At 41.8% G+C, this 122,063-nt stretch overlaps 3 protein-coding genes across 15 annotated transcripts in view; all 3 read left to right on the top strand.

Annotated features, from left to right (window-relative positions):
• Positions 1-1,590: 1,590 nt before the first annotated feature.
• LOC128687637 (leucine-rich repeat-containing protein 14) lies at positions 1,591-41,050 on the top strand. 9 transcript variants are annotated; one of them, XM_070084159.1, is made up of 11 exons: positions 1,613-2,158; positions 9,499-9,577; positions 10,110-10,191; positions 16,784-16,976; positions 19,567-19,780; positions 23,789-23,934; positions 24,871-25,037; positions 32,348-32,531; positions 32,652-32,854; positions 36,643-36,862; positions 40,096-41,050. In XM_070084159.1, exons 3-11 carry the CDS (start codon positions 10,120-10,122, stop codon positions 40,236-40,238), a joined length of 1,542 nt encoding a protein of 513 aa, XP_069940260.1. In that variant the 5' UTR covers positions 1,613-2,158; positions 9,499-9,577; positions 10,110-10,119; the 3' UTR covers positions 40,239-41,050. The 9 variants fall into 9 exon arrangements, with proteins under 9 accessions (XP_069940267.1, XP_069940266.1, XP_069940260.1 ...); XM_070084165.1 differs by lacking the exon at positions 16,784-16,976 and having other exon boundaries at positions 1,592-2,158; XM_070084158.1 differs by lacking the exon at positions 9,499-9,577.
• Positions 41,051-49,291: 8,241 nt separating this feature from the next.
• Positions 49,292-84,181, top strand: LOC138852573 (uncharacterized). Its single transcript, XM_070084157.1, has 5 exons — positions 49,292-51,312; positions 51,674-52,093; positions 52,314-52,501; positions 54,115-54,265; positions 79,777-84,181. The coding sequence occupies exons 1-5, from the start codon at positions 51,096-51,098 to the stop codon at positions 80,604-80,606; spliced, it is 1,806 nt and encodes a 601-aa protein (XP_069940258.1). The 5' UTR covers positions 49,292-51,095; the 3' UTR covers positions 80,607-84,181.
• Positions 84,182-100,507: 16,326 nt separating this feature from the next.
• The window catches only part of LOC128687635 (uncharacterized), a 110,405-nt gene continuing 88,849 nt past the window's right edge, over positions 100,508-122,063 (top strand). For 2 of the 5 annotated variants that reach the window (XM_070084155.1, XM_053775184.1), the window contains exons 1-3: positions 100,511-100,705; positions 118,487-118,551; positions 122,053-122,063. The exon at positions 122,053-122,063 is cut by the window's right edge and continues 192 nt beyond it. In XM_070084155.1, the coding sequence (XP_069940256.1) occupies positions 118,528-118,551; positions 122,053-122,063 (35 nt within the window). In that variant the 5' untranslated portion in view covers positions 100,511-100,705; positions 118,487-118,527. Of the gene's footprint in view, positions 100,845-118,324; positions 118,374-118,486; positions 118,552-122,052 lie in introns of those variants that run through there. The other 3 variants (XM_053775186.1, XM_070084156.1, XM_053775187.2) reach the window with 3 other exon arrangements.

The following is a 122,063-nucleotide window of genomic DNA, read 5'->3' as shown; positions in this document are numbered from 1 at the left end:
AACAGGCGATAAATGACATGCCCATGCACTCTGCCCCAGGGCCAGACTCATGGAACTCTGTGTTCATCAAGAACTGCAAGAAGCCCCTATCACGAGCCTTTTCCATCCTATGGAGAGGGAGCATGGACACGGGGGTCGTCCCTCAGTTACTAAAAACAACAGACATAGCCCCACTCCACAAAGGGGGCAGTAAAGCAACAGCAAAGAACTACAGACCAATAGCACTAACATCCCATATCATAAAAATCTTTGAAAGGGTCCTAAGAAGCAAGATCACCACCCATCTAGAAACCCATCAGTTACACAACCCAGGGCAACATGGGTTTAGAACAGGTCGCTCCTGTCTGTCTCAACTACTGGATCACTACGACAAGGTCCTAAATGCACTAGAAGACAAAAAGAATGCAGATGTAATATATACAGACTTTGCAAAAGCCTTCGACAAGTGTGACCATGGCGTAATAGCGCACAAAATGCGCGCTAAAGGAATAACAGGAAAAGTCGGTCGATGGATCTATAATTTCCTCACTAACAGAACACAGAGAGTAGTCGTCAACAGAGTAAAGTCCGAGGCAGCTACGGTGAAAAGCTCTGTCCCACAAGGCACAGTACTAGCTCCCATCTTGTTCCTCATCCTCATAACCGACATAGACAAGGATGTCAGCCACAGCACCGTGTCTTCCTTTGCAGATGACACCCGAATCTGCATGACAGTGTCTTCCATTGCAGACACTGCAAGGCTCCAGGCGGACATCAACCAAATCTTTCAGTGGGCTGCAGAAAACAATATGAAGTTCAACGATGAGAAATTTCAATTACTCAGATATGGTAAACATGAGGAAATTAAATCTTCATCAGAGTACAAAACAAATTCTGGCCACAAAATAGAGCGAAACACCAACGTCAAAGACCTAGGAGTGATTATGTCGGAGGATCTCACCTTCAAGGACCATAACATTGTATCAATCGCATCTGCTAGAAAAATGACAGGATGGATAATGAGAACCTTCAAAACTAGGGAGGCCAAGCCCATGATGACACTCTTCAGGTCACTTGTTCTATCTAGGCTGGAATATTGCTGCACTCTAACAGCACCTTTCAAGGCAGGTGAAATTGCCGACCTAGAAAATGTACAGAGAACTTTCACGGCGCGCATAACGGAGATAAAACACCTCAATTACTGGGAGCGCTTGAGGTTTCTAAACCTGTATTCCCTGGAACGCAGGAGGGAGAGATACATGATTATATACACCTGGAAAATCCTAGAGGGACTAGTACCAAACTTGCACACGAAAATCACTCACTACGAAAGCAAAAGACTTGGCAGACGATGCACCATCCCCCCAATGAAAAGCAGGGGTGTCACTAGCACGTTAAGAGACCATACAATAAGTGTCAGGGGCCCGAGACTGTTCAACTGCCTCCCAGCACACATAAGGGGGATTACCAACAGACCCCTGGCAGTCTTCAAGCTGGCACTGGACAAGCACCTAAAGACAGTTCCTGATCAGCCGGGCTGTGGCTCGTACGTTGGTTTGCGTGCAGCCAGCAGCAACAGCCTGGTTGATCAGGCGCTGATCCACCAGGAGGCCTGGTCACAGACCGGGCCGCGGGGGCGTTGACCCCCGAAACTCTCTCCAGGTAAACTCCAGGTAAACATAATAAATCTATCAATCACCACTAATACAGTACCGGAGGGGTTCAAGGAGGCCAGAGTCACTCCTATCTTCAAGAAAAATAGTAGGTCTGATGTAAGCAACTATAGGCCTGTTAGTATACTCAGTATAATATCTAAAATTCTAGAGAGGGCGGTGTATTCTCAAGTAGTTAAGGGTGGAGATCGACCGTTCGTCATTGTAGGAGCTGCCAGATATCACCGGCTCTTCAACACGCAAGTTATACTTTTGTAGCAGTCAAATCACATATTACTCGGGTAGATAATTTCCAGTAGATCCTTCATGTGTTAGCTCAAATCACCGATCAGTATGTTTTAAATAAGTGACCCACTGATCAGAGCAGATCGACTGGTCCGAACCCTTGATTGGTCCGAACCCGGGACTGGTTTCAAACAGTTTCGTTGGACAATAAAGCAGACTGTAAACGGATGGGGTTGTAGGCGCCCTTATAAACACAAACATTAAAAATCAGGAACGTGACGGTAAGCTGTCCAATATACAAAAAGAGTTAGAAACAGAAATACAAATAGCTAGAGCTTCATCTAAGGTTATTAATATAATATTCAAGAGGTTGCTAGTAGAATTGCAGTAAATCAACCATTCAAATCATTATGAAGCTGTGTGTAGTCTGTGGTCAGTCAAACAAACGGGCTTCCACATGGATAAATTGTCATTTTTGTGGAAATTGGTGTCACGCCCCTTGTGCAGATATCCCAGAACTAGCTACAAGCAGTATTAAAACAGAGAAGTGTTTTTGGGTATGCCCAAATGAGGAAAATCTGTGGACTAAAATCACAAGGGTATTAAAAGAGGACAACATCAAAGCTGCTTTCATAGAAAACCTGGAAGCTTTCTACAACAGATGGGAACATAAAAAGTCTGGGCTGAATGGTACTGCCCTTGATACTGGCCATGTAGTCAGAAACTGTAAGGCTGGAGGTGATGTCCTGGGAGACAGTAATAGTAAAGCTGGAGGTGCTGTCCTGGGAGACAGTAATGGTGAAGCTGGAGGTGCTGTCCTGGGAGACAGTAATGGTGAAGCTGGAGATGCTGTCCTGGGAGACAGTAATGGGGAAGCTGGAGATGCTGTCCTGGGAGACAGTAATGGTGAAGCTGGAGATTTTGTCCAGGTAGTCGGGAATTATACGCAGGAAGGAATACATATAAATGACCTCATAGGGGACAGGAGCCATAGTAGGGAAACAAGTGTAGTCAAAGATAAGATAAAACCAATATTGCAAACTAGAAATACCGCAGGAAATAGCAAACAAGAGGACTTCAATAGCAATAGTGAGGATAAATTACCAAAAACAACTGGTGGGAGCTCCATTGTTGGTGCTAGGGAGGATAGAAGTAAGACAGGGAAACATGCACCAACAGGGAATACAGTCACAGAAACCCAAGGCAAGCGGAAACCAAGCCTGTGCACATACTATGCACTTGGTATCTGCTGGCATGGGAAATCTGGAAAAACAGATGGGACGTGCAACTATGACCACCCTAGAAAATGCCATGCCCATATGACAACAGGAAAATGCAAACTCCCTTCCTGTAAGCTTTTTCACCCTGAAATGTGTACCTCTTCAGTACAGGAAAGACTGTGCTATAACTTAAATTGCCAGGCATACCATCTAAAGGGGACAAAAAGATACAAAACATCCAGGCCATGGGAAAACCTGGGTAGCCACAGCCACGCAAGAGGGAGAGGTTTTTTAGTGCCAGGAAGGAAAAAAAACTGGCAGGAAATGGCAGAAATCGTACACCAAATCCAGTCATTCCTGGAGTGGAACCACAGTCGATGGCCTCCACTCCAAACCAACAGATACAGATACTAATGCCGGAAAAAAAATCCCCCCCCAGTACCAACAATACCACCAGTCCGATAACATTCTTCTTTGCAAATATACAGGGTCTAAAGCCAGCAACAAACAACAAAATACCTTTCATCCGTGGACTGCTTGCAGAGGCAAAGGCAATGTTCGCGGCTTTCACTGAGACCCACATAAAGGATCACTTGGACAACGAAATATGGATCCCAGGTTACAACCTATACAGATGTGACAGAGTGAACAGGCAAAAGGGGGGGGTTGGCCTATACATTGCAGAGTCACTTGTTTGCACAGAACTGCTTAATGCCTCAAATGATGTAGTGGAAGTTTTAGCAGTAAAGGTCGAGAACCAAAACCTAGTCATTGTGGTAGTCTACAAGCCTCCGGATGCAACATCCCAGCAATTCCAGGAACAGCTGTTAAAAATTGACCACTGTCTGGAAAATCTTCCAGCTCCTGCACCCAACATCTTGCTCCTGGGGGACTTCAACTTAAGGCACCTAAAATGGAGGAATATAGCAAATAATATTGTTGCAGTAATAACACCAGGAGGCAGCTCTGATGAAAACTCACACTCACACGAGCTTTTAAATCTCTGCACAAAATTCAATTTAAACCAGCAAATAATAGAGCCTACTAGACTGGAGAATACACTAGACCTCATCTTCACTAACAATGATGATCTGATAAGAAATGTCACCATATCAAAAACAATATACTCAGATCACAACATAATTGAGGTTCAGACATGTATGCGTGGAGCCCCAGACCGACAAAATGAGACTAGTCACGAGGGAGCATTCACCAAATTCAACTTCAATAACAAAAACATAAAGTGGGACCAAGTAAACCAAGTCCTAACCGATATAAGCTGGGAAGATATACTAAGCAACACAGACCCAAACTTATGCCTAGAACAGATTAACTCGGTGGCACTCGATGTATGCACAAGGCTTATTCCTCTAAGAAAAAGGAGGAGTAGATGTAAAATAGAAAGAGACAGGCGCTCCCTTTACAGGCGACGGAAAAGAATAACAGAGCGGCTAAAAGAGGTCAATATATCTGAAATGCGCAGGGAGACACTGGTCAGAGAAATAGCAAGCATCGAACTTAAGCTAAAAGAATCCTATAGGAGTCAGGAATCGCGGGAAGAACTAAAAGCCATAAATGAAATCGAAAGAAACCCAAAGTATTTCTTCTCCTTGATGCCAAATCAAAATCACAGAACAACGTCCAGTATTTGGGCCCCTACTTAAACAAGATGGGTCCTACACAGATGACAGCAAGGAAATGAGTGAGCTACTCAAGTCCCAATATGACTCAGTTTTTAGCAAGCCGCTAACCAGACTGAGAGTCGAAGATCAAAATGAATTTTTTATGAGAGAGCCACAAAATTTGATTAACACAAGCCTATCCGATGTTATCCTGACGCCAAATGACTTCGAACAGGCGATAAATGACATGCCCATGCACTCTGCCCCAGGGCCAGACTCATGGAACTCTGTGTTCATCAAGAACTGCAAGAAGCCCCTATCACGAGCCTTTTCCATCCTATGGAGAGGGAGCATGGACACGGGGGTCGTCCCTCAGTTACTAAAAACAACAGACATAGCCCCACTCCACAAAGGGGGCAGTAAAGCAACAGCAAAGAACTACAGACCAATAGCACTAACATCCCATATCATAAAAATCTTTGAAAGGGTCCTAAGAAGCAAGATCACCACCCATCTAGAAACCCATCAGTTACACAACCCAGGGCAACATGGGTTTAGAACAGGTCGCTCCTGCCTGTCTCAACTACTGGATCACTACGACAAGGTCCTAAATGCACTAGAAGACAAAAAGAATGCAGATGTAATATATACAGACTTTGCAAAAGCCTTCGACAAGTGTGACCATGGCGTAATAGCGCACAAAATGCGCGCTAAAGGAATAACAGGAAAAGTCGGTCGATGGATCTATAATTTCCTCACTAACAGAACACAGAGAGTAGTCGTCAACAGAGTAAAGTCCGAGGCAGCTACGGTGAAAAGCTCTGTTCCACAAGGCACAGTACTAGCTCCCATCTTGTTCCTCATCCTCATATCCGACATAGACAAGGATGTCAGCCACAGCACCGTGTCTTCCTTTGCAGATGACACCCGAATCTGCATGACAGTGTCTTCCATAGCAGACACTGCAAGGCTCCAGGCGGACATCAACCAAATCTTTCAGTGGGCTGCAGAAAACAATATGAAGTTCAACGATGAGAAATTTCAATTACTCAGATATGGTAAACATGAGGAAATTAAATCTTCATCAGAGTACAAAACAAATTCTGGCCACAAAATAGAGCGAAACACCAACGTCAAAGACCTGGGAGTGATTATGTCGGAGGATCTCACCTTCAAGGACCATAACATTGTATCAATCGCATCTGCTAGAAAAATGACAGGATGGATAATGAGAACCTTCAAAACTAGGGAGGCCAAGCCCATGATGACACTCTTCAGGTCACTTGTTCTATCTAGGCTGGAATATTGCTGCACTCTGACAGCACCTTTCAAGGCAGGTGAAATTGCCGACCTAGAAAATGTACAGAGAACTTTCACGGCGCGCATAACGGAGATAAAACACCTCAATTACTGGGAGCGCTTGAGGTTTCTAAACCTGTATTCCCTGGAATGCAGGAGGGAGAGATACATGATTATATACACCTGGAAAATCCTAGAGGGACTAGTACCGAACTTGCACACGAAAATCACTCACTACGAAAGCAAAAGACTTGGCAGACGATGCACCATCCCCCCAATGAAAAGCAGGGGTGTCACTAGCACGTTAAGAGACCATACAATAAGTGTCAGGGGCCCGAGACTGTTCAACTGCCTCCCAGCACACATAAGGGGGATTACCAACAGACCCCTGGCAGTCTTCAAGCTGGCACAGGACAAGCACCTAAAGTCAGTTCCTGATCAGCCGGGCTGTGGCTCGTACGTTGGTTTGCGTGCAGCCAGCAGCAACAGCCTGGTTGATCAGGCGCTGATCCACCAGGAGGCCTGGTCACAGACCGGGCCGCGGGGGCGTTGACCCCCGAAACTCTCTCCAGGTAACTCTCTCCAGGTAAACCTTAATGACAACAACATTCTCCATAGCTATCAATCGGGCTTTAGAAGATCCTACTCAACCGACACCTCCCTTATTAATCTGATGGATTACCTGAGAACTGAAATGTCATAGGGGAACCTCATAGGCATGGTAACCTTAGACCTGCAAAAGGCCTTCGATACTGTCAACCACAATATATTATGTAATAAACTTCAAGCTATTGGTATAGGTTCTGTAGACTGGTTTAAGTCCTACCTTAGCAACAGGAGACAAATAGTCAAAATCAACAAAACAGAATCAGAACCCCTGCCGATAACATGTGGAGTTCCCCAAGGTAGTATTCTGGGTCCCTTATTATTCTTATGTTATGTCAATGATATGCCTATCAGTGTCAAGTGCAAACTCCTACTGTATGCAGATGACAGTGCTCTGTTAGTGTCAGGTAAAGACCCACAAGATATTGCTAATGTTTTAACACTGGAACTGGAGTCCTGCAGCAAATGGTTAGTAGACAACAAACTATCATTACACCTAGGGAAAACTGAAGCCATTCTCTTTGGCACGAAACATAAACTGAGAAGGGTAAATAATTTTAATGTTCAATGTAATGGGGAGCCCATCACTTTGGTTTCATCAGTAAAATATTTGGGAATCCCCTTTGACCCATGCATGTCAGGAGAATTGATAGGGAACAGTGTAGTAAAGAAAGCGAATGCCAAACTGAAGTTCCTGTATAGACAAGCACAGTGTCTACCTACTGAGGCTCGCAGGACCCTATGTCTAGCCCTTATACAATGCCATATGGATTACGCTTGCTCTTCTTGGTACTCTGCCTTGACAAAAAAACTGAAAGATAGACTGCAAATCACCCAGAACAAAATCGTAAGATTCATCCTGGGGCTGGGACCAAGAGAACATGTAGGCCAGGAAGAATTACAGCAGTTGGATATGCTGAATGTTGAAGACAGAGTAAAACAACTGAAGCTAAATCATGTTTATAAAATTGCTCACAAACAATGTCCAGAATATCTTGCTGTCAATTTTGTCAAGGTTGGGAACCAAAGCAATCATAGTACTAGGGGGAGAGAGCACAACTTTGTAGTACCCACAGTCAGTGGCCAGGCTTCAAACACCTTTTATTGTACAGCAATAAAGGAATGGAACAGACTACCCGCACATGTCAAAGCCAGTCATAGCATGAACCAGTTCAAGAAGAGTGCCAAAAGGTGTCTGATGAATGTAGCTACAGAAAGGGAGGGGAATGATTTTCTATTTTTTAGCTAACATACGTGTAAATTTTACCTTATTCCTTGTAATGACCCTCGTATTGTAGATAGTCTTAATGACCTTGGTGTAGCAGATAGTCTTTTTAGTATGATAATAAGATGTTATCTTCATTGTAGAATAATAAGAAAATATTATAACCTTTATACTATAATAATAAGGTAAAAGGACCCCAATGGAAATAAGTCACTCTGTCTGACTTTTTTGGGTTATCCTAGGTTCTCTACACATATGCTGCTATGTATGATAATTCTATGTAACTGTATTTGTGTATACCTGAATAAACTTACTTACTTACTTACTTACTTACTTGCTATAATAATAAAATTTAGATTAATGCAGTGGTACCTCGTGTTACGAACTTAATTCATTCCATAAGGCTATTCAAGTGCTGATACTTGGACCTGGAGAGAGTTCCGAGGGTCAACGCCCCCGCAGCCCTGTCTATGACCAGGCCTCGTGGTGGATCAGGGCCTGATCAACCAGGCTGTTACTGCTGGCCGCACGCAATCCAACGTACGAACCACAGCCCGGCTGGTCAGGTACTGACTTTAGGTGCTTATCCAGTGCCTGCTTGAAGACAGCCAGGGGTCTATTGGTAATCCCCCTTATGTATGCTGGGAGGCAGTTGAACAGTCTTGGGCCCCTGACACTTGCTGTGTTGTCTCTTAACGTGCTAGTGACACCCCTGCTTTTCATTGGGGAATGTTGCATCGTCTGCCGATTATGTTGTGATCTGAGTACATTGTTTTTGATATGATGACATTTCGTATCAGATCATCATTGTTAGTAAATAACATAAATTAGATTAGTCCATTTCAAACCCCCAAAAATACACTTACAAAAGCACTTGCAAAAATACACTTACATAATTGTTCGAGTTGGGAGCTGTTCGAAACTTGAGGTACCACTGTATCTGCACTTGTATTTGACCACCACTAACAACCTTCACAAAGGTTAAAGCCTATTGTGTAGCTGAAACTTATAATAAACTGTTCTCGCAAAAATTTCACTAATAGTTATGTGTTATGAGTAGATACAATACAATTTTTATTCCTTTATGTAGTACGAATATGTAATATAGTTTACACATTATAAAACATTGGTAGGCACAAAATACAGCCACTAGTATGCAATTCATTTTGGGTAAACTAATCCTCATGCTTAAAGGTTAATTAAGATTTAGATAGACTATTAAGTAGGATTTCTTATGCAATTAACTACAATCATATGTACAATAAGAAAAGTAACTAATTAACAAAAGGTACAGTTTCAAAAAGACTGGTTATAAATGACCATAATTTTTAAAGGGGTGGACCGGTAAGCCAGCGGAAGGCCTCGGTCAGATGACCAAAAGCTCCAAAGGCGGGTCATCATCTGACTAAGACCCGCGTCAGGAAACATTTGTCCTGTTTCCTGACGAACCTTACCTAACCTAACCTACAGTTTCAAAAGCATGACTTACTATTTCAAGCTGATGCAAGTTACTGTAAGGTTGCCCGAAATGCTCTGCATAACCAGGGGTTTTCTGTAAAGTACGTATGTCAATAATATCACACTTTCTGTACAAACTGTAAGCCATTCTTTATAGAAATACTGTAAAGCTTACTTTACTTTACTTACAGCTTGAGCCTGTTAGAACTTCCTAATACACAAATAACCCGCACGTAGGAGACAGGAGCTTATGACGACATTTCGGTTCAGGTTATTTGTGTATTGTTCCAGTCATGGTATTGTGCCTTTTTGTTATTTAGAACTTCCTAAATCTCCAGGAGCTGGGAGATAGGGCTCAATAAGGCATAAGTCTTGTGGTCCTTAATAACACCACCACAAACAACAACACTAAATATACTTGCCAATATGTCAACGTAAATTATAATATCTAAGTATTCGTGTTTGTATGATGGTCATTATAGATATGTATAGGGTAATTATAGAGATCCAGTCTTTTTGTGAGTTTGGCCACGGCTTATAATACAAGTGTTTGTTTAAAATTTTTGTTTAAAATTAATTCATACACATAATTTACAATAATCTGAATGCCCATAGAATGTACATTATTGTTTGTTTAAAATTAATTCATACACATAACTTACAATAATCTGAAGGTCCATAGAATGTACATTATTCTTAAAAATGTTTTGCCATATATCTACACAGTATGTAGCAGCTTTTGCCACTCAAGTACATTATATAAAAATTTCATGTGTTACTCAGTTTTCTCTTGTGTTTCTAGAGGTTGAAATATGTTGAGTGGATGTCTTTATCATCGACTGGAATCGGTCCTTCCTCCCTTGATACCCAAAGGCAACAGTCAGGTAAGTGTGTGTTGTAGGAATTTATTTTATGGTATGTGATGTTTTATCAACTTGAATCAAAATTTGAAAATGGTAGTCTAATGAATTAATGCAGCTGGAAAACATTAGGACATGTTTCCGTAAAACACCTGCCGTCCCTGTTCACTCATTAGTAAAATTGGTACCTGGGTGTTAGTCAACTGGTGTGGGTCGCATCCTGGGACAAAACTGACCTAATTTGCCTGAAATGCTCTGCATAACAAGTTTTTTTTTTTTTTTTTTTTTTTTTAAACAAGTCGGCCGTCTCCCACTGAAGCAGGGTGACCCAAAGAGAAAGAAAATCCCCAAAAAGAAAATACTTTCATCATCATTCAACATTTTTACCTCACTCACACATAATCACTGTTTTTGCAGAGGTGCCCAGAATACAACAGCTTAGAAGTACAGTGGACCCCCAGTTTACGATATTATTTCATTCCAGAAGTATGTTCAGGTGCCAGTACTGATCGAATTTGTTCCCATAAGGAATATTGTGAATTAGATTAGTCCATTTCAGACCCCCAAACATACACTTACAAACGCACTTACATAAATACACTTACATAATTGGTCGCATTGGGAGCTGATCATAAACCGGGGGTCCACTGTATATACGTATAAAAATACACAATATATCTCTCCAAACTGCCAATATCCCAAACCTCTCCTTTAGAGTGCAGGCATTGTACTTCCCATTGTACTTCCCATTTCCAGGACTCAAGTCCGGTTATATAAAATATAGTATGTTATTGATGTCAGCTAGGCCTGCATACCTTGTACATGTGTACTTGGAGAAACAAAGATATTATTAATAGAAATAGTTAAAAATGTGAATTGTCTAATTTTTGAGCTGTGCTTTCAGAAATGTGACAAGCTTTGGTGGAGGCAAAGGCAAAATGCCAACTGGTGAAGACAAATGCAGTGAAGTTCATTATTTGTACAATGTTTCACCCTACATTGGGCTTCCTCAAGTAACAGTACTTTATAAAGCCCAATGTTGGGTGAAACATTGCACAAGAGACAATGCTTTTGTGTCTTCACTGGCTCTAGCTTAATTCAACAGCTTATGGATATATGATATCAAGCCAAATGAGGTACATACATCTATGAATATTTGCTAAGCAAAATCTTGAACAGATAATTATAATATCAGTCTGTTTATCAATCACTGCTGCAACCATAGCCAAAAAATAAATTCACAAAATGTTAGCATAAGAAGTCCATACGTATTTCCTTTGGGGATTAAGGATAATAAAGTTTATACAGTCATGAGTTGGTTCAGATTCATATTTTTATTTCTTTGTAAAGTTTACAATATGTGATTTACATATTATAAAATATTGTTAGGCACAAAGAAAGCCACTAACATGCCTAAGCATTTTGGGCAGACTAATCCTAATGTTTACACACTACTTAAAACTAGACATAGGTTATGGAGTGGTATATTTTAATTATTCATTATTTTACATTATTACAATAGAGAGACAGCAAAAATTTTATTATTAACCCTTTCGGGGTTTCGGCCGTACTAGTACGTCTTACCCGAAGGGGTTTTTGACGTACTACAACGCATAAATTCTAGCGCCATCAAATCTAGTGAAAGAAAGCTGGTAGGCCTACATATGAAAGAATGGGTCTATGTGGTCAGTGTGCGCAGTATAAAAAAAATCCTTCAGCACACAGTGCGTAATGAGAAAAAAAAAACTTGTGTTTTTGGATTAAAACAACTACTTTGCACTGTATTTTCATATGGTATTTATTGTTGTATTCTAGTTTTCCTGGTCTCATTTTATAGAATGGAAGACATATTACAGAAATTGAGATGATTTTGACTGATTTTACAATGAAAAGTACCTTGAAATTGAGCTCAAAGTAGCAGAAATGTTCGATTTTTACCAAAGATCAAAAGTAAGTAAATAAATGCCAAGCATCCAATACACGTCAACTGGTGAGTCTAATATTCTTTCACAAGTGCGCTGATATTATTTATACCATTTCTACACTAATGCAGTAGTCTGCATAACAGTAAATCTATTTTTTTGTGAGAAAAATTCAAAGTGGAAAGCAAAAGAATGTAAGAGGGGCATGGGGACATGACTAATGAACAGAGGAAATGTTATTTTAGTGCCAGGAATGTCTTTCTTGTTTATTCTGGAATATTCGGAAATTGGCATCTTTTGAAATTTGTGTGAAATTGGCAAAATTGCAAAATGGGTGGTTTCTTGTACTCATTCAATAGAAAAAATGGAGTTCTAGTGAAATAGTTATGATTTTTGTCGACTAGTACACTGGAATTGGCCGAAAATAGGGCTCAAAGTGAGCAAAACCGCCGATGCGTAAACATCGAGACAGCTAACTTCGCGAGAGCATATTTCCATAAGTTTTCCATCAAATTTCATACTTTCAGTGTCATTATAATCGGGAAAACATTCTCTATCTTTTCATAAGAAAAAATAATATTTTTTTTTTTGAAATTTGGCCGACCCTGAGAACAAGTCTCTAAGAAGGCCTGCCGACCCCCAAAGGGTTAAGATTTATAGTAGAGAGGTAGCAAATAATAGTACAGGTTGGCCATCAATAATCTGGCAATCAGTAATCTGGTTCCATCAGTAACCCGACACTAATTTCAGGTATCTTAATTTCAAATTTCCAGGGTCACCACATCAACCTGCCACTACTGTTTGGTGGCGCTACCTCTGGCATAAGTCATTCAATTTTTTTTTTCCATTTATTGTTATAACCTGCTCACTTTTAGCCCTAGCCATGGTTCCAACGAATAAAAGAAATGCTTCTCACTGTGTAAAGCACATACACCATATATTGTCCATAAAAGATAAAGTGGCTCTGAAGCCACTGTCAGTCACCATGAGCTCACCTCACTCAGATAAGCTGTGACCAGTAAATTTGGGCCTACATATAAGGGAATAGGTCTGCGTGGTTAGTGTGCAATATATAAAAAAAATCCTGCAGCATGCAGTGCATGAGGAAAAAAGCGACTGTGCTTTTTGTGTAAAACAGTGACTTTGTGGTGTATTTTTGTTTGCTTTGCATGGTTGTATTCTCTCTCTCTCTCTTTTTTTTGGTCTCACTTGATAGAATGGAAGATACAATACAAAAATAGATACAATTTTGATTGGTTTCACACCAGAAAGTACTTCAAAACTAAGCTCAAAGTAGGGGAAATGTTTGATTTTTTACGATGCTCAAGAGTAAACAAATACGTGTCCAACTGGCCAGTCTAATATGCAGTCACGAATGGGTTGACATTATTTATACAATTATTACAATAATGCAGTAGTCTGCATAACAGTAAATCTTCTATTTTTTGCATGAATAAAAATTCAAAATGGAAAGCAAGCATAATATAAGAGGGGCCTGGAGACGTGACTGATGAACAAAGAAAATGTTATATTAGTGATAGGAATGTCTCGATTGTTTATTTTGGACCCTATTTTGAAATTGGCCTCTTTTGAAATTTGTGTGAAATTGGCCAAATTACTGATTTCTGACCACTTTATTGGGGCGTTGAAATAGGTAAATGGGAGATTTCTTGTACTTAACCCTTTGACTGTTTTCGACGTATAAATACATCTTACGAGCCAATGTTTCTGACGTATATATACTCAATAATTCTAGCGGCTTCAAATCAAGCAGGAGAAAGCTGGTAGGCCCACATGTGAGAGAATGGGTCTGTGTGGTCAGTGGGCACCACATAAAAAAAATCCTGCAGCACACATTGCGTATTGAGAAAAAAAACTGATCGTTTTTTTGGAATAAAACACCAACTTTGAGGTGTATTTTCGTATAGTATTTATCATTGTATTTGCGTTTTCATGGTCTTAGGTGATAAAATGGAAAACATATTACAGAAATAGAGATGATTTTCATTACTTTGACGATGAAAACGACCTTGAAACTGAGCTCAAAGTAGCGGAAATGTTCGATTTTTACCAATGTTCAGGAGTAAATAAATCACACCACACGTCCAATACACATCAACTGGGGAGTCTAATATTCTTTCACTAGTGCACTGATATTATTTATACCATTTTTGCAATAATGCAGTAGTCTGCATAACAGTAAATTTTGTATTTTTTTGTATGAATAAAAAATCAAAATAGAAAGCAATAATAATATAAGAGGGGCCTAGAGATGTGACTAATGAGCAGAGCATATGTTATTTTAGTGCCACGAATGTCTACCTTGTTTATTCTGGACCCTATTTTGAAATTGGCATCTTTTTTAGTTTGCGTGAAATTGGCCAAATTGCCAATTTCTGACCACCATATTGGGTAGTCCAAATTAGTAAATGGGAGGTTTCTTGTACTCAGCTGATAGATAAAATGGAGTTCTAAAGAAATAGCTATGAGTTTGGTCAACTGGCACAATGGAATTGGCTGAAAATAGGGCTCAAAATCGGCCAAATCGCCGATACGCATATGTTGCCGAGACCGCTAACTTCCCGGGAGCATAATTCCATGAGTTTTCGACCAAATTTCGAACTTTTGGTGTCATTACCATCGGGAAAAGATTCTCTATCATTTCATAAGAAAATTTTTTTTTTTTTTTTTTCAAAGATTGAGCGACATAGAATGACAGTTTCAGAAAGGGGCCTGAAACAGTCAAAGGGTTAATCAACAGAATAGAAGGAATACTAGCAAAATAGCTATGAGTTTATTTTACTTGAACAATGGAATGGGCCAAAAATAGGGCATAAAGTGAGTGAAATCACTGATGCATAAATATCAACGTTGGGTTAAGTGTATCCTAATCTAACCACTCTATAATCTGGCAAAATCACTAATCCAGCAACCTACAGGTCCCGATGATTCCGGATTAGTGATGGTCAATCTGTACAGTATTACAATTAGTACAGTTTGCAATGTTACAACAGTACAGTTTTAAGCATGTATTAATATTTTAGATTGATCTAGCAGTCCTAAGTTGTTTTGGGATTTCCTGAGTACGTTGTTTCATACTGGTTGAATGATTTGGTATAGTGTAGATATAGTTAAGTTTGGGAGGTGAGGTGATTTTTAATTATAGCCCTAAATTGATTGGCAGACAGGGGGCCTTTTGCTGGTTTGGGCATTGAATTCCAGATCTTAGGCCCTTTATGTGCATTGCATTTTTGCATAGGGTGAGATGAACATGAGAGATGTCGAAGAGAGTTTTGTGCCTTGTGTTGTACCTGTGTGTTCTGTTGTAGCTATCAAGGAGAAGTTTGACTGGAGGGTTTATGTTGGAATTTAATGTTCTGTATATATAGTAGGCACAATAATATGAGTGCATATTAAGTAAGTTCAAACTCTTGAAGAGCGGTGGGGTATATCATCTGGCGCAGCAAATAGTGCTCATCCGCATGTCAGCTTTTTGTTGGGTTATTAATGGTTTAAGGTGATTGGTCATGGTAGATCCCCAGTGAGCATTTGTTCAGGAAATGTGTCGCTGCTAATTATGTTGGACATCTCTGCTGCATTTGATACTAATGATAATGGATTATTGATAAGTGACCTTCCTGGCTGTGGCTTTAAGGATACTGCATTGGTGCTTCTTGAATCATATCTTTTTCGTCAGTAATATTAAGTAGTAGTGAATGAGTCTATAACTGGAGAGAGTTCCGGGGGTCAATGCCCCCGTGGCCCGGTCTGTGACCAGGCCTCATGGTGGGCCAGGGCCCGATCAACCAGGCTGTTACTGCTAGCTGCACGCAGTCCAACATACGACCTACAGCCAGATACTGACTTTAGGTGCCTGTCCAGTGCCTGCTTGAAGACAGCCAGGGGTCTATTGGTAATGCCCCCTTATGTATACTGGGAGGCAGTTGAACAGTCTTGGACCCCTCACAATTATTGTGTTGTCTCTTATCGTGCTAGTGGCACCCCTGCTTTTCATTGGGGGAACGTTACATTGTCTGCCGAGTCTTTTGCTTTCATAGGGAGTGATTTTCGTGTGCAGGTTTGGTACTAATCCCTCTAGGATTTTCCAGGTGTATGTAATCATGTATCTCTCCCACCTTCGTTCTAGGGAGTACAGGTTTAGAAACTTCAAGCATTCCCAGTAATTGAAGTCCTCTATCACAGTTATGTGTGCCATGAAGGTTCTCTGTACATTTTCTAGGTCAGCAATTTCACCTGCCTTGAAAGGTGCTGTTAGTGTGCAGTACACTAACTATGCATACCTCCCCACCATAGCCTAGTTGTGTGAAAGTCAACCCAGACTAATACTATTGGTAAGTGCTGGTCCTGGCTTTTGTGTCTTATTTTACAAATAGCCTCCAGCTTGAGTGGCTCAGTGAGGGTTGGTATCTTAAACAACCCTGCAAGGTGTCTCTCTACGCTATGATGTATTAACCCTTAAAATTTCAGAAATCTGAACTTCCTTCCCATTCCAAGATTCATAACAAAATTATCCCCACTCCTCCCTCTTCTTTCAATTTAAATAGCTGTTCTTCAGAATTCACTATGGTTTATAGCTTGTGACTAGGTTTAAACTATGATAAATGGGCTTCTCTTCTTGCCATTAACAGTGATACTGCTGCCAATACTCTTATTTTGTTTCTGGAATTTCACAGATGGTTTGTATGACCAAGGAGGATATGCTGTACAGTTCTGAAATAGGGGATCAAGATTTTTCAAGATTAGAGTTTTTAAGTGCATGTGTGATCATGAAAGATGAGTATACAGCCCATCATCTCCTACCCAGGGTTCCTCACAGCTTTTATCCTGCACTGTTTCAGGCTGTCATGCAAAAATGTTACTACTCCAGTAAGTACTTATTCTCAACATACCTGTTGCTATGCACTTTATACAGGATGGATATAGGGTGCATGATAAAGATATTAGACTAACTACAGTTCATACTAACTGCATTCAAATTGTAATAAGGTCAAAGTACATTACAGTATTGTAGTTTTGATAATTCAGGTAGTCTTCAGTATGGCCACTGTAATTGACCAGAAAATACAAATCACTTGTATATGTGTGAAATTTTTTTCCTGTTTGTAGTAACAGGAGCAGAGCTATGCTCATCTGTGCCATCATGTATTGTTTCTAACTAGTTATGTAAACCTTCCAGAGGTAGAATATACTACTTCCTCTCCTCACTTAGCAACGTGCAGTGGACCCCCGGTTAACGATATTTTTTCACTCCAGAAGTATGTTCAGGTGCCAATACTGACCGAATTTGTTCCCATAAGGAATATTGTGAATTAGATTAGTCCATTTCAGACCCCCAAATATACACGTACAAACTCACTTACATAAATACACTTACATAATTGGTCGCATTCGGAGGTGATCGTTATGCGGGGGTCCACTGTACTCCTTTACCAATGACTCGGACTTACAATGGGCTCTCTGACTAGTATGCATATCTAAATTAGAGCTGATTTCCTCTTTTCTGTTTATTTCAATATATTTACAGTAAACTACTGTATAAACATTTAAAAATATACCACTAAAATAATATCAAAGATGGTTGACACCGACCCACTACCATTACAGTATGCTCCTCACTTAGCAACGAATTCGTTTACCATCATGGTCTTAGAAACGGAACTCCATCGTTCAGCGAGGAGAGGCTGTACTGTACTTCCTCTTGGGTCATCATTTTTTAAGTTTATAACTGAAGAAAAAAAATTCGTTTTAGCAGTGTTTTTTCTCGTTAACAAATGATGCCACTTGTTCTTCCTGTTGTTGGTGCTAAAAGATACTGTATTTATAATCTACATTCTCATTTTCTTTTATGTACATATTATCATGTCTTTTCTTTCCTTCTGTCAACCAGAGAGGCCATTTTTGGAATCTCCAATCTTTCTTTGTAACTTGTGTTTCTTGGTTCTGCAAGCCATTTTTAATGTATCTTTAAATTTTTTATACTTTATTTGCAGATTATTGTATTTGTAAACATCAAACTGCCACTCCATTTTCCACTTTTGATCTTACTTATGTTGTAATTAATATACTCTGTCTGAAGTTTTTTTTTATAGTTTGCATGTGTTGCATACATTCTCACTATTAAATCAACTGCATTTATGTGATCTTCCAATGATAATCTTTTGTCAGTAATTACTCCTAGTTTCCTCTGTCTGTCACTATCAGCATATTATCAGTCTATATTCTCTGTGTGATTCGTTACTTTTTCCAATTTGTTACATGACATTTATCTATATTAAATTCTATCGTCAATCTATCATTCTACTTGTTGAATCTGTCCAGGTCTTTCTGCAAGGATAGACAATTATTACAGGTACCGATCTTGTATAATACCTTTGTTTTATTTGCAAATATCTTCATAGTTTTTTATTTCTTCTGGTGTATGGAAGATTTTATTCATATTAGTAACCTGGAGGTTTAGTAACCCAGAATAACAGAAGAATTTTTTTTTTTTTAACAAACCGGCCGTATCCCACCAAGGCAGGGTGGCCCAAAAAGAAAAACAAAAATTTTTCTTCTTAAATTTAGTAATTTGTACAGGAGAAGGGGTTACTAGCCCCTTGCTCCCGGCATTTTAGTCGCCTCTTACAACATGCATGGCTTACGGAGGAAGAATTCTGTTCCACTTCCCCATGGAGATAAGAGGAAATAAACAAGAACAAGAACTAGAAAGAAAATAGAAGAAAACCCAGAGGGGTGCATATATATATGCTTGTACATGTATGTGTAGTGTGACCTAAGTGTAATAAGAAGTAGCAAGACATACCTGAAATCTTGCATGTTTATGAGAGAAAAAAAGACACCAGCAATCCTACCATCATGTAAAACAAATACAGGCTTTCATTTTACACTGACTTGGCAGGACGGTAGTACCTCCCTGGGTGGTTGCTGTCTACCAACCTACTACGTACAAAAGAAAATTATGATGTCTGTTTTATATCAATTGAAGTTCTTTGATCCTCTTCCCCGGGATGCATCCCATAACAGTCAACTAACACCCAAGTACCAGCTTGCTGCTAGGTGAACCAGAGCAACAGATGTTAGAAAGCATGCTTAACTTTCCCACTTGTGCTGGGATCAAACCCAGGTTCTTCAGATTTGAGCCAGAAGTGCTACCTGTAATATAATGAAATGCAACATTTCTGTTTTGAAAATATTTTTTGACACATGCAGTCATTTCATTTTTTTGGTTTGTTGAGGTAGCTGGAAGTCTTCTTTATGTACAGTGTTTGGTAATGAAACAAAGGTATACACCTTAAGCAAATCTTTCCAGTGTTGCCAGTAAAATTGTCAGACTTTTAACTATGTATGTATAGAAATGGTTGATAACCTTGTATTTGAACTTGCACTAAACACTATTTTGCATTGTAGATATTTATGCTGGTAGATAAATTTATATTTATAAATTATTCTCTGATAGGAATGGATGATTTAGAAAAGAAAAGAGCTGCAATGCCACTTTTACGTGCCTTGACTATCAACTGGCCATTTGAGAGCATGACCCTCAGGGACCTTGTTCCACCTTTACCATCACCTACAACAAAGCCTCAGAGGATTATACTCAGAAGTTCAGAAGAAAAGCTGATGAAGTTTTTGGAAGCTCTGCAAACTATACCTGAAACATTCATCCAAAGGTATATACGTAATTTGAAAAGTAAAGTCTTTGTTAGCATGGGTTATATTACCCCAGACTCCATAATTATGGACAAATCCATGGATGCATAAGCATTGTGTGGTACAGTATTGGCATGGAGTGTTAGGTATTCCATGTGTCAGCCATTACCAATAACAGTTATACTCACTGCCTTTGGCAGTGAAGCACTGAAATGATGCTTCTGCGCTCTGTGAAAGGACAAATTTTTCATGTGTGACCCCTCTGCAAAAGATCAGAATTAATTAGTAAGTATAGAAGAATACACAGGCTTCACTCTGTTGTAATTGCATTTTGCTGGTATCCGTATGCCTTATTTTTAAGTAGCTTAGTCAATTTTTTTTTAGAAACAAAGTATGAGACGGCTATATTTCTTCTTTTTTATTTAATAATTTATACAGGAGAAGGGGTTACCAGTCCCCTTATCCCAGCATTTTAGTTGCCTTTTATGACACATGGCTTACTGAGCAAGGCTAGTTTTCCACTGTCCCATGAAGATGAAAGAGAAATAAATAAGAACAAGAACTATTAAGAAATATAGAAGAAAACTCAAATGGGTATGTATATTTATGTGTACGTGTATGTGTACTGTGACCTAGGTGTAAGCAGAAGTATGTACTAAGATGTATGTACACTGTACCTGTTATCTTGCATGTTGCTTTCTTTCAACAAACCGGCCGTATCCCACAGAGGCAGGGTGGCCCAAAAAGAAAAACAAAAGTTTCTCTTTTTCAATTTAGTAATTTATACAGGAGAAGGGGTTACTAGGCCCTTGCTCCTGGCATTTTAGTCGCCTCTTACAACACGCATGGCTTACGGAGGAAGAATTCTATTCCACTTCCTCATGGAGATAAGAGGAAATAAACAAGAACTAGAAAGAAAATAGAAGAAAACCCAGAGGGATGTGTATATATATGCTTGTACATGTATGTGTAGTGTGACCTAAGTGTAAGTAGAAGTAGCAAGACGTACCTGAACTCTTACATGTTTATGAGACAGAAAGAAAAGACACCAGTAATCCTACCAGTGTGTAAAACAATTACAGGTTCCCATTTCATGTTCGTTTGACAGGACAGTAGTACCTCCCTGGGTGATTGCTGTCTTCAATATATGTATTTTTTCAACATAATATCAATAAAGTATCTAAGGATTGGCAGAGAGCCTGCATAGTTCCTCTGTATAAGATAATAAGAGATAAGAGAACATGGATGAATTATAGGGCAATAAGCCTGTTGAGTATACCAGGTAAAGGTGTCCTGTAGCTCAGTTGCTAGCATACTCAGCTCATACTTTGAGATCTGTGGTTTGAGCCCCAGCACGGGTGGAAACATTAGGACGTGTTTCTTTAAGACACCTTCCGTCCCTGTTCACCTAGCAGTAAATAGGTACCTGGATGTTAGCCAACTGGTGTGGGTTGCATCCTGGGGACAGAATTTACCTAATTTGCCAGAAATGCTCTGCATAACAGTGTCATTGATGTCAGCTAGGTCTATACACCATGTGCTTGTAGAAATAAAGATTATTATTATTATTACTGAAAGAACTAAGAGTAAATCAGAATGTAATATTGCAGAAGAACAAAGATTTATGAAAGGTAGGGATGTAGACCAAGTGTTTACATTGAAGTACAGTATGTAAGTGAGCAATACCTAGAAAGGGGTAAACGGTTGTAATATGGCAGACATTGTAAATGCATGTAATAGATAGTAGGTTACCTAAAGCAGTAAAGAGTGGTTTTTCTGGATATAACCGGCTGTTGTGTGCAAGGTAGCATTTATTAAGGAATTCAAGAAGCCAGCTAGGTGGGAAGTACAGTGCCTTTGCATTTTAAAGGGATGGAGATGTTACAGTTCAGAGTGTTATGTGAATTGTGATATCTGCACACTTCTGGCAAGATGGCTGTTGAATGAATGATGGCGAATGTTTTTCTTTTTAGGGTTGCCCTACTTTGGTGGGAGGGCTGATGTGGTAAATAGAAAATTATGCAGTACATGTATATAAATATACACTACCGCTCGACACTATCTCTTACTGACTTGCACATAAGTCCATAGATTTTCACTACTTTTCAGTCTTAATGAGTTGCACAGATATCAAACTGACACACTATCATATCTTTGTTCCTTGTGTATGACTTCGATTATGCCTTATTAGTTGTGTATTATTGTCTTCTGTTGAACTAGTTGCTGGTAGACTCATTACAATTCCTGTGTAGTTTTCTTCCTTTTTCACCTCTAAACTCCATTTCCAAATTATCTCCAATTAACCTTTCATCATGAAGAAAGATTTTTTTCAACATAATATCAGTAAAGTAGTTGGATAAGCTAAACAGTGCAGTAGAAGCTACAGTGAACATGGTTTCTGGTTTAATTATAATAGAAAAAATTCATGTCAGTTAATCTTAGCATTAACAAGCAGGTTGAAGAGGTAAACCTCCCCACCATTAGCTCAGATAAATATTTATAACTGGGTAAAAGTAATTACATTTCTCAGTAAAAGTAGGCATTAGACAAAGATGTGTGATGTCACCATGGTTGTTCAATATATTTATAGATGGGGTTGTAAGAGAAGTGAATGCTTAGGTGATGGCAAGAGGTGTGGGGTTAAAAGATAATCTAACACAAACTGGGAGTTGTCACAGTTGCTCTTTGCTGATGACACTGTGCTTTTGGGAGATTCTGAAGAGAAGTTGCAGAGGTTGGTGGATGAATTTGGTAGGGTATGTAAAAGAAGAAAATTAAAAGTGAATACGTATAGGAAAGAGTATGGTGATGAGGATAACAAAAAATTAGGTAATGAAAGATTGGTTGTCAGATTGGAAGGAGAGAGTATGGAGGAGGTGAAAGTACTCAGATATTTAGGAGTGGACATGTCAGCAGATGGGTCTATGAAAGATGGTGACTCATAGAATTGAAGTGGGGAAAAAGGTGAGTGGTGCACTTAGGAGTCTGTGGAGACAAAGAACTTTGTCCATGGAAGCAAAGAGGGAAATGTATGAGAGTATAGTTATACCAGTGCTCTTATATGGGTGTGAAACATAGGTGGTGAATGTTGCAACAAGAAAAAGGCTGGAGGCAGTGGAGATATCATGTCTAAGAGCAATGTGTGGTGTGAATATAATGCAGAGAATTCTTATTTTGGAAATTAGGAGGAGGTGCAGGATTACCAAAACTATTATCCAGAGGGTTGAGGGTTTGGACATGTAGAGAGGATGGAAGAAAATAGAATGACTTCAAGAGTGTATAAATCTGTAGTGGAGGGAAGGCGGGGTAGGGGTTGGCCTAGGAGAGATTGGAGGGAGGAGGTAAAGGAGGTTTTGTGTGCGATGGGCTTAGACTTCCAGCAAGCATATGTGAGCGTGTTAGATAGGAGCGAATGGAGAGAAATGGTTTTTAGGACTTGATGTGCTGTTGGAGTGTGAGCAAGGTAACATTTATGAAGGGATTCAGGGAAACTGGCAGGCCGGACTTGAGTCCTGGAGATGGGAAGTATGGTGTCTGCATTCTGAAGGCGGGGTGTCAGTGTTGCAGTTTTATAACAATAGTGTAAGCTCACCTCTGGCAAGACAGTAATGGAGTGAATGATGATGAGAGTTTTTCATTTTCAGACCACCCTGCCTTGGTGGGAGACGGCCAGTGTGTTAATAAAAAATAAAAATAATTACATTTCATGTAGGGAATTCATACTATGATGTGCAAGCTGTGTTCATTTATGTCAACCACTTCAGCTATTCAGCAACATCTTAAGGTGGTGTGTTGGAATTAATTTTGCTCCTTTCTCATACATTAAGTTTTGGGGAAGGAGCAAGGAATCAACAGTATAGATATCAGTCTTCTCCCATATTCTGTCTTATATTTCAGATTTATTTGTTTTAATGCCTCTTCTTTTGTATACTGTAATTGCTTCTGATTCACTTTCTTTAAATATTATATACATAATGTAAGCAGTGAGAATACAAAGCATATTTTAATTTAATTTTTTAACACCCTAGCAAGTCAGCAATGGCAGTTGAGTTTAAAGGACCTTTGTGCAAGTTGGACATTACTGGTTTCTCTCTTCCGATATCGAATGTCCACCTGCTGGAGAGATTTGTCAGAATGGCATACAACCCCAATAGTCCACCTCATTATATCAGAAGTTAGTATGTAATGTACTTTGTTGCTTAATGAGTGAATCAGAAAAGTATACAGCTTGTAAAATAAAAAATTATATTTGAAGAGATGGAAAGTAGACAGGTTTCTTATTTAATAATATTTATATTGGGGTCTGTTTAATAGCTTGATGATGCATCCCATGCCCAGCCTGTGGACGGTAGTTGAAAGATGACATAGGCACATAGTGGATCCAGGGACTGGTCCCAAATGTCAGAATAATTAAGCAAGTTACACTGATACTGAACTAAATTCATTTCCAAAAATATTGCAATGTACAGGAGACCCCCAAACTTACAAATTCCTGAAGTTATACATATCTGTACTAACAAACATGATATCTGGGAATCAATCAGTATTTTGCAACTGCTGAGTTGCAGTACGAGAGTGCAAAGAGAGCCATCCTGTGTGCCATTTGTTTTTACACACACACAAAAAAAAAACTCATTTGCAAGTTTTCATTTTGAAAGCTTCACCATAATGTCCATTACATTGTTTGTTTTTGGTCAACAGTTAAGTTTTAGAAACTTACACCTGTACAACACTTAAGAATGACAACATCTTTAGCAGATATGTTTACGGGATTTATTTGGTGATTCTTGGTAGCGGGGAGTAATGATAAAGGCTTTGGAGGCTTCTTACTTTATTAGCAATGTCATGGGGTACACAGGCAGTGTGTTAAGTGATCATGGCCCAGGAGGGCCATGCCCAGCGAGGGAGAGAGGAGTAGGACCTGTTATCTGAGTCTAGGCCGCTGAGTGAGTGAGGGAGAGGCAGGGGTGGGCAGGTTGGCATGCCACCGAGAGGCCTGGCCTCTGGTGGAAACTATGGGAATTAGGCACGTAGGCTCCCTGGCTACAGATAAGCTGATGCTAAAATGAGCTCTGATACTGATGTGTGAAATCTTGCTCCTTTTTTTCAGATGAAATAAGGATGGATATCAGAATAGAGGGTGAGGCAGAGAGTCAGTTCCAGGCTCTTCATGTTGTCTGCACGATTAGTCGTCATCATGGTGCTGGCTTAGTCGTCAAATTTAGGAAAGTAAACATAACATCTATACCTGGGATCTGCCTTGTTTCTTTGCCTAAGGTACTTGGTAATCATCCGAGTTGCTTTATTATAATTATGAAAACAGCAGATTAATGAGTATACAGCCTCTCCTCACTTAGCGACATATTCGTTTATCGACACCTCGGACTTACAATGGGCTCTCTGAATGCATGCCTAAATAATGTATATTAGAGCTGATTTCCTCTATTCTATTTATTACAATATACAGTACACTATACTGTATAAACATTTAAAATATTATTTTATTTTTATTAGCACACTGGCCGATTCCCACCAAGGCAGGGTGGCCCGAAAAAGAAAAACTTTCACCATCATTCACTCCATCGCTGTCTTGCCAGAAGGGTGCTTTACACTACAGTTTTTAAACTGCCACATTAACATCCCTCCTTCAGAGTGCAGGCACTGTACTTCCCATCTCCAGGACTCAAGTCCGGCCTGCCGGTTTCCCTGAATCCCTTCATAAATGTTACTTTGCTCACACTCCAACATTTTTAGTACAGTGGACCCCCGCATAACGATGGCATCACATAGCGATTATTTCGCATACCGCTTACTTTAATTGCAAAAATTTTGCCTCACATACCGCTTAAAAACCCGCTTACCGATTTTCGTCCGAGACGCGTCCAATGTGCGGCCTGAGCCACGCTCACATGTTCCGCCGGTGGCATTGTTTACCAGCCAGCCTCCGCGGTAACATCCAAGCATACAATCGGAATATTTCGTATTATTACAGTGTTTTCGGTGCTTTTTCTGGAAAATAAGTGACCATGGGCCCCAAGAAAGCTTCTAGTGCCAACCCTACAGCAATAAGGGTGAGAATTACAATAGAGATGAAGAAAAAGATCATTGATAAGTATGAAAGTGGAGTGCATGTCTCCGAGCTGGCCAGGTTGTATAATAAACCCCAATCAACCATCGCTACTATTGGTGGTACAGCTGCTGCTGCTGCTGCACTGTCAGCTGCTGCTGCTGCTGTAGCACCGTTGTTGGTGTGGCTTATTGAGAATACCAAGAAACAATTAACCCCAGAGGATTTGCCACCCAGGATAACCCAAAAAAGTCAGTGTCATCGAAGACTGTCTAACTTATTTCCATTGGGGTCCTTAATCTTGTCTCCCAGGATGCAACCCACACAAGTCGACTAACACCCAGGTGAACAGGGAAAAATGCCTGGAACTAGTGCTCATATTGGTGAATTTAAAGCCAGCAAAGGTTGGTTTGAGAGATTTAAGAATCGTAGTGGCATACACAGTGTGATAAGGCCTGTTCTAGAAGAAAATGCCAAACAGGACCTACAGTACTCAGGAGGAAAAGGCACTCCCAGGACACAGTGTCTCATCAGTCATTGCTGCATCTTCAATAAAGGTAAGTGTCATTTATTCTTCATTTAGTAGAGTAGTACATGCACAATATATACTGTGCATGTACTACTCTACTATTGTGCATGTATCCTTTTCTTTGTGTGTGGGAAAATGTATATTTCATGTGGTAAAATTTTTTTTTTCATACTTTTGAGTGTCTTGCACGGATTAATTTTATTTCCATTATTTCTTATGGGGAAAATTCATTCGCATAACGATTATTTCGCATAACAATTACCCCTCTTGCACGGATTAAAATCGTTAACCGGGGGTCCACTGTATATTTAAAAATATACTAGAAATATTATAAATGGTGCAGAGGTGATGTTAAAACAATATCAAAGATAGTTGACACAAACCCACTACCATTATAGTATGCTCCTCTCTTAGCGACGAATTCGTTTACTGATGTGGTTTTAGGAATGGAACTCCGTTGTTAAGCGAGGAGAGGCTGCATATACACACTTACTGGCGTCAATTAACATTTTCACTATTATATATTTTTTTTCATCAAACCAGCCATATCCCACCAAGGGAGTTTTGTATTTTTAAATTTGGTGATGTATACAGGAGAAGGTGTTACTAGCCCCTTGCTCCCAGCATGTTAGTCGCCTCTTACGACACGCATGACTTATGGAGGAAGAATTCTGTTCCACTTTCCCGTGGAGATAAGAGAGAATAAACAAGAACTAGTAAGAAAATAGAAGAAAACCCAGAGGGGTATGTGTGTATATGCTTGTACATGTATGTGTAGTGTGACCTAAGTGTAAATAGAAGCAACAAGATGTACCTGAAACCTTGCATGTTTCTTCTTCTTTCAACAAACTGGCTGTATCCCACCGAGGCAGGGTGGCCCAAAAAGAAAAACTAAAGTTTCTCTTTTTAAATTTAGTAATTTATACAGGAGGAGTTACTAGCCCCTTGCTTCCGGCATTTTAGTTTCCTCTTACAACACGCATGTCTTACGGAGGAAGAATTCTGTTCCACTTCCCCATGGAGATAAGAGGAAATAAACAAGAACAAGAAATAGTAGGAAAATAGAAAAAAACCCAGAGGCATGTGTATATATATTACTTATTTTTTTTTTTTTTATTATCACACTGGCCGATTCCCACCCAGGCAGGGTGGCCTGAAAAAGAAAAACTTTCACCATCATTCACTCCATCACTGTCTTGCCAGAAGGGTGCTTTACACTACAGTTTTTAAACTGCAACATTAACACCCCTCCTTCAGAGTGCAGGCACTGTACTTCCCATCTCCAGGACTCAAGTCCGGCCTGCCGGTTTCCCTGAACCCCTTCATAAATGTTACTTTGCTCACACTCCAACAGCACGTCAAGTATTAAAAACCATTTGTCTCCATTCACTCCTATCAAACACGCTCACGCATGCCTGCTGGAAGTCCAAGCCCCTCGCACACAAAACCTCCTTTACCCCCTCTCTCCAACCTTTCCTAGGCCGACCCCTACCCCGCCTTCCTTCCACTACAGACTGATACACTCTTGAAGTCATTCTGTTTCGCTCCATTCTCTCTACATGTCCGAACCACCTCAACAACCCTTCCTCAGCCCTCTGGACAACAGTTTTGGTAATCCCGCACCTCCTCCTAACTTCCAAACTACGAATTCTCTGCATTATATTCACACCACACATTGCCCTCAGACATGACATCTCCACTGCCTCCAGCCTTCTCCTCGCTGCAACATTCATCACCCATGCTTCACACCCATATAAGAGCGTTGGTAAAACTATACTCTCATACATTCCCCTCTTTGCCTCCAAGGACAAAGTTCTTTGTCTCCACAGACTCCTAAGTGCACCACTCACTCTTTTCTCCTCATCAATTCTATGATTCACATCATCTTTCATAGACCCATCCGCTGACACGTCCACTCCCAAATATCTGAATACATTTACCTCCTCCATACTCTCTCCCTCCAATCTGATATTCAATCTTTCATCACCTAATCTTTTTGTTATCCTCATAACCTTACTCTTTCCTGTATTCACCTTTAATTTTCTTCTTTTGCACACCCTACCAAATTCATCCACCAATCTCTGCAACTTCTCTTCAGAATCTCCCAAGAGCACAGTGTCATCAGCAAAGAGCAGCTGTGACAACTCCCACTTTGTGTGTGATTCTTTATCTTTTAACTCCACGCCTCTTGCCAAGACCCTCGCATTTACTTCTCTTACAACCCCATCTATAAATATATTAAACAACCACGGTGACATCACACATCCTTGTCTAAGGCCTACTTTTACTGGGAAATAATTTCCCTCTTTCCTACATACTCTAACTTGAGCCTCACTATCCTCGTAAAAACTCTTCACTGCTTTCAGTAACCTACCTCCTACACCATACACTTGCAACATGTGCCACATTGCCCCCCTATCCACCCTGTCATACGCCTTTTCCAAATCCATAAATGCCACAAAGACCTCTTTAGCCTTATCTAAATACTGTTCACTTATATGTTTCACTGTAAACACCTGGTCCACACACCCCCTACCTTTCCTAAAGCCTCCTTGTTCATCTGCTATCCTATTCTCCGTCTTACTCTTAATTCTTTCAATAATAACTCTACCATACACTTTACCAGGTATACTCAGCAGACTTATCCCCCTATAATTTTTGCACTCTCTTTTATCCCCTTTGCCTTTATACAAAGGAACTATGCATGCTCTCTGCCAATCCCTAAGTACCTTACCCTCTTCCATACATTTATTAAATAATTGCACCAACCACTCCAAAACTATATCCCTACCTGCTTTTAACATTTCTATCTTTATCCCATCAATCCCGGCTGCCTTACCCCCTTTCATTTTACCTACTGCCTCACGAACTTCCCCCACACTCACAACTGGCTCTTCCTCACTCCTACAAGATGTTATTCCTCCTTGTCCTATACACGAAATCACAGCTTCCCTATCTTCATCAACATTTAACAATTCCTCGAAATATTCCCTCCATCTTCCCAATACCTCTAACTCTCCATTTAATAACTCTCCTCTCCTATTTTTAACTGGCAAATCCATTTGTTCTCTAGGCTTTCTTAACTTGTTAATCTCACTCCAAAACTTTTTCTTATTTTCAACAAAATTTGTTGATAACATCTCACCCACTCTCTCATTTGCTCTCTTTTTACATTGCTTCACCACTCTCTTAACCTCTCTCTTTTTCTCCATATACTCTTCCCTCCTTGCATCACTTCTACTTTGTAAAAACTTCTCATATGCTAACTTTTTCTCCCTTACTACTCTCTTTACATCATCATTCCACCAATCGCTCCTCTTCCCTCCCGCACCCACTTTCCTGTAACCACAAACTTCTGCTGAACACTCTAACACTACATTTTTAAACCTACCCCATACCTCTTTGACCCCATTGCCTATGCCCTCATTAGCCCATCTATCCTCCAATAGCTGTTTATATCTTACCCTAACTGCCTCCTCTTTTAGTTAATAAACCTTCACCTCTCTCTTCCCTGATGCTTCTATTCTCCTTGTATCCCATCTACCTTTTACTCTCAGTGTAGCTACAACTAGAAAGTGATCTGATATATCTGTGGCCCCTCTATAAACATGTACATCCTGAAGTCTACTCAACAGTCTTTTATCTACCAATACATAATCCAACAAACTACTGTCATTTCGCCCTACATCATATCTTGTATACTTATTTATCCTCTTTTTCTTAAAGTATGTATTACCTATAACTAAACCCCTTTCTATACAAAGTTCAATCAAAGGGCTCCCATTATCATTTACACCTGGCACCCCAAACTTACCTACCACACCCTCTCTAAAAGTTTCTCCTACTTTAGCATTCATGTCCCCTACCACAATTACTCTCTCACTTGGTTCAAAGGCTCCTATACATTCACTTAATATCTTCCAAAATCTCTCTCTCTCCTCTGCATTCCTCTCTTCTCCAGGTGCATACACGCTTATTATAACCCACTTCTCGCATCCAACCTTTACTTTAATCCACATAATTCTTGAATTTACACATTCATATTCTCTTTTCTCCTTCCATAACTGATCATTCAACATTACTGCTACCCCTTCCTTTGCTCTAACTCTCTCAGATACTCCAGATTTAATCCCATTAATTTCCCCCCACTGAAACTCCCCTACCCCCTTCAGCTTTGTTTCGCTTAGGGCCAGGACATCCAACTTCTTTTCATTCATAACATCAGCAATCATCTGTTTCTTGTCATCCGCACTACATCCATGCACATTTAAGCATCCCAGTTTTATAAAGTTTTTCTTCTTCTCTTTTTTAGTAAATGTCTACAGGAGAAGGGGTTACTAGCCCATTGCTCCCGGCATTTTAGTCGCCTCATACGACACGCATGGCTTACGGAGGAAAGATTCTTTTCCACTTCCCCATGGACAATAGAAGAAATAAAGAAGAACAAGAGCTATTTAGAAAAAGGAGAAAAACCTAGATGTATGTATATATATATGCATGTGCGTGTCTGTGAAGTGTGACCAAAGTGTAAGTAGGAGTAGCAAGATATCCCTGTTATCTAGCGTGTTTATGAGACAGAAAAAGAAACCAGCAATCCTACCATCATGCAAAACAGTTACAGGTTTCTGTTTCACAGTCATCTGGCAGGACGGTAGTACTTCCCTGGGTGGTTGCTGTCTACCAACCTACTACTGTATATATATGCTTGCACATATATGTGTAGTGTGTCCTAAGTGTAAGTAGAAGTAGCAAGACGTACCTGAAATCTTGCATGTTTCGAGACAGAAAAAAAGACACCAGCAATCCTACCATTATGTAAAACAATTACAGGTTTCCGTTTCACACTCACTTGGTAGGATGGTACAGTAGTACCTCCCTGGGCAATTGCTGTCTACCAACCTACTACCTAGGTATTCTTATATATTTTCATAAATTTTGCTTTTAGAGTTTATTAATTAAAACAACTATACTAAAAATCTAAAAACACTTTCCAAGGATAATGATTTTATTCAACAGACTTCTGTCCTAGCTGATATAAAATGGTTATGCAGCTCATACTTCTGAAATGACACAAAATCAACATTCTCATAGAAAAATTTAAGATTCAAATTCAGTTCAAATTCAGAATTTTATTTCTTTTCATGCAGTACAAAGATAATGTAGTTTACATGTAATAAAACATTGCTAGGCATGACTGAAAGCCACTAGTATGCAGTGCATATTGGGCAAACTAAGAGTTAGTTAAGATGGTAGTCATTCCTGCATAGAACAGTGTAGGAGTGCTATCATTAATCAGCAAAAAGTGGCATTTAAAAATTTCACTGCCTGATCACTTCCACAGTCATACTATAGACTTAGCCTCCTATTAAGATTAAGATGTTTATTCTGACATGATGCATGGTTGTACAGAGGAATAGTTGGGTATGCATACCAAAAGCCCCTTTGTATGCAGAGCACTTCAGGCAAATTTAAAGATTAACTTAAGATTTGGAGTACATCAGGTCTCATTTCAGGGTTCATTATATTTTCTGTTGTGAATATCAAGCATCAGACAGTAAACATAGGACACATTATTTTAATTATTTCAAGGTATTTACACATAAAATAACCTAATATTTTAAGCTCATATATTTCCAGAAGTTTTCTATTTTCCTTAGTGGGGAAAAAATCTATACAGTTATCAGCAGTGATCAAGTACACTCTGGGGGTAGTGTGTGCCAAATTTTCAAAAACATCAGATGATCATATTATCTTTCATGGTCCTTTGTTGTAGCACTTTTTTTTCCTTTGCATTACCTCTTCAATGGCCAGATTGAACAAGACACCAGATAATGTTGGATGCCAGATAATTAGTGTTTTGCTGTACAGTGCTGCACTTTTATGCAGAACCCTGGAAGACTTATTTTATCTTTCTCTTATGCTTTTTTTTTATTTCCGTGGTTTGCTAAAAAAAATTAATTGTACCTTTATGATGTAGGATTGACTTTACAGGAAACAGAATGCCTGGAATTAGAGCTTTGTGGCTTGTGCAATAATTCGTTGCTTCCACTCTTATGCATACCAAAGTCACTCACCAGCCTAAGTTTGGCACATAACCGGAACATCACTTCACTTCAGTTCCTGTCTCAGTTACCTTGTTTGTGTGAGCTTAACATTTCCGGAATAAATGTTAGAGGTAAGTTTATATATACAGCCTACAATAGTATAGCTGGAAAAAATGTACTGTATTTATTTTTAAGTTAAAAGATACATTAAATTTAGCATTAGGCTCATATATTGCTAAAATGCATTACAGACAAATGTGAACCCATTGGCAGTTTACCCCAGGGTTTACAATACCTCAAACTTGTGGGGTGCAGAGTCAGGTCAGCAGATCTGCAAGTATTGATAACAAGCAAGCACGTGCTAACTTTGCGTCACCTTGACCTGAGTGAAAATCCTTTAGGAGGTCCTGAAGATTTCTATTCACTTTGCAAACTCTGTCAGAAACTTCAGAAGGTTTGTACACTAAAAATTTACCTATGGATAATTACTGCATTTGATGACAGTTAGTTTAACCCTTTGACTGTCGCGGCCGTATATATACGTCTTACGAGGTACCGCGTTTGACGTATATATACTCATAAATTCTAGCGGCTTCAAATCAAGCAGGAGAAAGCTGGTAGGCCCACATGTGAGAGAATGGGTCTGTGTGGTCAGTGTGCACCATATAAAAAAATCCTGGAGCACGCAGTGCATAATGAGAAAAAAAAACTCCGACCGTTTTTTTTTAATTAAAATGCCGACTTTGTGGTCTATTTTCGTATAGTATTTATGGTTGTATTCTCGTTTTCTTGGTCTCATTTGATAGAATGGAAAACATATTATAGAAATAGAGATGATTTTGATTGATTTTACTATAAAAAGAACCTAGAAATGGAGCTCAAAGTAGGGGAAATGTTTGATTTTTGCCAATGTTCAAAAGTAAACAAATGATGCCATTGTCCAATAAATGTCCAACTAGCCATTCTGATATGCAGTCATGAATGGGTTGATGTTATTTATACAATTATTACAGTATTGCAGTAGTCTGCATAATAGTAAGTCTTCAATTTTTTGTTTGAATAAAAATTCAAAATAGAAAGCAAGAGTAATATCAGAGGGGCCTGGAGACATGACTGATGAGCAAAGAAAATGTTATTTTAGAGCCAGGAATGTCTGCATTGTTCATTCTGGACCTTATTTTGAAATTGTCATATTTTTTAGTTTTCGTGAAATTGGCCAAATTGCAAATTTCTGACCACATTATTAGGTAGTTGAAATCGGTAAATGGGCAGTTTCTTGTACTCATTCGATAGAAAAAAATGGAGTTCTAAAGAAATAGCTATGAGTTTGGGCGACTGGAACAATGGAATTAGCCGAAAATATGGCTCAAAGTGGGCGAAATCGCCGATTTGTAAACAGCACCGAGGTCGCTAACTTCGCGAGAGCATAATTCCGTCAGTTTTCCATCAAATTTCGTTTTTTTGGTGTCATTACAATCGGGAAAAGATTCTCTATCATTTCATAAGAAAAAATAATTTTTTTTTTTTAAATTTTGCGACACCAGGAGATACCTCAGGATTGGGGGTTGCGACAGTCAAAGGGTTAACAGCACTTGCTGAAGGTTCCTCCCAACACTAGGTCATCCGAATGTACAGTTGTAGTGGGGTTTGTGCCTAGGGGTAGGGGGCCTCTTCTTTGGGAGGGGTGCTACTCTTCCCACAGGGTGCTTGCCTAGGAACCCAGCATCTCTTGTAGAATAAATGGTAGCAGTATTATCCTTGTTAAAGTCTGTTGACACAACTGACGACATGTAACAAATTATGGCTCTGGATTGTGGATGTTAGACACAGAATTCCTGTACGTATCTTTAAAGTGCCATATAACTAAATGGTTCTTGGGCTGTTTATATACAATAAAACAAATAAAGCTTAATGAAAGTTTGTATACTGTATGATTGTTAAATCACCACTACCTTTATCATAAATGACAACAATTATGATATTAATAAATAAACTGTTTATTTTCCAAGATATTCCACCATTTCTGGTAAGACTTAGGGTAAAAAAAATTGCTGCCAAATTGTACACTTATGTAGGTTAAACAAAAGACAATTCATTTAATTAAATAGATTTTTTATAGAATTAAAGTGCAAACTACTTTATATCCACTTAGCATGGTAGCTATTTTTTTATTTTAAATTAACACCTACCATTTCCCACCAAGGCAGGGTGACATTAATGAAAAATCACAGTGCAGTTTAAAAGCATGCAGTAAGAAGTATATTTATATTGCACAGATGAATTAGTGTTAGCCTCCAAACATTATTAAGCTAAACATTCGAAAATCCTACAATTTTTAAGTGAAGTTGTGTACACCTTAGCTTCCTTCTGGCAAGCAAATTAAGTAAGGTTATGTGGCCAAGTCAGTGACTGGGCAATAAGTACATGGGAGATCACTGATGACTGAACACTTGGTGGAAGATCATTAACCCTTTCAGGGTCGGCAGGCCCTCTCCTAAACTTGTTCTCAGGGTCGGAAATTTTTTGAAAAAAAAAAAAAAAAAAATTTCCAATGAAATGATAGAGAATCTTTTCCCAATCATAATGACACCAAAGGTATGAAATTTGATGGAAAACTTACGGAATTATGCTCTCGCGAAGTTAGCGGTCTCGACGGTGTTTACGCATCGGTGATTTCACCCACTTTGAGCCCTATTTTCAGCCAATTCCAATGTACCAGTGAGGAAAATCATAACTATTTCACTAGAACTCCATTTTCTCTATCGAATAAGTACAAGAAACCACTCATTTATCGATTTCAACTATCCAATAAAGTGGTCAGAAATTGGCAATTTTGCCAATTTAACATAAATTTCAAAAGATGCCAGTTTCCAAATAGGGTCCAGAATAAACAAGACAGACATTTCTGGCACTAAAATAACATTTTTTCTGTTCAATAGTCATGTCCCCAGGCCCCTCTTACATCTCTCTTGCTTTCCACTCTGAATTTTTATTCTCACAAAAAATAAAAGATTTACTGTTATGCAGACTACTGCATTAGTATAGAAATGGTGTAGAAATGGTATAAATAATATCAGTGCACTTGTGAAAGAATATTAGACTCACCAGTTGACGTGTATTGGACACTTGACATGATTTGTTTACTTTTGAAATTTGGTAAAAATCGAACATTTCTGCTACTTTGAGCTCAATTTCAAGGTACTTTTCATTATGAACTAATCAAAATCATATCAATTTCTGTAATATGTCTTCCATTCTATAAATTGAGACCAGGAAAACTAGAATACAACCATAAATACCATACGAAAATACACTGCAAAGTCGCTGTTTTAAACCAAAAACACGGTCGGAGTTTTTTTTTTCTCATTATGCACTGTGTGCTGCAGGATTTTTTTTATACTGTGCACACTGACCACATAGACCCATTCTTTCATATGTAGGCCTACTAGCTTTCTCTCACTAGATTTGAAGGCGCTAGAATACAGGCATTCTAGTACGTCAATAACCCTAGTGCGTAAGCCATACTAGTACGTCGGAAACCCTGAAAGGGTTAATGACTGAACACTTGGTGGGAGATCATTGATGACTGAACACCTGGTGGGAGATCATTGATGACTGAACACTTGGTGGGAGATCATTGATGACTGAACATCTGGTGGGAGATCATTGATGACTGAACACCTGGTGGGAGATCATTGATGACTGAACACTTGGTACTTGCAATCACCTTGCCCTTCAAGGCTGAAAGGGGATGGGGGGGGGTTGCCTTGATACTAATAAACAGCTCTTGATCCAAGGAAATGGATCTAATCATCCCATGTATCAAGTATGATTACCTCCCATTCCCTAGGCAATGTATGACCCCCATGGGTTTAACAGCTTCTCTGGAATCTTTATTTTGAAGGCTATCTTTGGTAAATTAATTTTTGTTGTTTCCAAATGTTCCTTAGACTTTTAAGAGCAGATCACTGACTTTTTCTCTTCTGTATTTAATTTCAAACATATAAAGGAAAAAACAAAAAGATAGATAGGAGGCTCAAATTGTGGTGCTATATCCAGCACTCTACCGCTGAGCTACTGGGCTTCTAATAGCAGCAAAGCACTAGACCTGCCACCATCAGAGCCAAGGTTTGAGCCTCTTGTCCATCTTTCTGTTTATTCATTTACAGTTGTTTATTACAAGTTAAACTGAGTTCACACGAAGGAAATTTTAAGAAAATTCATTTTTACTTTTTTTTTCAGGTGTCAGTGCTGGAAGTTGAAAATTGTAATTTAAATACCGTGATTCCTGAACTTCTAACACAACTGATCAACATTCTTACACAAATGCCCACCTTAGCATTCTTAAGACTTAATAGAAATGACTTCTCATCCTGGAGTATTACAAAGCATATTGTATGCCTGGGATACAGCAGAACCATGAGGTGTTTGTGTATGACTGTACCATCTGAAGTCTATATTAGTAAGTTTTTCACTTTTAAATATTTGTTTTGTTAACAGTAATAAGAAACATTTTTTTTTCAATATACTGGCCATCTCCCACTGAGGCAGTGTGACCTGAAAAAGAAGAGTACTATAAAGTTTATCTTCTTTTTACATATAGTAATTTATACAGAAGGGATTACTAGCCCCTTGCTCCTGGCATTTTAGTCACTTCTTACGATTCAAATTCAAACTTTATTCTCTATAAGCATTACAATGCTGAGTTTACAGAATTTGGTTATTGTGTGGTTTACATGTAGTAAAATAATAATTACAGAGTGTACCACTAGAACGCCTAGCATGGCTAGGCATTTCGGGCAGTCTTATATTAAATCTTAGGTTTAAAATGTTACAAAATTATGAGATAAGTTGGTATTATGGCTAAGTGACTAAATACTAGTTGTGAGTTTAGCAATGTGAATGCTTTTGTTTTGGCACTATACATAGTTTCAGTATTGGAGTATAACAGGCCAACTTATGACTAGTTAAGATTCATTATTTTGAGATTGAGATTGATATTTCTGTTTATGGTCAAATGGGTGAGTGAGTGTAAGTGTGAACAACCAGGTGGTATTCGTATTATTAGTTAACAGGGTGTATCAGGGAGATAAGATGTTTTCTGATATTAGTTTTGAAGGTGATGAATGTGTCTGCAGTTTTGGAACTTTCAGGTAGGGTGTTCCAGATTTTAGGGCCTTTGACATACATTGAATTTTTGTAAAGGTTTAGTCGGAAACGGGGAATGTCAGAGATGTTTGTGTCTGGTGTTGTGCCTGTGGGTTCTGTCACAACTATCAAGAAAGCATTTTAGGTCAAGGTTAATATTGGAATTTAAGGTCCTGTAGATGTAGATTGCACAGTAGTAAGTGTGGATGTACTGAACAGGGAGTAAGTTTAGATCTATGAAGAGTGGGGGGGGGGGGTGTTGCCAGGGATGGGATTTAGTGATTATTCTTACTGTGGCTTTTTGTTGGGTTATTATTGGCTTTAGGTGTGTTGCTGCAGTTGAACCCCAAGCACAGATAGCATAGGTGAGGTATGGATATATAAGTGAATGGTATAGTGTGAGAAGGGCAGTTTGCGGCACGTAGTATCGTATCTTGGAGAGGATCCCAACCGTTTTGGATACTTTTTTGGTTATGTGTTGGATATGGGTGCTGAAGTTCAGGTTGTTGTCGAGGTATAGGCCTAGGAATTTGCCCTCATTATGCCTGGTAATTAGAGTGTTGTCAATCTTAATGTTAATTTGTGCATCTCCTGCTCTGCTACCAAACATAATGTAGTAGGTTTTGTCAACGTTAAGCGTAAGTTTATTGGCTGTCATCCAAGTCGATATTTTGATCAGCTCCTCATTAACAATGGTGTTGAGGGTTGCAAGATTAGGGTGAGAGATGACGTAAGTCGTGTCGTCAGCAAAGAGAATGGGGTTCAGGTGTCGAGATACGTTTGGAAGATCATTGATGTATATGAGGAAGAGCAGGGGACCAAGGACACTTCCCTGCGGAACTCCAGTATCAAGTGGCTGTGTTGTTGATGCTGTGTCTTTAATGGTGACATACTGATACCTATTAGTAAGGTAAGATTTGAAATATGCAAGCGCATGGCCTCTTATACCATAATGGTCAAGTTTGTGGAGTAGGATGCCGTGGTCTACTGTGTCAAAAGCTTTTCTTAGGTCAATAAAAATTCCTAGTGGATATTCCTTATTTTCCAATGCTGTGTAAAGCAGAGCTAGTATTTTTATAATTGCATCGTTAGTGCTTTTATTTTTCCTGAATCCAAATTGGCAGGGGTTGAGTATGTTTTGTGACGTTATAAATGAATATAGTCTCCTGTGCACGAGTTTCTCAAAGATTTTGGATAGCAATGGTAAGTTTGATATTGGCCTATAGTTGTTTAAATCTGTAGGGTCACCACCTTTATGTATTGGTGTAGCCCTTGCCGTCTTGAGTAGTTTCGGGAAGGTGCTAGCTTCTAGTGACTTGTTAAAAAGCAATGAGATAGTATGCGAGAGGACATGGGCCGCTCTCTTGTACAATAATGGTGGGACATGAGACAGATTCCCTGAGTTATTTTTAAGTGACTTTATAATCTCGGTGACTTCCGTGGGCTCAGTTGGAGCAAGATAGAAGGAATTTGGGAAATTCCCATCTAGGTAGTCCCCGGCATGGACATTGGTACGTGGGATTTTATTGGCAATTTTATTACGATATGCATGGCTTATGGAGGAAAGATTCTTTTCCCACTTCTCCACGAAGAAAGCATTTTCTTATAAATAATTAAGTATTTTTCTAACATATTTATATTCATCCAGTTCCAGTTATATTTCTGCCTCAGTTTTTTCCTTCCATACATTGAACAGTGGCCTGGATGGCAAAGCTCTCGCTTCACACACGGAGGGCCTGGGTTCGATTCCCAGCGGGGTGGAAATAATTCAGTGCGTTTCCTCACACCTGTTCTGTTCACCTAGCAGCAAATAGGTACCTGGGTGTTAGTCGACCGGTGTGGGGTCGCATCCTGGGGGACAAGATTGAGGACCCCAATGGAAATAAGACAAACAGTCCTCGATGATGCACTGCCTTTCTTGGGTTATCCTGGGTGGCTAACCCTCCGGGGTTAAAAATCCAAACAAAATCCTATCTTATCTGATTTTAGCATATCTACCTATTTCTTTGTTAGCATTTCTGCAACCATGGGGTTTGAACCCATGGCAAGCGAGTCCTAGAACTCCAGGCCAGTGCATAAGCCACTCGACCAGCTGGTTCCAACTAGGAATATTTCTATACACCATAAGGAAGTTAGCATGGGTCCATACTAACTTCCCTACAAATATGTAATTACATAGTACACATCACATAGATAGGAGTGAATGGAGACAAATGGTTTTTAATACTTGACGTGCTGTTGGAGTGTGAGCAAAGTAACATTTATGAAGGGGTTCAGGGAAACCGGCAGGCCGGACTTGAGTCCTGGAGATGGGAAGTACAGTGCCTGCACTCTGAAGGAGGGGTGTTAATGTTGCAGTTTAAAAACTGTAGTGTAAAGCACCCTTCTGGCAAGACAGTGATGGAGTGAATGATGGTGAAAGTTTTTCTTTTTCGGGCCACCCTGCCTTGGTGGGAATCGGCCAGTGTGATAATAATAATAAATAAAACATCACATACAGTGCACATAATGTATTACTACTAATATTTATTTTAAATATTATTACAGGTGATGACTATACAGTTATTGACAAAAGGATTAAGAAGCTCTGCACAGATTTCCTTAGCAGTCTGCAAGCAATGAATGCCACACATGTGGCTGTTGAATGGATTGAAGAATCTCTGTACAGTCGTTGGTTCTACACCATTTGAAAATTTGTCAAAAGGTGATGGTGTAGTTCCTTCATAAAAATTAAATATTCGTCAAGATACAGTTAAAAATATATATAAAATACTGTGTATTACAGAGCTCAAAATTCTAATTTCTTAACAGTGAAATCAGCAAGAGTTATTTGAATGCCACATAAGCTTACTTATGGTACAATATTTCGTAAATAATTTTCAATAAAAACTCTGTATTGCCATACTGTACGATCAAATCCATTAACATACTGGTACACACATACATGGTAGAAATTATAATAAAATGCATGGCTGCAAATATATAAAAAAAAAAAGATACGTAGGCAAGTACATATTCATACACACAGTGAGATGTGTGGACTAAGTTTACTGTAATCCCTAAATTAGGGATTATCTTTTATTAGTGTTCTACAAGTGATATGCAGCCTTGATGACCACAATGTAGTCAATAAGTTCTAAACTTAATAAATCAACTGGTATCTTCTAGTTTCATTTACTCATCCAATGTAAATCATTTTTATACATTCCATTCTGTGGCCTGGTGGCTAAAGCTCTCGTTTCACTCAGCAAGGGTCTGGGTTCGATTCCCAGCAAGGGTAGAAACACTGGGCGTGCTTCTTCACATGGGTGTCTTCCCCGTCAGTAAAATGGGAACCTAGGAGTTAGTCGACTGGTGTAGGTTGCATCCTGGGACAAAACTGACCTAATTTGCCCGAAATACTCTGCATAATAAGTGGCTTTCTATATAGTAGTATGTCATTGATGTCAGCTATGCCTGTATACCTTGTACATGTACTTGTAAAAATAAAATTATTATTATATTATTATTATTATTTGTACATGACTTTACTATAAGTTGGTGTTGTCTGAATCCTCATTACCCTTATAAAATTTGATGGTGCATCACTGCTTATGAGACCACATAAAAAATTAAGCTTAAAAATCAGAGTGAGCAAGAGTACCCTGTTTTATTAAGCACTGTTATGTTTGATGTGGTAGAGGCCAAGACAGTTTAACGTACAGTTTCCACAAGAAAGTGCTAGATCTGAAAGTCATACTGTACTGAATGACAGGGAGGAGATGCAGTATAAAAAGGTGGCTTATGGCTCCAGTGATAATGCCATAGTACACCGTGGCACTGCCAGGACTCGATCCTGGTATGAGTGGAAATGTCAGGCATGGTTCCTTACATCTATTGTCTCTGTTCACCTTAGTATACCTTGGATATGGCTGGGTTTTGAAATGAGTTGAGGGAGGATAACTTATACTGTCAATTCTGGATAGCTTGTAAGACAATTTAGGAGTTTGAAACAACATATATGGACATAGTTGCAATGTGTATGAAAATGGTGAGTATTAAATATATGTCTCTGCTGTAAAAATGTTGGGGAACTCGGGTAAATGTCCTTGGATTACTCTATCTGGATCCCTTCAAAGAGGAACTCTTAAGTTGCCCAAGGGCTCTTGATCCAATGAAAGGTGCTTCTTCCCCTTCCTCAGATCAAACCTAAATGCCTGCCCCAACCCTCCCTCTGCTCTTGGCTGCATTATTTGGAATATTTCCCTTTATGAAGCCCAGCTACAACACAAGAAAAAACAAATCACTATTGGCCGTTCTAACAGCTTTTTTTTTTTTGGTAGGGCTGTGGTGGTTGGGTCACTACTGGATGGAAATTTCATCATCATAGTGCAAGTGAGTGGCTTAGCGCTTCTTTTTTATTATAATAATAATAGTGCAAGTGAGGTGATCCTCTGTGAGACATCAGATGGTCATCTGGCCACCTGATGTTTCATTGGAAGTTACATGTGGATCCAGAAGTGGCAAATGAAGATACATGGCTCCTGCCATTTTGCTTGCCACTAGTATTAGCTGAAAGACAGTTGCACAGTTAGTTCTCTTGTCTGATCAGGTGGTTTTCCTAAGAATTTTTCTGTTAATTCTGGAGGTGCCATTCTAGTGTTGTACATCAGTTAGGGTAAGAGATGGTTTCAAGGGAACAATAGCATTATGTTTCCTCAAGGGATGTTACTTTATGCCTCTGTGAGGCTCTTGATCTGAAGAACTGAAGTTGTCCTCCCCTCTCTTGGATTGAACGTGACTTGCCTCCCCTTCCTCCAGCTGCTGTATGACCCCTACAGGTTTAACAGTTCTCCCTAAATAAAATAATCCTATTCCAAAGGTCCTATATGTGTCTGTGGGTTTTGTGCTCCATATGAATATGAATATGAGGGACTTCTAAACTGTCGTATCAGAGTGCCTCTGCAAAGACAGTGATTATGTATGAGTGATGGTGAAAGTGTTGAATGATGATTTTTCTCCCTTTTTTTTTTTTTCTTTTTGGGTCACCCTGCCTCAGTGGGAAACGGCCGATGTGTTAAAAAAAAAATGAATGTGAGCAAGGAGGCTTTAGAGTGACTAGGGGATGTGTAGATCAAGTGTTTACATTGAAGCATATGTGTGAACAGTATTTAGATAAAGGTAGGGAAGTTTTCATTGCATTTATGGATTTAGAAAGGGCATGTGGTAGAGTGGATAGGGGAGCAATGTGGCAGATGTTGCAAGTGTATGGAATAGGTAGTAAGTTACTAAATGCTGTAAAGAGTTTTTATGAGGATAGGCTCAGGTTAGGGTGTGTAGGAGAGGAGATTACTTCCCAGTAAAAGTACGTCTTAGACAGGGATGTGTAAAGTCGCCATGATTGTTTAATATATTTATACATGGGGTTGTAAAAGAAGTAAATGCTAGGGTGTTAGGGAGAGGGGTGGGATTAAATTATGGGGAATCAAATACAAATTGGGAGTTTACACAGTTACTTTTTTGCTGATGATACCGTGCTTATGGGAGATTCTAAAGAAAAGTTGCGAAGGTTAGTGGATGAAACCATACCATGGGCGGGGATAGAACCCGCGATCAGAGAGTCTCAAAACTCCAGACCGTCGCGTTAGCCACTGGACCAGCTAGCTGGTCCGGTGGCTAACCCAAAGGTCTGGAGTTATGAGACTCTCTGGTTGCGGGTTCTATCTCCACCCGTGGTATGGTTTGTTTGCAATCGCGTCATTTCGATTTCGTGAGTTAGTGGACGAGTTTGGGAGGGTGTGTAAAGGTAGATAGTTGAAAGTGAATGCAGGTAAGAGTAAGGTGATGAGGGTATCAAATGATTTCGATGAAGAAAAACTGAATATCACATTGGAGAGTTTTAAGATACAGCAGGGCCCCGCTTTACGGCGTTTCGCTTTACGGCGTTCCGCTAATACGGACATTTCAAATTATGACCAAAACTCCCTATACGGCTCCCCCCACCTGTCTTTCTAATACGGTCACAGCTGCCCACCGAGTTTGTTTACATTCTCCCTGAGCACATCTTATTATGTCTGGAAACTTTCCAAAATTTCAAGTGTTTTAAAGTTATTGTATATTTTATATGTATTGTACTTGATAATTAAACTTGTGTATACCTGTACTTAAATAAACTTACACACTGTGCTGGCATGTAGGTACACATTAAAATCACTAAGTCTCTCTACTCTTGATGCAATAATAATAATAATAATAATAATAATAATAATCTCTTGGGCGCATTAATGTCGCATATTACGTTAATATAGACATTTCCCTTAATCTATCTATGATATTTTTTTCAAAATTATATAAGAAACACATTATGTAACACACAAACATGATACATGCACCCACAGTATAAAAATTTATACAAATATATATGAGATGTTTACCAAACGGTTTGTAGAAGTTTCGGAAGAATTACGTTTTCTCTAGCCCGTCACCTGTTACTAGGGATAACTGTAGAAAAATATTCCTTTCGTATGCCTTCACTTTATAGCTATAATTCTGTACTAACTTGTACACAGTGTAAGAGTATTTGTTTCGTGATTTAATTATAATAATAATAATAAAAATATTATAAGGTAAAAGTTTCACAAACTCTTACAAATGTACATGAATGAACTAAAACTGGACACGTATTAATACCGTCTATTTCGCCTGACCGAGTGATCGTCCACAACCTGTTCAGTTTGTTTGTTTACGCTGTCTGAGCTCGGTGTATCATTAAATGTTGTATATTACGTTAATATACACATTTTCATTAATCCATCCGTGATATTTTTTTCAAAATTATATAATAAACACGATACATAACATAAATACATAACATATGTGTAGAGAACCTAGGATAACCCAAAAATGTCAGAGTGACTTACTTCCATTGCCTTCACTCAGAGCATCATTTCTTCTTAAAATGATTTACATGAGAATGGGAGTGTTCTTCTTTATTTATTCTACCATATCAATGTAGAGACAACCTGTACACAATGTAACTTGTACACAAACCAGACGTGTACACTGTTTACAAAACTTACCTTCGCCTGGTTTGTTTACATAACTCTGCGCCTGTCCTCTCTCATGCACTCATTCTTTCTCTGGTATGGTAGCCTGCCTGACTACCATACATACCACACTTGATTTTTTACAATAAATACTACTCATCTCACCCTATATTTTAAGGTAAGTAATGAGTGAACTGTATATACATTTTATCGCTCTGGGATGCTTAAATATCATAGAATAGTATGTGTGGGTGGGGTGGCCTGGTATGGTAGCCTGGCTGACTGCCATACATACCACACTTGATTTCTTACAATAAATACTACTTGTCTCACCCTAGATTAAGACTATAAATATTTTAAGGTAAGTAATGAGTGCACTGTGTGTATTGTACTTTTTTATTGTTTTTTTGATGCCTGGTTCTATTGCTAACATAATATATGTTAGTGTAAACTTATCTAGTGTTTGTATGCATTTGTAAGTGGAAAAAAAAGGGTGTTCCACTTTACGGCGGTTTCCGCTTTACGGTGGTAGCCTGGAACCTAACCCGCCGTATAAGTGGGGCCCTCCTGTATTTGGGAGTTGACTTATCAGTGGATGGGGTTTATGAAGGATGAGGTTCGGGCTCAATACGCCGTATGCTGTCAGTGGCCCTGAAACCCAACAGAAGAAGAAGAAGAAGAAGGATGAGGTTAACCATAGAATTGATGAAGGAAAAAAGGTGAGTGGTACATTGATGTATCTGTTTACCTGGAGTTTACCTGGAGAGAGTTCCGGGGGTCAACGCCCCGGCGGCCTGGTCTGTGACCAGGCCTCCTGGTGGATCAGAGCCTGATCAACCAGGCTGTTGCTGCTGGCTGCACGCAAACCAACGTACGAGCCACAGCCCGGCTGATCCGGAACTGACTTTAGGTGCTTGTCCAGTGCCAGCTTGAAGACTGCCAGGGGTCTGTTGGTAATCCCCCTTATGTGTGCTGGGAGGCAGTTGAACAGTCTCGGGCCCCTGACACTTATTGTATGGTCTCTTAACGTGCTAGTGACACCCCTGCTTTTCATTGGGGGGATGGTGCATCGTCTGCCAAGTCTTTTGCTTTCGTAGTGAGTGATCTTCGTGTGCAAGTTCGGTACTAGTCCCTCTAGGATTTTCCAGGTGTATATAATCATGTATCTCTCCCTCCTGCGTTCCAGGGAATACAGGTTTAGGAACCTCAAGCGCTCCCAATAATTGAGGTGTTTTATCTCCGTTATGCGTGCCGTGAAAGTTCTCTGTACATTTTCTAGGTCGGCAATTTCACCTGCCTTGAAAGGTGCTGTTAGTGTGCAGCAATATTCCAGCCTAGATAGAACAAGTGACCTGAAGAGTGTCATCATGGGCTTGGCCTCCCTAGTTTTGAAGGTTCTCATTATCCATCCTGTCATTTTTCTAGCAGATGCGATTGATACAATGTTATGGTCCTTGAAGGTGAGATCCTCCGACATGATCACTCCCAGGTCTTTGACGTTGGTGTTTCTCTCTATTTTGTGGCCAGAATTTGTTTTGTACTCTGATGAAGATTTAATTTCCTCATGTTTACCATATCTGAGTAATTGAAATTTCTCATTGTTGAACTTCATATTGTTTTCTGAACATTAAAATGGTATAAAATACCGACAGGTTGTTAGGTAAGACACCTATGAAACAGTTAGGTATCTTTATTATGAAACGCTTCGCCTACACAGTAGGCTTCTTCAGTCAAGTACAGAAAAGTTGATAGAAGCAGAAGATACTTGAAGATGATGTAATCAGTCCATCACCCTTAAAGTTTTGAGGTGGTCAGTCTCTCAGTCTGGAGAAGAGCATTGTTCCATAGTATGAAACAATATGGAGAAGAAGTGACAGGATGGAGCTTTTTATAGCGCCAAGAGGTGAGACGTAGGCCACTGCAACACAAGGGTATCTTGGTACAGACCTGCAATCAACTTCGACAACTTCCACTAGTGAGAGGGGCTGGATTTGAGAGGGACCTGACCTCTCAACATCTGAGTTCTTACCTCTCCTAGTGGCCTACGTCTCACCTCTTGACGCTATAAAAAGCTCCATCCTGTCACTTCTTCTCCATATTGTTTCATACTATGGAACAATGCTCTTCTCCAGACTGAGGGACTGACCACCTCAAAACTTTAAGGGTGATGGACTGATTACATCGTCTTCAAGTATCTTCTGCTTCTATCAACTTTTCTGTACTTGACTGAAGAAGCCTACTGTGTAGGCGAAATGTTTCATAATAAAGATACCTAACTGTTGCATATGTGTCTTACCTAACATATTGTTTTCTGCAGCCCACTGAAAGATTTGATTGATGTCCGCCTGGAGCTTTGCAGTGTCTGCAATGGAAGACACTGTCATGCAGATTCGGGTGTCATCTGCAAAGGAAGACACGGTGCTGTGGCTGACATCCTTGTCTATGTCGGATATGAGGATGAGGAACAAGATGGGAGCGAGTACTGTGCCTTGTGGAACAGAGCTTTTCACCGTAGCTGCCTCGGACTTTACTCTGTTGACGACTACTCTCTGTGTTCTGTTAGTGAGGAAATTATAGATCCATCGACCGACTTTTCCTGTTATTCCTTTAGCACGCATTTTGTGTGCTATTACGCCATGGTCACACTTGTCGAAGGCTTTTGCAAAGTCTGTATATATTACATCTGCATTCTTTTTGTCTTCTAGTGCATTTAGGACCTTGTCGTAGTGATCCAATAGTTGAGACAGACAGGAGCGACCTGTTCTAAACCCATGTTGCCCTGGGTTGTGTAACTGATGGGTTTCTAGATGGGTGGTGATCTTGCTTCTTAGGACCCTTTCAAAGATTTTTATGATATGGGATATTAGTGCTATTGGTCTGTAGTTCTTTGCTGTTGCTTTACTGCCCCCTTTGTGGAGTGGGGCTATGTCTGTTGTTTTTAGTAACTGTGGGACGACCCCCGTGTCCATGCTCCCTCTCCATAGGATGGAAAAGGCTCGTGATAGGGGCTTCTTGCAGTTCTTGATGAACACAGAGTTCCATGAGTCTGGCCCTGGGGCAGAGTGCATGGGCATGTCATTTATCGCCTGTTCGAAGTCATTTGGCGTCAGGATAACATCGGATAGGCTTGTGTTAATCAAATTTTGTGGCTCTCTCATAAAAAATTAATTTTGATCTTCGACTCTCAGTCTGGTTAGCGGCTTGCTAAAAACTGAGTCATATTGGGACTTGAGTAGCTCACTCATTTCCTTGCTGTCATCTGTGTAGGACCCATCTTGTTTAAGTAGGGGCCCAATACTGGACGTTGTTCTCGATTTTGATTTGGCATAGGAGAAGAAATACTTTGAGTTTCTTTCGATTTCATTTATGGCTTTTAGTTCTTCCCGCGATTCCTGACTCCTAAAGGATTCTTTTAGCTTAAGTTCGATGCTTGCTATTTCTCTGACCAGTGTCTCCCTACGCATTTCAGATATATTGACCTCTTTTAGCCGCTCTGTTATTCTTTTCCGTCGCCTGTAAAGGGAGCGCCTGTCTCTTTCTGTTTTACATCTACTCCTCCTTTTTCTTAGAGGAATAAGCCTTGTGCATACATCGAGTGCCACCGAGTTAATCTGTTCTAGGCATAAGTTGGGGTCTGTGTTGCTTAGTATATCTTCCCAGCTTATATCGGTTAGGACTTGGTTTACTTGGTCCCACTTTATGTTTTTGTTATTGAAGTTGAATTTGGTGAATGCTCCCTCGTGACTAATCTCATTATGTCGGTCTGGGGCTCCGCGCATACATGACTGAACCTCAATTATGTTGTGATCTGAGTATATTGTTTTTGATATGGTGACATTTCTTATCAGATCATCATTGTTAGTGAAGATGAGGTCTAGTGTATTCTCCAGTCTAGTAGGCTCTATTATTTGCTGGTTTAAATTGAATTTTGTGCAGAGATTTAAAAGCTCACGTGAGTGTGTGTTTTCATCAGAGCTGCCTCCTGGTGTTATTACTGCAACAATATTATTTGCTATATTCCTCCATTTTAGGTGCCTTAAGTTGAAATCCCCCAGGAGCAAGATGTTGGGTGCAGGAGCTGGAAGGTTTTCCAGACAGTTGTCAATTTTTAACAGCTGTTCCTGGAATTGCTGGGATGTTGCATCCGGAGGCTTGTAGACTACCACAATGACTAGGTTTTGGTTCTCGACCTTTACTGCTAAAACTTCCACTACATCATTTGAGGCATTTAGCAGTTCTGTGCAAACAAGTGACTCTGCAATGTACAGGCCAACCCCCCCCTTTTGCCTGTTCACTCTGTCACATCTGTATAGGTTGTAACCTGGGATCCATATTTCGTTGTCCAAGTGATCCTTTATGTGGGTCTCAGTGAAAGCCGCGAACATTGCCTTTGCCTCTGCAAGCAGTCCACGGATGAAAGGTATTTTGTTGTTTGTTGCTGGCTTTAGACCCTGTATATTTGCAAAGAAGAATGTTATCGGACTGGTGGTATTGTTGGTACTGGGGGGGGATTTTTTTTCTGTGGAGACAAAAAATGTTATCCATGGAGGCAAAGAAGGGAATGTATGAAAGTACAGTGGTACCAATACTCTTTTATGGGTGTGAAGCTTGGGTTGCAAATGCTGCAGCAAGGAGGCAGCTGGAGGCAGTGGAGATGTCTTGTCTAAGGGCAATGTGTGGTGTAAATATTATGCAGAGAATTCGGAGTGGAAATTAGGAGGTGTGGCGTTAATAAAAGTATTAGTCAGAGGGCTGAAAAGGGGTTGTTGAGGTGGTTTGGTGATTTAGAGAGAATGGATCAAAGTACAATGACTTGGAGAGCATATAAATTTGTAGGGGAAGGAAGGCAGGGTAGGGGTTGTCCTCGAAAAGGTTGGAGGGAGAGGGTAAAGGAGGTCTTGTGAGCGAGGGGCTTGGACTTCCAGCAAGCATGTGTGAGCGTGTTAGATAGTTTTTGGGACCTGACGAGCTGTTGGAGTGTGAGAAGAGGAATATTTTGTGAAGAGATTCAGGAAAACCGGTTAGCCGGACTTGAGTCCTGGAAATGGGAAGTACAATGTGTGCACTTTAAAGGAGGGGTTTGGGAAATTGGCAGTTTGGAGGGATTTCTAAACTGTCGTATCTGAGCGCCTCTGCAAAGACAGTAATTATGTATAAGGTGAAAGTGTTGAATGATGATGAAAGTATTATCTTTTTGGGTCACCCTGCCTCGGTGGAAGACAATTTGTGGTCTTTATTGAGGTTTTTATATGGTCTTTGGTCTTTATATGTGGCATTATTTGTCTTCTATATATGTATGTGGCATTTACATGTGGTTTTAGATGTGATCTTAATATGAGGTCTTTATATATGGTCTTTATATATGGTCTTTATGTGAGGTCTTTATGTTAGGTCTTTATGTGAGGTCTTTATGTAAGGTCTATATGTGATGTGTTATATATGGTCTTTAGTGCTTTCTTGTCAATGTAATAAAAATAATTAATTTGTGGTCATGGTAACCCAACTCTTCATTGTCAAGGGGTGACTTTTGTCGTGCTACCCTCCACTGCCCTGGATCAGAGCTTATTATTTCCCAGCACTGTTCAGCCCCTATGGGTTTAGTGCTTCCCCACGAATACAATAACAACATTACAACATTTTATTTAAAGTTTGTAAAGGGGAGAAATAATCGCAAAGTTGATAAAGAATGACAGGAAAGAACTACATCCTCTAGCTGCAGATAAGTATGGCACAGTACTGCAAGCTCCATTACTGCTACAGTGCCAAGGATAGGCCATACTACCAGCTTCAATGCCTACAACTGATCATACTAATGGCTACAGTACCAAGAACAGGTCATACTATGAGCTGCAGTGCCAAGAACAGGTCATATTACTGATTGCAGTGCCAGGGACAGGTCATATTATTGGCTAGTGCCAAGAACGGGCCATACAACATCTGCAGTACCAAGAACAGGTGATACTGCTGTCTACAGTGCTAAGAACAGGTAATACTACTGTCTACAGTGCCAAGAACAGGTAATACTACTGTCTACAGTGCCAAGAACAGGTAATACTACTGTCTACAGTGTCAAGGACAGGTTATTCTACTGGCTACAGTGCCTAGGCCAAGTCACTATCGGCTACAGCGCTTAGAACAGGTTACTATTGGCTACAGTGCTGATCATGTCACTACTGGCTACAGTGCCATAAACAGGTCATTCTACTGGCTGCAGTGTCAAGAATAAGTCATATTCGAGCTACAGTGTTGAAAACAGATCATACTACCAGTCAGTGCCAAGGACAGGTCATGCAAACAGCTTCAGTGAAAAGGGCGGGTCATACTACTAGCTGAAGTGTCAAGGCCAGGTCATATTCCGAGCTACTGTGGTAAGGACAGGTCTTATTTCCAGCTACAGTGCCAAGAACAAGTCACACTACCAGCTACAGTGCCAAGAACAGGTCACACTACCAGCTGCAGTGCTAAGGACAGGTCATACAACTTAGGGCTGGTCATACTCCTGCCGATGTCAGAAGCCGCACAATGGCACTAACAAACTCTCAGCAGAATACTGGATGGCCTTTTAATGGCAATGGACCTGACAATGATGATAAACGTCCTATAAGTGGAGACAGGTCTTCCAAGCCTATTGCTGCTGCTGGCCAACCTATCGCTGGAAATGGATGGGACTGGTGGCTGTATATAGGTCTTGTGTTCTTTGCTACAGTGGCTGTTGGCGAGGAAATGACTGACGAAGCTGGTAAGTCTCTTCACTGGTCATTTTTTTTTTTGTTGTTGTTGGTTTAAAGCCTATCAACTACACTGAGGGTTATTAAAGTTACATATCACCTGTACAAAACTAGTCAGGATAATTTAATACCTGAAAAAGGGATTATGGAAATACGTCCTAATGTTTCCAGCTGTACAACGTTGCGATCTCACTCTCATTATCTCCATGTTGGTGAGGGGCTCTTGATTTAGGGAATTGGATCTGTGCTCCAGTTCCCCGAATTAAGCCTGAATGCCTTCCACATCCCCCCCTCCTAGGCGCTGTATAATCCTCCGGGTTTAGCGCTTCCCCTTGATTATAATAATAATAATAATCTCATTATCTCCAACAGGTTGTATAGTGAAGCACATAGAGCAGAACCAGACCTCAGCCAAGTACCGCTTCAAGGACGGAGAGTTGGTCCTTGGCTTCCTTCCTGAAAAATCTATCGACCAAGTTCTCTCTGGAATTAATTTCACTATTTATAAAAATTTGGAAGAAGCCATATTATCTGCAAACGTTCAAATTCTAAATTTTTCTTCTGTGGCTTGCTACAAAAACAACAAATTAACAGAGTCAAGCGAAATAAAAAAATTTGCCAGCGATAAATATTTTGAGTGGCAGCATATTCATTTGTCTGTCAGCAACAAGACTTTGATTATCAACGGGACTAATGTGGTGTGCTCAAAAACACTATTGGATGACAAATCTTCCTACATAACGGTGACACCAACCAGAGGTCCCATTTATCTGGTTCACAACTGTCATGAAGGTAGGTCTCTCTTCCCTGCTGTCCAGCAGGTAATAGATAATTATGCGTAGGTATATTGTAAGTCACATCATGTGAGACAACTTATAAAAAGATCCATAATATAAATACGCCACAGTGCTTTACAACCTGGTATTACCCAGAGTTTACAATCCTAGTGTTAATAATCATGTAAATATTAAAACCAATAAATTTTCACCATATATTATTATCTCGCCTGCAGCTTGTCCTGTCTTCCTGAACTCCATTACTGTTAAAAAAACGTCGTTTAATGTGTCTATGGTGAATACCACCTCAGAAAAAGAGATGAACATGACCACCCACTTTAACTGGTCCAACAACACCAAGAACAAGGATACTCACATTATTACCTCCTCCCTGGACTCCTTCTGGCACCAGCTGCATGTTGAAGTTAGTGGATTTTGTTTGGTGTTACTTGTTGCCAGTTACTACGAAAATAATGATTTTTTAAGTTGTGTGTAAATCACCTGAGGAACAATAAATTTATTCTTGAGAGTTTTTTTGCCCAGAGCATTTTGATCACCTTGTCCAGGCTTCGAATCTAGAGCTTTGATATAATTTTCTTTATTATAATATTGAAGAGGGAGCACTAAACTCATAGGGGTCATTAGCTCTTTGGGAATGGGAGGAATGGGGTAACGAGGAAAGAATAGTTCTATTTCCTTGAACCAAAAACCTTTCACCAATATTAAAACACTAACTACTCTCGAAGGGTAAAAAGTCACAGATTAGATTTAGATTTTGCCACCGAAGTGGCTAGTTTATTGTGCACCCCATATCCATCCTGTGGACGGTAGCGCGAGAGCATATGGATACACAAAAGGCCTAGGAACTAGGCCCCAAAGGGTTAACAGGAATACATATGGATTTATATCTACATATCTATAGTTCACTTATCTGTTACAAGCAAATTTAGGAAATTTGCTTAGTATATTTGGTATCTTATTTTCATTAATAAGATATCTTGACATGTCACATAGGTTATTATACTGTCTGTCTCTGTATTCCTCAGTAAGTGGACAATTAAGCACAAAGTGTTCAAGAGAGTGACCATGTGCCTGATCACATAATTTACATTTAGTTTGATCATCATCTGTGTGTCTCCCAAACTGCCAGAAGTACTTGTAACCAAGCCTAAGCCTGTCCACTACAACATCAGTCAGTCTGTTCACATTGCAAGTTGCTCCATAAACATACTTATCTACGTTCATGTTATCATAGTGGGTTATAGATCTACTCAGGCTTCTAACTGCATTCCTATAACAATCATTTTCATTATTTACTTCTCTCCTAATATTATTCCTAATGCTAGACACAGTTATACCAAAGTTATATTCTACATTCTCCTTCTCGATACTCTTCTTGGCTAACATATCAACTTTATCATGAAGGAGTAATCCAATGTGTGATGGGATCCATAGCAATTGTACATTAATTCCTTTGTCCCTAATTTTTGAGTATCTATACCTGGCTTCCCCAATGAGCATGTTGTTGGAGTCATTATATGAGCCAAGAGCCTTCAATGATGACATAGAATCAGTAATGATGATAGAGTCAAGCTCAGTGTCATAGGTTAGCTTTAGCGCCATTAGGATTGCAAACAATTCAGTTTGCAGTGTAGACGCCCAGTTGTTAATTCTTATGCCTAACTCAACAAATTTATTATCGTCACACAATGGGTTGAACAAGTCAGATTTAGATTTTGCCACCGAAATGGCTAGTTTATTGTGCACCCCATATCCACCCTGTGGACGGTAGCGCAAGAGCATATGGATACACAAAAGGCCTAGGAACTAGGCCCCAAAGGGTTAACAGGAATACATATGGATATTTATCTACATATCTATCTTATCTGTTACAAGCAAATTTAGGAAATTTGCTTAGTATATCATAGTTGTTGTGGGTGTGTATACAATCTTCACAACAAAACATCTACACACAAAACACAACCAGTATAAATTCATATAAACTCTAATTTTCTCCTGTTTTTTTTTCCTCTTTAGCTTAATCATACACATATAACACTGAAGGTCGGAGACTCCACGAAGAACTACAAGGTTGACAACACCAAGGTGATACTGACTGGAAACTCTGTAGCCTGGGTGGTGAACTGTGATCCTGGTACCCTCAAGGACACCTGGAAACAATATTATAGTATGTACTCACCTATGTGCACTTTTATTTATGATTGTTGGGGTCGATTATCAACTCCTGATACCGCCTCTTCGCTGCTGCTACTGGGTTCCCTCATTACTACCTAGACTGGATTAGATTAGATTTATTATTTTGACAAATTACATGGTTGTACAGAGGAATATAATAGTTGGGTGTACACGAGCCCTATTATGCCTAAATAACAAAAAAGGCACAATACCGTGACTGGAACGATACACAAATAACCCGTGACTTCGTCAATGGTCCAAGTCGGACCAAAACGTCGTCGTGAGCTTCTCTCTTTTATGTGCGGGTTATTTGTGTACCTATTATGCCTATTATTAAAGTTAGGTTTAGATCCTGCCTCCGCCACTTCGTTGTACGTATAAGTCTTTCTACTTCCTGATCATTTTAAGGCAAAAGAACTATTTCCAGATTTACCTGTGTTCGTGTACCCGAGACCCGCCTCTCAGACCTACTCTATCCACCATGTCAACCTCTTTTAGCATTTTCTACGCCATAATCGTGCCACCCCTGGCCCTTCTGGGTTTTTTTTCATATCATCAGGCTTATTTTCTTTAGCCTCCCCACATAGCTTATACCCTTTAAATTTGAAACTAGTCTCGTTGCAGACATTTACACTTTTTTTTTTTTTTTAGCTTCTTGACAAGCTTTTCCAGATGTCGGTTCCAGTTTCGCTTTTGCTGTGGCGGTTATACGGTCGATGTGCGCCTCAGGCGATATACTCGGAACTATTTTCACCTCGAGGTCTTCCTCTTTCACGGAGACTTGCATCCTTTGTCCCCGAACTTATACTCTGTTTACAACCGTCTTTGCCCTTCCTCGATGGTCATAATTTTGCATGTACTATGGTTAAATTCTAATAGCCACTTGTCAGACCAGTCCTGAAGCTTGTCCAAATCCGTAGGTCTTTCCTGGTCTGCTTCTGTTTGTAGTCCTCACTAGTTTCAGGTCATCTGCGAACTCTGTGTACTCCTCTATTTGTACTCACGTATTTGTGGTTGCAGGGGGTCGACTCTCAGATCGTAGCCCCGCCTCTTAAAGCGCTAATTGCTAGATGCACTCCCTCATAACCTTGTGGGCCATTAGTACCTAGCTTTAAAGCTTTAAGGCCCGGTGGCCTGGTGGCTAAAGCTCCCGCTTCACACACGGAGGGCCCGGGTTCGATTCCCGGCGGGTGGAAACATTTCGACACGTTTCCTTACACCTGTTGTCCTGTTCACCTAGCAGAAAATAGGTACCTGGGTGTTAGTCGACTGGTGTGGGTCGCATCCTGGGGGACAAGATTAAGGACCCCAATGGAAATAAGTTAGACAGTCCTCGATGACGCACTGACTTTCTTGGGTTATCCTGGGTGGCTAACCCTCCGGGGTTAAAAATCCGAACGAAATCTTATCTTATCTTAAAGCTAGGCATGGTGAAGCCTGCCACAGGATGGATATGGGGTGCACAATAAACTAGCCACTTCGGTGGCAAAATATAAAAAAAATCCAAATCCTCCACCACTTCCTCATCGAGATCATTCCATTTCTCGACCACTCTGAAACTGAAGAAATATTAAAGAACAAAAAGACACAATACCGTGACTGGAACAATACACAAATAACCCCGCACATAAGAGAGAGGAGGAGCTTACGACGACGTTTCAGTCCGACTTGCACCATTTACAAAGTCACACAAACAGAAAAGAAAGGTTAGGTAAGGTTGGTCAGGAAACAGGACAAGTGTTTCCTGACGCGGGTCTTAGATATATATGATGACCCGTCATTAAACCTTTTGGCCATCTGACCGAGGCCTTCCGCTGGCTTACCGGTCCACCCTCCCCCTGAAAAATTATGGTTATAGTTATAACAATTTTTTTTTAACAGAAAGGAAAGGAGGAACCAGTATATATAGGCAAGCTGGCAGGGATGGAGACCTGGAGAGAGTTCCGGGGGTCAACGCCCCCGCGGCCCGGTCTGTGACCAGGCCTCCTGGTGGATCAGAGCCTGATCAACCAGGCTGTTGCTGCTGGCTGCACGCAAACCAACGTACGAGCCACAGCCCGGCTGGTCAGGAACCGACTTTAGGTGCTTGTCCAGTGCCAGCTTGAAGACTGCCAGGGGTCTGTTGGTAATCCCCCTTATGTATGCTGGGAGTCAGTTGAACAGTCTCGGGCCCCTGACACTTATTGTATGGTCTCTTAACGTGCTAGTGACACCCCTGCTTTTCATTGGGGGGATGTTGCATCGTCTGCCAAGTCTTTTGCTTTCGTAGTGAGTGATTTTCGTGTGCAAGTTCGGTACTAGTCCCTCTAGGATTTTCCAGGTGTATATAATCATGTATCTCTCTCTCCTGCGTTCCAGGGAATACAGGTTCAGGAACCTCAAGGTGGAAGTAGTAGTAGAAGTAGGGCAGGTAGTGGAAGTAGTAGTGGTAGAGGTAAGGCTGGTAGTAGAAGTAGTGGTAGTGTGAAGTAGGGAGAGTGGTTGGCGGGACAAGAAATAGAAAGGGAGAGAGAAGGTAGGAGCCAAAGGTAGCAGGGAAGGAAGTAGCAGTAGTGGAGTCAGTCAAAGGCCATGAAAGAGGAGCACTGCAGGAGAGCTAAGAGCCCACAAGGGGTAAGACCAAAAACACAGGGGGGATGGGGGTGTAAAGGATAAAACACCCAAGGCAGAAGAAAGGAAACCCAAAACAAGAAACAGGAAAAAAAAGGGAAAGGAAAAGAGGTAGAAAGGGGAGAAAAATAATTAGGTTAAGTCAGGTGTGTTCTGAAGTTTGGAGCAGTTTGACAATATAATGGGAAAAGGAAGGCATCTACAGAGACAAAACTAGGACTAAGGTTCATACAAGGAAAGTTATGTACATAAATAGTTCAGAGAACCGACAAGTTGATAAATCAGATACATGTACAACACTTGAGTATCTTTATTGATGAAACGTTTTGTCACATAGTGGCTTCATCAGTCCATACAAAGAAGAATGAAGAACACAAGGAGTTTGAGGTAATCAGTCCCTCAGCCTTGAGTCAATGTAATCAGTCACAGCCATATTCTGCATTCTTTTCAATACTGATTGACATTGCATCGACTTAAAGCTGAGGGACTGATTGCCTCAAACTCCTTCTGTTCTTCACCATTCTTCTTTGTATGGACTGATGAAGTTACTGTGTGGCGAAACGTTTCCTCAATAAAGATACCCAAGTGTTGCACTTGTGTCTAATTTATCAAGGAAAGTTATGTTTTTGGTCTTACTCCTTGTGGGCTCTTAAATCTCCTGCAGTGCTCTTCTTTCAAGGCATTTGACTGGATGGAAATAAATGGTATAAAATATTGACACATTCGTCTCTCGACCTGCGGGGAGAGAGGACGCTTCTACAGTTTCTCTTGCACGCCACCTGGTGAGGAAAACATAGCATTAGCACCAAGATGGCGGACCGAATGAGCCGGCGCATAAATCCTGTCTGCATCGAGCTGATCAGGGGATCTTTAAGTAGCGCCACGATGAACGTTCTCCTGCCAAGCATTATCAAGGACGTTTATGGCATCCCCAATGAAGAGTTGTATGGTGTGGCGCTAAATGGTATGTCAAGGGTCTTCGTGAAGTTCATGAGGGCCGACTTCTACTTCAGCATCGTCGACGAATTTCAAGAAAGTGAGGAGGAGCGTCAATTTGGCAGTGGAAGTATGCTTGCATGATGTTTCTAAGTATTTTACTTGGGTGAAGGTACGGAATGTACCTTTTGAAGCGACAGCATACAGCCTACAGGATGTGTTCAGTGGTTATGGGACTGTACACTCGGCGAGCATGGGAATGTGGAGGGACGGCCCCTACGAGGGGCTGCCGGAAGGATCCTTCACACTGAGAATGACCCTGAGGAGGCCGATACCATCGTACGTCACATTGCATGGTTATAGAACTCAGGTTTTTGTACACTATGCAGGGCAGCGGAAGACGTGCCGTTTATGTGACTCTTATGAGCACATGGCGGCACAATGCCCCAGGAGACAGGGCCCTAGGGTTCCAGAAAAAGTTTCTGAAAACAAACAGTTAGAAGCCTTGGACGTTATGACAGGTGATTGGAAGGCCGGGGAAAGAGCCTATGGAGTGAGGAGGCTGAAAGAGCAGAGGTGGCCTTGGAGATGTGTGTTACACTACCAGAGGAAATGGGGGTGGGAATATCGCTGTCAGACAGACCGTTAGGTACTACAGATTCAGCTCAGGAAGGGATTTTGGAAGCTGTGCTGAAGGATTTTTTGGAAGAGTCGGACCATGGTGTGGAAGACGATGTGAGGTTAGGTGATGTCAAGGTGATGGACGATCAGAAACGGCGTAAGGAAGACTTGAGTGAGGTTAGGATGGAGAGCAATGTGGTGGTGGAGGTCCATCAAGAAGATGCGATTGAAGAAGATATGTGTAGAGGGTAGCTCCCGCAAGAGATCAGCGGGGGCATCAGACATGGATGAGGTCCTCACACCAGCTCAGCGGCCTGGGAAGAAGGTTTGGGCAGCTGTGGTGGAAACGGCGAGACAGGGAGGGGGGGGGAAGCAATGGAAAGATCGGCGGGAAGGGACAGGAAGGCAGGAACGAGGGATTGCTGGTGGACCGAGACCTATGAAAGGAGGATCAAGTAAGCCTCAGCGGCATAGGGGTAGGCTGCCATTCTTGTAATTTCAGGTGTGTAACTTTCAATGTAAACGGTCTTAAGACTGAGGCCAAGAGGGTATGGTTAGAGTGGTTTTTAAGGAGATTTAGTATTGATGTCTGTTTTTTGCAGGAACATAACCATAGGTTAGGATGTGAGTTGGTTTTGAAAGGTTATATTCAAATTCAAATTCAAATTCAAAGTTTATTCTCTATAAGGATTACAATGCTGGGTTTACAGAAATTTGGTTATTGTTTGGTTTAACATGTAGTAAAATTGAGATTACAGAGTGTACCACTAGAACGCTTAGCATGGCTAGGCATTTCGGGCATACTTAGTTTTATTCTTAAATGTAAAATATTACAGATTATGAGGTAAGTTGGTATTATGGCTAAGTGACTAAATACTATTTTGTGAGTTTAGCAGTGTGAATGCTTTTGTTTTGGCACAGTATATAGTTTCAGTATTGGAGTATCACAGGATTCATTATATTAAGACTGAGATTAATATTACTGTTTATGGTCAAATGAGTGTGCGAGTGTAAGTGTGAACCACCAGGTGGTATTCATGAAGTTAGTTGACGGGGTGTATCAGGGAGATAAGATGTTTTCTAATGGTAGTTTTGAAGGTGATGAATGTGTCTGCAGTTCTAGAGTTCTCAGGTAGGGTATTCCAGATTTTAGGGCCTTTGACATACATTGAATTTTTGTAAAGGTTTAGTCGGACACGGGGAATGTCGTAGAGATGTTTGTTTCTGGTGTTATGCCTGTGGGTTCTGTCACAACTATCAAGAAAGCGTTTAAGGTCAAGGTTGATATTAGAGTTTAAGGCCCTGTAGATATAGATTGCACAGTAGTAAGTGTGGATGTACTGAACTGGGAGTAAGTTTAGATCTTTGAAGAGTGGGGGGGTGTGCTGCCAGGGATGGGATTTAGTGATTATTCTTACTGCAGCTTTTTGTTGGGTTATTATTGGCTTTAGGTGTGTTGCTGCAGTTGATCCCCAAGCACAAATAGCATAGGTGAGGTATGGATAAATAAGTGAGTGGTATAGTGTGAGAAGGGCATTTTGCGGCACGTAGTATCGTATCTTGGAGAGGATCCCAACCGTTTTGGATACTTTTTTGGCTATATGCTGGATATGGGTGCTGAAATTCAGGTTATTGTCAAGGTATAAGCCTAAGAATTTTCCCCCATTATTTCTGGTAATTAGAGTGTTGTCAATCTTAATGTTAATTTGTGCATCTCCTGCTCTGCTACCAAACATAATATAGTAAGTTTTGTCAGTGTTAAGCGTAAGTTTGTTGGCTGTCATCCAAGTCGATATTTTAATCAGCTCCTCATTCACAATGGTGTTAAGGGTGGCAAGATTAGGGTGAGAGATGACATAAGTCGTGTCATCAGCAAAGAGAATGGGTTTTAGGTGTTGGGATACGTTTGGTAGGTCATTGATGTATATGAGGAAGAGCAGGGGACCAAGGACACTTCCCTGCGGAACTCCAGTATCAAGTGGCCGTGTTGCTGATGCTGTGTCTTTAATGGTGACGTACTGATACCTATTAGTAATGTAAGATTTGAAATAAGCAAGCGCATGGCCTCTTGTACCGTAGTGGTCAAGTTTGTGGAGTAGGATTTCGTGGTTTACTGTGTCAAAAGCTTTTCTTAGGTCAATAAAAATTCCTAGTAGATATTCCTTATTTTCCAGTGCTGTGTAAAGCAGATCTAGCATTTTTATGATTGCATCATTAGTGCTTTTATTTTTCCTGAATCCAAACTGGCAGGGGTTGAGTATGTTCTGAGCCGTTATAAATGAATACAGTCTCCTGTGCACAAGTTTCTCAAAGATTTTGGATAGCAATGGTAAGTTAGATATTGGCCTATAGTTGTTTAAGTCTGTAGGGTCACCACCTTTATGTATTTGTGTAACCCTTGCCATCTTGAGTAGTTTCGGGAAGGTGCTAGTCTCTATTGACTTGTTAAAAAGTAATGAAATAGCATGCGAAAGGACATGGGCCGCTCGCTTGTACAGTAATGGTGGGACATGAGACAGATTCCCCGAGTTATTTTTAAGTGACTTTATGATCTCAATGACTTCCGTGGGCTCAGTTGGTGCAAGATAGAAGGAATTAGGGAAATTTCCATATAGGTAGTCCCCGGCATGGGCATTGGTATGTGGGATTTTACTGGCGAGATTAGATCCTATGTTTGAGAAGAAGTCGTTTATCTTGTTAGCTGTGTCAGTGGGATGTAGTGGTGTTTCATTAGGTTTAGTTAGGACAATATTCTTGGTTTTTCTCAGTTTGTGGGTCTCTAGAATCTGAGAGAGTGTTTTCCAGGTCTTTTTTATATCCTCTAGTGTCTGTGAATCTACTGGAGTAGTATAGTTGTTTGGCTTTTTTTATTACTTTGGTGAGAGCTGATGAATAGTGTTTAAGAATATCTTTGTGTATTAAGCCCTGTCTATATTGCTTTTCATATTGGTGTTTCTTGTCAATGGATTTCAGAATGGTGCTGGTTAGCCATGGGCAACCAAGCCGTTTGTTTGTGATCTGTTTTGTTTTTATAGGACAATGTTTGTTGTATAGTCTAAGTAATTTGTTAAGAAAGATGTCTGTCCAGTCATCAATACCATTGGCCTTGGAGAATTCTGTAGGCCAATCAACAGTCTCTAGGTCAGCTGTGAACTTCCTTACTGAGGCCTCGTCATGGAGTCTAAATGAGACTTTGTTGTATTCAAGTGGTGGTTTACTAATGTTTGTCAGGAGGAAGGTAGGGTAAGATAAGATAAGATTTCGTTCGGATTTTTAACCCCGGAGGGTTAGCCACCCAGGATAACCCAAGAAAGTCAGTGCGTCATCGAGGACTGTCTAACTTATTTCCATTGGGGTCCTTAATCTTGTCCCCCAGGATGCGACCCACACCAGTCGACTAACACCCAGGTACCTATTTGCTGCTAGGTGAACAGGACAACAGGTGTAAGGAAACGTGTCGAAATGTTTCCACCCGTCGGGAATCGAACCCGGGCCCTCCGTGTGTGAAGCGGGAGCTTTAGCCACCAGGCCACCAGGCCTGTAGTGCTATCTGTGATTATCCCTGATTTAAGGGGGGCTAGTATATTGGTCCATATGTGGTCTATTATGGTTGCACTTGTCTCAGTGAGCCTGGTTGGTTTAGTTATTGTTGGTATGAGAAGTGTGTTGTTCATATTGTTGATGAAATCAGTTACAGGCTGATCATCTAGTAAGCCAAGGTTGATGTTGAAGTCTCCAGCTAAGAGAAGGTTGTTTACCAGTGATACTTTGAGGTTGAAAGGAGGTGTGGCTGTGGCGGTAAAGGAGACCAGTCCTTTGCGTATCCTGGGTTGGGAGGAGGGGGGGGTGGGAGGGTTGTCAGGGTGGATGGGTTTTGGGGGGCCAGGAGGGTTTGTTTTGTAGGTGTGTACATGCCAGCAACTAGTAATGCTAGGGGTGAAGGTGGATTTTGTACGCGATGTCTTGGTGTATCATTTGAGAGGTTTGCCGGCTATTACAGTGCTTGGCGGGGATTGGAATTGTGTAATTAGGAATGGGGATGTGGTTCTGAGGGGGGCAGGTTGTGTTTTGGGGGCTCTGAGAGACGTTTTGCCGGATGTTGGAGTGGTAGATGTGGTGGGGAGTAGGGGATATGGAGTGGAGCACACTTTTATCTGTAGGGGATATGAGGCACGGTTAGATAGAATTTATGTTAGGCAGGGAATAGGTGTGGAGAGGGTGAGGACTATAGATGTGGGTTTTTCTGATCATCGTGCTGTTATAGCAGATTTGAGGGTAGATGGTATAGTGTGAGTTCATACGGGATACTGGAAATTAAATGTGAGGCTCCTTAGGGACGAGGGTGACACTACAGGATTTGAGGATTGGTGGAAATCCTTTTGGGAGACTAGGAATAGGGAGATGGATTTGCTGGATTGGTGGGGAATGAGGGCTAAAGTTGGAATCGTGAATTTTTTTTGAAGTACGGGGTAAGGAGATGGCGAGGTGGAGCTATGGTCTACAAAATTATCTTGAAGGTCAGTTAAATGACTGTTATGCAGAGGACCGAGTGGGGCAGAGTGAGGACATGGAACGTTTGTGAAATAGGTTGGCGGAAATCCATAATGAAAAGTTTGAGGCAATTAGAGTTAGGGCGGGGTTGGAGGATGTTTTAAGGGGGGATAGGCCATCGGGATTTGTACTCAGGAAGTTTAAGGAAAGGCAGACGAAAACCACCTTGGTGTATATAGTGGCAGGAACAGCGGGGGGGGGGGATTTGAGGAGGGTCAAGGCCTATCCACCGCAGAACATATTAGTTTGTATGCCAATTTCTGGTTTAGGGAGAAATGGAGGAGGGTTGGTGGGGGAGTGGGTGAGGGACGTTTTGGGGATGAGGGGTTTAATAGGGTTATAAGTGAGCAGGACAGTGACAGACTCGAGAGTAGTATTAGTGTAGAGGAGGTGGAGGAGGCAGTTTTTGGGCTGTTCCAGGGTAAAACCCCTGGGATAGATGGTATACCCAACGATTTTTATAAGTGTCATTGGGGGAGTGTACGGCATTGTCTGGTGGGGGTTTTGAATTGTATGTTAGGTAGTGGGAGGATGGGACAATCGCAAAGAATGGGTGTCACGGTTTTATTGCCCAAAAAGAAGGAATGCAGAGTTTTGAATGATTGCTGTGCAATTACGTTAATGTGCTTGGATTACAAGATTTTTACTAAGATTTTAGGCAACAGAATGAGGAAAGTGTTGGGTTTAGTGTTACATAGGGGGCAGTTGGGGATTCTGGGAAGAAGGATGAGGGATGGACATGGTTTTATTAGGGATTTTCTAGAGAGTTGTATGGGAGGGGGAATACTAGGTTTAGATTGGGAGAACGCATATGATTGCGTGGACAGAGATTTCTTAGGGGTTTGCTTAGAGAGGTTGGGGCTTCGGGAGGGGGTAGTGAGGTGGGTAAACACCCTGTATGCTGAGGCGGAGGTGAGGGTACAGATCAATGGGAGGTTGGGTGAAAGTGTACCAATGGAGAGAGGTTTAAGGCAGGGTTGCCCGCTATTGCAGCTGCTTTTTGCGTGTGTGCAGAATCCTTTTTATGAGTCTGTTGAGCGAGTGATGGATGAACAGGAGAGGAGGGGTGCAAAGGGGGCATAGTTGGGTATGTGGATGATACTACTGTTTTGCTATGGGGTAAGGAGGAGCTAAGGAGGGTGGGTAGAGTGATTCAGATGTTTGGTATGAATACAGGGATGCGAGTTAATACGGTGAAATCAAGGTTACTAGAGGTGGGTAATTGGATAGGGGGAGGGGCTTGAGGTTGGGGTTAGGATGGACAGTGGTTGATAGACTCAGGGTATGTGGAATATGGTATATGGAGGGGATGCAGGCCTGCAGAAGGGTAAATTCGGAGTCTGTCACGGGTAAGGCATTAGGTAGACTGAGAGGTTTAAATGCGAGGGACCTAGCTTTACATCAGAGGGTAGTGGTGGTAAATTCACTTGTCTATAGCAAGGTATGGGGGTGGCAGAGGTTCTTCCCTTAGAAGTACAGGACATTGTGGAAATGCAGAGGAGGGTGCTAAAGTTTGTGTGGGGATTTGGGAGGGCATGGTTAAGTAAGGAGGTAGTTATGATGGATGTTCAAAGAGGGGGTTTAGGTTTGTTGCCTTTAGGACTGAGAGTAATGGCTATATATATCAAGCAGAGGTATATTAGGGAAGGGGGTGTGAGGGGAGCTAACGTAGGAAGAGTTATGGAGGAGGCACGTAAATGGTGGAGTGGCAAGGACCTGCGGGTTTGTGAAGATATGTTAAGATTTTTATTGACAGTGCAACAGGTGGATAACATCAAAGTGAAAAGGTTGGTGAGAGTAGTGGGAGGTCAGGGAATTTTGCAAGGGGTACCCGTGTATCCAACGTATGATTGGGGGGTTATTTGGAAGGATTTTAGTAAGCTTAGGATACCGGCTATGGTAAGAGAGGGAAGTGTCCTTGGCCCTCTTCTCTTTCTCCTATACATAAATGACCTACCAAATGCTTCTCAATTACTCAAACCCACACTATTTGCTGATGACACAACATACGTCTTCTCCCATCCGAGCCCAGTCACGCTAGCCAATACTGTAAATACCGAATTACAGAAAATATCTACCTGGATGAGTACTAACAAACTTACACTAAACATTGACAAAACCTACTTCATTCAGTTTGGTAACAGAGCTACAGATGTCCCTCTTAACATAATGATAAACGGATCACCTATCACAAAGCTAACAGAGGGAAAATTCTTAGGAATCCACCTTGATAATAGACTCAAATTTCATACACATATACAACAAATTTCTAAGAAAATTTCCAAGACTGTAGGCATACTATTGAAGATACGGTACTATGCTCCACAGTCAGCCCTCCTGGCCCTATATCACTCTCTTATTTACCCCTATCTCACCTATGGAATTTGTGCATGGGGCTCAACAACAATTAACCATCTCAGACCACTAATTACCCAACAAAAGGCTGCAGTTAGAATGATAACAAATTCTCACTACAGGCAGCACACTCCACCAATATTCAATACACTCAACCTACTCACCATACAAAACATCCATACTTATTACTGCACCTATTACATACATAGAACACTCAACTCTGATATTAACCCTCCCCTCAAACATCTCCTTGCCAACCTCAACAGAACACATGACCATAACACAAGGCACAGATCACTCTTTGATATTCCTCGTGTCCATCTCACGCTATGCAAAAACTCAATGCACATAAAAGGCCCTAAAATCTGGAATTCATTACCTGTAAATATAAAAGAAACACTACCTGTTTATAAATTCAAGTCTCTTCTCAAAGATCACTTACTCACCCAAAACCAAATAAATACTGAATAACTGAACCTTATAAATTGTATATCTTAAATGTTTCTCACAATTATATCACATAAATGTTAAACCTAAAACCCAATCTAACTTTATTATTTTTTAAATACACTACCTAACAGAATACTCCATTCTACTGAATTTATAACAATGACCTGTCTTTGTAATACTCACTTGTGCTTTATAGTAATCAGTTTACATTAATGTTTTTCACTGATTTCATCATTGCTTAGTTAATCTTAAGTTAATTTTAAGCCAGCCCGTAATGCTATGCATAGTATAAGTGGCTTTGGCATGCTGCTCTTATCTGTATTTTTTTTGTACCTCTGTAAGTGTGCTCAAATTATAAATAAATAAATAAATAAATAAATAAACATGGGGATTCTGGCCTCCAAGGAGGTGTTAAGGCGTATGGGGTTGGTGGAAGAGGCTTTTTGTCAAGATGATGTTGAAACGGCGTTTCATGTGGTCTTTTTTTGTCCCTCCTTGGAGGGGGTGAGATCATGGATGGGTGGGGTTATCAGATTGTTGGGGGGACGTTTGCTGCTTTTAAGGGCTTTACTTTTAGATGTAAGGGGAGTGCCTAGGGATGTGGGACGGACTATAATGTATGTCATTGTAGATTATCTGGATATCTCATGGGGAATGAGGGAATTAAGGAGTGATACGAGGATAAAAGCGTTGGCGGCTAGATTCTATAGGACAAAGTGTAGGAATATGCTGGTTTATGGGGCATCCTGGGAAAAAAGTTTCCCGGAAGGTTATAGGAACCTCACTGTGGGTTCCCTTTGTCAGGGTACCTGAGGATGGGCAAAGGGGTTGTCTCCTTCTGGGGGGATGTAAAGGGGGGTGGGGGGTTTTGTTTGACACTGGATTTTTTGTGGTGTGTAAGAAGAAGGTAGTGGCAGTTTGGTATGGATGGTAAGCTCTGTTTCACGGGAATGTTTGTCATAGTGAGATATAAGAGTGGCTTACCAGGTTAACTTTTCTAAACCTGATGGTTATGTTCACTGTGTAAGAAATCTTCGGAATCATCGGGAATCATCGTGGAAGGTGTTTACCTGGAGTTTACCTGGAGAGAGTTTCGGGGGTCAACGCCCCCGCGGCCCGGTCTGTGACCAGGCCTCCTGGTGGATCAGCGCCTGATCAACCAGGCTGTTGCTGCTGGCTGCACGCAAACCAACGTACGAGCCACAGCCCGGCTGATCAGGAACTGACTTTAGGTGCTTGTCCAGTGCCAGCTTGAAGACTGCCAGGGGTCTGTTGGTAATCCCCCTTATGTGTGCTGGGAGGCAGTTGAACAGTCTCGGGCCCCTGACACTTATTGTATGGTCTCTTAACGTGCTAGTGACACCCCTGCTTTTCATTGGGGGGATGGTGCATCGTCTGCCAAGTCTTTTGCTTTCGTAGTGAGTGATTTTCGTGTGCAAGTTCGGTACTAGTCCCTCTAGGATTTTCCAGGTGTATATAATCATGTATCTCTCCCTCCTGCGTTCCAGGGAATACAGGTTTAGAAACCTCAAGCGCTCCCAGTAATTGAGGTGTTTTATCTCCGTTATGCGCGCCGTGAAAGTTCTCTGTACATTTTCTAGGTCGGCAATTTCACCTGCCTTGAAAGGTGCTGTTAGAGTGCAGCAATATTCCAGCCTAGATAGAACAAGTGACCTGAAGAGTGTCATCATGGGCTTGGCCTCCCTAGTTTTGAAGGTTCTCATTATCCATCCTGTCATTTTTCTAGCAGATGCGATTGATACAATGTTATGGTCCTTGAAGGTGAGATCCTCCGACATAATCACTCCCAGGTCTTTGACGTTGGTGTTTCGCTCTATTTTGTGGCCAGAATTTGTTTTGTACTCTGATGAAGATCTAATTTCCTCATGTTTACCATATCTGAGTAATTGAAATTTCTCATCGTTGAACTTCATATTGTTTTCTGCAGCCCACTGAAAGATTTGGTTGATGTCCGCCTGGAGCCTTGCAGTGTCTGCAATGGAAGACACTGTCATGCAGATTCGGGTGTCATCTGCAAAGGAAGACACGGTGCTGTGGCTGACTTCCTTGTCTATGTCGGATATGAGGATGAGGAACAAGATGGGAGCTAGTACTGTGCCTTGTGGAACAGAGCTTTTCACCGTAGCTGCCTCGGACTTTACTCTGTTGACGACTACTCTCTGTGTTCTGTTAGTGAGGAAATTATAGATCCATCGACCGACTTTTCCTGTTATTCCTTTAGCGCGCATTTTGTGCGCTATTACGCCATGGTCACACTTGTCGAAGGCTTTTGCAAAGTCTGTATATAATACATCTGCATTCTTTTTGTCTTCTAGTGCATTTAGGACCTTGTCGTAGTGATCCAGTAGTTGAGACAGACAGGAGCGACCTGTTCTAAACCCATGTTGCCCTGGGTTGTGTAACTGATGGGTTTCTAGATGGGTGGTGATCTTGCTTCTTAGGACCCCTTCAAAGATTTTTATGATATGGGATGTTAGTGCTATTGGTCTGTAGTTCTTTGCTGTTGCTTTACTGCCCCCTTTGTGGAGTGGGGCTATGTCTGTTGTTTTTAGTAACTGAGGGACGACCCAAGTGTCCATGCTCCCTCTCCATAGGATGGAAAAGGCTCGTGATAGGGGCTTCTTGCAGTTCTTGATGAACACAGAGTTCCATGAGTCTGGCCCTGGGGCAGAGTGCATGGGCATGTCATTTATCGCCTGTTCGAAGTCATTTGGCGTCAGGATAACATCGGATAGGCTTGTGTTAATCAAATTTTGTGGCTCTCTCATAAAAAATTCATTTTGATCTGTGGCGAGGTCTGCTGCTTGATGGCAGCACCGGTTAAGGGCGTGTGTGTCTTGGGGCGCCAGTTAGCGTGCACCTTGAGGGTGGGGCATGTGCCCAGTGTTAGGATGAAAGTGGCTTGATATGTGCTGTTCAGATGTGTCTGCAAATTGTGGAGTATGAGGAGTGTTAGGTCCTGTTTAGAGGTATTGCTGCCTACGCCTATGTGCGCCAAAGGTACGCTGGTGTGGTTGAGGTGGTGTATGCCGCTGCTGTGTGTATGAATCTTGGACTATTATGTTGTATAATATTATGGGGTGGGGTCTGTATGGTGGAGGTTTGAGGGGCGTCCTTATGTTCTATGTCAAGTATTGGGTATGTATTTTATACCTATGCATACACACTGTATAAAAACACTGGTAGTGTTAGTTGTGAGGGACCTGCTGTTATGAGGCCTCTTGTATGCACATGGACAGACCCTTTGTAATAAGAGGGAGTCCCAACATTCACTTTAGTATCCTAGTTATTACTTGAGGATGTTGTGAAATGGGCTGTGTATATACATGTACTGTATCAATGTGTTAAGATGTTGTATTCATTTTCTTTACTGAAGTTAGAGGTGCTGTCCTGGGAGACAGTAATGGTGACCTGGAGTTTACCTGGAGAGAGTTCCGGGGGTCAACGCCCCCGCGGCCCGGTCTGAGACCAGGCCTCCTGGTGGATCAGAGCCTGATCAACCAAGCTGTTGCTGCTGGCTGCACGCAAACCAACATACGAGCCACAGCCCGGCTGATCCGGAACTGACTTTAGGTGCTTGTCCAGTGCCAGCTTGAAGACTGCCAGGGGTCTGTTGGTAATCCCCCTTATGTGTGCTGGGAGGCAGTTGAACAGTCTCGGGTCCCTGACACTTATTGTATGGTCTCTTAACGTGCTAGTGACACCCCTGCTTTTCATTGGGGGGATGGTGCATCGTCTGCCAAGTCTTTTGCTTTCGTAGTGGGTGATTTTCGTGTGCAAGTTCGGTACTAGTCCCTCTAGGATTTTCCAGGTGTATATAATCATGTATCTCTCCCTCCTGCGTTCCAGGGAATACAGGTTTAGGAACCTCAAGCGCTCCCAATAATTGAGGTGTTTTATCTCCGTTATGCGCGCCGTGAAAGTTCTCTGTACATTTTCTAGGTCGGCAATTTCACCTGCCTTGAAAGGTGCTGTTAGTGTGCAGCAATATTCCAGCCTAGATTGAACAAGTGACCTGAAGAGTGTCATCATGGGCTTGGCCTCCCTAGTTTTGAAGGTTCTCATTATCCATCCTGTCATTTTTCTAGCAGATGCGATTGATACAGTGTTATGGTCCTTGAAGGTGAGATCCTCCGACATGATCACTCCCAGGTCTTTGACGTTGGTGTTTCGCTCTATTTTGTGGCCAGAATTTGTTTTGTACTCTGATGAAGATTTAATTTCCTCATGTTTACCATATCTGAGTAATTGAAATTTCTCATCGTTGAACTTCATATTGTTTTCTGCAGCCCACTGAAAGATTTGGTTGATGTCTGCCTGGAGCTTTGCAGTGTCTGCAATGGAAGACACTGTCATGCAGATTCGGGTGTCATCTGCAAAGGAAGACACGGTGCTGTGGCTGACATCCTTGTCTATGTCGGATATAAGGATGAGGAACAAGATGGGAGCGAGTACTGTGCCTTGTGGAACAGAGCTTTTCACCGTAGCTGCCTCGGACTTTACTCTGTTGACGACTACTCTCTGTGTTCTGTTAGTGAGGAAATTATAGATCCATCGACCGACTTTTCCTGTTATTCCTTTAGCACGCATTTTGTGCGCTATTACGCCATGGTCACACTTGTCGAAGGCTTTTGCAAAGTCTGTATATATTACATCTGCATTCTTTTTGTCTTCTAGTGCATTTAGGACCTTGTCGTAGTGGTCCAATAGTTGAGACAGACAGGAGCGACCTGTTCTAAACCCATGTTGCCCTGGGTTGTGTAACTGATGGGTTTCTAGATGCGTGGTGATCTTGCTTCTTAGGACCCTTTCAAAGATTTTTATGTTATGGGATGTTAGTGCTATTGGTCTGTAGTTCTTTGCTGTTGCTTTACTGCCCCCTTTGTGGAGTGGGGCTATGTCTGTTGTTTTTAGTAACTGTGGGACGACCCCCGTGTCCATGCTCCCTCTCCATAGGATGGAAAAGGCTCGTGATAGGGGCTTCTTGCAGTTCTTGATGAACACAGAGTTCCATGAGTCTGACCCTGGGGCAGAGTGCATGGGCATGTCATTTATCGCCTGTTCGAAGTCATTTGGCGTCAGGATAACATCGGATAGGCTTGTGTTAATCAAATTTTGTGGCTCTCTCATAAAAAATTCATTTTGATCTTCGACTCTCAGTCTGGTTAGCGGCTTGCTAAAAACTGAGTCATATTGGGACTTGAGTAGCTCACTCATTTCCTTGTTGTCATCTGTGTAGGACCCATCTTGTTTAAGTAGGGGCCCAATACTGGACGTTGTTCTCGATTTTGATTTGGCATAGGAGAAGAAATACTTTGGGTTTCTTTCGATTTCATTTATGGCTTTTAGTTCTTCCCGCGATTCCTGACTCCTAAAGGATTCTTTTAGCTTAAGTTCGATGCTTGCTATTTCTCTGACCAGTGTCTCCCTACGCATTTCAGATATATTGACCTCTTTTAGCCGCTCTGTTATTCTTTTCCGTCGCCTGTAAAGGGAGCGCCTGTCTCTTTCTGTTTTACATCTACTCCTCCTTTTTCTTAGAGGAATAAGCCTTGTGCATACATCGAGTGCTACCGAGTTAATCTGTTCTAGGCATAAGTTGGGGTCTGTGTTGCTTAGTATATCTTCCCAGCTTATATCGGTTAGGACTTGGTTTACTTGGTCCCACTTTATGTTTTTGTTATTGAAGTTGAATTTGGTGAATGCTCCCTCGTGACTAATCTCATTATGTCGGTCTGGGGCTCCGCGCATACATGACTGAACCTCAATTATGTTGTGATCTGAGTATATTGTTTTTGATATGGTGATATTTCTTATCAGATCATCATTGTTAGTGAAGATGAGGTCTAGTGTATTCTCCAGTCTAGTAGGCTCTATTATTTGCTGGTTTAAATTGAATTTTGTGCAGAGATTTAAAAGCTCGCGTGAGTGTGAGTTTTCATCAGAGCTGCCTCCTGGTGTTATTACTGCAACAATATTATTTGCTATATTCCTCCATTTTAGGTGCCTTAAGTTGAAATCCCCCAGGAGCAAGATGTTGGGTGCAGGAGCTGGAAGGTTTTCCAGACAGTGGTCAATTTTTAACAGCTGTTCCTGGAATTGCTGGGATGTTGCATCCGGAGGCTTGTAGACTATCACAATGACTAGGTTTTGGTTCTCGACCTTTACTGCTAAAACTTCCACTACATCATTTGAGGCATTTAGCAGTTCTGTGCAAACAAGTGACTCTGCAATGTACAGGCCAACCCCCCCCTTTTGCCTGTTCACTCTGTCACATCTGTATAGGTTGTAACCTGGGATCCATATTTCGTTGTCCAAGTGATCCTTTATGTGGGTCTCAGTGAAAGCCGCGAACATTGCCTTTGCCTCTGCAAGCAGTCCACGGATGAAAGGTATTTTGTTGTTTGTTGCTGGCTTTAGACCCTGTATATTTGCAAAGAAGAATGTTATCGGACTGGTGGTATTGTTGGTACTGGGGGGCTGGTGAAGCTGGAGATTTTGTCCAGGTAGTCGGGAATTATACGCAGGATGGAATGCATATAAATGACCTCATAGGGGACAGGAGCCGTAGTGGGGAAACAAGTGTAGTCAAAGATAAGATAAAACCAATACTGCAAACTAGAAATACCACAAGAAATAGCAAACAAGAGGACTCCACTAGCAATAGTGAGGATATGTTACCAAAAGCAACTGGTGGGAGCTCCATTGTTGGTGCTAGGGAGGGTAGGAATAAGACAGGTAAACATGCACCAACAGGGAATACAGTCACAGAAACCCAAGGCAAATGGAAACCAAGCCTGTGCACATACTATGCACTTGGTATCTGCAGACATGGGAAATCTGGAAAAACAGATGGGACGTGCAATTATGACCACCCTAGAAAATGCCATGCCCATATGACAACAGGAAAATGCAAACTCCCTTCCTGTAAGCTTTTTCACCCTGAAATGTGTACCTCTTCAGTACAAGAAAGACTGTGCTATAACTTAAATTGCCAGGCACACCATCTAAAGGGGACAAAAAGATACAAAACATCCAGGCCATGGGAAAACCTGGGTAGCCACAGCCACTCAAGAGGGAGAGGTTTTTTAGTGCCAGGAAGAAAAAAAACTGGCAGGAAATGGCAGAAATTGTACACCAAATCCAGTCATTCCTGGAGTGGAACCACAGTCGATGGCCTCCACTCCAAACCAACAGATACAGATACTAATGCCGGAAAAAAAATCCCCCCCCCCCAGTACCAACAATACCACCAGTCCAATGACATTCTTCTTTGCAAATATACAGGGTCTAAAGCCAGCAACAAACAACAAAATACCTTTCATCCGTGGACTGCTTGCAGAGGCAAAGGCAATGTTCACGGCTTTCACTGAGACCCACATAAAGGATCACTTGGATAACGAAATATGGATCCCAGGTTACAACCTATACAGATGTGACAGAGTGAACAGGCAAAAGGGGGGGGGGGTTGGCCTGTACATTGCAGAGTCACTTGTTTGCACAGAACTGCTTAATGCCTCAAATGATGTAGTGGAAGTTTTAGCAGTAAAGATCGAGAACCAAAACCTAGTCATTGTGGTAGTCTACAAGCCTCCGGATGCAACATCCCAGCAATTCCAGGAACAGCTGTTAAAAATTGACCACTCTCTGGAAAATCTTCCAGCAACTGCACCCAACATCTTGCTCCTGGGGGATTTCAACTTAAGGCACCTAAAACGGAGGAATATAGCAAATAATATTGTTGCAGAAATAACACAAGGAGGCAGCTCTGATGAAAACTCACACTCACACGAGCTTTTAAATCTCTGCACAAAATTCAATTTAAACCAGCAAATAATAGAGCCTACTAGACTGGAGAATACACTAGACCTCATCTTCACTAACAATGATGATCTGATAAGAAATGTCACCATATCAAAAACAACATACTCAGATCACAACATAATTGAGGTTCAGACATGTATGCGCGGAGCCCCAGACCGACATAATGAAATTAGTCACGAGGGAGCATTCACCAAATTCAACTTCAATAACAAAAACATAAAGTGGGACCACGTAAACCAAGTCCTAACCGATATAAGCTGGGAAGATATACTAAGCAACACAGACCCCAACTTATGCCTAGAACAGATTAACTTGGTGGCACTCGATGTATGCACAAGGCTTATTCCTCTAAGAAAAAGGAGGAGTAGATGTAAAATAGAAAGAGACAGGCGCTCCCATTACAGGCGACGAAAAAGAATAACAGAGCGGCTAAAAGAGGTCAATATATCTGAAATGCGTAGGGAGACACTGGTCAGAGAAATAGCAAACATCGAGCTTAAGCTAAAGGAATCTTATAGGAGTCAGGAATCACAGGAAGAACTAAAAGCCATAAATGAAATAGAAAGAAACCCAAAGTATTTCTTCTACTATGCCAAATCAAAGTCGAGAACAACGTCCAGTGTTGGGCTCTTACTTAAATAAGATGGGTCCTACACAGATGACAACAAGGAAATGAGTGAGCTACTCAAGTCCCAATATGACTCAGTTTTTAGCAAGCCACTAACCAGACTGAGAGTCGAAGATCAAAATGAATTTTTTATGAGAGAGCCACAGAATTTGGTTAACACAAGCCTGTCTGATGTTATCCTGACGCCAAATGACTTTGAACAGGCAATAAATGACATGCCCATGCACTCTGCCTCAGGGCCAGACTCATGGAACTCCATGTTTATCAAGAACTGCAAGAAGCCCCCATCACGAGCCTTTACCATCCTATGGAGAGGGAGCATGGACACGGGGGTCGTCCCACAGTTACTAAAAACAACAGACATAGCCCCACTCCACAAAGGGGCAGTAAAGCAACAGCAAAGAACTACAGACCGATAGCACTAACATCCCATATCATAAAAATCTTTGAAAGGGTCCTAAGAAGCAAGATCACCACCCATCTAGAAACACATCAGTTACACAACCCAGGGCAACATGGGTTTAGAACAGGTCGCTCCTGTCTGTCTCAACTATTGGATCACTACGACAAGGTCCTTGATGCACTAGAAGACAAAAAGAATGCAGATGTAATATATACAGACTTTGCAAAAGCCTTCGACAAGTGTGACCATGGCATAATAGCGCACAAAATGCGTGCTAAAGGAATAACAGGAAAAGTCGGTCGATGGATCTATAATTTCCTCACTAACAGAACACAGAGAGTAGTAGTCAACAGAGTAAAGTCCGAGGCAGCCACAGTGAAAAGCTCTGTTCCACAAGGCACAGTACTCGCTCCCATCTTGTTCCTCATCTTCATATCTGACATAGACAAGGATGTCAGCCACAGCACCGTGTCTTCCTTTGCAGATGACACCCGAATCTGCATGACAGTGTCTTCCATTGCAGACACTACAAGGCTCCAGGCGGACATCAACCAAATCTTTCAGTGGGCTGCAGAAAACAATATGAAGTTCAACGATGAGAAATTTCAATTATTCAGATATGGTAAACACGAGGAAATTAAATCTTCATCAGAGTACAAAACAAATTCTGGCCACAAAATAGAGCGTAACACCAACGTCAAAGACCTGGGAGTAATCATGTCGGAGGATCTCACCTTCAAGGACCATAACATTGTATCAATCGCATCTGCTAGAAAAGTGACAGGATGGATAATGAGAACCTTCAAAACTAGGGATGCCAAGCCCATGATGACACTCTTCAGGTCACTTGTTCTATCTGGGCTGGAATATTGCTGCACAATAACAGCACCTTTCAAGGCAGGTGAAATTGCCGACCTAGAAAATGTACAGAGAACCTTCACGGCACGCATAACGGAGATAAAACACCTCAATTATTGGGAGCGCTTGAGGTTCCTAAACCTGTATTCCCTGGAACGCAGGAGGGAGAGATACATGATTATATACACCTGGAAAATCCTAGACGGACTAGTACCGAACTTGCACATGAAAATCACTCACTACGAAAGCAAAAGACTTGGCAGACGATGCACCATCCCCCCAATGAAAAGCAGGGGTGTCACTAGCACGTTAAGAGACCATACAATAAGTGTCAGGGGCCCGAGACTGTTCAACTGCCTCCCAGCACACATAAGGGGGATTACCAACAGACCCCTGGCAGTCTTCAAGCTGGCACTGGACAAGCACCTAAAGTCAGTTCCGGATCAGCCGGGATGTGGCTCGTATGTTGGTTTGCGTGCAGCCAGCAGCAACAGCCTGGTTGATCAGGCTCTGATCCACCAGGAGGCCTGGTCTCAGACCGGGCCGCGGGGGCGTTGACCCCCGGAACTCTCTCCAGGTACTCCATGTAGACCTCATATTCACTAACAATGATGATCTGATAAGAAATGTCACCATATCAAAAACAATATACACAGATCACAACATAATTGAGGTTCAGACATGTATGCGAGGAGCCCCAGACCGACAAAATGAGACTAGTCACGAGGGAGCATTCACCAAATTCAACTTCAATAACAAAAACATAAAGTGGGACCAAGTAAACCAAGTCCTAACCGATATAAGCTGGGAAGATATACTAAGCAACACAGACCCAAACTTATGCCTAGAACAGATTAACTCGGTGGCACTCGATGTATGCACAAGGCTTATTCCTCTCAGAAAAAGGAGGAGTAGATGTAAAATAGAAAGAGACAGGCGCTCCCTTTACAGGCGACGGAAAAGAATAACAGAGCGGCTAAAAGAGGTCAATATATCTGAAATGCGCAGGGAGACACTGGTCAGAGAAATAGCAAGCATCGAACTTAAGCTAAAAGAATCCTTTAGGAGTCAGGAATCGCGGGAAGAACTGAAAGCTATAAATGAAATCGAAAGAAACCCAAAGTATTTCTTCTCCTATGCCAAATCAAAATCGAGAACAACGCCCAGTATTGGGCCCCTACTTAAACAAGATGGGTCCTACACAGATGACAGCAAGGAAATGAGTGAGCTACTCAAGTCCCAATATGACTCAGTTTTTAGCAAGCCGCTAACCAGACTGAGAGTCGAAGATCAAAATGATTTTTTTATGAGAGAGCCACAAAATTTGATTAACACAAGCCTATCCGATGTTATCCTGACGCCAAATGACTTCGAACAGGCGATAAATGACATGCCCATGCACTCTGCCCCAGGGCCAGACTCATGGAACTCTGTGTTCATCAAGAACTGCAAGAAGCCCCTATCACGAGCCTTTTCCATCCTATGGAGAGGGAGCATGGACACGGGGGTCGTCCCTCAGTTACTAAAAACAACAGACATAGCCCCACTCCACAAAGGGGGCAGTAAAGCAACAGCAAAGAACTACAGACCAATAGCACTAACATCCCATATCATAAAAATCTTTGAAAGGGTCCTAAGAAGCAAGATCACCACCCATCTAGAAACCCATCAGTTACACAACCCAGGGCAACATGGGTTTAGAACAGGTCGCTCCTGTCTGTCTCAACTACTGGATCACTACGACAAGGTCCTAAATGCACTAGAAGACAAAAAGAATGCAGATGTAATATATACAGACTTTGCAAAAGCCTTCGACAAGTGTGACCATGGCGTAATAGCGCACAAAATGCGCGCTAAAGGAATAACAGGAAAAGTCGGTCGATGGATCTATAATTTCCTCACTAACAGAACACAGAGAGTAGTCGTCAACAGAGTAAAGTCCGAGGCAGCTACGGTGAAAAGCTCTGTTCCACAAGGCACAGTACTAGCTCCCATCTTGTTCCTCATCCTCATATCCGACATAGACAAGGATGTCAGCCACAGCACCGTGTCTTCCTTTGCAGATGACACCCGAATCTGCATGACAGTGTCTTCCATTGCAGACACTGCAAGGCTCCAGGCGGACATCAACCAAATCTTTCAGTGGGCTGCAGAAAACAATATGAAGTTCAACGATGAGAAATTTCAATTACTCAGATATGGTAAACATGAGGAAATTAGATCTTCATCAGAGTACAAAACAAATTCTGGCCACAAAATAGAGCGAAACACCAACGTCAAAGACCTGGGAGTGATTATGTCGGAGGATCTCACCTTCAAGGACCATAGCATTGTATCAATCGCATCTGCTAGAAAAATGACAGGATGGATAATGAGAACCTTCAAAACTAGGGAGGCCAAGCCCATGATGACACTCTTCAGGTCACTTGTTCTATCTAGGCTGGAATATTGCTGCACTCTAACAGCACCTTTCAAGGCAGGTGAAATTGCCGACCTAGAAAATGTACAGAGAACTTTCACGGCGCGCATAACGGAGATAAAACACCTCAATTACTGGGAGCGCTTGAGGTTTCTAAACCTGTATTCCCTGGAACGCAGGAGGGAGAGATACATGATTATATACACCTGGAAAATCCTAGAGGGACTAGTACCGAACTTGCACACGAAAATCACTCACTACGAAAGCAAAAGACTTGGCAGACGATGCACCATCCCCCCAATGAAAAGCAGGGGTGTCACTAGCACGTTAAGAGACCATACAATAAGTGTCAGGGGCCCGAGACTGTTCAACTGCCTCCCAGCACACATAAGGGGGATTACCAACAGACCCCTGGCAGTCTTCAAGCTGGCACTGGACAAGCACCTAAAGTCAGTTCCTGATCAGCCGGGCCGTGGCTCGTACGTTGGTTTGCGTGCAGCCAGCAGCAACAGCCTGGTTGATCAGGCGCTGATCCACCAGGAGGCCTGGTCACAGACCGGGCCGCGGGGGCATTGACCCCCGAAACTCTCTCCAGGTAAACTCCAGGTAAACTGCTGTGATAAATGGTTTAAAACCGACAAGTTGAAGATTGAGACACTTCTGCAACGTATGGGAATCTTCAATAAAGAGTCCCATATGTTGCATAAGTGTCTCAATTTTCTACTACTACTGCTACTTCCTTCCCTGCTATCTTTGGCTCCTACCTTTTCTTTTGACTTTTTTTTTCTCTCTTCAATTTCTTGTCCCGCCAATCACTCTCCCTACTTCACACTACCGCTACTTCCACCACCTGCCTTACCTCTACTACTAGTAAGTTTATTCAGGTATACACAAATACAGTTACATAGATTATCATACATAGCAGCATATGTGTAGAGAACCTGGGATAACTCAAAAAAGTCAGACAGAGTGATTTATTTCCTCCCACCTCTCTTGACTCGTCCCTGCCAGCTTGCCTATAGTATATGCTGGTTCCTCTCCTTTCAGTTAGTTTGACTTTATAAATGGTCCAAGTCGGCCGAAACGTCGTCGTAAGCTCTTCTCTCCTATGTGTGGGTTATTTGTGAAGAAATATTCTCTGGCATCCCAGTGGTTCAGCTGTCTTTAGCTTTCAGCTTCGTTCCCAGGTTCCCGTTTTTCGCCATTCAGTCAACTTGTCTCTGTCCACCCTATCAGTTCCCTGAGCACTGTATTGTCTTCTTGTTTTCCCTGGTTCGTCTGTCCTCCAGTGTCATTAGATTTAATTCCATTATCTTCTCCTCGTAACTTATACCCCTTAGCTCTGGAACAAGCCTTGTTGCATACTTCTGCATTGTCTCCTGCTTCTTAACATGCTTTTTCAGATACAGGTTCCATATTAGTGCTGCATACTTCAAATGGGCCTGACGTATATTGTATAAAGGGCCCTGAATGACTTTTTTGTTGAGATTCGTGGTGTGTGTGTGTGTGTGTGTGTGTGTGTGTGTGTGTGTGTGTGTGTGTGTGTGTGTGTGTGTGTGTGTGTGTGTGTGTGTGTGTGTGTGTACTCACCAATTTGTGGTTGCAGGGGTTAATTCATAGCCCCTGGCGCCATGCGCACGTGCGTGCGTACGTGCGTCTGTGCATGAGTGTACCTATCTGTAAATGGTTGCAGAGATTGAGTCCCAGCTCTTGGCCCCTCCCCTTGCCCCTTGGCTGATTCACTCCCTTTTAGCCCTATCATACCTGTTTTTAAACTCTCTATTATCAGAACAAATTTCTTAAGATTTCTTTTAATTTTCATTACAGGTGACATAAATAAGGATTCTGGGGACATCTCCAGCAGCAAATGGTTGGCACCAAGTATTATTATCATACTAGTGTTGCTTCTGATCCTCATCCTAGTCCTCTGGTTTAGGAAGCTGCCAGGAAAGCGATGGAATAAAGTAATCTACCGTGCTTCATCAGGACACATATGCTTAGAATCTATCAACAGCAGGACTAACCCGAGCCACCTCTCTAACTCTGAGGATATGGGTGGCATCTCTTTAGAGGCGGCACCTCCTCCTGGGCATGTTCTGACACCCGTTTTACCCACAATGCGCCTTCCAGAACCCCTGCCACCCACTGTTTTACTCACGATGCGCCCTCCAGAACCCCTGCCACCCACTGTTTTACCCACGATGCGCCCTCCAGAACCCCTGCCACCCACTGTTTTACCCACGATGCGCCCTCCAGAACCCCTGCCACCCACTGTTTTACTCACGATGCGCCCTCCAGAACCCCTGCCACCCACTGTTTTACCCACGATGCGCCCTCCAGAACCCCTGCCACCCACTGTTTTACCCACGATGCGCCCCCGAGACCCCCTGCCACCCGCCATGGAAGAAAGCAAGTATGCCAAACTGATGGACGACAACCAGGAAGAACACTTATATTGTTACGTGGATTTGGAAGCTTTACAGAATGAACTTAAAAAAGAAAAGAAGACGTGTAAAAATAAAAGGGAAAAAGGAAAAAAGGAGTACACGAGAAACAAGGGAGATGGAGGCAATGAGGATGAAAATAATGAAGAAAGCAACAAGATGAACTTGTACCGCCACGATTCAGAAAATTCATGGTATGGTAAGTATAAGTGACAGCAGAACGAGAACTAGTCAACAACAAACGCTCGGAAAAATTAGCAACAAAAATCCAAAACAAAAGAAACAGTGCATTTTAGAAATATAAAGTAAATACAAATTTGAAAGTTAAGACTGGTGGAAGAGACTACACAGCACCGTGTCCTTTGCTGATGATACCAGAATTTGCATGACAGTATTATCCATCGAGGACACTGCAAATCTTCAAGCGGACATTACCCAAGAAAACAATATGAAGTTCAATGACAGTAAATTTCAATTACTCCGCTATGGAAAACTCAAGGAAATTAAAACTGTATCGGAGTATAAAACAAATTACTATCACAGAGTAAAGAGAAAAACTAATGTGAAAGACCTAGAAGTGGTAATGTCAGAGCATCTCACTTTCAAAGATCACAACAATGTGTCTACTACATCTGGTAAAAAAATGATTGGATAGATAATGAGAACATTCAAAATTAGAAATGCCAAGGCTGGAAAAATCTGCTCTAATCTCTAGGCTAGAGTTTTTCTGTACACTAACGGCGTCTTTCAAGGCAGGCGAAATTGCAGACCTGGAGAATATACAGAGAACTTTTACTGCATGCATAAGTACGATAAAGCACTTAAATTACTGGGAAAGGTTGAAGGACCTCGACCTGTACTCCTTGGAATGCAGACGAGAAAGATGCATGATAATATGCACTTGGAAAATCCTTTAAGGGCAAGTGCCAAAGCTACACCGAAATCACTCCCTACGAAAGCAGAAGACTCGGCAGGTGGTGCAACATACCCCCAGTGAAAAGCAGGGGCGCCAGAGTACGCTAAGGAGACAACACGATCAGTGCCAGGGGCCCAAGACTGTTCAACTACCTCCCAATACATTTTCAGCTGTTTTCAAGAGGGAGCTGGACAGACACCTGGGGCATCCAATGAATAATTAGTTACTTTACTAATTTTAAAGCCTTTCGATAAGACGAGGGTCATTAAGGGTTACATATCATCTGTACATCACTATTCAAGGATAATTTAACCCTTAATCATAGTGATTAGGGTTTACTCTGTTCACTCTTCCATGTGTATATACTGCTGCTCTCACTTCATATACATCAAGACAGATACTCAACATATATACAAACCTCAGACATCAGCTCCTCATGGGAAAATCCTTGATGCAATTAGTTTAACAGTTTTATCATGCACCCTAAACCCATCCTGTGGGCCATAGTCAAAATACAGAGGCACAGACTGTTCAACTGCCTCCCAGCACACATAAGAGGGATTACAAGTAGACCCCTGGACAGGCACCTAAAGTCAGTACCTGATCAGCCAGGCTGTGGTTCGTATGTTGGTTTACATAACCTGGAGTACCCTCCAGGTTACGTGCGGCCAACGGTAATAGCCTGATTGATCAGGCCCTGATCCACCATGAGGCCTAGTCACAGACTGGGCCGCGGGGGCGTTGACCCCCGAAACCCTCTCCAGGTATACATAATGGGTCCAGGGACTGGGCCTTAAAATTTTAAATATTAAGCAAGTTTAAATGGTATAACGCACTTACAAGTTTATGTTTTAAAAGTGATAATGAGTAATTAATGCAGACACGAATCCAGTCACAAATAAAACATGTAACTTGAATGTGGTTATATCTTATTTATAATAGCTAATATTTTAGCAAGGTATGAATATATTTAGAAAAGTTTAAGTTGTTATAAGTTATTTACAATATTAACTATAACAACCATACTAACACTATGCTTGTGGAAAATATATAGTATATTTTCCGAAAATAGTGTATTGGTATGTAAATTTATAAAATATATTGTATTTAATAAAAATTATGTTATAAAAAATGGGAAGCCTACGCAGACGAGACTCGCCATTGTGTTTTGAATGAGCCAAGAAAACGTTAGTGAAAATAAGAAGAATTTTCGTGCTCTAGAGGTTAAAATTGGGCTGACACCTCTCAAATAGGAGCCGAAATTGTTGGATGTGCATTCCTGCATAACTTGAGATATCAGGCGACTGGACAAGACAACTCCAGGAACCTCAGATAATTCTGTTAATGTTTAACTCTGGCCAGTGTTATTTTCATGTATAGACAGTGAGGTTTTCTGAGTATGATACACCTTGATCTCCAGTCAAATTGGTGAGTGATTTTAAGATATTCTCCTTCTGTTATGTAAATGTGTATATATAATCCTTTATTAATTTAATATACAGTCCACCAAATTTTATTTTTCAGAATTCTTGTTGATGTATCTTTCATTTGTAATTAATAGGTCTAGAGCAACTTGTAGATAAGACAGTTGTAGGTATCGAAGGGGGACATTTTTGCGACCTAGGTGTCCCAAATCCCTACTTGTCTATATAACTGATAAATAATAATTATCTTTGTTATCATTTACTGTTATGTACATAATGAGTTACATTCAGATGAATGCAATTTTCCACAATGCTAAATCATTTAACCAGTTTGAAACGACTTAAACCAGTGGTTCCCAAACTGGGGGTAAATTACCCCCTGGGGGTAATTTAACCATTTTTGGGGGGTACTGGAGGGGTGACAGAAAAAAAGTTATGAATTCTGAAAATCAAGAAAACAATGCGGTACCCGGTATGAGGATTATTGTTAACTTTGTCTTAGTATATAAAGTTGTAAAGTAAACCTATTATAAGTAAGTAATAAAGTTAAACCAAATAACAATAAACATCAAAAACTAATATACAGTATTAGAAAAGAAGAAATATATAGCTAAGTGTGTGGAAACCCAAAAGTATTTTGACAAGTATGCTTCAGGACAAAAGTCACTCAGTAGCCCCGATCGACCTGTCCAGTACACGTCACTCACTTCCTGAGGATGCCTCTATTTCACACTGTCAGTTTATCTGTGAGCATCAGCCGAGGTAGACATAAGCTGGTATGTATGTGTACTGCCCTGTGCAGTATATAGTTAGTATTTACCCACTGTTACTGTGAATTTGTAGCTATTATTAATTTTATATATAATGTATGTGTGGTTCTTACGTTTTCAATGGTTTTGCTAGGATTAGCAGAGTATGCGAGGCTGTATACGTTCACGTTTAGCCATATATATCAATAATAACAACATTTTGTGAAAGGGGTAACATGCTTTATGTGGCATGTTAAATTGGGTAACAAGCTGAAAAAGTTTGGGAACCACTGACTTAAACAATCCCCCCAAAATTACAATATCTTAATCAAATAAAACATTAATACATACATAAAATTATACTGTTGTATCATTGTAAATTGCACTAATTATAATGCTGTTATTTGTTATGTGCTGCATCACTACTATAAATCTTTCTGGCTACTTGACTGTAGTAATAAGGTAAAATAATCATTAAAATTTACCACTTTAACCTGTCTAGTTTTAAGTAGTGTGTAAGTATTAGTCTGCCAGAAATGTCCCGGCATGTTAGTCACTTTCTTTGTAGTTGTAAAGTAAAAGGACACAAGTGCAACTAATGTGACATTTATTGTGGCAACGTTTCGCTCTCCAGGAGTTTTATCAAGCCATTACAAACAATACATGGACACAGAGGGTATATAAAGGCTCAGAGTGAGGTGAATACTAGTGAGGTACCATTTCGATGTTCACTAGTGGTAGTAGTAGTAGTAGTAGTAGTAGTGGTAGTGACTACTACTACTACTACCACTAGTGAACATCGAAATGGTACCTCACTAGTATTCACCTCACTCTGAGCCTTTATATACCCTCTGTGTCCATGTATTGTTTGTAATGGCTTGATAAAGCTCCTGGAGAGCGAAACGTTGCCACAATAAATGTCACATTAGTTGCACTTGTGTCCTTTTACTTTACATATTGTCGGTAATTCTACCAACTTTATTACATTCTTTGTAGTTAACAACACTTTATTAAATGTAATCACATTGTAACCTTTGCAGAGAAATTTGTTTGTATATGTAAAATAAGAGAATATTTTCATTATGGCCGGTAGTATACAATAAAGTTATCCAAATATGACACATGTGTTTTATTAATCAACTTGCTTCACACGGTCAAGTCCGGGTTCAGTTCCTGGCGAGGGTAGAAACACTGGGTGTGTTTCCTTACGCTGGTTGTCTATGTTCACCAATCAGTAAAATGGGTACCTAGGTGTTAGTGGACTGGTGTGGGTCACATCCTGGGACAAAAACCAAAATTCTCAGCATAACAAGCGGCTTTCTGTACAGTAGTGTCACTGATGTCATCTATGATCTGTATACCTTGTATATGTACTTGTAGTAATAAGATATTATCTTAAGATATCCATCATCTCAGACTGGGCTCTGGACATGAACTCTACCTATTTATTTATGTCTACAATATATACAATATGTGCCCTCAGACCCAGTGTACAAATATATTATACTGTGTAAAATCATTCATACAATTCCTAAATAAAGCTTGTCTCATATTATTTAATAAAAGTATCACGTAATAGAAGTAAGTCATATTGCTTGACTTTTTTTTGTCTATCCTGGGTTAAATTCTTCTTAAATTACTATATAAAACCTATTCTTTCACAGTGGTTGTTTTGCATATTCTGATTCACCTGTTTACTGTGATCTTATTGCATAAAAACCTTTGTAAAAAAAATGAATTTAATATCTTTTTTATGCGCTCAATACCCATCTGTGGAAGCTAGTCAAGTATTAGAGAGATATATAATGGGTCCAGGAACTGGACCACAGATTTTATAGCTCAGTAAGTTACACAATTGTTCGCGGGCACGACCTACTTCCACATTGAACAAATGTGACACGACCTGTGACTGCTGCACCTCTCCTGCCATACGGTTTATAAGCTGCTTCTCCGGTGATATGCCGTATTCTATTCAAGATTGATGGACTGAACACATCGACTCAAGGTTGAGGGACTGATTACCTCATTCTCCTCCTGTTCTTCAAGTTTCTCCTACGTATGGACTGATGAAGCCACTGTGTGGCGAAACGTTTCCTCAATAAAGATACCCAAGAGTTGCATATGTGTCTAATTTATCAACATGTCGGTTCTCTGAACCATTCATCTACAAATATCGTGTACATGGCAGATGAGAGGGAGGGCCGGAGGGTGAACTCAGAATTGGTGGTTAACAAGGCTTTAGATCGACTTCGGGGGCTAAGAGCTGGGGATGTATCTTTGCAGCAGAGGACAGTAGTGGTTAATACACTTGTTTATAGTAAAGTATGGGGTGTGGCTGAGGTGTACCCTTTAAGAGATGTGGATATTCAGGAACTGCAGAGAAGGGTCTTACGTTATGTTTAGGGTTTCGGGAGGGCTTGGTTAAGACGGGAGGTTGTCATGACCCATGTTCGCCGTGGGGGTTTAGGTCTCCTGGCTTTGGGGCCACGGGTGAAGGCCCTCTATGTTAAGCAGCGGTTCCTCAGGGCGGGCGGTGAGAAGGGCATCCGGGTGGGTCGGGTAATGATAGAAATGCGTAAATGGTGGAGCGGCAGGGGATTAATCGAGTGTGAGGACATGCTACGTTTGTTATTAAAGTTGAGAAATGCATAACGGATTCGGGTGGGGCAAATGGTCAGCATATGTTGTCGTAGGGAAATTGTACAGGGATTGTCTGTTTTTCCGCTGTATAATTGGGGGGAAATATGGGACGGATTTTGTAAACTTAAGTTGGCACCAAGGGTTCGTGAATTAACCATACCCCCGGCCGGGATTGAACCCGCGGTCATAGAGTCTCAAAACTCCAGCCCGTCGCGTTAGCCACTAGACCAGGTAGCCACAATAAGATTTATCCAACTAGGTATATTTCTACACCATAGGAAAGTTAGCACAGGCACCTCTGTGACCACAAATGCAAGTTTTTACAGACGAATCTCCTCTTCAAGGGGGGCTCCTTGGCATGGTGAAGAGGCTCTTGGTCTGAGGAATTAGCCCTGTCGGTCTTCTTCCTTAGACCGAACCTAATTACCCCCCATTCTCCCCTCCCCTACGGCTTTCACTGAGACCCACATAAAGGATCACTTGGACAACGAAGTATGGATCCCAGGTTACAACCTATACAGATGTGACAGAGTGAACAGGCAAAAGGGGGGGGTTGGCCTGTACATTGCAGAGTCACTTGTTTGCACAGAACTGCTTAATGCCTCAAATGACGTAGTGGAAGTTTTAGCAGTAAAGGTCGAGAACCAAAACCTAGTCATTGTGGTAGTCTACAAGCCTCCGGATGCAACATCCCAGCAATTCCAGGAACAGCTGTTAAAAATTGACCACTGTCTGGAAAATCTTCCAGCTCCTGCACCCAACATCTTGCTCCTGGGGGATTTCAACTTAAGGCACCTAAAATGGAGGAATATAGCAAATAATATTGTTGCAGTAATAACACCAGGAGGCAGCTCTGATGAAAACTCACACTCACACGAGCTTTTAAATCTCTGCACAAAATTCAATTTAAACCAGCAAATAATAGAGCCTACAAGACTGGAGAATACACTAGACCTCATCTTCACTAACAATGATGATCTGATAAGAAATGTCACCATATCAAAAACAATATACTCAGATCACAACATAATTGAGGTTCAGACATGTATGCATGGAGCCCCAGACCGACAAAATGAGACTAGTCACGAGGGAGCATTCACCAAATTCAACTTCAATAACAAAAACATAAAGTGGGACCAAGTAAACCAAGTCCTAACCGATATAAGCTGGGAAGATATACTAAGCAACACAGACCCAAACTTATGCCTAGAACAGATTAACTCGGTGGCACTCGATGTATGCACAAGGCTTATTCCTCTAAGAAAAAGGAGGAGTAGATGTAAAATAGAAAGAGACAGGCGCTCCCTTTACAGGCGACGGAAAAGAATAACAGAGCGGCTAAAAGAGGTCAATATATCTGAAATGCGCAGGGAGACACTGGTCAGAGAAATAGCAAGCATCGAACTTAAGCTAAAAGAATCCTTTAGGAGTCAGGAATCGCGGGAAGAACTAAAAGCCATAAATGAAATCGAAAGAAACCCAAAGTATTTCTTCTCCTATGCCAAATCAAAATCGAGAACAACGTCCAGTATTGGGCCCCTACTTAAACAAGATGGGTCCTACACAGATGACAGCAAGGAAATGAGTGAGCTACTCAAGTCCCAATATGACTCAGTTTTTAGCAAGCCGCTAACCAGACTGAGAGTCGAAGACCAAAATGAATTTTTTATGAGAGAGCCACAAAATTTGACTAACACAAGCCTATCCGATGTTATCCTGACGCCAAATGACTTCGAACAGGCGATAAATGACATGCCCATGCACTCTGCCCCAGGGCCAGACTCATGGAACTCTGTGTTCATCAAGAACTGCAAGAAGCCCCTATCACGAGCCTTTTCCATCCTATGGAGAGGGAGCATGGACACGGGGGTCGTCCCTCAGTTACTAAAAACAACAGACATAGCCCCACTCCACAAAGGGGGCAGTAAAGCAACAGCAAAGAACTACAGACCAATAGCACTAACATCCCATATCATAAAAATCTTTGAAAGGGTCCTAAGAAGCAAGATCACCACCCATCTAGAAACCCATCAGTTACACAACCCAGGGCAACATGGGTTTAGAACAGGTCGCTCCTGTCTGTCTCAACTACTGGATCACTACGACAAGGTCCTAAATGCACTAGAAGACAAAAAGAATGCAGATGTAATATATACAGACTTTGCAAAAGCCTTCGACAAGTGTGACCATGGCGTAATAGCGCACAAAATGCGCGCTAAAGGAATAACAGGAAAAGTCGGTCGATGGATCTATAATTTCCTCACTAACAGAACACAGAGAGTAGTCGTCAACAGAGTAAAGTCCGAGGCAGCTACGGTGAAAAGCTCTGTCCCACAAGGCACAGTACTAGCTCCCATCTTGTTCCTCATCCTCATATCCGACATAGACAAGGATGTCAGCCACAGCACCGTGTCTTCCTTTGCAGATGACACCCGAATCTGCATGACAGTGTCTTCCATTGCAGACACTGAAAGGCTCCAGGCGGACATCAACCAAATCTTTCAGTGGGCTGCAGAAAACAATATGAAGTTCAACGATGAGAAATTTCAATTACTCAGATATGGTAAACATGAGGAAATTAAATCTTCATCAGAGTACAAAACAAATTCTGGCCACAAAATAGAGCGAAACACCAACGTCAAAGACCTAGGAGTGATTATGTCGGAGGATCTCACCTTCAAGGACCATAACATTGTATCAATCGCATCTGCTAGAAAAATGACAGGATGGATAATGAGAACCTTCAAAACTAGGGAGGCCAAGCCCATGATGACACTCTTCAGGTCACTTGTTCTATCTAGGCTGGAATATTGCTGCACTCTAACAGCACCTTTCAAGGCAGGTGAAATTGCCGACCTAGAAAATGTACAGAGAACTTTCACGGCGCGCATAACGGAGATAAAACACCTCAATTACTGGGAGCGCTTGAGGTTTCTAAACCTGTATTCCCTGGAACGCAGGAGGGAGAGATACATGATTATATACACCTGGAAAATCCTAGAGGGACTAGTACCAAACTTGCACACGAAAATCACTCACTACGAAAGCAAAAGACTTGGCAGACGATGCACCATCCCCCCAATGAAAAGCAGGGGTGTCACTAGCACGTTAAGAGACCATACAATAAGTGTCAGGGGCCCGAGACTGTTCAACTGCCTCCCAGCACACATAAGGGGGATTACCAACAGACCCCTGGCAGTCTTCAAGCTGGCACTGGACAAGCAACTAAAGTCAGTTCCTGATCAGCCGGGCTGTGGCTCATACGTTGGTTTGCGTGCAGCCAGCAGCAACAGCCTGGTTGATCAGGCGCTGATCCACCAGGAGGCCTGGTCACAGACCGGGCCGCGGGGGCGTTGACCCCCGAAACTCTCTCCAGGTAAACTCCAGGTAAACATCCTCCCCATCCTCCCCTTTTTCCATTCCTCCTCCTCCTCCTCACCCCTCCCTTTTGCCCTTCCTCTTTTTAGCCTTCGTGATTTCTCCCACAGGCGCGCTAGTTCCTAGGTAGGGGAAAGGACACCGGGGTCCATCCCATTCCGTTGAGGTTTCTTGGCGGTGGCGTAGTTTGCCGTGGAATCTGGATTGCCTAGGGATGTCCCAATCCCTCTCCGGTATCCCGGAGTAGCTTTGGGTGTCTTTTGGGCGACGGGTGTATCTCTGGAAGCCACCTTTCGGATTCCGGGGGTGGTGGCTGAAGGAGGTATGCTTTGTGGCGGATATCCGGCCGCCCTCTCTTTTATCCACCGAGGTAGCTCGGCAGATGTGAGGTTGCTATCCCAGATTGCTGGTTTACTGGCATGAAGGGTAGGGTATGGCACGGGTTCCATGCTGCATCTGCGCTACTAGCGGTGTCGAGTCCTCTTGGGCGTGGAGGGGGATTTCCAGCCCTTTCATTCCTCCTGGGAACTATTCCTCCCCGCTCCCCCCTTTTTTATTCTTTTTTTTATTTTTATTTTCTTTTCTTCTTTCTTTTTTTTTCTTAAAAACAAAAAGCAAAGGAGTAACCTAACCATGGCAGCCCTAGTCCATGAAACCACTACCCCCGGGCCCCTTCTTGATACCGCACCCCATTCTGACCCTGCCTTGTGTTTAGACCACTCTTCGGACACTCCTGATGCCCCTGTACCTCTTGCTGGTGCTGTTTCCTCACCCGCTTCAGGTACCGGGGCTTCGACTGACTCCTTCGATTTGTCTGAACTCCGCTCTCCTTTGACTATGCTTCCGGCTTCTCCCTCTACGGTACGGCAATTTTCGAATCGCCCACCCATTTCCTGCCGGACCAACTCCGGTCCTACTCCTAAACGCCAACGTCAATCTCCTGATGATGCTCCGTCGTTACCTTCCCATTCTACTCGGAAACGACCGACACGTCAAGCACTCCCTCTCCACGCTCAGTTTCGGACCACACAATGGACTAAATTCTTTACTTTAAGACCAACTTCTTCTTCTGCCTACCTTTCTGACCATAGTATTGCCAAAGCGCTCCTGCGTCATGTTGGCAGAGATATTTCATTTCACGCTCTCAAGAGCGGTACGCGCATCGTCACTGTCCAGAATGCTACCCAAGCTCATGATCTTTCTCTCCTTTCGAATATCGATACTACTCCTATCACTATTGAAAAACATCTTTCTCTCAATTCTTGTAGTGGTACTGTCATTCTGCCCCATACCATAGTCCAACAGAATTTCCAGTCATGTGGCAATGACATTTTTGAACAGCTGGAACTCCAGGATCTCCCAATCCTCAAAGTAGACACTTATGTCCTTCCTGCCCGGGGGCGGAGACGTTACCCTTGCAATGTGGCTCGTTTAACTTTTGACAGCCGAGAACTCCCGTCCTCTGTATATGTCGCGGGACATCGGTTACAAGTTCGAAAGGTGATACCTACACCGCAACAATGTAGAAATTGCTGCCGTTTTGGTCACCCAGCGAAATATTGCAGATCTATGGCCGAATGCCCAGTCTGTGGTGCCGACGACCATTCTAATACATCTTGCAGTCAACCTCCATCTTGCCTTAATTGTAATGAAGCTCACCCTTCGTACTCCCGCCGTTGCCAGGTCTACTTAAATGAACGTGAAATCCGTTGCCTCAAAGAGGCAGAAGGTCTCCCTTATGCTATGGCAGTTACTCATCTCCGCCTCCAAGGGAGACTACCCCATGTTTCTTATTCTCGTGTTTCCAAACGTCCCCCCACTTCTGGGGTCCCATCTTCTGCAGCCTCCTCTGTTGTTACCCCTCCCATAGCCACTACGGCATCTAATCCTTTTGCTGTCCTTGGCTCTGACGTCCCGACTACAACTCAGTCTGTTCTCACATCTTCGCGTCCTTCCTCACAAGCCCCAGTATCGACAAGACCTCGTACGACACCTAATACCAATCGCCCCTCTACTCAGAAGTCCAAAAAATCCACATTGCTCAAATCTTCTTTGCCCCTTCCTTCCCTTCTTCCACCTCCACACTTTACCTTTCCAGTCTCTGTACCTAGTTCTTCCCCTCTCTCTGGCTCTATTACAAGTGTGGAGATTCACCCTCCTCCTCGTACTATGCCTTCCACCCCCGTCCCCTCCCAAGTTTCTCCCTCTTCTGTCACCTCCCAGGTTTCTACCTCTTCTGTCCCCCCCCACACTTCATCTCCAGTCCCTTACACTTTTCCCTCCCCCTCTACTTTGGTACAGTCCATTACTGTCCCAATCTTTACTCACCCTCCTCCTCCTATCTCCAATATGGTTTCCCATACATCTTTGAATTCAGAAACACTTGAAGCCATTTCAGAATATATTGCAGAGACTAAACCTTCAATGGACACTGATTCACTTCCTGTTCCTTCTCTTCCCTCTCCTCCATCTTCACAACCCCATTCTTCGCAATGCTCTGTTCCTTCGCTACTTGAACATCTTCCAATGCCACCACACGTTGACTTTTCTAACCCCTCTAGTCCGTAGGTGCCTTTACCTACAGATTCCTGATATTTTCTTCATCGCCAATCATGGCCTATTTACAGTGGAATATCCGCGGCCTCAGGGGTAATCGGGGTGAGCTTCAGATGTTGCTTTCCAGGTTTTCCCCTGTTGGTGCTTGCTTACAAGAACCAAAATTACACTCGGCTGTTTTCCAACCTATCTCAGGCTATAATTTATTGTATTCTTCGGATCCTTTCTCAGATGGGACCTTTAATGAAAGTGCCCTTCTTCTACGCAATGATATTCCGTACTGTCAACTATTTGTCCATACCTCGCTGCATTACACTGCAGCCCGTATCCACTTGAATAAGTGGTTTACAATATGTTCTTTATATCTCTCTCCTTCTCGAGCATTTTCTATCCCAGACTTTGCCTTTCTTGTTTCATCCTTACCACCACCACTTCTGTTACTTGGTGATTTTAATGCCCACCATTTCCTCTGGGGGGGGTCTCATTGTGACTCACGTGGCATTCAGTTGGAGGCTTTTCTTGCCTCTCACCCCCTCCATGTTTTAAATACGGGTACTCCCACCCATTTTGATCCTCGTACTCATACTCTCTCTTGCATCGATCTATCAGTCTGCTCTTCCTCCACTGCACTAGACTTCACCTGGTCTGTTCTACCAGACTTACATGACAGCGATCATTTTCCGATCATTCTTACTTCTCCTTCCTATTCACCACCTTTCCGTAGCCCTCGCTGGCAATTTGATCGGGCAAATTGGGATCTTTACTCACACCTCACTGCTTTTAGTGAGGTTCCTTCTTCATCCTCCATTGATGAGCTCCTACACATCTTCTCGACATCAGTTTATACCGCAGCTTCTCATTCTATACCCCAAACCTCAGGCAGGCATTCTCAGAAGTGCGTGCCTTGGTGGTCTCCTGCTTGTGCTCGTGCAGTACGTTTGAAACGTGCTGCATGGGGCAGGTACCGGTACAATAGAACCGCTGAGAGACTTGTTGATTTTAAGCAGAAGCGTGCGATCGCTCGCCGTGTCATCCGTGAAGCTAAACGCACTTGTTGGCGAGACTATGTTTCCACCATCACCTCTGCTTCTTCTATGAGTGCAGTCTGGAAAAAAGTGAGGAAATTGAGTGGTAAATACTCTCCTGACCCGGCTCCTGTTCTACGGGTCACTGGTGTTGATATAGCAAACCCTCTCGACGTTGCCATTGAACTTGGCACACATCTGGTCCGTATTTCCCGAGGGCTCCATCTATGCCCCTCGTTTCTTTCCTCAAAGTCTGCCAGAGAGTTAGTACCCTTGGACTTTTCTTCTCTCGGAGAAGAACAGTATAATGTGCCTTTTACACTTCAAGAACTGGAGGCAACGCTCTCAGCTTGCCGATCATCGGCAGCTGGGCCTGATGACATTCATATTCGTATGTTACAACATTTACATCGGTCAGCCCTTGTAGTCCTCTTACACCTCTTCAATCTTATTTGGGCACAAGGAGTTCTTCCCCAGCTGTGGAAATCTGCCATTGTTCTCCCTTTCCGCAAACCGGGTACTACAGGACATGATGCCTCCCACTATCGCCCCATCGCTCTTACAAGTGCAGTTTGCAAAGTGATGGAACGCCTCGTAAATCGACGTTTAATGTGGTATTTAGAGACTCACAACAGTCTCTCCGCTAGTCAATATGGCTTTCGTAAGGGTCGTTCTACCATAGACCCCTTACTACGCTTGGATACGTATGTTCGTAATGCCTTTGCGAATAATCACTCAGTTATTGCCATATTTTTTGACCTTGAGAAGGCATATGACACAACTTGGAGGTATAATATTTTGGCCCAGGCCCATTCCTTAGGCCTCCGAGGCAATCTACCATCCTTCCTTAAGAACTTTTTAACTGACAGACATTTCCGTGTTCGAGTCAATAATGTTCTTTCCCCGGACTTCGTCCAAGCTGAAGGTGTCCCTCAGGGATGTGTTCTAAGCACAACACTTTTTCTCCTTGCTATAAATGATTTGGCCTCTGTTCTTCCACCCAATATTTGGTCATCACTCTATGTTGATGACTTCGCTATTGCTTGTGCAGGCGCTGACTGTCACCTTATTGCAGTTTCTCTCCAGCATGCGGTCGACCGTGTTTCCACTTGGGCCACCACACATGGGTTTAAATTTTCAAGTACCAAAACTCACCAAATTACTTTCACTAGACGCTCTGTTATCTCCGATCATCCTTTGTATCTCTATGGCTCCCGTATCCCCGAACGTGATACAGTCAGGTTTCTAGGCCTTCTCTTTGACCGTCGGTTAACCTGGAAACCTCACATTACCTCTCTGAAGGCAACTTGTCACAGCCGGCTAAACCTTCTTAAAACCCTTGCTCATCTTTCCTGGGGAGCTGATCGTCGAACTCTGCTTCGCCTACATTCAGCCCTCGTTTTATCGAAACTCGATTATGGTGACCAGATTTATTCCGCGGCCTCTCCTGCTACTCTCTCTAGCCTTAACTCTATCCATCACCAAGGCTTACGTTTGTGCCTTGGTGCTTTTCGCTCTTCCCCTGTTGAGAGCCTCTATACAGAAGCAAATGTTCCATCCTTGTCTGATCGCCGTGATGCCCATTGCCTTCGTTACTATGTACGCTCTCACGATCTACACAATCCTTCCATTTATAGAATGGTCACCGATATTAGTAGACATTCTTTATTCGTTCGCCGCCCCTGTTTGCTCCGTCCCTTTTCTCTTCGCCTACTTTCACTCTTGTCTTCCCTTCAGTTACCACCTTTATATGTTCATGTAGCATCTCACTTTTCCCTACCCCCCTGGGAAGTTCCAGCTGTTCGGGTCTGTTCTTTCTCACTCCCTTGCTCGAAAGCTCAACTGCCTACGGTAGCTTCCCGCTCCCTTTTTCTTGATCACTTCCACTCCCATTCTCATGCCACCGCTGTGTACACAGATGGCTCTAAGTCTTCAGACGGCGTCGGATTCGCAGCAGTGTTTCCAGACAGCGTCGTACGAGGGCATTTACTATCTTCAGCTAGCATTTTTACTGCTGAACTGTATGCCATTCTTGCAGCACTTATTCGTATCGCATCTATGCCTGTGTCATCATTTGTAGTAGTCTCAGACTCCCTTAGTGCTCTACAGGCTATACGAAAATTTGATACATCTCATCCCCTAGTTCTCCGTATCCAACTTTGGCTACGCCGTATCTCTACCAAACATAAAGATATTGTTTTTTGTTGGGTCCCTGGTCATGTCGACGTACAGGGCAATGAACAGGCAGACACTGCTGCGCGGTCAGCAGTATATGACCTACCAATTTCCTATCGAGGTGTTCCATTTCTGGACTATTTTGCTGCAATAGCTACCCACCTTCGCACCCGTTGGCAACAACGTTGGTCAACTCTGCTCGGTAACAAACTTCATTCTATTAAACCGAGCATAGGTTACTGGCCGTCTTCTTGTCATCAGTGCCGAGGTTGGGAGACCACTCTCTCCCGCCTTCGCATTGGCCACACTCGTCTTACTCATGGGTATCTCATGGAGAGGCACCCTGTTCCTCTCTGTGAGCAGTGTCAAGTTCCAGTATCGATTATCCACATTCTGTTAGACTGCCCTCTCTATCAACGAGCACGCAGAATTTACCTCCAACGTCGTCTTCGTTCTCCTACTCTCTCTTTACCTTCCCTTCTTGCTGATGGACCCTCCTTTAATCCTGACTCTCTCATTGACTTCTTGACAACGACTGATTTACTCCACAAACTCTGATGATACTTTTCGCACTCCCCTCAGCCCTTTCTGGTTCAGTCTCTTGCTGCCCTTTACCCTTTCACCATCCACTGCCCCGCTGTTATCCGTAACATGTTGCTCATCCATCTCCCTTTTGCCACCTGATGCCCTCGCTTCCTTCCTGCCCTGCAGCGCTGTATAGTCCTTGTGGCTTAGCGCTTCTTTTTGATTATAATAATAATAATAATACAGACGAATCTCCAGCTAGCGTGGCCGTGACGAACTCTAGCTCAAGTCCCTTCACTGCCGTCAACATGACTCAAGAAATCGTAATGACACGATTGCTTTGCAATCGTGTCATTACGATTTCTTGAGTCGGGTTCGTGAATTGGTCTACAGATTTGTCATGGGGATTTTAGCATCAAAATCGGTCTTAAATAGGATGGGTTTGGTAAGGGAGGCGGATTGCTTACGTTGCGGTCTCGAAGAAACAGCTTTTCAGGGGACATCTAACGTCAACACATGAACTTTTTTATTTTTCGTTCGATTTCTTTCATTTTTTTTTTGTACGTAAAGAAGCACCTTTCAATAGTAATGTGACCAAGTTTCAATAAGATAACTCAAAAAACAACTGAGAAAAAAATGATTTACTAATAATCATACATATTGAACAGTAACTTCGTAATGGGACTTGGAGAAGCTGTTTTGGCATTATCTAAGCATAAAACAATGCTAAACTGTATTTCTAGTGTTTAGCCTTTCTGTAATTTATCCTTTCTTCATTCTTAAAAAAAATAAATTTTGTATGGTTTTGACTTTCAGCCAAATATCTGACTTTTGCCCTCACAAAAATAAAAAACAAATTATGATATCTCAAAAAGCAAACCATTAGCTTGTAAAACAATCTTTCCTTTATGTTCTCTGTGAATTTCATTACATTCCTGCTATTATTAACGAATTTCGTGGCTCATATATGTGAATAACTTACTTCCGAGATAATCCGCGAAACAGCCGGACCACCGATTTTTTTTTTTTCGAGAAAATAACATTTTTCTCAGTCTTATACTGCATTACGAGTGTATATCATAGTTACCAATGTTCGTTTTCTTTAATATAAGGACCCTGGAGGTGAAAGAAAGAGAATGGAAGCCCCTCTCTGAGAATGGGAATCTATTATTCCCGATGGAGCGCTCTGAGAATATGCCATATAGTATTCATTCTGGAGTATTTACCATATTTATTTGTTATTTATATTGTTTATTATGTCATATTAGATCAATTGTGATAGATAAATAAGCCGTAGAAGCTATAATAGCGTTATATTGAGCCATATTCCCCGGCCACCCCGAGACTGGAATTTTCCATGACGTCAGCAAAATGGTGTCGGGAGGTTCCTGGTTGGTTGGAACTCTACGTATAAGTCCCACCCACTGTATTATGATGCCAAATCGTCAATTATTATCTTAGAAAAAATAATACAATAAATACACGAAAAAAAACGGAAAAAAAAATTGACGACAGGTGAGCACACCTGCCGCGGGTGGTGACGTAACCCTAGGTGTTTTAAATGACCATAATTCCTTGTAGGAATGTCGTAGAACAATGATTCTGGTACCATTGTGTTGCCAGAGAGTTAAGCTATTTTTCTATAAGATTAACTCAATTTGTGAATTTTTTTTCGACAATTTTTCGTTCGCGCTGAGTAGATGCTGATTACCCCTTCATGCTGTCTACTTTTGTGATACTTTGGACGAAGTTCGTTCGTGGGTGGGGCGGGTTTTCGAGTTTCTTAGTGGGGGAACTATCTCAACCTTACGAGCCTTAACACCATGTTTCAAGTTCAAGAGTCATGTGGGTTTCTGATAGTAAAGGACCCCAATGGAAATAAGTCACTCTGTCTGACTTTTTTGTGTTATCCTAGGTTCTCTACACATATGCTGCTATGTATGATAATTCTATGTAACTGTATTTGTGTATACCTGAATAAACTTACTTACTTACTTACTTACTTACTTATAACCATAGTACTAGTGAGTGTGTAATGTATTAGTTTATATGATATTGTTTTTGTATATAAAATTTTTATGTATACATAGTACCAATGAATGCGCAATGCATTAGTTTATAGGACATTATTTTGTATATAAAATTTCATACACAATATGAATAAGACTGTCAGGTTTGGTTATATATTTATTTGGTGTTTAAGGTATGTTCCGGTAGTTCTTTGTTTAGTTATATATATTGTTGTTGCTTTACATAAAGTTTTCACGGTTCTTGGTTTAAAATCAATTTTGTATACCACACATGTATACTGTGTTTTAAGTCAATTATGTATAACATACATGTATACTGTGTTTTTTAAATAAAAATATATAAAAAAATTAATTTACACTGATGGTAATAAACTATTTACATGTTTATATCTAGTTCCAATTCGTAATGGGTTATTTATTCAGACATAGATTCACAAATATATTACAGAGCACCTTATATCTGATTTAAATTAAGGGTAAGCTTAATCTAAGTGGTAATGCGTTATTTATACCTGGAGTTTACCTGGAGAGAGTTCCGGGGGTCAACGCCCCCGCGGCCCGGTCTGAGACCAGGCCTCCTGGTGGATCAGAGCCTGATCAACCAGGCTGTTGCTGCTGGCTGCACGCAAACCAACATACGAGCCACAGCCCGGCTGATCCGGAACTGACTTTAGGTGCTTGTCCAGTGCCAGCTTGAAGACTGCCAGGGGTCTGTTGGTAATCCCCCTTATGTGTGCTGGAAGGCAGTGGGTAGTCAGTGTATTTTTACTAAATGGTTGGCAAGATACCACTCTGGATAAAATATTTTGACATGTCTTGAACATCTTTAAGTGAATTGTCTCTTAATTCATTAATTTAAGTAAGTAAGTAAGTAAGTTTATTCAGGTATACACAAATACAGTTACATAGAATTAACATACATAGCAGCATATGTGTAGAGAACCTGGGATAACCCAAAAAAGTCAGACAGGGTGACTTATTTCCATTGGGGTCCTTTTACCTTATTATTATAATATGAAGGTTATAATATTTTCTTATTATTCTACAATGAAGATAACATCTTATTATCATACTAAAAAGACTATCTACTACACGAGAGTCATTAAAACTATCTACAATACGAGGGTTATTACTAGGAATAAGGTGAAATTACACGTGTTTGCTAAAAAAAAAATAATTTCCCTCCCTTTCTGTAGTTACATTCATCAGGCACCTTTTGGCACTCTTCTTGAACTGGTTTATGCTATGACTGGCTTTGACATGTGCAGGCACTCTGTTCCATTCCTTCATTGCTGTACAATAAAAGGTGTTTGAAGCCTGGCCACTGACTGTGGGTACTACAAAGTTGTGCTCTCTCCCCCTAGTACTATGATTGCTTTGGTTCCCAACCTTGACAAAATTGACAGCAAGATATTCTGGACATTGTGAGCAATTTTATAAACATGATTTAGCTTCAGTTGTTTTACTCTGTCTTCAACATTCAGCATATCCAACTGCTGTAATTCATCCTGGCCTACATGTTCTCTTGGTCCCAGCCCCAGGATGAATCTTACGATTTTGTTCTGGGTGATTTGCAGTCTATCTTTCAGTTTTTTTGTCAAGGCAGAGTACCAAGAAGAGCAAGCGTAATCCATATGGCATTGTATAAGGGCTAGACATAGGGTCCTGCGAGCCTCAGTAGGTAGACACTGTGCTTGTCTATACAGGCATTCGCTTTCTTTACTACACTGTTCCCCATCAATTCTCCTGACATGCATGGGTCAAAGGGGATTCCCAAATATTTTACTGATGAATTTGATCGCATTCCAGCACATAATGACGCAACGAGTGATAATTGTTCATCTGGTAAAGTTTACATTTTAGTTATAAGCACATGAACTGGTAGTGATGATAGAACCTGCCAGATATATTGCCAACCCAGCCAGAGCTGGATGCTAACTTTGATGCAATATACATATATGGCTCCTCATACATGATATAATGATAGATGGACAGAATGGTGTCAGTCTTCCTCTGTCTCAAGTCAATGAAGTTATTTTCACACAGTTGCTCTCAAACTGGGTAGCCCAAAATTGTAATTTACCCCCTCCTTGCAGACATGTCTTTGCTAATTCATCAGTTCTATCAGGCATCTCAACACCAATGTGAGATGGAATCCACAAATACATTTTTTTTTTTATTTTTTTTATGCGGTTCAAAATAATGTAGTTTGCTTGTAATAAAACATTAGTAGGCACAAAAGAAAGCTACTACTATGCAATACATGTCGTGCAGACTAAATATAATGTTTAAAAGTTACTGAAGATTTAGACATAGACTATTAAGTAGAATTTCTTACAGAGTTAAGAAGAGTCATATGTACACTACACCAGTCATACCATACTTGTGTCTGGCTTCTGACAACCATCCCATAATTGACACTCATGGAGTTAATAATATATTTATGGAGTTACTTTAATATGTTTATAATGCATCCCATACCCATATTTTTAGATTATTATATATGAGAACAAAGTCGAAATTTTTAGAGGACCCTAACATATGCCCTGTGTCATATAACTCAAATTATTTTAATTTACTGAGTTATCCTGGGTCAATACACACATACATCACCACATAAAAAGTTGTAAAAAATCTAAACTTGTACAATGAACCGACATAATAAAAAAAAATCATAATGTAGTATTGTAAGTGTTCAGCAGGTGGCAGTGTTGTTGTAGTGTTGTGATTGCTGGCTCAGCTGTCACCTTCATATATACCCTCACTACCTCCATACACTCGTCAGTACCTCACTACCATCTACCTTCCTGCCCACTCAACACCATGTAGTGCCCACTACCCAAGAATTGAGGGAGATTTGCCTCTTTTGTGGGTCAAGGCTGAGAATGACTTGGGTGTGTTGACGTGTGTTGTGTGCGTGGCTGTCTACACCAGCAAGTTGACACCATTTTTCCTAGTTTATTGCCTAAACCCAACCTCTCTTACCAGTTATTAATACAACGTATAACCTAGAAGATTGTTGAGAGTTAGCAGGTAACCCGAGGAGTGTTCTAACTTACAATTATTGTAGGGGGAAGGTGATATTGCTGGAGTTATTGTAGAGGGAAGGTGATATTGCTGGAGTTATTGTAGGGGGAAGGTGATATTGCTGGAGTTATTGTAGGGGGAAGGTGATATTGCTGGAGTTATTGTAGGGGGAAGGTGATATTGCTGGAGTTATTGTAGAGGGAAGGTGATATTGCTGGAGTTATTGTAGGGGGAAGGTGATATTGCTGGAGTTATTGTAGGGGGAAGGTGATATTGCTGGAGTTATTGTAGGGGGAAGGTGATATTGCTGGAGTTATTGTAGAGGGAAGGTGATATTGCTGGAGTTATTGTAGGGGGAAGGTGATATTGCTGGAGTTATTGTAGGGGGAAGGTGATATTGCTGGAGTTATTGTAGGGGGAAGGTGATATTGCTGGAGTTATTGTAGGGGGAAGGTGATATTGCTGGAGTTATTGTAGGGGGAAGGTGATATTGCTGGAGTTATTGTAGGGGGAAGGTGATATTGCTGGAGTTATTGTAGGGGGAAGGTGATATTGCTGGAGTTATTGTAGGGGGAAGGTGATATTGCTGGAGTTATTGTAGAGGGAAGGTGATATTGCTGGAGTTATTGTAGGGGGAAGGTGATATTGCTGGAGTTATTGTAGGGGGAAGGTGATATTGCTGGAGTTATTGTAGGGGGAAGGTGATATTGCTGGAGTTATTGTAGGGGGAAGGTGATATTGCTGGAGTTATTGTAGGGGGAAGGTGATATTGCTGGAGTTATTGTAGGGGGAAGGTGATATTGCTGGAGTTATTGTAGGGGGAAGGTGATATTGCTGGAGTTATTGTAGAGGGGGTGATATTGCTGGAGTATGATATTGCTGGAGTTATTGTAGGGGGAAGGTGATATTGCTGGAGTTATTGTAGGGGGAAGGTGATATTGCTGGAGTTATTGTAGGGGGAAGGTGATATTGCTGGAGTTATTGTATGATATTGCTGGAGTTATTGTAGGGGGGAAGGTGATATTGCTGGAGTTATTGTAGGGGGGAAGGTGATATTGCTGGAGTTATTGTAGGGGGGAAGGTGATATTGCTGGAGTTATTGTAGGGGGGAAGGTGATATTGCTGGAGTTATTGTAGGGGGGAAGGTGATATTGCTGGAGTTATTGTAGGGGGGAAGGTGATATTGCTGGAGTTATTGTAGGGGGGAAGGTGATATTGCTGGAGTTATTGTAGGGGGGAAGGTGATATTGCTGGAGTTATTGTAGGGGGGAAGGTGATATTGCTGGAGTTATTGTAGGGGGGAAGGTGATATTGCTGGAGTTATTGTAGGGGGGAAGGTGATATTGCTGGAGTTATTGTAGGGGGAAGGTGATATTGCTGGAGTTATTGTAGGGGGAAGGTGATATTGCTGGAGTTATTGTAGGGGGGAAGGTGATATTGCTGGAGTTATTGTAGGGGGGAAGGTGATATTGCTGGACTTATTGTAGGGGGGAAGGTGATATTGCTGGAGTTATTGTAGGGGGGAAGGTGATATTGCTGGAGTTATTGTAGGGGGGAAGGTGATATTGCTGGAGTTATTGTAGGGGGGAAGGTGATATTGCTGGAGTTATTGTAGGGGGGAAGGTGATATTGCTGGAGTTATTGTAGGGGGGAAGGTGATATTGCTGGAGTTATTTTTTTTATATTTTTATTTAAAAAACACAGTATACATGTATGTTATACATAATTGATTTTAAAACAAGAACCGTGAAAACTTTATGTAAGACAACAACAATTAATGTAACTAAACAGAGAACTACCGGAACATACCTTAAACACCAAATAAATATATAACCAAACCTGACAGTCTTATTCATATTGTGTATGAAATTTTATATACAAATGAATGTCATATAAACTAATGCATTGCACATTCAATGGTACTATGGATATATAAAAATTTATATACAAAAACAATATCATAGAAACTAATATATTGTACACTCAATGGTACTATGGTTATATAAAATAACTATCAGAAACTTACATGACTCTTGAAATTGAAACATGGTGTTCTTTTTTCTGGTTTTGCATGTATTGAAAAAGGAATCAAAATATACAAAAACCCTTTAATAATTAACATAAGACTTTTACAGATCTAACATGTATGATTACATACAAGGAAATACTAAGACACCTAATACCCCGACCAACCCCATATTTAGTTTCTCAAACTAATTATAAACCCACAAAAATATACCTTACTTGTATACAGTGATATTAGTAAAGGTGCTTAATTGAACATCAGCTGACTATATGCACCATAAATGATAAAAAAAAATACATGTGATATCACTGGGTGTCAGAACAATATATCCCACAAAAGCTGCTGCCCAAGGAACTTAAATGCCCAAAGATTACAATATAGGACATTATACATCTCAACCCCCCCCCTCACATAGGTGACCTCTACTACCTATTCAAACAATCTTAGGCCAATGAAACTTTTTGCCCTTCATCAAAAGTTTACAACTATCACCAAAGGTCTGCTTATGAACATTCCCCTTAAAGGGCAGTATAACATGTACTTTTAGCGGTGATATCAGCGAGGCTTCTGCTTACAAATAACTAAACAAAACCTAACGGGAATCCCAGGAAAGACCCAGCATACTTCACCAAGCCCCGGCCGTAGTCGGGAACCGGTTCAGCCTTGCAGAGGCTGGAACATGTACTGAAATATTGCTTTTTATCTGTATTATCAAGATGCATGACCATATTAGGATTAATCCAAGATCTCAGTTCCACACAACGCCACAACCATACACACACAGACGCACGGAACCATTCATAATACATACACGTCACTCCCCAAAACCCGCCCTCTACCCTGAAGTCCCGAACCCACCGTTTGGTGCTACCACGGGGGGGAGTCCAGCCCCCTGTTGCCTTACCCCACCCCCAGTTGCAGCAACCTTTGAACAGTAAGACTTCGATAGTTTGCAGGAAAACTATTATCCCAACTTCTACCATATATGAGTTTATTTCTGCAATACGTTCTGTAGATACCTGCCGCAATTGCCCTGATCCTAACTGTTCTCCCGGTTTCCCGAATACCCCATGATATATAAAGAAAATCAGCCACCACGTACATTATTGCTCTTCGTACCTCACTTGATACTCCGCTAACGTCTAATGTTAAGGCTCGTAAGGTTGAGATAGTTCCCCCACTAAGAAAATCTAAAACCCGCCCCAACCACGAATGAACTTCGTCCAAGGTATCACAAAAGTAGACTGCACGAAAAGCTGTTTCTTCGAGACCGCAACGTAAGCAATCCGCCTCCCTTACCAAACCCATCCTATTTAAGACCGATTTTGATGCTAAAATCCCCATGACAAACCTGTAGACCAATTCACGAACCCTTGGTGCCAACTTAAGTTTGCAAAATCCGTCCCATATTTCCCCCCAATTATACAGCGGAAAAACAGACAATCCCTGTACAATTTCCCTACGACAACATATGCTGACCATTTGCCCTACCTGAATCCATTGCGCATTTCTCAACTTTAATAACAAACGTAGCATGTCCTCACACTCGATTAATCCCCTGCCGCTCCACCATTTACGCATGTCGATCATTACCCGACCCACCCAGATGCCCTTCTCACCGCCCGCCCTGAGGAACCGCTGCTTAACATAGAGGGCCTTCACCCGTGGCCCCAAAGCCAGGAGACCTAAACCCCCACGGCGAACATGGGTCATGACAACCTCCCTGCTTAACCGAGCCCTCCCGAAACCCCAGACATAACGTAAGACCTTTCTCTGCAGTTCCTGAATATCCACATCTCTTAAAGGGTACACCTCAGCCACACCCTATACTTTACTATAAACAAGTGTATTAACCACTACTGTCCTCTTTTGCAAAGATACATCCCTAGCTCTTGGCCCCCGAAGTCGATCTAAAGCCTTATTAACCACCAATTCTGAGTTCACCCTTCGGCCCTCCCTCTCATCTGCCATGTACACGATACCACATATTCTAAGTTGCACCACAACTGACCACCCATACCTTTTGCCCAACCCTCCCCCCCACCCATGTACCCACCTCCAATAATTTCGATTTTGCTTTATTGATGCACATGCCAGACTCTGTCCCAAAAAACTCAACCATCCATCCCACAATCCGCAAATCCTCCTCCCCTTTTAACAAAATCGTGGTATCATCTACGTACCCGACCACACTCGCTGCATGGTCACTGCTCCGCGTCCCACGCCTCGAACCACCATCCACCAGCTCATAAAAGGGGTTTTGCTTACAAGCAAAAAGCAGCTGGGAGAGGGGGCACCCTTGCCTCAAACCCCGTTCCATACGGACCGGCTGCCCCAATTTACCGTTTACCTGTACGCGTATCATAGCCGAGACATACAAGGTATCAACCCATCTTACAATCTCGTCTCCAAAACCCTGCTTCAATAAAATAAGCCTCAATAAATCTCTATCAACACAGTCGTAAGCATTTTGCCAGTCAAACCCGAGGACACCCCCCCCTTGACATTCCTCCAAAAATTCCCTAATACGTGCATGCCCGTCCCTCATGCTCCTACCTGGTATGCCTAGCTGTCCCTCGTGATTAACCAATCCCATAACCTTCCTCATTCTATTTCCTAAAACTTTTGCAAAGATTTTATAGTCCGAGCACATAAGAGATATAGCTCTATATGCACTCAGACCCCTCCCCCCTCCCTTTTTGGGCACCAACACAACTACCCCCGTACTTTGCGACATACCTAACCTCCCCTCCGCGAGCATGCAATTCAGTACATCAACCAAACAATGCTTTATACTTCCCCAATGCGCCCTATAAAAATCATTCGAAATGCCATCTATACCTGGTGCCTTTCCTTTACTCATACTAAAAATCGCCTCCTCTACCTCCTCCACTCGAATTCTACCTACTAGTACCGTTCTATCCCTGTCACTTACAACTTTTCTGAAATCCCTCCCCACCAGGCCACCCGCATGGACCCCCCCTACTCCCCGCAGTAGCTTTTCCCCAAACCATAGATCAGCATAAAAACTCATGCTGTCTGTGGTGAGGAGTACTTGACCCGGCAGGTAACCACCCAAACCCGTGCATACTTCCAATTGCAATAGGGACGTTGCCTGTTGTCTGACCCTGAACTTGCGCAAGACACAACCGGAAGGTTTGTCGCCCCAGAGCACTTCTTCCATACCTGCTCTGACTCGAACCGCATTAAAACGTTCATTGTGAATATCTGCAAGTCGACTACGAAGATGTTCAATGTCGTCATACCTACTACTTCCACCCTCCACATAGTCATCATTAAGCTGCGCCTCCAAATAGTTTTGTAGCCCAAACCTCCACCTTGCTTCCTCCTTTCCCCGCTTCTTATAATATCGCGCTATTCCGGGTTTGGCACGTGTTTCCCACCATTCCAACAAACATTCATCTGCCCTCCACATTTCCCAAATATTTTTCCACCAATCCTGAAAAGCGGACCCATCCCCTTCCCCCTCCAAGAGCCGCCCATTCAGTTTCCAATACCCTGAATAAACCCTGATCATTCCATCCCAGTCCAAGTCCGCTAGCACTGCACGGTGATCAGAAAACCCCAGATCAAGGGTCTGCACGTGCCCAACTCGAATTCCTTGTGTTGCATAAATCCTACCCAGTCGGGCCGCGTAACCTCTGCGCACAAGCGTATGTTTCACCCCCCACCCACCCCTCCCCACTACATCATAAACCCCTACATCCCCCAGCAGATTTCTTAGGACAGGTAGAACGCACTCCGCCCCCCTTGGCTCAACATCCCTATGGCGGATAATGCAATTCCAATCCCCACATAAGACCGAAATTAAAGGTAAACCCCGGATGTGAAACGTTAAAGCCTCCCTCACAAAGTCTATTTTAACTTTAGAGTTACTGTCTGCTGGCATATAAACTCCGATAAAACAAACTCTAACCCCACCCCAATACCCATCCACCCTTACCACCCTTCCATCTCCCCCCTCCTCCCATCCCAAGATGCTCCAAGGGCTGGACTCCTTCACCGCTATAGCCACCCCTCCCTTTAATTTTAAAGAATTACTCGCATACATTCAGTAGCCTTTCAACCATAACTCTCTACCAAATTTATAATTATGTTCTTGCATAAAACATACATCCACATCGTAACGATGCAAAAACCACTCCATCCACACTTTTTTAACTTCAGTCCTTAAGCCATTGGCATTAATAGTAACACACTTGAATTTACAAAAAAGGTGGTTTACCTCTGTTTTTGGGTCTTTCCTGTTCCCACTCGCACATTAGACTGCCCATCTTTGTCATTCGGCTTCTCGAGACCCCCCCCTCCCCCGCACTCTACCCTTATGCTGGGACCTTGAAACTATCCCTTCTGTGACAGGCGGCTCAGCCACTTTCGCCCACGATTTCCTCCCTGGGCGCTGTCCTGGTGTCAAGACATCGTCCATATCCGACGCTCCCGCCGAACGTTTGCGGGAGCTGCCATCCACATGCATCTCCTCGCTGGACGAAGCCTCCTGGTGAACCTCCACCACCACCTCATGCGTCCGTATGAACGTGGTTTTGTCCTGCATTTCCATGTTTGGGGATTCCTCAGTCGTTAACTCACGACACGCCGTCGAAACAACAGGACCATGTTCTGTTCCATCTAGAAGGTCCTGCAACACGTCTTCCAGCAACTTATCCTGTGGCAAAACCTCAGGCCCCACAGGATCCACTGTAAGCGTGGGCACGGTCAATGCATCCACAGACAGGGTGGCACACATCGTAGACTGCGTGTCCTCCTGTTGCATCTCATCACTCCATAGCTTGGGAACTTGCCCAGCCGAGGTACCAGGCTCAGTCACGAAAACCTCAGCCCGTAGGCCCACAGGTGACTGGTCCCGGGGGTGGCCAACCAGTCGACGGGGGCACTGGGTAGCCATATGCTCAAAAAGTTGCATAGTCTGCAAGTCTTCCTTTGGCCTTGTGTGAATGCAACACAGACCGTGTTAACTCTCCTGCCTTGTCGGTCCGCCATCTTGTGACTTGTAGTGGTCTGTGAAAACTGCACAGAAATCAGTTGAATCAGGAGCTACTGCGCAGCCTGTCCGCACGGCCCAATAGCGATGTGAACAATTACTGGAGTTATTGTAGGGGGAAGGTGATATTGCTGGAGTTATTGTAGGGGGAAGGTGATATTGTTGGAGTTATTGCAGGGGGAAGGTAATATTACTGGAGTTATTGTAGGGGGAAGGTGATATTGCTGGAGTTATTGTAGGGGGAAGGTGATATTGCTGGAGTTATTGTAGAGGGAAGGTGATATTGCTGGAGTTATTGTAGAGGGACGGTGATATTGCTGGAGAGTTATTGTAGAGGGACGGTGATATTGCTGGAGAGTTATTGTAGAGGGAAGGTGATATTGCTGGAGAGTTATTGTAGAGGGAAGGTGATATTGCTGGAGAGTTATTGTAGAGGGAAGGTGATATTGCTGGAGAGTTATTGTAGAGGGAAGGTGATATTGCTGGAGAGTTATTGTAGAGGGAAGGTGATATTGCTGGAGAGTTATTGTAGAGGGAAGGTGATATTGCTGGAGTTATTGTAGGGGGAAGGTGATATTGCTTGAGTTATTGTAAGGGTAAGGTGATATTGCTGGAGAGTTATTGTAGGGGGGGAAGGTGATATTGCTGGAGTTATTGTAGAGGGAAGGTGATATTGCTGGAGTTATTGTAGAGGGAAGGTGATATTGCTGGAGTTATTGTAGGGGGAAGGTGATATTGCTGGAGTTATTGTAGAGGGAAGGTGATATTGCTGGAGTTATTGTAGGGGGAAGGTGATATTGCTGGTGTTATTGTAGGGGGAAGGTGACATTGCTGGAGTTATTGTAGAGGGAAGGTGATATTGCTGGAGAGTTATTGTAGAGGGAAGGTGATATTGCTGGAGAGTTATTGTAGGGGGGGAACGTGATATTGCTGGAGTTATTGTAGAGGGAAGGTGATATTGCTGGAGTTATTGTAGGGGGAAGGTGATATTGCTGGAGTTATTGTAGGGGGGAAGGTGATATTGCTGGACAGTTATTGTAGGGGGGAAGGTGATATTGCTGGACAATTATTGTAGGGGGGAAGGTGATATTGCTGGAGAGTTATTGTAGAGGGAAGGTGATATTGCTGGAGAGTTATTGTAGAGGGAAGGTGATATTGCTGGAGAGTTATTGTAGGGGGAAGGTGATATTGCTGGAGTTTTATTATAGGGGGAAGGTGATCTTGCTGAAATTACTGTAGGTAAATGTTTTAGGGATCGAGATGAATTATTGTGATTATTATGCAAAATATAAAATAATTCACTGGATTCATTTTGTATACTTGTGCTTACTATAATAATACATGGATATCTGCATATACAGCAACGTGCATGTGCAGCTATAGGCATGCATAGCTGCATGCGTAGCTGCGTGCACATCTCCATGCGTAGCTGCGTGCACATCTCCATGCGTAGCTGCGTGCACATCTCCATGCGTAGCTGCGTGCACATCTCCATGCGTAGCTGCGTGCACATCTCCATGCGTAGCTGCGTGCACATCTCCATGCGTAGCTGCGTGCACATCTCCATGCGTAGCTGCGTGCACATCTCCATGCGTAGCTGCATGCACATCTCCATGCGTAGCTGCGTGCACATCTCCATGCGTAGCTGCGTGCACATCTCCATGCGTAGCTGCGTGCACATCTCCATGCGTAGCTGCGTGCACATCTCCATGCGTAGCTGCGTGCACATCTCCATGCGTAGCTGCGTGCACATCTCCATGCGTAGCTGCGTGCACATCTCCATGCGTAGCTGCGTGCACATCTCCATGCGTAGCTGCGTGCACATCTCCATGCGTAGCTGCGTGCACATCTCCATGCGTAGCTGCGTGCACATCTCCATGCGTAGCTGCGTGCACATCTCCATGCGTAGCTGCGTGCACATCTCCATGCGTAGCTGCGTGCACATCTCCATGCGTAGCTGCGTGCACATCTCCATGCGTAGCTGCGTGCACATCTCCATGCGTAGCTGCGTGCACATCTCCATGCGTAGCTGCGTGCACATCTCCATGCGTAGCTGCGTGCACATCTCCATGCGTAGCTGCGTGCACATCTCCATGCGTAGCTGCGTGCACATCTCCATGCGTAGCTGCGTGCACATCTCCATGTGTAGCTGCGTGCACATCTCCATGCGTAGCTGCGTGCACATCTCCATGCGTAGCTGCGTGCACATCTCCATGCGTAGCTGCGTGCACATCTCCTTGCGTAGCTGCGTGCACATCTCCTTGCGTAGCTGCGTGCACATCTCCATGCGTAGCTGCGTGCACATCTCCATGCGTAGCTGCGTGCACATCTCCATGCGTAGCTGCGTGCACATCTCCATGCGTAGCTGCGTGCACATCTCCATGCGTAGCTGCGTGCACATCTCCATGCGTAGCTGCGTGCACATCTCCATGCGTAGCTGCGTGCACATCTCCATGCGTACCTGCGTGCACATCTCCATGCGTAGCTGCGTGCACATCTCCATGCATGTATAGCTTCTGAAGCAGAGGCATAGTCATTGGCCTCCACTTCAGAATAGATATTAAAGCCAGCAAATAAAGCCCCTTAAATTACATCAGTATAATGACTGTCTTTGCAAACATGCAAGGTCTAAAGCCGTCAACAAACAAAAAAATCCCTTACATCAAGGGACTGCTCACGGAGTCGAATGCAATGTTTGCAGCTTTCACAGAGACCCACATAAAGGATCATTTTGACAACAAAATATGGATCCCAGGTTATAACCTATTCAGATGCGTCAGACTAAACAGGCAACAAGAGGAAAGGTCCCCCTCAAGGGAGGTTCCTTGACACTGGTGAGGGGCTCTTGATCTAGGGTATTGGATATATGTTCCGGTTCCCTGAATACCTTACATCCCCCCCCCACATGAGATGTATAATCCTATGGGTTTAGCGCTCCCCATGATTATAATAATAGCAAATGGGGGGGGGGGGTTGTATGCCAGTCTCTCATTTGCTCAGAACTACTAAACACCTCAAATGATGTAGTTGAAGTTTTGGCAGTAAAGATTGAAAACCAAAACCTTGTCATTGTGGTTGTATACAAGCTTCTGGATGAAACTTCTCAGCAATTCCAGGAGGACTTCACGAAGCTGGGTACCAGACGAAAGAAATAGCGGAGAATGTAGTGTGTGTGAGCGTTCAGTGAGGAACTGGGTGCAGCGTTTCAAGGTTGATGGTGGTGTTGAGTTAGCATCTGCCAAACCTCGGCCTGGCCCCTCCAAGAAGATGTCTGTTCATACCTTAACTGTGTTAAAGAAGCAGTTACTCTCTAACTGCTTCTTTAACACAGTTAAGGTATGAACAGATGTCTTCTTGGAGGGGCCAGGCTGAGGTTCGGCAGACGGTAACTTGACACTGCCACCAGCCTTTAAATGCTACACCCAGTTTCTCACTGAACGCTCACACACACAAACATTCTCCTCTGTTTCTTTCGTCTGGTGCACAGCTTTGTGAAGCCCTATAATTTGAGCTATAGTGTCAAGTGTTAAAGACTTCCTTTTAACCATAATCCAAGATGTATAGCCACAAAACCAAAGGAAACGCTGGACAAAAGAAGGGACGGATGAGACAAAAGTGCAACACTTCCTCTCACCACGGCAGCCATGCGAGCAATGAGAAGTCACTGTGAAGTGTGGTGGCAGGTTGTGACATCATGCTAATGGCTGCTACCCGACAGAATGCACTGACGAAAAAAGATCCCCCTGTATGGTAGGCCTTTGATTTTCATTATGCCGTGGTGCTCACCTGGCATAATGCTGTGATGAGCACTGTAATTACTGTCTTTGCAGTGTCACTCAGATATGACAGTTTAGATGTCACTCCAAACAACCAATATCCCAAACCCCTACTTTAAAGTGCAGGCATTATACTTTTCACCTCTGTGACTCTAGCTTGGCTAACATGCTCACATATACCTGCTTTATGTTCAAAGCCTTTGCAAACAAAACCTCTTATAGCCCCTCCCTCCATCCTTTTCTAGGATGACCCTACCCCTCCTCCCCTCCACTGCAGATTTCTACACCCTCCAAGTCATCCTATTTCACTTCATTCTCTTTAAATGATTAAACCACCTCAACAACCCCTCCTCAGCCCTCTGAATTATGCTTTTATTAACCCTTAAACGGTCCAAACGTATATATACGTTCACTCGCGTAGCACCCCAAATTTTTTGAGGAAAAAAGAAATCTTTTCTTTTAAAAGGAAAAAAGAGCATATGGTACCCAGGCATCCCCAATTATTTTAATATGGAACACAGTGAGTGCACACACCCATTCTCTCATGTCTAGGTGACTCAGGCTTAGTGGCAATGTTGAATGAATGACAAAGAAAACGTATATATACGTTTGGGGCGCTACGCGCGTGAACGTATATATACGTTTGGACCGTTTAAGGGTTAATACCAAACCACCACCTAATTTCCACTAAAATTCATCTGCATAATATTTACACTACACATTGCCCTTAGACATCTTTAGACATGACATCTCCACTACCTCTAGTCTCTTACTTGTTGCGGCATTTACAACCCATGCTTTACACCCATATAAGAATGTTGGTACCATTATACTCTTGTACATCCCCTTCTTTGCCTCCATGGATAACATTCTTTGTCTCCACAGATACCTCGATGCACCACCCACCCTTTTTTCTTCATCAGTTCTATGGGTTTTGTCCTTCATAAACCCAATGTGTATGTGTGCATATATACACAGCCTCTCCTCAATGATGGAGTTCAATTCAATTCAATTCAAGTTTATTCTCTATAATGGTTACAATGTGGGGTTTACAGGTTTTTGGGTATTTTGTGGTTTACACGTTTTAAAATACTAACATGGTCATAAGACCATGTCAGTCAATGAATTTGTCGCTAAGCAAGAATCGTACTATAATGGTAGTGGGTTTGTGTTAACCATCTTTGATATTATTGTAGTGTCACATCTGCACCATTTATAACATTTTTAGTATGTATATTTTTAAATGTTTATACAGTACAGCCTCTCCTCGCTTAGCGACGTATGTACTCATTTACTGACAACTTGGACTTACGAAGGGCTCTCTGACCAGTATGCATACCTAAATAATGTACATGTATATTAGAGCTGATTTCCTCTATTCTGTTTATTACGATATACAGTGAACCCTCGGTTATCGGCCGTAATCCATTCCAGAAGGTCGGGCTAAAACCGAAATATTTCCCCATAAGAATTAATATAAATCCAATTAATCCATTTCAGACATCCAAAAATATTAGCAAATAATGCATTTTTTAAAGATTAAGTACAGTGGACCCCCGCTTAACGATCACCTCCAAATGCGACCAATTATGTAAGTGTATTTATGTAAGTGCGTTTGTACGTGTATGTTTGGGGGTCTGAAATGGACTAATCTACTTCACAATATTCCTTATGGGAAAAAATTCGGTCAGTACTGGCACCTGAACATACTACTGGGATGAAAAAAGTTCGTTAACCGGGGGTCCACTGTATATAGTTTTACATTCAGAAAACGATGAGTACAGTGGAACCTCGGCTTACAAATTTAATCTGTTCTGTGACCTTGGTCATATCTTGATTTGTTCGTATGCCGAGTCAGTTTTCCTCATTTAAATTAATTGAAATGACATTAATCCATTCCAGCGGAATTCCTGCTCTTAGGAGGCACAACAAAATACTTCATTATGATGCTGATATCAACTCTACATCTTATTTATATATCACAATTCATCTAATTTCACCATCACTCAAGGAATGCACAATAGGTCCATCAGTGTTCAGCATTTCTTCGATATCAGCTTCCTGTAACTCCATTAGCACACAGTCAAGATGAGTAAATAGAACTGTTGACGCTTATTGCTTGGGTAGCGTTTATTCTGTTAGTAGGCTGGATTTGTGAAGGACCTGCCGAGTATGGGCCAACAGGCCTGCTGCAGTGTTCCTCCTTTTTTATGTTCTTATGTTGATGAGTGGAACAATCTGCCTAGTATGGTTATTGAGGCTGAAACTTTGGGTAGTCTCAAATTTGTTTTGGATAATTACACGAGTGAGAGTGGTTGGATGTGATTGGGACTTGCACATGAGTAAATAGAATTATCGAAGCTTATTGCTTGGGTAGCATTGAAAATTGAGTAGGACAAATATTCTGTTAGTGGGATGGATTGTGAAGGACCTGCCTAGTGTGGGCCAGCAGGCCTGCTTTGGTGTATTTATTATTACGTATATATTATAATAATTTATTATTATTATTATTTTAGGGAAGTGGAGCACAGATCCAATTCCCTTGATCAAGAGCCCCTCACCAAGGGACCTCCCTTGAGGGGGAAGTTTGCATCCTGAAATTTCTTTCATATCCAGAAGCAAAAAATCAATTGAGTGACTGTTCGTATCCTGAAAAATTCGCATGATGGGGCATTTGTAAGCCGAGGTTCCACTGTATATTCATTACTTACCTTAAAATATTTGTAGTCTTAATGTAGAGCAAGAGGTGAGTAGTATTTATTTATAGGAAGTCAGTGTAGGCAGCGGTAGATGTAGGTACAGTACACGTATGTAGCCCCCTTTGGGCTACACTACACAGCCATATTATTACCATGTTCACTGAGTTCAATCATTTCTAACAACTGCCTTTAGATGCCATCATAAACAAAGGGAGAAGTAATGAATAATTCATGCCGAGAATTGTAAACAAATGCATGTGAAGGGCGGTTACTGGGCGAGATGCCAGATTCAATTTTCTCTAATGCTGAATCAGAGAAAATGTAATGTTTGCTCTCCACTCAATAGCATATAAACATGCAATGTTTATATGCTGTGTGCTATTTAACGTGGTTTCTTTTATAATTTTGAAGAAAATATCATATATGGATTAATGAAAATGTCTATATTAACCTAAAATAAGACATTTAATTGCCCAAGAGTGATTATTATTAAACATACATCGCATATAAACATTGCTACACTCCCTGCCTTCCTGCTACACTCCCTGCATGCCTGCTACACTCCTTGCCTCTATGCCTGCCTGCCTCGAATTCTATCGTGTTTCTCACTTTCTTTACCAAAGGAACTTTACTAGGAACTTTCTTTGGGGCCATGGTTACTTATTTCACAGTTGCACTTAATCAATAATCACCAAAAACAATGGATTATAGTGAAATGTTTGGATGATTGAGCAGAAGCTTCCTCACTCGCCCAGACACACAGCCATGCTGACTCAGGAACAGGCAAGCTGCTTGTGGTGGATGCACCCAGTATGGCCTGTAAGTGAAATAACGGCCGATAACCGGAAGCCGAAAAACCAGCTGATAACCGAGTTGGCCGATAAGCAGAACTACCGATAATCTAGGGTCCACTGTACAGTACACTGCTGTATAAACATTTAAAAATATACCACAAATGTTATAAATGGTGCAGAAGTGACATTAAAACATTTTCAAAGATGGTTGACACAAACCCACTACCATTATAGTATGCTCCTCACTTAGCGATGAATTCGTTTACTGCCATGGTCTTAGGAATGGAACTCTGTTGTTAAGCGAGGTGAGGTTGTAGTGTACTGTATATTGTAATAAACAGAATAGAGGAATTCAGCTCTTAATATACATTATTTAGGTATGTATACTGGGCAGATAGCTTGTTGTAAGTCTGAGTCGTTGGTAAATTAGTACTTCACTAAGTAAGGAGAGGCTGTATATATCATACACATAGGTTTGCATGTGTCGTAGGAGGGGTTCTTGTAATATAAATTAGAGATGGAGTAATACACACCTGCTCGGCTCGGGGTTTGAGTAGAAATTGTGTCATTTGCCGGTACAACCTGTCTCACTGTTGCCTACACCATAACTGCCCCATTCCCATGGGTGGTGCTGGGGTATGAAGTTTCACAGGTCAGCATCACTGACATATAGTGACTCAGTCTTAACCATCGCATTCCTATGACACTACACGAGGTAATAGTATCATACTTAACGTAACATTGATGTGACATGTCCATGTATATAGGGGGAGGATTAAGAACCCCAGTGGAAATAAGCCACACTGATGACATCGCTTTATTGGATTTTCCTGGGTTACTGATTCTCCAGGTTAATAATCTGATGAAAATCTTCACACACACACACACACACACACACACACACACACACACACACACACACACACACACACACACACACACACACACACACACACACACACACACACACACACACACACACACACACACACACACACACACACACACACACACACACACACACACACACACACACACACACACACACTCACTCACTCACTCACACACACACACACACACACACACACACACACACACACACACACACACACACACACACACACACACACACACACACACACACACACACACACACACACACACACACACACACACACACACACACACACACACACACACACAACCACTCACACAGGTTGGTCAAGAAGTGGAATGATCTTAATGACAAAGTAGCAGATGGCTTCATACACATTAATGCACTCATTCTAGTTCAATTTTTTTTTAAACTGGTCGTTATCCACCAGTGTAGGGTACTCAAAGATGAAAGATACTATACATACCATATCACTCGTGCCAGAAGTTTGCATACCTTGATACACAGGGCCTCGCCCCATTTTCCCCAGCAATGTTACTGTACTCTGGCAGTTAGAATCAGGCATTTACCTGGAGTTTACCTGGAGAGAGTTCCAGGGGTCAACGCCCCCACGGCCCGGTCTGTGACCAGGCCTCCTGGTGGATCAGAGCCTGATCAACCAGGCTGTTACTGCTGGCTGCACGCAAACCAACGCACGAGCCACAGCCCGGCTGGTCAGGAACCGACTTTAGGTGCTTGTCCAGTGCCAGCTTGAAGACTGCCAGAGGTCTGTTGGTAATCCCCCTTACGTATGCTGGGAGGCAGTTGAACAGTGCTAGTGACACCCCTGCTTTTCATTGGGGGGATGTTGCATCGTCTGCCAAGTCTTTTGCTTTCGTAGTGAGTGATTTTCGTGTGCAAGTTCGGTACTAGTCCCTCTAGGATTTTCCAGGTGTGTATAATCATGTATCTCTCCCGCCTGCGTTCCAGGGAATACAGGTTCAGGAACCTCAAGCGCTCCCAGTAATTTAGGTGTTTTATCTCCGTTATGCGCGCCGTGAAGGTTCTCTGTACATTTTCTAGGTCAGCAATTTCACCTGCCTTGAAAGGTGCTGTTAGTGTGCAGCAATATTCCAGCCTAGATAGAACAAGTGACCTGAAGAGTGTCATCATGGGCTTGGCATCCCTCGTTTTGAAGGTTCTTATTATCCATCCTGTCATTTTTCTAGCAGATGCGATTGATACAATGTTATGGTCCTTGAAGGTGAGATCCTCTGACATGATCACTCCCAGGTCTTTGACATTGGTGTTTCACTCTATTTTGTGGCCAGAATTTGTTTTGTACTCTGATGAAGATTTGATTTCCATGTGTTTACCATATCTGAGTAATTGAAATTTCTCATCGTTGAACTTCATACTGTTTTCTGCAGCCCACTGAAAGATTTGGTTGATGTCCGCCTGGAGCCTTGCAGTGTCTGCGAGGGAAGACACTGTCATGCAGATTCTGGTGTCATCTGCAAAGGAAGACACGGTGCTGTGGCTGACATCCTTGTCTATGTCACATATGAGGATGAGGAACAAGATGGGAGCGAGTCCTTGCCTTGTGGAACAGCTTTTCACCATAGCTGCCTCGGGCTTTACTCTGTTGACTACTACTGTGTTCTGTTAGTGAGGAAATTATATATCCATCGACCGACTTTTCCTGTTATTCCTTTAGCACGCATTTTGTGCGCTATTACGCCATGGTCACACTTGTCGAAGGCTTTTGCAAAGTCTGTATATATTACATCTGCATTCTTTTTGTCTTCTAGTGCATCAAGGACCTTGTCGTAGTGATCCAATAGTTGAGACAGACAGGAGCGACCTGTTCTAAACCCATGTTGCCCTGGGTTGTGTAATTTATGTGTTTCTAGATGGGTGGTGATCTTGCTTCTTAGGACCCTTTCAAAGATTTTTATGATATGGGATGTTAGTGCTATCGGTCTGTAGTTCTTTGCTGTTGCTTTACTGCCCCCTTTGTGGAGTGGGGCTATGTCTGTTGTTTTTAGTAACTGTGGGACGACCCCTGTGTCCATGCTCCCTCTCCATAGGATGGTAAAAGCTCGTGATAGGGGCTTCTTGCAGTTCTTGATAAACATGGAGTTCCATGAGTCTGGCCCTGGGGCAGAGTGCATGGGCATGTCATTTATCACCTGTTCAAAGTCATTTGGCATCAGGATAACATCAGATAGGCAGATAATGCATGAATATTTCCTGAATGTGTATTTCATAAGTCCCTTAACAGTGGTGAGGCCTTTTGATGCAAAGAATTATATCTGCTCTCCACCTAATTACTTCAATCTTCAGGTGTTGTATTAACCTTTGTGATTAGAGATACAGTATCTTATGAATTTAATATTAATGGTAAATCATTGATGTTTTGAAATCATAAAGATGTTAACATTTATGGATCTTTTCAGATGGTGTCAGGGATAAGGGTGTATGTGGGACACCCAGAGAGATGAACAAATGTTATGGCCAGCAGGTGAGCACTGCACAATTCAACTTTTAGGAGCTGTAAGAATGGGTAATACATACTGCTAGGCATGTAACCTTTGATATTATATATTCATGCTTAATCAGACTTATTAGCATTTAAGAAATTTTGAGTTTCCCTTTGTAAATCATGTGGTAAATATGTGCAACAGTTTCACTTTAAGTGACACTGTTGCACAAATTATATACACAGTACTAGTAAAAACCTTGTTTTAATTCTGTTCATTTTTTCCTGAAGCTGCTCTAGAAGGAATTAGATTTATCCATACATATTTGTGTGTGTAAAGGTAGAAAGTTGAAAGTGAACATAGAAAAGAGTAAGGTGATGAGGGTATCAAATGATTTAGATAAAGATAAATTGGATATCAAATTGGGGAGGAGTAGTATGGAAGAAGTAAATGTTTTCAGATACTTGGGAGTTGACGTGTCGGCAGATGGATTTATGAAGGATGAGGTTAATCATAGAATTGATGAGGGAAAAAAGGTGAGTGGTATATGTGGTATATATTGAGGTATATGTGGAGACAGAAAACGTTATCTATGGAGGCAAAGAAGGGAATGTATGAAAGTATAGTAGTACCAACACTCTTATATGGGTGTGAAGCTTGGGTTGTGAATGCAGCAGCGAGGAGGCGGTTGGAGGCAGTGGAGATGTCCTGTCTAAGGGCAATGTGTGGTGTAAATGTTATGCAGAAAATTTGGAGTGTGGAAATTAGAAGAAGGTGTGGAGTTAATAAAAGTATTAGTCAGAGGTCTGAAGAGGGGTTGTTGAGGTGGTTTGGTCATTTATAGAGAATGGATCTTCATACGTATAAGCTTCTAAACTGTTGTGTTCTGAGCACCTCTGCAAAAACAGTGATTGTGTGAGTGAGGTGAAAGACTTGAATGATGATGAAAATGTTTTCTTTTTGGGTCACCCTGCCTCGGTGGGATACAGCCGACTTGTTAAAAAAAAAAATTAAAAATTAAATTGGGAATTACCAACAGGTCCCTAGATATTTTCAAGAGGAAACTTAAATTCCTCATGTTAGTTTTTCAGCCAGACTGTAGTTCATAAGTTGGACTGCTTTTAGCTATTATCAAAGTGTCCTTGGCCCTCTTCTCTTTCTCCTATTCATAAATGACCTACCAAATGCTTCACAATTACTCAAACCCACACTATTTGCAGATGACACTACATACGTCTTCTCTCACCCGAGCCCAGTGATGCTAGCCAATGCTGTAAATACCGAATTACAGAAAATGTCTACCTGGATGGGACTAACAAACTTACACTAAACATTGACAAAACCTACTTCATTCAGTTTGGTAACAGAGCTACAGATGTCCCTCTTAACTTAATGATAAACGGATCACCTATTACAAAGCTAACAGAGGGAAAATTCTTAGAAATCCACCTTGATAATACTTAAATTTCATACACATATACAACAAATTTCTAAGAAAATTTCCAAGACCGTAGGCATACTATCGAAGATATGGTACTATGTTCCACAGTCAGCCCTCCTGGCCCTATATCACTCTTATTTGCCCCTATCTTGCCTATGGAATTTGTGCATGGGGCTCAACAATAATTAACCATCTCAGACCACTAATTACCCAACAAAAGGCTGCAGTCAGAATGATAACAAATTCCCACTACAGGCAGCACACTCCACCAATATTCAAAACACTAAACCTACTCGCCATACAAAACATCCATACTTATTACTGCACCTATTACATACATAGAACACTTAACTCTGATATTAACCATTCCCTCAAACATCTCCTTGCCAACCTCAACAGTACACATGACCATAACACAAGGCACAGATCACTCTTTGATGTTCCTCGTGTCCATCTCACGCTGTGCAAAAACTCGATGCACATAAAAGGCCCTAAAATCTGGAATTCATTAACTGAAAATATAAAAGAAACACTACCTGTTTATAAATTCAAGTCTCTTCTCAAAGATCACTTACTCACCCAAAACCAAATAAATACTGAATAACTGAACCTTATAAATTGTATATCTTAAATGTTTCTCACAATTATATCGCATAAATGTTAAACCTGAGACCCAATCTAACTTTATTTTTTAAATACACTACCTAACAGAATACTCCATTCTACTGAATGTACAGCAATGCATGCAACCATATGACCTGTGTTTGTAATACTCATTTGTGCTTTATTGTTATCTGTTTACAATAATGTTTTATCACTGATTTCATCATTGCTTAGTTAATCTTAAGTTAATTTTAAGCCTGCCCGTAATGCTATGCATACAAGTGGCTTTGGCACGCTGCTCTTACCTGTATTTTTTGTACCTCTGTATGTATGTTCAAATTATTAAATAAATAAATAAAAATAAAAATCAGGCCATCCCCTGGGAGGCCTTGTCTGGGACTAGGCCATAGGGTCATTGAACCCCTGAGCACACACTGGATAATCTCTTCAGGTAGTCCATCTTGTTAGTACTGGTGGTACACTAGTTTATTTCAGCATTGCAGTAAGTCATTGGTTTTCTTGAATGTTTATTAATTACAACATCTGACAGAATAGAATGTCTAAGAGGGTATAGAAATTTAGGGTAGAAGGAAGGAGTGGTAGGGGTCATCCCACGATCAGGGTAAGTTGCAACATGATTTTTATGGCTTGATATGCTGTTGGAGTATGAGTAAGGTAACATTTACGAAAGGGCTCAGGGAAACCAGTTAACCAGACTCAAGTCCCGAAAGAGGGTCATCTGAGCTGTGAATTCAGTGGACTTTTGACAAGGCAGCCATTGAATAAATAATGGCGAGTGGTTTTTTTTTTTTCGGATGAGGTGGGGAGTCCCCCTACTTTTGTTGTATTTAAAAACAACTTTGTTTAGTATCCAGTACAAGAGCTCTAGCAACTGTTGTACTGTTATGTATGTTCTTGGATTCTTTACTTGCATTACTATATAATTAAAGTTTTCCTTCTGTCATTTTTGTAGTATTGTACAGTAGTTTATTTACAGAGAAAATACAGTACCCTGTAATTTAATAAAGCTTCACCATGTTTAAATCTTATTAGGTAGAAACAGAATAGTGTTAAATTTTTCAGTTTAATAACATTGAAAGTTAGAATAATCATACTGGTAAATAATTTATTTCAAGGAAGTTAATTACAGAGATACCACAGCTTTTAAAAATTAAGTTTTGCAGATTGTACTTATGTTTGTGAATTAGCAAATAACAGTGAAAGCAAAACATTTGTGTAGTTGAGTGATTATGGGATTATGATAAACTAAATTTATGGTTAATGAAAATAATCATTGGTGTTGTGCCCAGATACAGTATAAGAACTAAGCATTAAGCAGTATAATGCTAGTAGGCTTTGAGCTAATTGATGTTCATATTGCACAATAGCTGTTTAATATTTTAGATTTGTATTATTGTGTATATTCAATATATGATCAGGGCTGAAGTTCTCATTTCTTGATATAATAGGTTCTGTTTCTTATTTTTGATATATTCAGGGGGGTGATTG

This window comes from Cherax quadricarinatus, chromosome 11 (assembly GCF_038502225.1).
Source record: "Cherax quadricarinatus isolate ZL_2023a chromosome 11, ASM3850222v1, whole genome shotgun sequence".
In the NCBI taxonomy this organism is placed as follows: domain Eukaryota; kingdom Metazoa; phylum Arthropoda; class Malacostraca; order Decapoda; family Parastacidae; genus Cherax; species Cherax quadricarinatus.
This window is presented reverse-complemented; position numbering and strand designations above follow the sequence as displayed.

What these genes read in the sequence shown, in the direction of transcription:
- LOC138852573 (XM_070084157.1), top strand. Translation starts at nt 51,096, where the DNA reads ATGGCACTAACAAACTCTCAGCAGAATACTGGATGGCCTTTTAATGGC. An exon ending in GGAAATGACTGACGAAGCTG is followed by an intron (nt 51,313 to 51,673) that starts GTAAGTCTCTTC and finishes TATCTCCAACAG; the next exon opens with GTTGTATAGTGAAGCACATA. An exon ending in GGCACCAGCTGCATGTTGAA is followed by an intron (nt 52,502 to 54,114) that starts GTTAGTGGATTT and finishes TTTCCTCTTTAG; the next exon opens with CTTAATCATACACATATAAC.
- LOC128687637 (XM_070084158.1), top strand. Translation starts at nt 10,120, where the DNA reads ATGTTGAGTGGATGTCTTTATCATCGACTGGAATCGGTCCTTCCTCCC. An exon ending in TACCCAAAGGCAACAGTCAG is followed by an intron (nt 10,192 to 16,783) that starts GTAAGTGTGTGT and finishes GGAATTTCACAG; the next exon opens with ATGGTTTGTATGACCAAGGA. An exon ending in ACCATCTGAAGTCTATATTA is followed by an intron (nt 36,863 to 40,095) that starts GTAAGTTTTTCA and finishes ATATTATTACAG; the next exon opens with GTGATGACTATACAGTTATT.